The following is a 112620-nucleotide window of genomic DNA, read 5'->3' on the forward strand; positions in this document are numbered from 1 at the left end:
GTTTGCAACATCTGGAGGGCTACAGTTTCAGAGAACACTGCAAAGTGATCTCCAAACTGTGGTCCTCCAGCTGTTGCAAAACTACAAATCCCAGCATGCCCAGACAGCAAACAGCTGTTTGGGCATGCTAGGAGTTGTAGTTTTGCAACATCTGGAGGACTACATTTAGAGTCCACTGTATAGTGGTCTCAAACTGTACCCTCCAGATGTTGCTAGGCAACTCCCCAGCTTCCGTAGGATCCAGCCGCACGACATCACCGCCTGCCGATCTCCGCTGCCCGCAGCCTCCGTCGCCCGCCCGGATGGGAAGGGGATCTTCTGCGCCGGTCCTCGTCGTTTCCCCGTCCTGCCCGCCTATTGTGGGTGGGCAGGACGGGGAAAATTAAAGTTAACCCCCCACCCCCGATCTGCTATTGGTCTTCACTTCTGGCGACCAATAGCAGGGATAGGAGGGGTGGCACCCCTGCCACCTCACTCCTATCCCTTCAGTGGGATCGTGGGTGTCTTAGACAACCGCTATCCCCCTTATATTCCGGGTCACCGGGTCACTATAGACCCATAATGACCCGGAATCGCGCAAATCGCAAGTGTGAATTCAGGACCCCCCTGGGCATTTGCACGGGATACCTGCTGAATGATTTCAGCAGGCATCCCGGTCTGATCTCTGCCCGGCGTGCGGCAGGGGCCGGAATTCTCCATGACGCACGCCTACGTCATGGGTTCTTATGTACCAGGGTGTCATGACGTAGGCGTACGTCAAGGGTCCTTAAGGGGTTAATTGCCATATTCTGACCACTATAACTTTTTTTATTTTTTTGTTTACCAGGCTCTATAAGGGCTCATTTTTGCACCATGATCTGTAGCTTTGATCAGTACCATGGTATTGATTTGACATTGTGATTGCTTTTTACATAATTTTTTCTGGGGTAAGATATGATAAAAAAAAAAAGTAATTCTGGGGTTTAGTATCTTTTTACGTTTACGCCGTTCACCGTACGGGTTTAAATAATATAAGCCAAAAAAGGAAAATGGAGTCACTTAGAATGTATAAGATTTTATTGGTTTGCATTAAAAATAGATATATGTGATGGTAAAAAAGGAGAAACAGCATCATAGAAAAAGTACAGCAACATCACCGGTACATCTGCCAAAAAAGCAAGATGGTGGTATGAGGATAAATGTATCACTTATGCATACTAAAGTACATGAAAGGCAGCAGATGGCACAATACATAACATAAGTAAACATAGATACGTTGTAAAGTAATATAGGGTGCCATATGCATAAAGTGCCAATTTACACAACAAGCATCAGACTACATAAGTGCGTAGTATGAGGTGAATGATACCTACTTAAAGGGGTACTCCGGCCCTAAGACATCTTATCCTCTATCCAAAGGATAGGGGATAAGATGCCTGATCGTGGGGGTCCCGCCGCTGGGGACCCCCACAATCTTTCATGCAGCACCCTGTTCTCATCAGCCTCTGGAGCGAACATCGCTCCGAGTCTGATGAATCACCATCACGGTACCGGAGTATCGTGACGTCACGGATCCACCCCCGTGTGACGTCATGCTCCGCCCCCTCAATTCAAGCCTATGGGAGGGGGCGTGGTGGCTGTCACAGCACCTCCCATAGGCTTGCATTGGGGGGGCGGAGTGTGATCTTACAGGGGGCGGGGCTATGATGTCACGATACTCGAGCCCCGTGATTGTGATTCATCAAACCCAGAGTGATGTTCGCTCCAGAGGCTGATGAGAGTGGGGTGCTGCATGAAGAGCTGGGTGCCCTATCCTTTGGATAGGGGATAAGATGTCTTAGGGCCGGAGTACCCCTTTAAAATTAGTAAGAGAATGCACGTCAGGGACCCGGATGGCGCCACTCCAATGCGCATTTTGGCACGCTAACCTTCGTCCTGGAGTGTAAATAATGGTACATTTTTAGTTCAGACAACTACGTATGCAACAATTTTTTTTTTTAGATGGAATTATTTTATTTCAGGAGGATGATTTAAACTTTTGATATGGAATAGGTTAATGTATGTGGGTTAAACCTTTATTTTTTGTACACTTTGTTGGTCGCCTTAGGGGACTTTTGGGAGGAATCATTACATTCCTTATACAGCTCAATTTATTTCCACAGAAGTGCATTGATCTGTGTTCCCTATGGCTTAATTGATAGAGCCTTCCAAAGAGAGGCTCTATTTATCCCAAAGCTATGGATGGGCAGGAAGGAGAGGTAAGCCCTCCGTCTACAGTGGATTGGAACCCCACCCGCCCGCGATAGTGCTGGGGCAAGGGGCAATCCACCCCACTACACCACCAGGGATGCATTAAAAGTCCCTCTAAAAGGTTAATAGTTGGCCCTGGTGATCGCCGCGTGCTGGCTATTAGCAGAGGCCCTCAGCTACAGGAATCAGGCATGGGGAAGGCTCGAGTCAGGAGCCCGTGCCATACACCTTCAACAGCACAATGACGCTGGTCGTTAAGAGCTTATTTCCCTTAAATAGGCACTGTCAGATATAAAAACTTTTGATATGTTGTAAAGCATGCAAAACCAATAGGTTTTGCAATTGCATTCATTAGAAAATTTTCAGTATTTCATACTGAAAAAGTCAGTCAAACTGCCCCCCTCCCCCCTTTGCCTCCTGGAATGCATTCAGTGGTTTTGTCTCCACTGCTTCGTCCTGGACTCCAGGACATTTTGGAGGGGGGGGGGGAGGGGCTGTATACACTGCAGAGACTCATGTGAAGAGAAGGCGAGGGGGAGGGGCAAGAAGACTGCTGCCAGCTCTCACACAGCAGACATCAATGAGAGAGGCAGAAACATGCATTGCAGACGAAAAAGTAAGTGTCCCTGCATGTAAGTGTGTGTGTGTGTGTGTGTGTGTGTGGATATATGTGTATGTGTGTATATCAGTGTGTCTATCTAATGTACAGGGCCCTGGAGGGTAATGCAAGGGCCACATGGGATGAGCCCCCCCCCCCCCGGGGACATTTACTAGTATTGGTCATGATTTAATTTGTTATGGTAAGTAAATGGTTAATAGAGCAATGCTTATTGTGGTGTATGAGATTCTCTTACAGGGCCGGCTGTTGCTGAGCAGGTTAGAGTCTGCTGCTGATTGGTTGTCATGGTAGCGGCGGGAAATTGGAAAGTTTATAAGAAGAGGTCAGCTGAAGTTCTGGTCAGTCAGAAGAGAACCTACAATCAAGAAACAGCTGCATTTCGTTGGCTATGGATTCCCTCAGAGAAGAAGAGGCTGCTGCTGGACCTGGACCTGCGGTGAAGGAGCTTTACCTACAGCTGCTGGAGAGAGCATCGGGATTCGGAGGCGAGGACTGGCTGAGGAGATGCCTGGAGGACCTTCCTGTGTCAGCACCATCGCTGTCTGAGCCGGGGATGGAGTCCGTCATCGCTGAAGACCGGGAGCGCGTGAGCCGAAGACCGCCCGTACCGGAAGCCGGGGAGCCAGCTGATGACGTCACGGAAGTTCCGGTTGCTGATGACGTCGCCGCCGGAAGTTCGGGGTCCACCAGATACACATCATGCCAGCTGCGCAGTTCCAGTAGGAGCGCCAGCTGGCCTAAAAGGGCCTTCTCTCCCTCTTTAGATGTCGAGTACAGCAGAGCACCAACCAAGAAGACGCCCACCCAGCCCGCCCGTACTGCCCGGAACGCATCGCCCAGGAAGACGGTGGCGGCGGCGGCAGCGGAGAGCCAGGCAGAGCAGAGGGCTTCAATTGGTGAGTTGAATGCTGCTCAGCTGTCAAAGGGGATAATGAATTTAGCCGGGGTCTATGGATACGCCAGGGCAGAATATCATTGCGGGCTTGGCAGCATTTTTCAATATGGTTGCTGCCTTGCCTGCAAGTGAGCATTCATTACATTTAAACCAGGGTGTTGGTGCTGCTTGGGCGAATCCTCCTGCTAAATCTGGTAGTGAAGAACCTGTTAGGAGTACATCTGAACACAGAATGAATGATGTGCCAGTAGCTTCGGTTAACAGTCAGGATGCATCTGTTTAGAGTGAATGTGTGAGCAGTAAAGAGGCACCCCGTTTAACATTTAGTGGGGTTCCAGGTGTGTGTATGAAGGAAGCCTTAACTTGTGAGGTGTCTCCTTTGGGCTTTCATTTAACTTTAGCTGTAAAAGAGAAGATATGGAAGGGAGAATAAAGAACAGTTGAATAAGTCTATGGATAGGAAAGATGAGAAAGAGGATAGGAAAACATTAGTGAGTAAAGACATTTCATAATTGGGTGCAAGCATTTTGCATTCTGGCTGCGGTGATGGGTGAAAAGAAACCACAATTATGTTCCTCTCTATTTCAACATCTTGATATGGTGCTAGAGGCTTATAAGAACTTTGGTGGTACCGGTTGGATTCTGTATGATGAAATGTTCAGGTAAAAGATTGCTGTGCACCCACTGATGAAATGGGGTCAAAAGTATGTTGGGTTGTGGCTTAAATTAATGGCGCCTCAGAGGCTTCACAGTTTTTCTGCCACTGGCACAAGTTCTTTTCGCAAAGGTGTCTGTTTCACATTTAATGAAGGGCTGTGTAAGTGGCAGGCAAATTGCTGATATAGACATGAATGTGCCCACTGTACCCATAGTCCCCAGTCTCTAAATGTTTCAAAAAAGTTGCCATGTCACCCCATAGTCAGCCGTCCAGTAGAGAGGCGCTTTCAAATAGCTTGGACACCAGTGAGACTCACAAGCATGCTTCACTATCTAAGCAAATACCCAGACACTCAGACAACTAATATGTTAATTGATGGAATTTCAGTTGGTTACTTTGTTCCAGAGTTTAAAGGTTTGGGTTGTAAACAGTAACAATAATTTAATATCAGTCTCTCAGCATAAGAGTTTAGTACATGAGAAAATTGCCTTTTGATTCCCCTCCTTTTGCAAATTTTTGTGTATCTCCATTAGGTATAGTTCCTAAGAAAGAACCTGGTGAGTTTAGGATGATAAACCATTTATCATATCCGAAACATGAATCATTGAATGATGAGGTTGATGGCAATGCTTGCTCTGTTCAGTATGCATCCTTTGATACTGCGTTGTCATTGTTACAGAAAGTAGGTCATGGCGCAGTTTTGGCTAAAGCAGATATTAAAACTCCATTTAGATTGCTCCCTGTTAGGGAGTCTGGTTATAATTCGCTTGGCTTTCAATTTGAGGGTAAATTTTACTTTTATAAGGCACTACCGATGGGATTTTCTTTATCCTGTGCATACTTTGAGGCGTTTTCTACATTTTTAGAATGGGTGGTTAGGCAGGAATGTGTTGTTGGCAAAATTTTACATTATTTAGATGATTTTTTATTCATTGGTTTGGAGAATGAGGTGGTGAAGTTATTGGATACATTTTTCAGGGTCTGTATTTTGTTGGTATTCCTTTAGCAAAGGAAAAGACAGTCTTTCCTTGCAGGAAATTAATATTCTTGGGTATAGAAATTGACTCTTTAAGCATGCAATTTTTCTTGCCAGTTGACAAAGTGTTAGGTATGTGCAAAGTATTCAGGTTTTATTGTTTAAAAAGGAGGTAATCTTAAAAGAGTTGCAAAGTTTGTTAGGTTTATTTGTTTTCGCTTCCAGAATAATTCCGATGGGGCGTGTATTTTCTAGAAGACTTTATATGGCTACTCGGGGATTGAAGTCCCCTAAGTGTCATGTTAAGTTAGACAGAGCATTGAAGGATGATCTATCTCTTTGGGCAGAGTTTTTATCTAATTTTAACGGTGCGTCAGTTTGGCAGACTGAGGTATTGAATTGGGAGGATTTAGGAGTGTTTACAGATGCTTCTGGTGCATGTGGTTATGGAGCTTATTTTAACAACAGTTGGTCTGCAGAACCTTGGCCCATTTCGTGGTTTGAAGCTGGATTCACTACTAATATTGTTCTGCTAGAACTATTTCTGGTGATTGTTGCTTTGGTAATTTGGGGTGCGCATTTTTCCAAAAAGACGTACTACCATTCACACAGATAACAAAGGTGTTGCTTTTGCAATTAATTGTCTTACATCTAAATCTGACCCTGTCGTTAAGTTAATGAGGCATATGGTATTAATATGTTTAAAACTTAATATTTGGCTTAAAGCTAAATATATTAAAGGACTGTCTAACAGTGTGGCTGATTCTTTATCTCGGGGTCAGTTTCACAGATTCTTCCAACTATGTCCGGAGGCAGACAGAGTTGGTTATCCTTTCCCGGAGCACTTATGGAACCTTGTCATGGATTAATTGGGCATTTTCTAGATCAATATCTAAAAAGACATACAGGGATTACTTTAAATCTTGGCAATTGTGGTGTTTATTTTGTCAGGAGCTTAACGTAGTGTTAGTGCAGGCTGACGTACACATTTCTTTGTCATTTTTATCTGTTCTTTTGGAGAGGAAATTGTCTCATAGCTGTATTTCATCTTATTTAGCAGGTGTTGCATTTTTTCAGAAATGGAGGGGTTCTCGTCCTATCAATTCGTATTTTCAGGTAAAACAAGTATTAAAAGGCTATAGGTTGTCTTCTTTGTGGAAGGATCAAAGAAGGCCAGTTGATTCAAAGTTGCTTGGGAAGTTAATTGATGCTTGCCCATCAGTTTGTATGGATATTTATGAATGTTTATTGTTTCAGGCAGCATTTTCTTTGACCTTTTTTTGGTGCGTTAAGGGTAAGTGAAGTTGCTGCTGCTAATAGAAAAGCTGAATCTCCCATTGCTATATCTGATATCAGTTTGTCTGATGTAAGCATTAACTTATGTATCAGTAAATCTAAGACAGACCAAATGGGTAAAGGTATTCATATAGTTATTAATAGCTTACCAGGTAACAGGTTATGTCCTGTCTTGTTACTAGAGAGTTTCCTCAAAGTTCGTCCTACGAATGCTGTTCCTTTCTTTGTACATAGTGATTATACGCCATTAACGGTTTTTCAATTTAATTTCATACTCAAGAAATGGAAATGTTGTGAAGTAATTGGTTTGGGTGATGAGAAGATCAGCCCACATTCATTCAGAATAGGTGCTGCTACTGAAGCAGCTGGTTTAGGTCTACATCCTGAAAATATTAAAACTTTGGGTAGATGGAAGTCTAATCGCTATAAGTTGTATGTACGTCCTGATTTAATGATTAATTAATTTTGTTCTCTTGCAGATATAAATCAACCTACAAGTGTGGAAAACCACACAGAACTGTGAATTTGTCCCAATGTAAATAATTTATAACAAGCGTAATCACATATAAAAATAATTTTATTGAGATGTTTATTAAAAAATGCAATATGTATTAAATACAGAATCAATTCATAAAAAAATATGTATATATACGTAAAGTTAAAAAATATATCAATGTAAAATATAATTTATAAGGTGGATACTGGGGTGAGGAAGCCTGTGTACCAATAAGAATAAATATAAACAGTATGACAGAACTGCTGGTAAGCTGCAATTGTAATAATAATAGGATTGCATACACCAAAGAAAAAAGAATATAATGAAGCTATACCCAGGAGATATGTGCAAAAAAGTTATAAATGTGCACAAATGCATAGGACAACACACTCCACACAAAGGCCAAAGGACCAAGAGTGAATAAAAAAATGATACAGTTAAACAAATCAATAAAAAAACGGTGATGGATCACAACACACTGGTGAAATACAAAAGAGGGTATATAAAGTGCAAATGTGTGTGAATATAACAAATAAAGGCATAATTAAAGAACCCAGTAGTGAATTGATAAATAAATAATATCTGGGTGACCATATAGGGCCTTGGCAGCAGTGATGGTGATTAGCAGCAAACAGGTAGTAACAAATAGGGTAACTTGCAGCAACCAAAGGAACAGCAAAGATAGTAACTAGCAGCGGGCAAAAATGCTAAGAAGTAAAGGTAAAGGAAACAAGAGACTTTAGTATCAGCTGGCACAGGACTCACCCCAATCCACCTCCACAACTCTGACGCGTTTCGCCGGAAGCGGCTTTTACATAGTTACATAGTTAGTACGGTTGAAAAAAGACATATGTCCATCAAGTTCAACCAGGGAATTGAAGGGTGGGGGTGTGGCGCGATATTGGGGAAGGGATGGGATTTTATATTTCTTCATCAGCATTAATGTTATTTTGTTCCAGGAATGTATCTAATCCTGTTTTAAAGCTGTTAATTTTTACTGCTGTTTCCAGTTCCTAAGGTAGACTGTTCCATAAGTTCACAGGTCTCATGGTAAAGAAGGCGTGTCGCCCCTTGAGACTAAACTTTTTTTTCTCCAGACGGAGGGAGTGCCCCCTCGTCCTTTGGGGGGTTTAACCTGGAACAGTTTTTCTCCATATTTTTTGTATGGGCCATTAATATACTTATATACATTTATCATATCCCCCCTTAAACGTCTCTTCTCGAGACTAAACAATTGTAACTCCTTTAATCGCTCCTCATAGCTAAGATGTTACATGCCCCATATTAGTTTAGTCGCGCGTCTCTGCACCCTTTCCAGCTCCACAGTGTCCCTTTTATGGACTGGTGCCCAAAACTGAACAGCATATTCCAGGTGAGGCCGTAAAAATGCTTTATAAAGGGGAGTATTATGTCCCTGTCCCTCGAGTCCATGCCTCTTTTTATACATGACAATATCCTGCTGGCTTTGGAAGCAGCAGCCTGACATTGCATGCTATTCTGTAGTCTGTGATGAACAAGTACACCCAGATCCTTCTCTACCAGTGACTCTGCCAGTTTAATCCCCCCTAAGACATACGACGCATGCAGGTTATTAGTACCCAGATGCATAACTTTACATTTATCCACATTGAACCTCATTTGCTAAGTGGATGCAAAGACACTTAGTCTATCCAAGTCATCTTGTAACCTACACACATCCTCTACAGACTGTACCGTGCTACAAAGCTTGGTGTCATCTGCAAAGATAGAAACAGAGCTGTTAATGTCATCCTCTATATCATTGATAAATAAATTAAACAACAGTGGTCCCAGTACAGAACCTTGGGGTACACCACTAATAACCGGGGAGTGAAGTGGACTGGGATGGCGTCGGTATATATAGTATACGTATACCAATAAAGAGTGACGAACACACCTGATGCGTGGCACCATTGGATTGCGGGCCGGAAGAGCCATACTTCCGCATCTGATCACGTGGGGGCATGAACTCACGTTACCAGTATATGGCAACGCGAGAGAAGGGCTGTGTGAGCAGGCCTCACTATGATGGCCGTTTAGTGTATTAATGCGCATGTGCGCCGGCTACAAGAGAGGCTACAATGACAAATGTTTAAATAAGGCATATGATAGAGCAAAAAATTGTAATCACAATACCCTTCTACAGGTCAAGAAACCAACCAATAAACATGATTCTAACACCGTCAGGTTCATTACAACATACCATTCACGGACCCAAGATATGAATAAAGCGATTGCAAAATACTGGCCACTACTCATGACAGACCAGGTACTTCTCGGATGCCTTCCCAAAAATCCCTCCGTTACCTTTAGAAGGTCCAAAAACATTAAGGATTCCCTAGTTCGAAGTTATCATCATGGACTAAATAAATCTTATCTTTTTGGATCAAAGGGACCTAAATGGGGTAGCTTTAATTGCGGCCAATGTGTTGCATGTGCAAACATAGTAAAGAATACAACCTTTGAAAATGCCAGTGGTACAAAATCTTATAAAATAACCCACCACATCAACTGTGCAACCAAAGGCGTAGTATACTATGCTAAGTGCCCATGCAACAAAATTTATGTAGGTATGACAACACGTGAACTTCGCCGTCGCATGAGGGAACACGTCTTGGACATACAGGCAGGGAAGGATGGACCAGATCCATTCCATCAGAAGTCTTTGGCAAGGCATTTTAAGAAGTACCACGGTAGTGACCCATCTCTTTTACAGGTTCGGGGCATTGACCGAGTATATGCTGGCCCACGCGGCGGTAACTGGAAAACTCTTCTTGCTCAAAAGGAATGTAAATGGATCGAGATTCTGGGTACGAAAACTCCTGCTGGATTAAATGAGATTAACAGTTTTGCCTCCTTTTTGTAAGTATTTGTTATCATTATCTTTTACCTCCTTATCTTCTCCTCCTTCCTCTTTTCTTCCCATCCTTCCCTTTCCCCCCCTCCCCTTTTACTCACTCTCATTCTTCCTCACCACTCTTCTCACCTCACCCTTGCCCCTTTCTCCCCCCCCTCACTTCCCCCTTTCTTTCCCCCTCCCCCTTCCCCCTTTTTTTTCCCCTTCCCCTACCCGTCCCCTCCCCCACTTTTGTCTTTCCGTCCCTTTTCTATTTCTTCCTTGTCCCCCTCTTTCTCAGTTTCTTCTCCCTTCACCCCCATTACTTATTTTATCATCCTACATTATTTAAATAATGTATTCAATATTTTTTATTGTATGTGTATATATATGTATGTATATATATATATATATATATATATATATATGTATGTATATTTATATATATATATATATATATATATATATATATATATATATATATATACATGCAATATATTCTTTCATCATACACACATTTTTCTCAAAAGCACTCATCTCCTATCAAGCCTGTTATTCACAGTAGATTTACTCATGGTTTCTATTTCCACATATATTTTATATAATTTTTTATCTCTCATATTACATATTACAATATCACCTATATATTTAATCTTAATCTCTCATCAATTTTAATTATTTCATAATTTTGCATCATCTATGGTCCTGTTTTTGTGTTTTCTGTTTATGTCATATGTGATCCGGTTTATTTTTTTATTTTTATATTTTTTTAATTTACTGGATGTTGTCCTCGTTGTTTGGTTTACGTCACTTTCCTGTTTCTCCCTTGTTGTCAGCGTTTAATTATGCTTATCTGTTCATATTTTTCTTTGACTTATTGCAGGGTCTTCAGGTTGCCTTCATCTGTGATCTTATCCAACATGGTTGAAGATCCATTTTCCTCCCTCCCCCCCCCTCCTTTTTTCATTATCCTTGCTCTAATATATAGTGTTTGATACTTACTATACTGCTGTTTGCCAATATGTTGGCCTCTATGTACATCCAAAGTGGTTTATCCATGTATGACCAATCATCTGTTTTCATTATTTTCATATCTAAAGTTACATGGGGGGCCCCCCATTCTTGTCTGCATGCTAACCTCTATGTTATTTTTAATTTTTATGCACACTGCATATCTATCATCCACGTATGTGATGCATGCTCTTCATTTCTGTATTTGTGTACACTGCATATCTATCATTCACGTATGTGATGCATGCCCTTTATATTTGTATATGTGTACATTGCATATCTAGCATCCATGTATGTGATGCATGCCCCTCACATCTGAACGACACCAAGGTTTGGTGTGCTTCAGCGGCGGGCCCCCTTGCAGGCTGGAGTGTCCCAACATGCGCCCGCTGCAGGGGGATACAGCGGGGGCCGGGCCCCTTATTGGGGTACTGGATATGCCCCCCTGATGGCGGCCCTGTGTACCAGGACCCACGGTTAATGCTGGGCATCACCGTTCGGGCCAATGCCCAACCCTTTAGACACCACTGTCAAAGTTGATTGCGGTGTCTAAAATGAAAGTGAAAGAATCCTGGCAGCTCAGCGGAGCTGATTGGGACTATCGCAACGAAATTGCGTTGTGCCAATCAGTTGAGAGGACGGGGAGAGGGCAGTTACCTTGATCTCCGCCATCCGATCGGTGTTCTATTGCTTCAAGCCTGCCATGCAGGCTGGAGCAGCAGAGCACTGATACCACTGATCAATGCTATGCTATGTAGTAGTAGTAAAATAAAATAAAACCTACATAAATTGGCTATCTTTGTAACCGTATGGACCTACAGAATAAAGATAAAGTGCAATTTTTACCGAAAAGTGCACTGCGTGGAAACGGAAGCTCTAAAAATTTGCAAAATGAAGGTTTTTTGGAAATTTATTTCACCTCACAAAGTTTTTTTTATTTTGCCACAGATTATGTTATAAAATAAGTGATGCCATTACAAATTACAATTGATGACGCAAAAAACAAGCCCTTATATGGGTCTGTAGGTGCAAAATTGAACGTGTTATAATTTTTAGAAAGGGAGGAGGAAAAAAACGAAAATGCAAAAACAAAAATTGTTTTGAGTCCTTAAGGTGAAAATGGTCTGAGTCCTTAAGGGGTTAATTACCCGGGCAGAAAATTGTACATCCCCCTGGCCTGTAAATGTAAGAGAATGGCGGTGCTTACAGTATACAGTATGTATCTCAGATTCTGCAATTGCAGAATCTGCCAAAGAAACATGTAGGCTCCACACATTTCCAAACTTTTTCTTACTATTAGTGCCCCAAATAATGCATCTCTAGTCCCCTGCATAATATGAAGGAGTAGGTGAGCATGTTAGGGGGAAGGTAGTGGGGGGGGGGGGATTGATGGTGGATAGGTAATTTGCCCCAATAAGGTAGATACCCCCAGTAGGTAGGTAGGGAATTCCTTCAGTAGGTAGATAGATAGGTAATTCTCCCTATCAGGTAGATGCCCCCAGTAGGTAGATTTCCTCCTGGTGGGTAGGTGACTTTTGGCTGATATGCACTGCGCACACCCAGTAGGCAGAGTTTGCTGCTAAGGGGCGTGGTTTCACAGCAAGGGTGTGTGTCCTCCATCGTATGCCAAAATTACTATAATTTAAAATTGTAGTTGAAATCTATGCCAGCTCCAACATGTGCCTGGACACCATGAATCCTACACTGGCAGGGGTTACTTAAGACCTTGGTAAATTTCCTTCCATAGTGTATGGAAGAGGATTAAGACAGTAGATTTTTCTACACAGCTCAGAAGACTCTCAAGCCTCTTCCAGAGACAGCCTGTCTCATGGAGAGTTAAAATAGTTCTAAATCTCTACTGTGCATTCGGAAAGTTTTCCCTTTCACTTTTTTCACATTTTGGTATGTGGCTTTGTGCTAAAATAAAATAATAACGTTTTATCCCATCATTCTGCACTCTGAAGTCCTCTGGATTAGATTTGCATTAAGATTATCTCTGTACTTTGCTTCATTCAGTTTTTCCTCAACCCTGACAAGTCTCTCTGCCCCAGCAGTTTAAAAACACCCCTCCCCCATCATGATGCTGTCACCACTATGCTTTACTGTGGAAATGGTATTAGGTAGATATGTTTTCTCCAGACATGACGCTTAGGCTATGTTTATATGGCAGAAAATCTGGGATTCCACTCAAATGCTGTTTTGCAAAGCTTGCTGCAGAATTTTAGCAGTTTTGTGGAATTTGAGCTGAATTTTGGGAGGATTTCTGTACACTCAAAACGCAGAAATTGTCCGAAATGCAAATGCCCATTGACTTGTAATGGGATTCTGCTGATGAATTGTGCAAATTTTAAAAGACATGTTCAATGTTTTGTTAGAATCCAGAAAGTAGAATTTCCTCTGTGGAATTTACACAGTGGAAATCCTGCCATGAGAATGGGACAACCAATCCCCATTCAATACATTGTGTAAGTAAATTGTGTGGATTTTCCAAAGGGATTATTCCTGCGGAATCCAGTTTCTGGCCACTCTGGAAGTTGACCTTCTAAAAGTTTCTCCCATGTGCACACAGGATCTTTGGAGCTCAACCATTGGGACAACTGGGTACTTGGTCACCTCTCGAAGCAAGGCCTTTCTCCCCCCGATTTAAGTTTGGTGGGGGGATCAGCTCAAGGAAGAGTCCTGGTTTTTCCTAACTTTTTCCAGTTAAGAAATATGGAGGCCACTGTGTTGTTAATTTTCAGTGCAGCAGAAATATTTTAACCCTTCTCCAGATCTGTGGCTCGATACAATAGTTCTTTGCCCATCATGGCTTTCTTTTTACTTTGATATGCGTTGTCAGCTGTAAGACCTTCTCACTTTGTCATTATGGGGTACTGCAGACTTTTTTTTTTAATACAAGGTGATACCATAAGAAAATATGGAAAAAAGAGAAAGAGTCTGAAAATTTCCTCAGACTTTGTTATGTCTGGCCCTCTGTCCCACAGACCATTTCCACAAACCCTATTCATTGTTTCCTGGTACTTATCATACTATTCCAGATGCAGATTCTTAGCTAACCTGACTATAAATCTCCTGTTCGTCAGATTCTACACCTTGAACTTGTAGTTCTTGTCTTCATTTTGACTCCTGGCTACAGGGCTGCCATCAGAAATTCTGGGGCCCCTTACCCGGCTCAAAAGTCTGGGGCCAGCCAGCTGGGCCCCCCTGAGGCTCCGGGCCCCTTACCAGAGTATGGGTTGTACCCCACTGATGGCGGCCCTGCCTGGCTATGCCTAACTACACACCTGTCTTGCCATTTGGATAATACACCCTTAAAGGGGTAGTCCATTGGAAAACATTTTGTTTTAAATCAACTCGTGCCAGAAAGTTAAACAAATTTGTAAATTACTTATATTAAAAAATCTTAATCCTTCCAGTATTTATCAGCTGCTGTATGCTCCAGAGGAAGTTCTTTTCTTTTTGAATTTCCTTTCTGTCTGACCACAGTGCTATCTGCTGACACCTCTGTCCATGTCAGAAACTGTCCAGAGCAAGAGAGGGTTGCTATGGGGATTTGCTTGTACTCTAGCCAGTTCCTGACATGGACAGAGGTGTCAGCAGAGAGCACTGTGGTCAGGCAGAAAGGCAATTCAAAAAGAAAAGAATTTCCTCTGTAGTATACAGCAACTGACAAGTACTGGAAGGATTAAGATTTTTTTTAATAGAAGTAATTTACAGATCTGTTTAACTTTCTGGCACCAGTTGATTTTAAAAAAAAAATTCCAGCAGAGTACCGTATATACTCGAGTATAAGCAGAGTTTTTCAGCACAATTTTTCGTGCTGAAAACACCCCCCTCGGCTTATACTCAAGTGAACTCTCCGCCCTCAGTGGTCTTCAACCTGCGGACCTCCAGAGGTTTCAAAACTACAACTCCCAGCAAGCCCGGGCAGCCATCAGCTGTCCGGGCTTGCTGGGAGTTGTAGTTTTGAAACCTCTGGAGGTCCGCAGGTTGAAGACCACTGCGGCCTTCGACATCATCCAGCCCCCTCTCACCCCCTTTAGTTCTGTACTCACCTCCGCTCGGCCCTGGTCCGGTGCTGCAGGACTGTCCGGTGGGGAGGTCGTCCGGTGGGATAGTGGTTCCGGGCTGCTATCTTCACCGGGGGCGCCTCTTCTCCGCGCTTCGGGCCCGGCCCCCACGTTGCCTTGACGATGACGCAGAGGTGCGTTCATTACCAATGTCCCTCTGCGTCATCTTCAAGGCAACGCCTCTATTCCGGGCTCGAAGCGCGGAGAAGAGGCGCCCCCTGTGAAGATAGCAGCCTGGAACCACTATCCCACCGGACGACCTCCCCACCGGACCAGCGCCGAGCGGAGGTGAGTACAGAACTAAAGGGGGTGAGAGGGGGCTGGATGATGTCGACGGCCGCAGTGGTCTTCAACCTGCGGACCTCCAGAGGTTTCAAATCTACAACTCCCAGCAAGCCCGGACAGCCGATGGCTGCCCGTGCTTCCTGGGAGTTGTAGTTTTGAAACCTCTGGAGGTCCGCAGGTTGAAGACCACTGAGGGCGGAGAGTTCACAAGAGGATGATGACAAGGGGATGATGAAGGGGGGTGGGGATGATGACAAGGGGATGATGACAAGGGGATGATGACAAGGGGATGATGAATGGGGTGTGGGATGATGACAGGCGGTGATGATGAAGGGGGGATGATGACAGGCGGTGATGATGAAGGGGGGATGATGATGAGGGTCTGGATGATGACAGGGGGGGGATGATGTATTTCCCACCCTAGGCTTATACTCGAGTCAACAACTTTTCTGGGGATTTTGGGGTGAAATTAGGGGCCTCGGCTTATATTCGGGTCGGCTTATACTCGAGTATATACGGTACGCCTTTAACTTGTAGTTTTTTTTTCCTTGGTCCAGACTACATACCTGCTTTGTTCTTTAGACACCATGTCTGGAACCTGTAGTTCTTCTCATGATTTCTAGATATACTTGACTGTGCTCCTGCCTTGTCCTCTAGTTTATTTGCTCGATAACTGTACACGTTCACCTTCTCCAGCCTGTGACCATGGTTCAATCAGCGTACAACACTTGGTAGCAAATAAATAGTGCCAATGCCTTAAATGTACTGCAGATGGCGCAAGGGGGATGTTAATATGTAATGATGTAACAGCAGCCTGAGACCTGAGGTCATTATTTTACTAAGAGGATCTGCTGCCGGTACTATATATTATACGAGACAAAAGACCACACAATAAAGCTTTGTTTTGCAATATTTTTATGAGGTTATAACAATACTAAATAAAAAGGGTATACAGTAGTTAGACTGAACAACAAATTGGTCACAGGTACTGTATAAAAAGCCTTGTACTACCTCAGCATGTCATGCCAGTATCACAAAGGTGTAATATAGTAAAATAATATTCAGGGGAATTTATCATTCCCTGGACCAGTGCAGTGTCAGAATAGCGTTATCTAGTTTTAGGCCAGCTCTGTTTTTTCACAAGTGTTTGTGCCAAGTAGGGGTTTGTACTTATTTTGTGAAGAGACAGGGCTTTCACAAAACATTTGTGCACTTTAGTGCACCACACTGCGTTGGTGCAGGGAATGATAATTTGCCCCCATTGTTTTATCTATAGAAACTACTAGATGAGGAAGGAGAAGAGAATGACATTGACATGGGAAAAAACATACTTGTGAAAAAGGTATTGAGTCATTTGGAAAGGAGATGTTGGCATTAAAATTGCTACTAGCAGCTTATGGAACTCATAGTCAGATACGGAAATAAGATCCAATAAAATATTCAATATTCACTTCTCCGTGGCATTAAAAAAGGCGATAGCTGAAGAAAAACACGATGAGATGGAAATATGATCAAACAGCTAATTGCCTCTACTGCTTTTCGTTTAGGGGAACATTGGCAGCATTCATCTCCTCGTCTTTTGCTGCAGACATGGGATTTCCAGTAGATTTTATCCTCCTAAAATATCATGGAAACAAAATGAAGGACAAGAAAGAGAAATAATAAATTGTGATTACATTTTAACTGATAGTAACCCTATTGTATAGCATTAGGATTATAGTTCCTACCTTTCACTTTAAATGGGTTGCTTAGGAATAGAAAAACTGAGCTAAATTCTTCCAAAAGCAGCACACACCTGGCCTCAGGTTGTGTGCAGTATTACAACTTGGCTTCATGTACTTCTGAGCTTCAAAACCACATACAACCTAAGGGCAAATGTAATGTGGTGCTGTTTTATGTTTTTATTAGCTCTGTTTTTCTAATCCTTTAAAATTGTGCATATTTGTTGCTTTAGTGCTGTTCTTGTACTTACAGTTCTACTTTACTTGCTTGTAACACATGGCCTGTAAGTGTCTATTAACTCCAGTACTCTCTCCGTACCTGGACTTGCAAATGTCCCTTGAGGAGACAGACTATCTTTAGGGCCGACACGTGGATTTTGAAAGGCCCTAACACTTTGGAAAAGCAATTCATGCGCAGTTTAGCAAGCTTTTAACCTTTTACACTCAATGTATGCATGTTTTAGCACAGAAACACAGAATATACATTTGCAATGTAAGGAAACACAGAGATATAGGCCTCAGCACTCTAGACATATATTTGACTGTCCAGCAAACCTTGTTTGTTTACAGCCACCCACACTAAATTCAGCATTGCAGCTGGTACAGCCATGCTGGGCCACCACAACCCACACGGTTATTCTCCCTTAGGCTAGTTTCAGACTACGGAATTTCCGACTGTCTGCCTGCAAAATTTGCTGCGACTATTTTCCGCCTCCAAAGGCATTTTTCAGTTTCATGCGTAATTTTGTCATTTCCGCGAGTAATCCACCACTATTCCGAACGGAAATGACGCCACCAAATCCGCTTAAAATTCCGCTTAAATTCGACGCAGAAAACAGTGGGAGTGCACTGAGAGCAACGTTCACCCCCTTTTGGACCATGTGATCACATGACCCGACCCAGGTCCGTCAATTTTTTCAAGTTTGGCTGGGGAAGTAAGATCCGACATTATATTAAATTAGTGTGGAGAAAAAGCTGAAAGGAAGCCAAACACCAAGGCACAAGAAAAAGCACAACTCCTTGACCAAAAAGGAAAATGGAGATTGCAAACTGGATAAGGGGCGTATTTAAAAGGAAGAATGTGGGCTAGTCCAAGAACCAGTGGGCTGATCATATTTACATTTCTGACTCAAATCCGTACGGATTTTCCACATGTAATCCGCTTTCAATCTGCCTACGTTCTGTGTTCGAACAAAAATCGGTCAGGAAATGGGATTCTACGGCGGAAATCCGTCTGAAGAAAGAGCACCTCCTTTCTTCATGCAGAAATTTTCAAGCGGAAATTAGGCACGCAAATTCCGAGTGAAAAAATCCGAAGTATGAACAGGTGCACGGAAATCCCATTGACTCACATGTACTTTTTAGCAAGCGGAATTTCAGACGGAAATTTTAAAACAGAATTTCTGTCGGACATTCCGTAGTCTGAACCTAGCCTTAGACTCACTCCTCCATAATGGGGTCATTGATTTAAAAAATACCCTGTTTTCTCAGCCTCAGTTATCTTAAAAAATGAAGAGAACTGTGTTTTTTTTTTTAAAGTCTAAAAAAGTTCTTAATATACAATATTTGCCAATAGAATTCTATGTCTCATGGCTGTCATCTCCACCTTTCCCATGTTCTAATTAAGTCCATTTGATGACATGTCACATGGTCCTATCTTCTAGTGGCTTTAGCAAAAAAAAAAAAAAATCACAATTTGTGCCCTGTAAAGTTGGATAAACCCTCGGAATTTGGCAAAACTAGTTAACCACTTTACGCTTTTCTGGCAAACTGCCCTCAGATGCTTACTCTCTTCTTTCTATTCAGGACACATGTGTGCTTGACTTTTAGGGGATACAGGGGCAGTACAGTCATGTCCAAAAGTTTTAAGACTGAAAGAAATTCGAATTTTTACAAAGTTTGTCGCTTGAGTGTCTTCAGATCTTTTAGTCAGTTAGTACTGAAGTACAATTATAAGAATTTCATAAGATTATTTTTTCGGTAGCGGAGTTTCCGTCGCTGAAATTCTGCAGTGTGGACTGTGCAGCGGAATCCCATCGACAGCTATCTGTCACTGCTGCAATAAAATTTCCAAGCATAATTTGGGGTCCATGACCAGGAAACCCTCTAGACCTCAATCCTCAAAAAGTGAATGGACAAATAAAAATGCAGATATTGGGATAAACTCCAAGCAAAGATTAGACAAGAATGGGTTCTCATCAGTCAGGATTTGGCTCAGAAGCAGATATCCGGCATGCCAGGGAACATTGCAAAAGTCTTGATGTATTTGTCAATAAAAGTTTTAAAACTTATGAAACCTTTATAATTGTACTTGAGTATACCATAGAAAGTTCGGACTAAAAGATCTGAAAACACTGAAGCAACAAACTGTGAAAAACATTTGTATCAGTCTCAAAACTTTTGGCCATGACTGTTTACACAGCTAAGGCTTGGTTCACATCACAATTTTACCGTCCGATTAACAGACAGTAAATCCGGACAGTGTAGTGAGTTTTGGAGGCGGAGCCGCGCGTCACAGACACGCCGGCATATGGCTCCGCCTCCAAAACTCACTACACACATAGGGCTGCCGCCGGAAAGCCCTGTGTGTATAGTGACCAAGGGATACGCAGCGTATTTCTCGCTGCTGCCATAAATTTTGCGCAGCGTCAAATACGCTGCGCATACGCCCTGTGGGAATGCACCCTAAATAATTTTATGGCATCTGATTTAAAATCTTATTCAAAAATCATATGGTAGGATATTTAAAGCTTTTTCATCTGATTTTTACACTCCATTTATCAAACCCGGTCCAGAGGAAAAGTTACTGTGTTGCCCATAGGAACCAATCAGATCGCTTCTTTCATTATTAAAAGGGCCTGTGCAAAATGAAAGAAGCGATCTGATTGGTTGCTATGGGCAACACAGTAACTTTTCCTCTGGACAGGTTTTGATAAATCTCTCCCCATGTATGTAGCAGGTGTACCAAAAGGGCAAATAGGCTCTACAGACTGGTTCTGTGTGTGGGGGCAAGAATGCATTTTATATAGGGCAGTGTCTTCTGGGAGGAAGAATTTTGAAGTTTCTAGCACTTTCCAGAGTATTCCGAGGCTATTGCGTATGTGTAAAAAAAAATTGTGTGTGAAAAATCAGATGGCAGTTGAATGTGGAAATCAGCATAGTCTGCTTCAGGCTAAGTTTCTACTTGTTTTTTTGTCCTGGGTTTTTTGGTTTGAAAAAAACATCTGAAAAAACGGCAGTGCAATTTTCTGCGTCTGGCATTTTTCCTGGCGTTTTTTCATTTGTGTGGAAATAGAACATCACTCATTCATATTTCCCGAGTGGTGATTGGCCGGATGGTTGCAGCCAATTACAGCTCTCAGCGGGAAATATGAATGAGTCATATCACTGGTCGGAGTACAGAGCAGAGATGTGAGCGCTGTATACAGCCGCTCCACATCTCTCCAGTAGAAAGGACGATCACAGCAGATGTCAGGAGTGATACCTGCTGTGATCTGTCCTTAACTGCACGTACTACTACTCCCATCATGGAGCACACTCTGTTCCATGTTGGGAGCTGTAGTACCTGCAGTTAAGGAAAGATCACAGCAGGTATCACTCCAGACACCCGCTGTGATCCTCCTGTATAATGTATATATGCGGCCGGCCGCTCTTCTATGGTCCCCTACACTGACGTATATATAGACCTATTCATATTTCCCACAGAGAGTTGTGATTGGCTGGAACCATCTGGCCAATCAAAGCTCTCATCAGGAAATATGAATAGGTGTATATATACGTCAGTGCAGGGGACCATAGAAGAGTGGCTGCCGCATCTATACATTATACAGGAGGATCACAACAGACACGGCGCAATCATTCAATTAGTACAGGTACCACTACTCCCATCATGAGACAGTGTGTGTTCCATGCTGGGAGTAGTAGTACTACCTAAAAAATAAAGAATAAAAAGTGAAAAACACACACACTACATTTTTATTATTGTCGGCTATATTTTTAGTTCCCTGCCCGCTCACATAAATTGATCCCTGTTTAAAAATTAATAAAAATTTCGTTATAAAAAAAATACATTTCGTTAGATACAATTTTTTCCTTCACTACTGTATCTTTTTTATTATTTTTTTTATGGTACCCTACGAAGTTTTATTAAAAAAGGTATCTCCATCACTTTTTTGGATCGCTAAAGTTCAAAAGAGAATAAAAAACGGCTGAAAAAATGCCAAAGTTAAAACCCACATGCCGTATTTCTTGGCGTTTTTTTACTCCCATAGACTTCTATGTGAGAAAAACGCCATGATTTCAGGGGAAAAAAACGCCAGTGGCTCAACATGCTGCAATTTTGCAAACAAGCCAAGGAGCTGAAAAACACCAAAAAAGAGTGAAAAAACGCCAAGAGGATAAAAAAAGCCAATCTGAAAAAGGCCAAGTGGAAAAAGAATTTTGTGATTTCTCATTGATTTACAGCTAACATCTGGCCGCAGCATTTTTTGCAGCAGATTCTGCAATTCTGCAGCAGAATTGGCATTTTTCTTGATGTTTTTCCAATAAAAAAAAAAGTTGAAACTTAGCCTCACTGTTTGTACTGCCTACAACAATAAGGATAATACTAATATATCGTATATTTGTACAATAAGGTAAGACATATGTTTTTTATTGTTATACTGACCATTGTGCTATTTTGAAGATCGCAAATATCACCATGATAGCTGTAATCACACCAACACAGATATAATGCGCATAGACACCTGTTGCACAAAACGAGCAGAGGTTAGTAAAATGTAAAACAGGTGTTTAAATTCAATAACAGTTATTCTGCATTCTAAACAGTAAGGGACCTTTCACACTGCGGAATATCTGCTCGGAAGAATTTCTGGTGGACGTACCATGGACGCCAGATCCTGGCAAAATAAGCCAGCGATAGGAACGCTCGGAAATGCACTTGTCAGTATAGGCGACAATGTATTTCTGAGAAGAATCCGCTAAAAGAATGAACATGTTCATTCTTTAAGGGGAGTTCAGAATTTGAATTTCTGCGGCAGATGTTTCTGCCAACGAAATTTTGCTGTGTGCATGGTGCAGCAGAATCCCATTGGAATTTGCTAGTTGAATTTTTTTCAAATCTTAATTTTTATTAGGTTTTTAACATTTTATATAACAGACATGTTTACAGAAAATAAGTTGAGTAGTGCAAAACACGTAAAACGACAGTAGTGAGAGCTGAATTTTTCAGCTGGATTCCGCTTTGAAATTGCGCTGTGTAAATATTCCCCAAGGCCCCTTTCACTTACCGTATATGCCGGCGTATAAGACGACTGGGCGTATAAGACGACCCCCAACTTTTACAGTTAAAATATAGAGTTTGGGATATACTTGCCGTATAAGACTACCCCTCCTACCGCTATGTACAGTACCTTATAGTTCCCCCACATTAGGTCGGCAGCATGTTCCCCCACATTAGGTCGGCAGCTCCCCCACATTAGGTCGGCAGCTCCCCCACATTAGGTCGGCAGCTCCCCCCCCACAATAGTAGGCAGCTCCCCCCACAATAGTAGGCAGCTCCCTCCCCCACAATAGTAGGCAGCTCCCCCCACATTAGTAGGCAGTTCCCCCACAATAGTAGGCAGCTCCCTCCCCCACAATAGTAGGCAGCTCCCCCCACATTAGTAGGCAGTTCCCCCACAATAGTAGGCAGCTCCCTCCCCCACAATAGTAGGCAGCTCCCTCCCCCACAATAGTAGGCAGCTCCCTCCCCCACAATAGTAGGCAGCTCCCTCCCCCACAATAGTAGGCAGCTCCCCCCACAGACAAACAACTTCCAGCCATAAAGAGTGTATGGCTGGAGGCTGTATGTCTGTGTACTGCCCCCCACAGTGTATCGGTCAGCGCTTCTCCGGCCCGGGGTCACAATCTACTGCTATGGCCTATGGACAGCAGTCCCGGGACTGGAGGAGCGGTGATCGGAACACTGTAGATGACGCGCCGCCGGTCACTCACCAGGCCCCGGCCGCGCTCGTCCTCCTCCGGTCCTCCTGCGCCTCTATGGTTATACGCACGGGACGTCACTGACGTCACGTGCGTACAACCATAGAGAGGTGGAGAAGCGCCGAAGGATCGGAGGAAGACCGGAGGAGGACGCGCGGCGGGCGGGGAATGGTAAGTGACCTGCGGACATCCTTATGTCTTGAAAAGATTTTTCGGGACACAGGGATGTCCGGCATAGGAATGCTTATGATTATCGTGCCGGCTCCTGTGTGCGGCTGCAGGCGGGGGCCGGCCAGAGCATGTAAAAACTAATTCATGTATACTAAAACCAGGGTGCCTCCAGCTGTTGTGAAACTACAACTACCAGCATGCCCGGACAGCCTTTGCCGGTCCGGGCATGCTGGGAGTTGTAGTTTCACAACAGCTGGAGGCACCCTGGTTTTTAAGTATACAGTTATTAGTTTGTACATGCTCTGGCCGGCCCCCGCCTGCAGCCGCACACAGGAGCAGGCACGATAATCATAAGCCTTCCTATGCCGGACCCCTATACTCGGCGTATAAGACGACCCCCGACTTTTCAGAAGAAAATTCGGGTTTAAAAAGTCGTCTAATACGCCGGGATATACGGTAATATTTGGGCTAAAGATTTATCCATAGTAGCCTTCTCACTTTAACCCCTTCCCGCTATAGGACGTATGCATACATCCCAGCACCCAACATGTTCGTGCACTGGGACGTATGCATGTGTCCTGACGATCTCCTGCTCTGCTGCACGCTGCTCAGGTGGTATCAGTCACAGCCGGTGTCCTGCTGCAGCTGCCGAGGCCGCGATCCTGCCGGTCCCAGCAGCATTTACCCCATAAATGCCGTGATCAATCCCGATCACGGCATCTATGGTAATGAAAGGGGGAAGGCGCTCCCCCTGTTCACCAACAGCGGCGCCGCAATATGATAGCGGGTCGCCGTTGGTTGCTATCATGGCCTCCTGTCTGCCTGCAACGGAAGCCTGTGAGATCCAGCTAGAGGCTGGATCGCACTGGCTGTAGTGTGTGCAGCTCATCAGGTCATACTGTGTTGCAGTACAAATGTATTGCAGCATAGTATAATCTGTAAAAAGTGAAAAAAAATAATAATAAAAGGTTCTTCAATAAAATTATAAAGTGTAAAAGAAAAAATTAATAAACGATCCTTTCCCAATAAAAGCCGTGTTATCATAAAAAACACAAATCATATACATACTAGATAGATATTGCCATGTCCGTAATGACATGTACTATAAAGCTATAATGTAAATAATCCCGCACTGTGAATGCTGTAAAAAAATCTGCAAAAAAGCACAAAATTCGCCAATTTTGGTGCAAATAGCAGAAAAAAAAGATCAAAAGGTAGCCTATATCGCAAAAATGATACCAATAATAATTACAGCTTGTCCCGCAAAAAAATAAGTCCTTAGTCAATGGCGACGGACGAAAAATAAAAAAGTTACACCTGTCGGAAAATGATAACACAAAAAAGGGAAAAGAATAATTTTGCTCAGAAAAGGAAAAAGAACATAGAAAGCTATATAAAATGGGTATCACCATAATCGTACTGACCCACAGAATAAATATAACATCACTTTTACTGCCCAGTGAAAACCCTAAAAAAAAATTAAACGCCAGAAATTTTCAGGTTTTTCACAATATTTAGAAGTTTTTCACAAAAAATGCTGCATGTGTCAACAAAAATGCACCACTTATATTAAGTACAATATGTCACCAAAAAACTGTATCAGAATCTCTACGCTCAGAAAAAGCGTTCTAAAGGTAGACACATGTCAAATAAAAAAAAAAAAGAGCCTGGCCATTATGGTAAAAAATGGGTCCATCCTCACGGGGTTAATGGACCACATTAAAGTCTACTAGTGATTATACTATATCTCAGATGTATACTTTATTGGGACTCAAAAGTGTGGTAGACTATGTTTTTAATTCATGCAAACTGGGAAGGAAATTTATCAATAGTTTTTTTTTTTGGGGGGGGGTGGGGTAAAAAAATCACATAAATGTCTTGGTTGTGCAAAATTAGTGTGACTTTTTGCTAAAATGATTCTCATTAAATGACTTTGGTAGAAACGTTTGGTTTTTCTCTTTGCAGAATTTGCTGTTTTATGAAGTGCAATTGTTCTTAAAAAATTCTCAAGTTTGTCGCAAATCTCTTAATTTGTCACACATCTACACCTCCCAGACCAGGCTTACAAAACTGGCTGTGGAGAGCATTTAAAAAAAAAAAAAAAAAAGGAGTTAAAAGAAAAAGTCACAGAGGAAGAATCATAAAAAAAAGTTGCAGAGGAGGAATAATACAAAGTGGTGTTCTGAAGTGATTTATTGTTTTTTTGCTTACGTATGCTTTATCAACCCATGTGCGATATTATGATAAATATGTTGCATGTAACCAAAACGGCGTAAGCTTTTTAGTCCCAAAAAAGTATACCTTTAAGATATAATATAATCACTAGTAGCATAAATGTGGTCCATTAAAGTGAAAGTGTTGCTAGGTTTGCACAGTGGTATACGCTGACATACTAAAGTATCCTAAAGTATACTGGCAACATACCTAAACTAGATTTGATGGGGGCCTAAATCAGTTCTGAATGTGAGCTGTGCCAGTTTTGCTCACATTAACATGTCTATGAATTTAATATTCAGCAAGATACAGTACGGTGGACACATTTTAGGCAGGTGTGGAAAAAATGCTGTAAATTAAGATGCCGCCCACCAGGTGTTTGATTGGCTCCGAATTTATTTTGCAATAGGACAATGGCGGAGATTTATCAAAAACTGAGCAGAGGAACAACGTGGCAGTTGCCTATAGCAACCAATCAGATCGCTTGTTTCATTTTTCAGAGGCCCTTTTTAAAATGAAAGAGGCAATTTCATTGGTTGCTATAGGCAACTGTGCCACTTTTCCTCAGCACAAGTTTTGATAAATCTCCAATGGCCTCAAACATACATCTAATGGCATAAAGACCTATCTTCAGTGTAAACAAAGAACAAGTCATCCTAAAAGTAATGATATGGCTTCCACAGAGCCCTGATCGCAATATTACTCTTTTTTGAACAACATGAAAAGACAGTGAATTGAGCAAGTCTACATTCATAGAAGATCATTGGTTAGGCTGGGTTCACACTACTTCTGTAGGGTACGTGTGACGGATCCGGTTGGGAGGAGCAAAAACCGTCCACTCCCGTATCCCAGCCAGATCTGAACGGAACCCCATTGATTTCAATGAGCCGACCGGAGTCAAACACTGACTCCGGTCGGCTCATTTTTGCCCCGTGTGCGGTTTTCCCACTGGACCTAAAACCACGGTTTTAGGCCTGGTTAGAGAACCATACACGGGGCAAAAATGAGCTGACCAGTGTCAGTGTTTGACTCCGGTCGGCTCATTGAAATCAATGGGCTTCCGTCCAGATCCGGCTGGGATACGGGAGCAGACGGTTTTTGCTCCTCCCAATCGGATCCGGCACACGTACCCTACAAACATAGTGTGAACCGGCCCTGAGTTCTCCAAGATGTTTGGAACAAGATAAACACGTTCATTTCTCTGTATATTGTTCATTGCATTATTAATCACTCAAGTTTTAATAATTGTTTCTAGTAGCCATAACTCTTTTATTTCTACATCTACAGAGGTATATGTGGACTTGTTTTCTGTAGACAAATTGTACTTTGTAGTGACATCATTTCATTTTACCATAAAACTACGGCAAAACAAAATAAATAGAAAAACATTGTGGGGCAAGATTGAAAAAAAACACCATTTGCCAACTTTTGGGGGCTTTTATTTTTTTTACGCAATGCATTTTTTGCTAAAATAAAATATCTAAATTCTGTAGGTCCATACGATTAAAATGATATCCAATTTATATAGGTATTGTATTATTTGACTACTTTAAAAAAATTTAACTTTTGTTATGAAAATTTATATGCTTAAAGGGGTTATCCAGGACTGGCTCCAGAAAGTTAAACAGATTTGTAAATTACTTCTATTAAACAATCTTAATCCTTTCAGTACTTTTGAGCTTCTGAAGGTAAGGTTGTTCTTTTCTGTCTAAGTGTTCTCTGATGACACGTGTCTCGGGAACCACCCAGTTTAGAAGCAAATCCCCATAGCAAACCTCTTCTAAACTGGGCGTTTCCCAAGACATGTGTCATCAGAGAGTACTTTGAGAGAAAAGAACAACCTTAACTTCAGAAGCTCATAAGTACTGAAAGGATTAAGATTTTTTAATAGAAGTAATTTACAAATCTGTTTAATTTTCTGGAGCCAGTTGATCTATAAAAAAAAGTTTTTTTTTCCTGGAATACCCCTTTAACCCCTTAAGGACGCAGGACGTAAATGTACGTCCTGGTGAGGTGGTACTTAACGCACCAGGACGTACATTTACGTCCTAAGCATAACCGCGGGCATCGGAGCGATGCCCGTGTCATGCGCGGCTGATCCCGGCTGCTGATCTCAGCCAGGGACCCGCCGGCAATGGCCGACGCCCGCGATCTCGCGGGCGTCCGCCATTAACCCCTCAGGTGCCGGGATCAATACAGATCCCGGCATCTGCGGCAGTTCGCGATTTAAATGAACGATCGGATCGCCCGCAGCGCTGCTGCGGGGATCCGATCATTCATAACGCCGCACGGAGGTCCCCTCTCCTTCCTCCGTGCGGCTCCCGGCGTCTCCTGCTCTGGTCTGTGATCGAGCAGACCATAGCAGGAGATGACCGATAATACTGATCTGTTCTATGTCCTATACATAGAACAGATCAGTATTAGCAATCATGGTATTGCTATGAATAGTCCCCTATGGGGACTATTCAAGTGTAAAAAAAAATGTAAAAAAATGTAAAAGTAAAAGTAAAAAAAAAGTGAAAAATCCCCTCCCCCAATAAAAAAGTAAAACGTCCGTTTTTTCCTATTTTACCCCCAAAAAGCGTAAAAAACATTTTTTATAGACATATTTGGTATCGCCGCGTGCGTAAATGTCCGAACTATTAAAATAAAATGTTAATGATCCCGTACGGTGAACGGCGTGAACGAAAAAAAATTTAAAAAGTCCAAAATTCCTACTTTTTTAATACATTTTATTAAAAAAAAAATTATAAAAAATGTATTAAAAGTTTTTTATATACAAATGTGGTATCAAAAAAAGTACAGATCATGGCGCAAAAAATGAGCCCCCGTACCGCCGCTTATACGGAAAAATAAAAAAGTTATAGGTCATCAAAATAAAGGGATTATAAACGTACTAATTTGGTTAAAAAGTTTGTGATTTTTTTTAAGCGCAACAATAATATAAAAGTATATAATAATGGGTATCATTTTAATCGTATTGACCCTCAGAATAAAGAACACACGTCATTTTTACCAGAAATTGTACGGCGTGAAAACGAAACCTTCCAAAATTAGCAAAATTGCGTTTTTCGTTTTAATTTCCCCACAAAAATAGTGTTTTTTGGTTGCGCCATACATTTTATGATATAATGAGTGATGTCATTACAAAGGACAACTGGTCGCGCAAAAAACAAGCCCTCATACTAGTCTGTGGATGAAAATATAAAAGAGTTATGATTTTTAGAAGGCGAGGAGGAAAAAATGAAAACGTAAAAATTAAATTGTCTGAGTCCTTAAGGCCAAAATGGGCTGAGTCCTTAAGGGGTTAACCCCTTCATGACCCAGCCCATTTTCACCTTCATGACCTGGGCATTTTTTGAAAATCTGACCACTGTCACTTTAAACATTAATAACTTTGGAATGCTTTTACTTATCATTCTGATTCCGAGATTATTTTTTCGTGACATATTCTACTTTATGTTATTGGTAAAATTTCACTGATATTTGTATCCTTTCTTGGTAAAAAAATCTAAAAATTTCATGAAAATTTTGAAAATTTAGCATTTTTCTAACTTTGAAAGTCTCTGCTTGAAAGGAAAATGGATATTCCAAATAAATTACATATTGATTCACATATACAATATGTCTACTTTGTGTTTGCATAAAAAAATTTACAAGTTTTTACTTTTGGAAGACACCAGAGGGCTTCAAAGTTCCGCAGCAATTTTCCAATTTTTCTCAAGATTTTCAAAATCGTAATTTTTCAGGGCCCAGTTCAGGTTGGAAGTGGATTTTAAGGGTCTTCATATTAGATATACCCCATAAATGACCCCATTATAAAAACTGCACCCCCCAAAGTATTCAAAATGACATTCAGTAAGTGTTTTAACCCTTTACGTGTTTCACAGGAATAGCAGCAAAGTGAAGGAGAAAATTCTAAATCTTCATTTTTTACACTCGCATTTTCTTGTAGACCCAATTTTTGAATTTTTACAAGGGGTAAAAGGAGAGAAATCACCCTAAAATTTGTAACCCAATTTCTCTCGAGTAAGGAAATACCTCATATGCGTATGTAAAGTGTTCGGCGGGCGCAGTAGAGGGCTCAGAAGGGAAGGAGCGACAATGGGATTTTGGAGAGTGAGTTTTTCTGAAAGGGTTTTTGGGGGGCATGTCCCATTTAGGAAGCCCCTATGGTGCCAGAACAGTGGACCCCCCCACATGTGACCCCATTTTGGAAACTATAACCCTCATGGAATTTAATAAGGGGTGCAGTGAGCATTTACACCCCACTGGCGTTTGACAGATATTTGAAACAGTGGACTGTGCAAATCAAAAAATTTTTCATTTTCATTTTCCCAGACCACTGTTCCAAAAATCTGTCATACACCAGTGGGGTGTAAATGCTCACTGCACCCCTTATTAAATTCTGTGAGGGGTTTAGTTTCCAAAATGGGGTCACATATGGATATTTATTGTTTTGCGTTTGTCAGAACTGCTGTAACAATCAGCCACCCCTGTGCAAATCGCCTCAAATGTACATGGTGCATTCTCCCTTCTGGGCCTTGTTGTGCGCCCCCAGAGCACTTTGCGCCCACATATGGGGTATCTCCGTAGTCGGGAGAAATTGCGTTACAAATTTTGGGGGTCTTTTTTCCCTTTTACCTCTTGTGAAAATGAAAAGTATAGGGCAACACCAGCATGTCAGTGTAAAAAATTAATTTTTTTACACTAACATGCTGGTGTAGACCCCAACTTCACCTTTTCATAAGGGGTTAAAGAAGAAAAAGCCCCCCAAAATTTGTAAGGCAATTTCTCCCGAGTACGGCGATACCCCATATGTGTCCCAAAACTGTTGCCCTGAAATACGACAGGGCTCCAAAGTGAGAGAGCACATGCGCATTTGAGGCCTGAATTAGGGATTTGCATAGGGGTATTCTATGCCAATGATTCCCAAGCAGGGTGCCTCCAGCTGTTGCAAAACTCCCAGCATGCCGGGACAGTCAATGGCTGTCCGGCAATACTGGGAGTTATTATTTTGCAACAGCTGGAGGCTCCGTTTTGGAAACAGTAGCGTACCAGACGTTTTTCATTTTTTGGGGGGAGGGGGGCTGTGTAGGGGTATGTGTATATGTAGTGTTTTTTACTTTTTATTTTAGGTTAGTGTTAGTGTAGTGTAGTGTTTTTAGGGTACAGTCACATGGGCCGAGGTTCACAGCAAGTTTGCCGCTGGAAGTTTGAGCTGTAGCGCAAAATTTGCGCCATCTCAAACTTGCAGCACTCACTGTAAACCTCCGCCCATGTGAGTGTACCCTGTACATTCACATTGGGGGGGGGGCAAACATCCAGCTGTTGCAAACTCCGAGCATGCCCTTTGGCTGTCCGTGCATGCTGGGAGTTGTAGTTTTGCAACAGCTGGAGGAACTCTGGTTTGGAAACACTAAGTTAAGTAATAAACTTTCAAGTGTTTTGCAACCAAACTTAGTGTTTCCAAACCAGTGTGCCTCCAGCTGTTGCAAAACTACAACTCCCAGCATGAATGGTCTGCCAGTGCATGCTGGGAGTTATAGTTTTGCAACAATTGCAACAGCTGGAGGCACTGAGGTAGGAAACGGACAATGTTTCCCAACTAGTGTGCCTCCAGTTGTTGCAAAACTACAACTCCCAGCATGCCCAGACTGCCCAGGCATGCTGGAAGTTGTAGTTCGGCAATATCTGAAGGATCAGATGTTGCCGAACTACAACTTCCAGCATGCTTGGGCAGTCTGGGCATGCTGGGAGTTGTAGTTTTGCAACATCTGGAGGTCCACAGTTTGGAGACCACTGTATAATGGTCTCCAATCTGTGCTCTTCCAGATGTTAGAGAACTACAACTCCCAGCATGCCTGGACAGACTGAGCATGCTGAGATTTGTAGTTTTGCAACATCTGGAAGAGCACAGATTGGAGACCATTATACAGTGGTCTCCAAACTGTGGACCTCCAGATGTTGCAAAACTACAACTCCCAGCATGCCCAGAAAGCCAAAGGCTGTCTGGGCATGCTGGGAGTTGCAGTTTTGAAACTCTCAGAGGCAGCAGTGAGATCGCTTTACGGCGATCTCACTGCTGCCAATGAAGATGCCGCACTGCTGCCGGAAACTCACCTCCGGGACGCAGCGCAGCCAGGACCGCATGGAGGACGCCGGGACCGCCGGGACCGCCGGGACCGCTCGGGACACCGCATGGCCGGGTAAGTGACGCCGGGGGACGGGTCAGGGACACTTAGCAGAGCGGTGTGTGTCCCGATCCCCGTGATCGGGACTCACACACCACGCTGCTAAGTATTTTCATAGCGAAACGCTGCTATCAGCTAGTCAGATTTGACTAGCTGATAGCAGCGATCGCTGGGGGGCGTGGGGGATGAAACCCCCTGTGGTCGCACGGTAAGATGGCTGGCTATCAGTGATAGCCACCATCTTTCCGGGCGCTGCGGGATGCCGCGAGTAGCGGCAGTAATGTTCATGACGTACCTGTATGTCATGGGTCGGGAACACCTTGCCACCCATGACGTACAGGTATGTCATAGGTCGGGAAGGGGTTAAAGTTGTCCTCTTTTGACCCCTATAACAATTAAATTTTTTTCTGAATACATATTTTTTTGCGCCTAGATCTGTAATTTTTGTTTTGATGGCACTTTTTGATTATTTTTATAATTTTTTTCTGGTATATGAAGGAATCAAAAATAAGCAATTCTGGACTTGTATTCTTTTACATGTATGCCATTGACCGCGTGATTCAATTAACATGATATAAAAATAGTAATAATAATAATAATAGTAGTAGTTAAGACAATTTTTAAAAATAATTTTTCCACTATTATTTATTTGCATACACTGTTTACTGCTGTGCTATAGCAGAGCATTGATCACTGTTATTGGCGCTTAAAGGGGTATTCCAGGATTTTTTTTTTATTTGACTATGCTACAGGGGCTATAAAGTTAGTGTAGTTCATAATATAGTCTGTACCTGTGTGTGACGGTGGTCTCGCAATTCTTATGTGATTTTTGCCCCAATATTTATTTTTAACAGCATACAAAATTACTCATGTCTAGGGATTTCCCAGGTTGCAGTGGGTCAAGACTGACATCACTGGTCAGTTGTGCAAAGGAATCTAGTCCTGCTTCAATGGGTGGAGAAACAGAGAGATAATTAAGCAACAGCTTTAGACACCCTGGTTAGAAAACTTATTTGTGCTGCAATGGGTGGGGTGGCTGATATGTAAGAGAGAGGAATGTAACATCTACAAGCATGGAACTATGGGATGTGTAGTTTAACAGACCAAACTCCAACAGGAAATACCCAGATAGCCTGGCAGGTATGAACTAAAATCACCTTATGGTGGATAACCCCTTTAATTACTGCAGGCTGCCATGGCTTCCTGTACTGAAGGAGCACCAATTGGAAAGCAAGGGACCTTCCACTGTCCTCTCAGCTGATCGGGATTGCTCAATTTCATGGCTGTGGTCCCGATCACCCCACTGAGCTAGCCAGGATAATTTTTTCCCTTTTTAGACAACGCCATCAACTTTTATCATGGCGTCCAAAGGCTTAATCAGCCTGCTCTGCCTTTTCTGGCATTAGCCGTGGGTTCAAGCTGCTAATAGCAATCGGAACCCACTAGGTATGAAGCACGCTTAACGGGAGTGGGACTAGGGCATACAGGTATGCTAACGGGGTTATCTAGAAATGGAAAAACACAGCTAATTTCTTTCAAAAACAATTCCATATCTGTCTTCAGGTTGGGTGTGGTTTTACAACCTGACTCTATTCACTTGAATGGAACTGAGCTGCAGAACCACACCCAACCAGGAGACAGACAGGGAGTTGTTTTTGATAGAAAGTAGCTGTTTTTTTCTATTCCTTGATAACCCCTTTAAGGTATTATGTTGGTAGCTAAATATAAAAACAAAAAAACAAAAAAAAAACATGCTTCATGCAAGGAGGGGGAAGGTGGGAAGGGTAGCGTAATATTAAAGGTAATCTGTCACCAGTGTTACCTGCACTATCTTGTCGGTACCGACAGATAGTGCAGGTGACACTGATAACAACGGTACTTACCTTGTCCCGTTCCATGGTGGAGATCTCCGGTAATCCTCTCCATTAGCTCCAGCTCCGGGCACCCGGCTTGGGGCATGGGCGGAGCTTAGTGACATCACCACTGCTACTCCTTGCTGGGTCCCGCTGCTAGAGAACAGCAGCGGTGAAGTCACTAAGCTCCGCCCATGCCCTAAGCCGGGGAGGAGCTGAACCTTAACGGAGAAGATAACTGGAGATCCCCGCCACGAAACGGGACAAGGTAAGTACCATTGTCATCAGTGTCACCTGCACTATCTGTAGGTACCGACAGGTTAATGCAGGTGACACTGGTGACAGATTTCTTTTAATGCTGACAAATCCTTTTTGCAAGATGTGGTCCGTCAAAATTATAAACCACATTGTATTAATGTTTCTAGGCTTACTAATCCTGCATGTATTTATAAATAATGAATTAAATTAATTAAATAATATGTAATTAAATATTTTGAGTACCTGCTTTCTGATGTGAAGCATTGCTTTCTCCGTGTGAACAATTGTTACCTTGATGTGACCCATTGGTTTTACCATGTAATCTATTGGTTTCTATGGAAATTAAATACATGATTTGTTACTGAAAAGTAAAGTTACACCACTTAGTGACTATATTGTAGAGACAGTAAGAAGACTTGCAAGTTTCTATGTATATATATATATATATATATATATATATCTATACAGATTAACCATAACCTCAAAGGGGTTTGCACGTGAATGAAAGAGATGGCATCCCAGCCATCTTAAGCCTCTTTTGCAGCTGGTGGTGATGATCAGCCAAGTCAACTATGTTATGCAATTTGCATTACTCCCATTGACATTAATAGGAGTGGTGCAAATGGCTTATCCCTGGGGCTACACCATTTGTACTCCTCCCATTAACGTCAACGTGGGTTCAAAATTGCATAACTCAACCAGCGTGGCTGTTTTTGTCACCCAATCATCTCTGCTGTTGGCATGGAGATGGCTATGCAGCCCTTTTTTAATTCATGGACAAAATTCTTTAAAGCAGGTGAAGTGAATAACCTGTCGCGGGATGAGATAAATTAGGCAGCAAGTAAACAATCAGTTCATGAAGTTGATGTGTTCGAAGCAGAAAAAATGGGCAAACATAAGGATCTGAGTGACTCTGACAAGGACTAAATTGTGTTGGCTACATGACTAGGTTAGAGCATCTCCAATATAGCAGGTCTTGTGTGGTGTTCTTGGTATGAAGTGGTTTGTACCTACAAAAACTGGACCAAGCAAGGACAACTGGGGAACTATTAAAGGAGTTCTCCGGGATAGAAAAACGTATGCCCTATCTTATGGATAGGGGATAAGTGTCAGATCCCCCCCCCCCCCCACGATCTGACACTCATAACCCACCCAGCATCCTGGTTCTCCTTCTAAGTAGAGTGTGTTGACCATCGCATGAAGCTGTGGCCGACCAGCCCCCTACATGCAGCTCTACGGGAGACTGGAGATTACCGAGTGCAGCACTCTCGTCTCTCTCCTAGAGATGCATGAAGGGGGCATGTCGACTACCGCTTTGTGCGTTGGTCAACATTCCCCAATCAGGAGGAAAGCCAGGGAGCCAGGCGAAAGATCACGGGAAGTCCCAGAGGTCGGACCCCCTGCGATCTGACACTTATGCTTAGGATGGGGAATAAGATTTTCTATCCCGGAGTACTCATTTAACAAAGTGACGGGTGGTCAAAACTAATTGATGTGCTTGTGGAATGGACTAATCCCACAAAAGAGATACTGTATGACATATTGATGAATAAGTTAATGCCAAATGCCTTTGAGAGGCCATCACATGTTGAAATTATCATATGTCGAGGCCATTGTAGGTCGGGGGTCACTGTATATGTATTACTGGGATAAAGAGCATACCCTCAGAAAATCTGCAGCATTTTTGTACGCTTAAGGGTACGTTCACATATACAGGATCCTGCGCAGATGTAATGCACAGGATTTGTAACTGCCGATCAGAAGCTGTGCTCAGTCATTTAGTTTACATTGAAATCTGTAGCAGAAAATCCTGCGCTTCAAATCTTCACAGAATACTGTATTTGTGAATAGACCATTAATCACTTTTATAGTGCTTTGGAATACTTAGTATTCTAATTAATTCCATAGTATTCCAATGCATTACTGCCTGTAAGAGTACAGCAAACAAACTATTGTAATGATCATGTCATGCAATGGTGGGCTGACAGAGGGAGTCTGTCAAATATCTTAAATGCTGTGCTTGCTTTTGACCACAGCATCTAAGGGGTTTAAACAGCCTGGATCCGACAATTCTCTGATGCCACCTGTTACAACGGGAGCCTGACTGTCAATCACTGACTTCTGTGGCCATTCTATTACATTGATGGCATGCCACCTCAACTCAAAGGCAGTAAATGATGTATATGTATGTACTGGTGTGTCAAGTGATGTTTAAATGTTTTCTTGTGGAAAAAAATATTAGGTTTTGTGTGATAAAAGAGAGAAAAGCATTATTCAATTGTGGCACAAGACATTTAATAATGAGGTTTTGTTGGCAGTATACTTACTGTTAGCACATCCAGCAGATAACTTAACCCAGCGAATGCCTGCACTGGAATCTTCACACTTAAGTACTCCATGGCGTCTATTTTGGCCCTGATCCTCACATAGAAAGCTGTAATGAAGTTCTTGTCCAACTAGAAATTCTGATTCTGACAAATCTAGTTTTGCATTTATTACGATTGGCGGAGAAGCACAGCCATCTGCAGAGAAAATAAATGTTAGACTTTATCTGTATTTATAATGAATGCAGTGTCATGAGACTCAGGACCGATTAACAGCATGACTACTGAGTAAGAGCCCCTAGTTGTGGATGTGGAGAGGTTAGGACCTGATGTAGATGAGGCAGCTACACTCATTGACAAAAAAAACGCACCAAGTTGAAATCAAATGAAAACTTTATATTTGTGAGGGTAATGGTAATACATATAAGTGATTACAATATTAGAGCAAAAGGATAAGTTTATTGGGGAAACCTTACAAAGGAGTCTAGAACCCTATTGGGCCACCTCCAGCCTGGGTACAAGAAGAGATTCAGTTGGGAATGGAGGTGTACAGGCATGGGCACTTCTGCCATGAAGCCACTTGTGTTAGTAGGAGGGATGGCACAATTTAACCCCTTACTGACCCATACTGAACAGCATGGCTCTGGTGGGGTATTATGGTGCACGCTTAGAAGCCAGGCCAACACCATACCAGCAGCTGACCCATTCTGGTCATTTAACTCTTTAAATTTCACAATCAATAGAACAGTTTTTAGTGCACATCCTTGGCGTCTAGTGGTCTGAACAGCACCCCCATAATGTAATTGCAGGTTGACGATCGGTGGTCAGGGCAACTCAGGGTCTGTTCTATGCCTTGGCGCCTGCTGTGACTATTAATACAGCCTGCCCATGACAAGCTTTACTAATAGAGCACTGATCTAATAGCTCAATGTAATGCATATGTATTACATTAATCTATATAAGCAATGTAATGATTGCTTCTCAAAGGCCCCTAGGGAGGGCTAAAACAGTGTAAAAGTGATAAAATTCACCCTTAATAAAAAAAAAAAAAATTTTCCCCCTTTACAGATGAAAAAAATACATCAATGGAGAAAAACAGACATGGTCACACATCTACATTTTGCACAAAGATCCAGTGGTTCTCAGCATATATACAAAACTAACAGGTAGCTTGCCTTGTCATGGTCACCTGTGTGTAGCGAGTCCCTAACATAAAATAGCGTGGTGCTAAGAACCAACAGCCACTGCCATTACACCATTGCCCATAGGGGGAACAGTTCATTGGCAGAGCAGCAACAACACTGCCTGTCCTAGCCCCATGCTCTGGGCCACGCCACCCCAAAGACACAGCACATGCCAACAATGGCCACCACACCAGTGCAAACAGATGACAAAGCTCACTGACCATGTACTTCCACTCAAAGGACTGAGAGACTGCCAGGAACAGAGCCCTTTTGCCGTATCCTGCCATTAAAATAGGCCTAGGCTGAGTGGGTGAGGCAGAGCTGACCAAGCGAAACAAAAATGAAAGAAAAACAAACATGATTGCAAATCTACTCATCTACACATTTACACATCTACTCATCTGCACATCTATTCCGCATATATACAGGCATCAAGTCCTGGGGAAAAAGGTGAGGGAACGCACCCAAGATTTCCACTCAAGGGCTGGCCCTGCAGGACTCCTGCTAATGGGAACAGTGTTCCTGCTGTGGAAAAAGCGCAGGAAATCAGTGCCCATGCGTTCCTGCAGGACTTGAGCCCTACATATATATCTAAATACAACTAACAGAACATTAGTGTACATTATGATCATAATGTTCAAGCCCACTAGCCACATAACGGCCACCTGTGTGTAGCAGGTACCTAACATAAAATGGTGTGGTGCTGAGTAGCAAATACCACCACCGTGATGCCAATGCCCATGAGAAGAACAGCTGAATGGTAGAGCAGCCCTAATGCTGCCTAACACAGCCCCAGGCTACAGACAGGGTGCCAATAGCAGCAACGGATGCCCCAGATGCCCCATAAAAAATAAAAAACTCCAAAACATTTTGATATTGCTCCATGCGGAATAGTCTACTATTACTATTACATTGCTGATCCTGCACGGTTAAAAGCAGAATTGAGGAGCTTTCCAAGAGGCCTCACTACTTGAACCCGACTGTCATTGGATCCCACACAGAACTTGAATTTGTTTCCAAAAACAATATGATTCCTGTTCGTAGCACTCCAGGTTTGACTTTTTTATGCCAAAAACAAAGGCTACAGTGGCTGACTAAGAATGACAGGACACATAATGGGTTTTGTGACGCCAAATTTCCTTCTGCTAAGTGCCTGGAAATGGCCTGCGCAAAAACAGAAGTTTGTAGTTAAGGTACTACATGTATCCGGATGGTGAACAAGAAGACTGAGGCATCTGCTTCTGATTGTAGGTAGATCAAACGATCCTCTTTACTGGTGGTCTGTCTGGGCCATTGTTAAGCCTAGCGCTCCGGGTCCCCGCTCCTCCCCGGAGCGCTCACGGCGTCTCTCTCCCCGCAGCGCCCGGTCAGTCCCGCTGACCGGGAGCGCTGCACTGTCATGGCCGTCGGGGATGCGATTCGCACAGCGGGACGCGCCCGCTCGCGAATCGCATCCCAGGTCACTTACCCGTCCCGGTCCCCTGCTGTCATGTGCTGGCGCGCGCGGCTCCGCTCTCTAGGGCGCGCGCGCGCCAGCTCTCTGAGACTTAAAGGGCCAGTGCACCAATGATTGGTGCCTGGCCCAATTAGCTTAATTGGCTCCCACCTGCTCCCAGACTATATCTGCTCACTGCCCCTGCACTCCCTTGCCGGATCTTGTTGCCTTGTGCCAGTGAAAGCGTTTAGTGTGTCCAAAGCCTGTGTTACCTGAACTTCTGCTATCCATCTTGACTACGAACCTTGCCGCCTGCCCCGACCTTCTGCTACGTCTGACCTTGCCTCTGCCTAGTCCTTCTGTCCCACGCCTTCTCAGCAGTCAGCGAGGTTGAGCCGTTGCTAGTGGATACGACCTGGTTGCTACTGCCGCAGCAAGACCATCCCGCTTTGCGGCGGGCTCTGGTGAACACCAGTAGCCTCTTAGAACCGGTCCACTAGCACGGTCCACGCCAATCCCTCGCTGACACAGAGGATCCACTACCTGGAAGCCGAATCGTGACAGTAGATCCGGCCATGGATCCCGCTGAGGTGCCGCTGCCAAGTCTCGCTGACCTTACCACGGTGGTCGCTCAGCAATCGCAGCAAATTGCCCAACAAGGACAGCAGCTGTCGCAGTTGACCGCCACGTTACAGCAACTTCTGCCTCTGCTACAGCAGCAACCATCTCCTCCGCCAGCTCCTGCACCTCCTCCGCAGCGAGTGGCCGCTCCTAGCCTCCGCTTGTCCCTGCCGGACAAATTTGATGGGGACTCCAGACTCTGCCGTGGATTTTTGTCTCAGTGTTCCCTGCATATGGAGATGTTGTCGGACTTGTTTCCTACAGAACGGTCTAAGGTGGCGTTCGTAGTGAGCCTTCTTTCAGGAAAGGCCTTGTCTTGGGCCACACCGCTCTGGGACCGCAATGATCCTGCCACAGCCACAGTCCAGTCCTTCTTCGCTGAAGTCCGGAGTGTCTTCGAGGAACCAGCCCGAGCTTCTTCTGCCGAGACTGCCCTGCTGAACCTGGTCCAGGGTAATTCTTCAGTGGGCGAGTACGCCATCCAATTTCGTACTCTTGCTTCTGAATTATCATGGAATAATGAGGCTCTCTGCGCGACCTTTAAAAAAGGCCTATCCAGTCGCATCAAGGATGTGCTGGCCGCACGAGAGATTCCTGCCAACCTGCAAGAACTTATCCATTTGGCCACCCGCATTGACATGCGTTTTTCTGAGAGACATCAGGAGCTCCGCCAGGAAAAAGACTTAGATCTCTGGGCACCTCTCCCACAGCATCCTTTGCAGTCTACGCCTGGGCCTCCCGCTGAGGAGGCCATGCAAGTGGATCGGTCTCGCCTGACCCAGGAAGAGAGGAATCGCCGTAGGGAAGAAAATCTCTGTCTGTACTGTGCCAGTACCGAGCATTTTTTGGTGGATTGCCCTATCCGTCCTCCACGTCTGGGAAACGCACGCACGCACCCAGCTCACGTGGGTGTGGCGTCTCTTGGTTCTAAGTCTGCTTCTCCACGTCTCACGGTGCCCGTGCGGATTTCTCCTTCAGCCAACTCCTCCCTCTCAGCCGTGGCCTGCTTGGACTCTGGTGCCTCTGGGAATTTTATTTTGGAGTCGTTTGTGAATAAATTCCGCATCCCGGTGACCCGTCTCGTCAAGCCGCTCTACATTTCCGCGGTCAATGGAGTCAGACTGGATTGCACCGTGCGTTACCGCACAGAACCCCTCCTGATGTGTATTGGACCCCACCACGAAAGGATTGAGCTATTCGTCCTTCCCAACTGTACCTCTGAGGTCCTCCTCGGTCTGCCATGGCTCCGGCTTCATTCTCCCACCCTTGATTGGACCACCGGGGAGATCAAGAACTGGGACTCTGCCTGCCATAGGAAGTGCCTCTCCCCCCCTCCAGTCCCGTCAGGCAAGCCTCAGTGCCTCCTCATGGCCCCCGTCCTGGTGTCACACTGCCCCGTGCCAGGCTTCGCCCTCTGCCCTCCCTCCCCATTCCCACTCCTGCTGTACTGCCTGCCGTTGAGGAAACCCTCCATTCTTTCCCGGTGTCCTCATCCCAGGGGAGGCAGTTACCGGACAAAGAAAAGGGGAGACCTAAGGGGGGGGGTACTGTTACGCCTAGCGCTCCGGGTCCCCGCTCCTCCCCGGAGCGCTCACTGCGTCTCTCTCCCCGCAGCGCCCCGGTCAGTCCCGCTGACCGGGAGCGCTGCACTGTCATGGCCGTCGGGGATGCGATTCGCACAGCGTGACGCGCCCGCTCGCGAATCGCATCCCAGGTCACTTACCCGTCCCGGTCCCCTGCTGTCATGTGCTGGCGCGCGCGGCTCCGCTCTCTAGGGCGCGCGCGCGCCAGCTCTCTGAGACTTAAAGGGCCAGTGCACCAATGATTGGTGCCTGGCCCAATTAGCTTAATTGGCTCCCACCTGCTCCCAGACTATATCTGCTCACTGCCCCTGCACTCCCTTGCCGGATCTTGTTGCCTTGTGCCAGTGAAAGCGTTTAGTGTGTCCAAAGCCTATGTTACCTGAACTTCTGCTATCCATCTTGACTACGAACCTTGCCGCCTGCCCCGACCTTCTGCTACGGCTGACCTTGCCTCTGCCTAGTCCTTCTGTCCCACGCCTTCTCAGCAGTCAGCGAGGTTGAGCCGTTGCTAGTGGATACGACCTGGTTGCTACTGCCGCAGCAAGACCATCCCGCTTTGCGGCGGGCTCTGGTGAACACCAGTAGCCTCTTAGAACCGGTCCACTAGCACGGTCCACGCCAATCCCTCGCTGACACAGAGGATCCACTACCTGGAAGCCGAATCGTGACAGCCATCCAGGGTCTATTTGCCACGTAGTGCTCTCACTTTTCCCAACATGTCCTAACAACTTGCTCAAAACGGCTGAGAGGATGGGCAAGTTGTTGAAAGACCATCCTATTTCTCTTAGTCCAATAACACACCCCCTTATAAAGTCTATCAACTTGGCAAAATGTCTTAAAGTGTATAGTAGAGGCATGTCTAGCAGTCAACAATCTCTCACCTAGAGGTACATTGCCTATACATGTAAGTAGCCCCCTTTTTAGAGGGCAGTGGGCACTTTTACACCCTCTGGTGACAGGACCCTGTGTCTTTTTAGACCTCAATTGTAGTAAATCTTTGTGTCCTGGCATCCTGCTGCCCATGGTTTTGGTAGCATGAAACAGGTGACAGGTTTCTTTTAAAACCATAGGAGACGATGCTGTGATTACTGATGGGGGGAATGCTACATCGCTCTTAGGAAACTGCTGTGACCTTTGAAATAGAATTTATGGGAGAAGGTGAGAATTTACAAGAGAGAACTACACCTATTGCCTGACTGTGTGGTTTGGGGGTGTCAAAGGGTGATGAAGACCAGGTTTACAAACCCAGGTGCAGGATGTTCATCTTGTTTACAACTGAAGGACACATATGGAACACCCCAGAAGTAAGGGAAACACAAACACAAATTCACAGAAAGGCAAAGGCCCAACAAATATTGAAGGGCATCAGAATGAGAAGGAACCACTAGTCAGATAGCAGAAAATGTAGGTGCACAAACAAGTCTCAAGTACTGTCAGGACTGTTGGTCAGGATCATAGAAAGCAGAAAATAGTGAAAAGTGAAAAGAAGAGAATTCCTGACCTAAAATGACATGAGGATAAACAGTGGAGACTTACTTTAAGACAACACATTTTACCAAGTTAACATTATTCTAGGTACTTGACAATATAACCAGAGTGCATAGAGACTATACGGGGCTAGGTGGTTTTATGTATGTGTGGATATATGCAGGAGCAGTGGAGCTAGTAAGGGGTTAAATCAGGCTTCTCCTGGTGAAGCGTGTGTAGGGACAGGTTAGCCTGAGACAGCCAATAGGGTGTCAATGCCCCCTCCCACACTGGGTGTCATACCCCCCCCCCCAGACCCTCTTCACCCTTCCTCTTATTGCCCTGAAGCAAGTCTGTCCCATGGTTGGCGGTAGTTTCTTTGTGTCTTTTTTGTGTAAAGCCACAGCTGTCGTTTTTATAGAAGTAATCCGTGGTAAACAACATCTTGCCCACTGGGTGTCTGGTGGTCAGAATAACATTTCATTAGCTGCCAATTATGATGTTCCAAGTTCAGAAAAGCAGATAAAAGGGTTTTAAAAACTGGACGGTATATCTAGGTTTGTCTCCCTGCAGTCTTATTTACCCAGTGACTAAGGCTTACTAAATTCTTCATGTTCTTGGGAGGTCATTGTGGCTGACACCTTCAATACTGTTGTAATAAACAAGTATGATATACATGGAAGCAACATATACACAGTTAAGGGAAAACGGTCATCTGTTCACCCACACCAAAACTAATACAATGGGTTATAGTGGGGGTGTACAGGAGACCGATGAGGGGTTAATGTGTAATATATGTACCTGCAGCCCGGAGATCTGTCCCTGCAAATATCTTCTTCCATCTTCAGTAAATTGCGCTTGAGGTGGGCCCGTTGGCTCAATTTGAATATTCATTGTCAGGGGTCACGTGAGCGCTCAGTCGGCGCAGTGCTCACATGACCCCCGGCAATGAATATTCATATTGAGCCGGCGGGTCCGTCTCTAACGCGCAATTCAATGAAGATGGAAGAAGATCTTCGCAGGGACAGATCTCCGGGCTGCAGGAACCTATTTAGCCAATAATCCCTCATCAGTCTCCTGTTCCCCCCCACCATAACACCAATGTATTGGGTTTAGTGTGGGTGAACAGATGATCATTTTCATTTTTTAATGAAGGTAAACATTCGGTTTTAATAAAACACATGGAATAAATTCTAATACAAATTGCTATTATAATTTCTACCTTTTGGTATAGTGTCATTTGTTGATACTTCACATTCCACACTCTTTCTAATCTCTTCATTTGTAGGTGTGCCGTCATATTCTGAGATACAATGAAAAAATACAGTAAATGATAATTCCATTTGTGATGTTATTTACATTTAGTTTGGCTTTGTTATGGCTACATTATATAATAAGTATGGTAAACGCTAACTGCTAAGAATAAAATATCAGAGGATTACGGTGATATAAACTTCACAATTATATAGTGACCCAAAGCCAACATTATGCAGGAGGCAAAAGTGCAGCCAGCAAAGATGATAGTGCCCAGAAAATGGTGTAGATTCAGAATGGTAACATTGGCAGGACCTATCTTTAGGCATTTCCCTCAACAGATCTGGGTACATCTTAGCAGGGTTCATGTATACATACATTTTACTTAGACAGTCTGAATTATCCTCTAGTAAATATTTTTGTGGGAAAGTTTCCCTTCAAGCATTTTCTATAGTCAACTGCAGAAGACATTAGGTCATGCCCCCATATTGCATTATACAGTACTGACTAAAAACAAAACAAAAATAAAATAAAAAATAAAGAAAAAACACAGGCCACTTCCTAGAATGATATTGTATGATAGGTCAACAGCCTTCACCAAATAGCCCAATGCCCACTAACCTTACCATGTTGTGTTCTACATGTTCCACTTAGGCACAACTCTATTTCAAGTAAAAAAGTTGTTGTATGCTGCTATGAATCATTATGCATTATCTGTAACAGGATATCCGTGTGGAAGACAAAAGGTTTTTTTTGCCTGGCGCTGCTGCCAAGGTTAGGAATCAAGCTACCAAATTCCAAAGCTGTACTAAATGTTTCCTTCGTATTGTCACAAAGTTGCCAGCTGGGCAAAGACACTTGCACCTTGCTCAGGTCCGTCCAAAATGTACTTTTGCTTATTTGTAGTGGATCGCCTCAGGAAAGGTCATATCTCAGCCAAGGAGTAAAAGAATAAGTGTTTAGTGCCAAAACACCGTGTCAAGTTTGCATAAAAGGGGAAAAATATTGTACAGGTTTTGGAGTTGGTGGAATGATTTCTACCCTTGGCAGCTGCGTCCGGCAAATAAACCACCAGTTTTACCATTGGTCTTGTACACTGCAGTACGCAAACTGCTTGTCCTAAACTGATAACTTACTGAGACAATAACAGTTATCTGATTTCCACGTCTTAACTCCAGCGACGTTTACACACGAGTAAGAAAAGTAATCCTGAAGGCCAGCAAAGAGGCCATCGTCACATTTGTACTTCAGTTCTGTGTCAACCAGATACTTTTCAGCAGTAAAGTCAGTCATACTTGAGTCCTCGAGAAAGGGACATGTTTCTGTATAAAAAGAAACACAGAAAGACATTTAGTCATGTATAGTTAGTTATTATCCTGTTATCATTTATTTATAGAGCCATTTACAGAAATATACTTGTTATATAATGTAACAAGAATACCTGGTAAATGAGCAGAATAAGACATTGGGTGGACTTGAGTAAAAGGGTATGTTTACTCATTGGAAATTCAGCAAGGATTTTTCTTGTTGAATTTACACAGTGGCTCTGTGATATTCACCATGCTCCAGAATCGATGGTTATGCCCGTGGCAGTTTGCTATGGAGATAAATGTCATTTTGTGATTGCCCTGATGCCCACATTTCCCTTTTCCTGGTCCACTGCCTCTATCAGTTATTTGAGGGCTAAGCTCACATCTCATGGGACAATCTCTTTGCTGCTAAAGATTTTTTTGAGTATTTCCATTCCTGCACTCCCCCTGCCAGTTTGGTTATGGACACTCCCTCCTCTAGACCCCCATATTCAATCCAATCATGAAACATTCTCTATTTGTGGGAAAATGTAAAGTACTCCACCAGCCTGATATAACCTCATTTTCCTCCCCTCCCTCTATTTCATTCTCCCTTATTCCAACTGGCACAGAACTCTTCCACTGCATTTGCCACCTGGCATCTTAAAACCTTTCTTTGTCATATCACTTTCTTTCCATAGAAGGTGTGGCTCTCTTTCCTACCCTTCAGGTCTATTTTGACTTACCATATGGGGACCTCATTACACAATACAGTGATCCCTCAACTTACAATAGCCTCAACATACAAGGGTCTTTTCTGGACCATTGTAACTTGAAATCAGACTCAACATACAATGCTACAGACAGGCCAGATCCGTGAAACGTGTCAATGGCTGGAAGAACTGACCAATCAGAATGGGCATTCACTGGTAAAACATCTGTATTACTGAAGTGCATGCACTGACAGGCTGTCTGAAAACACCTCTCTACAGTATAGGGTGGTACTAAATGTTTTGTACTACTACACTATGCCACAGTTAGCTGCTCTTTTGCCTTTGGACACCAGGTAAGGACGGATCCATTTTACTTTTTTAGGACATTGTGTGTACTGTACAGGACCCTGAAGAAGCTCCTGTCCTCTACATAGACAGTGATTTACAGCTTCCAGCAGCTCTTTATTACTTTTATATGTAAGGACTTCCTTTATCTATATTAGTTATCTGCTTATATTTCTTTGATTCTCACTTTTTCCTATTTTCTGATGACATTTTGGTGGTTTAAGAACCAATTACCAGGCTTCTATAGCCTTATGGTCTCAACATACAATGGTTTCAACATACAATGGTCGTCCTGAAACCAATTAATATTGTAACTTGAGGGACCACTGTATACAAATCAAGAACTTTATTTCTTCCCTCCTGCATAACACCACATGTCCCCTAAATCTCTCTCCTTTTGAGCATAGATGCCACTCCGACCCCAATGCCTCTGGTCCTATTATTGGATTAGTTCTCTGTTCATTACGGTTTTAATGCACAAGGGCAACTGCATGGCTTCTGGTTTCTTATTGACCCACAACCTTTGGGAAGTCTTACTTATCTATTGATTACTTACCTCAAAAACAACTGATTACTTGCTTTCAAGAAAACTATTCTGAAAGCTTGGGGAAAAAAAAAGTACTTTAGACTTCATGGAAGTAAGTAGACGGCTAGACTATTATATGGTCAATAAGAAACTTGCAGCCCTCTCATGACCTCTCACTTCTCTGCAAAGTTGAACAGCCCTTCCTGATCAACCCAGACGACTACCGTCTACCTAACTATCGTCCCCCTCTATGTTCAGTCTCATCTTATCTTGTAGTCATGTCTCATCTTTGTCATTACCTTCAAAAAGTTACCTTTGAATTTGTATCTGTATACACTATGAAATTTGCACATTAATGAAGTACAAGGAGGATCTATTGCAGGTTTAAAACATTTTGGCATAGAAAAAATTGCAACCACAGAAGGCATGGACAGGCGAAAAGCTCTATTACAAAAAGAAGCCAGATGGATTCTTAGGACGAACACACAGGAGGGAGCCGGTCTGAATGATCGCCTGGACCTGAGCGGTTTTTCCTGAGAAGGCGCATATTATCCAAAAAGCTCTTTTTATTTGTGAAGGTTTCATCTGTATATGTTATTATGATACACCTACCGAATTTGCTACAATGAAAAGTGCTTTAGGTCCCTATGACATCTTTTTGGTTTTTAACATTGTAATTTTTTATGGAAGATGTTAACGCCCATATCCTAAGGTGTCACTGGTCAGAAGGTATTTACCTGGCCATTCACATCAAGATAGGCATGGTCTGATGAAGCGCCGAATGCGAGGTGCGATATGGCTATAACCATGGCACCTGTTTGATCCCGATCCGGCATCCCGCTACTGGAAGTTATATGCACCTGCAATAAAGAATGCTGCACGACATCTGAACTGTGAGCGCCTTCTATTTCCTTTCTGCTTACTATGATATTTGTCATTGCTATTTTTACTTGTAAATCATGGTATTCATTAATCCCACCCCATACTAGTTTCTTGTTTGGCACCCTTTCTTATGCATAAATACTGTTACCATCCATGTACTGTATATGTATACCAGCAATGTGAGGTAGGGAGATCATACCTCCTATAACACATCATTGCAATATTTTATTTCTTTTATTTAGATTTTATTGTGTCACATTTTTTCTTGCTTTTTATTGTCTTTGTCATGGACTTTTTTGTTGGTTGCTTCTGTGACCCTGTTCACATTTGCCTTAGTTTCTGCATGAGCATTCTCTAAATACATATTTTTTATTGACTGTAATATTTTATGTTGATATGAATAAGAAGCTTTTAAAAAAGAAAAAACAAACCACAGTGGCCCAGATTTACTAAACAAGTCAAATGTTTTAACATAGACTATACCCCTAAGAATGTGGCAGATTAATCACAGTGGCTCGAACTGTTTGAAAAATCTGTTCACTATTAGACTGGCTAGCCCAAGTTTAGAACAACTAAAATTTTGCCAGAATCTTGCACCAGAATAACACTGTGCTTCAAACTAGCATTTACTTGTACTGATCAGTTTCCTCTTTAATGGTACTTTCACATGACTTAAAAATGCTGCAGATTTTAACACTGCAGATTTATCTGTATGATCGCAGTGCAGAAAATCTAAATTAGATGTAAAAAATCTGCAGTTGTGAATTATAGTGCTGTAAAAACATCAGCAATTACTGCTAAGAGCAGCAGCCACCATTGGATAGCTATTAGTGGTATTAACGCAAACTCTACCTTTCCTGGACTTTCCTGGAGTTCATAGTAGTTGCAAAACTTATAAAATTGCTTTTTAATTTATCAGCCAAGTGTCAAGGAGGCGGAGTCAAGCTGCTCAAGAACTACAGCCTGGCATGCCTCTTTGCTTTCCTTCACCTCTTGATCCCTCCAATCATGGTGCGGCTTGGAGGTAAAGGCAAGTGAGGAAATATGCCAGGTTGTGACACTTGAGCAGCTTGGTCCTGCCTCCTTGGCTCCTTGCCTTTGATTAAGAAAGCACCCACCCCGACACACGTTTTACATCACTTGCTTCTTCCAGGAAAAAGTGAATGATGCGAAACACCTGCTAGGGGAGATGCTTTCTTTATCGGTATGGCATTTTGACATTGCGCAATATTTTTTTTTATCCAGTTTGATACTTATCCTTCTAATTTTTCTCTGTTATATGCAATGCTTGCATGATGTACTTGCTAGATACTGAGATACATGTGATGCAATTGTGCTATAGTTTGCAATGAACACAGCTGCATTGTACCTGATACAGTGTTTTTTATATACAGTGTTGTTTGGCAGAGCTTTTATTTATAGGTTTTCCTTCTGAGTTTGGACCCCTGGCTTTATGTTGTGGGCCCTGTCTGTAGGTGTATATCACTCTCACGGATCACTAGATATAGCCAGTAGAAATGAATTGCCTGATGCTTGATATAACATGTGGTCTCAATAGAGCCTATCTCCTGCATTGAGACTGTGTAGGAAAAGATGATAAAAATGATAAAAATAAAAAAAAATCACGGTAATCGTTCTGACTGGCAGAATTAAATGAACATGTTAACTTTACCGCACATCAAACAATGTAAAACTGAAACCCCCGTAAGTTGCAGAATTGTAGCTTTGTTTTTTTTTTTTTAGTTCACTCTACTAACAACTAGTTATAGGTTTTGCATTACCTTTTGTGGTAAAATAAAGGGTGCCAGTAAAAAATACCAACAAAAAACAAGCCCTTATATGACCTCATCGAGTTATGGCTTTTGAAAGCCGAGAAGGAAAAAAAAAGACTAAAAAAATTAAATTGGAGTGGTAGAGCAGTCTATATTTCAAAAAAACTTTTTTTTTTTTGGTCCGTTTATTACCCAAAAAATGGCTTGTTTTGCTGTGGTGTCGGGTGAGGGTAATGTGTGAATTAACCTTTTCGTGATGCCAGGGTGTGGTTAACCTATACACCACGTGAGGTAGACCAGCTTCTCCTGTGCCAGACACAGGGCAAATAATTACTCCAAAGCAAGGGTACGGATAACTGGCTTTACTGAGGTTGAAAAGATGGTACAATCCGTTACAGCTCAGATTAGAATGAAGGAGAGGCAGGGTAAACATTGAGAAGCTTATCGGCTTGCTGGGACTTGTAGTGGTATAATACTGTGACTGACTTGCTGTATGCAACTACGCTGGACTGTAGTTAATTGACAGACTACTTGACTGACTGACTTGCTGGACTTGATTTGAATCCCCAAGACTTTATTGCTTACAGCCAGGCTTTGACTTTCACCCATGCACAGGGGTTAACTTGTAGAAGATGCATTGTTGCTGGACTCCTTCAGAATCACCTCACAGACTCCTCCGACTTCTCTCAACTGTACCTCAGCTACAACACTGAACTCTGGTTACACTATATATGGGAGCAATTTAGAGAGGTCCCATTGGCCGGATAAGTCCGGATAAGTCACATAGTTCACCTTTGCATACTCGCCTAACAACAAGGTTCATGACAACAGGTTTAAGGTTTAAAGTGACAAGTACATAGGAAATACCAATAACTTAACCATTGCATAACAGTTTATAATATAGAGTCCTGATGAGTGTGGGCCCAAGACGGACATCGAAGCAGCATCTGCCACACAGGATGGGCAGGAATACAGAAGAACACTTTACTGGCACCACATTGCTATAGCCCCTCAAGGGGATGTTAAATTGGGCAGCAGCCTAATTAACAAAATCATTACTCTGAATGGTCCAAAGGCATGAAAATACTTGAAAATCTGAGACTTCTTTTACTTGTAAAATTAGCTGTTATTTGTCCCTCAAAAATAAACTCAAAAAAGATCATAAACATAGCCTGTGCAGCACAATTAATGTGCATCTCAGAAGCTACCCCTGAAGTGCTTTTCCTGATCACAAAGAGAACTTTGCAGCTTTTGAAGCTTAAACAGAAACTTGTGGCTTGAGAAGTAACTCAGAAACAGTAAACCACAATCTAACCACTGGAAGACAAAGACGATTTATTAATGGTTTGTGAGACAAAACAACCATGAGAAACATCACTTTCTCTACAACATAATGTAAACTTTTTTTTTACTCCATATCTGTGTTCTTATTTCAGTAGTAAATTGGCACAATTGAGAACTACTTAGCCATGCCTTATTGATGTTTGTTTATTTTTCATCCATTATGCAAACCAAAGTTAAAAATGGTACAAGTAGTATATCAGTGTAATACTCACGTTTCAGTAGCCTGGAACACTGATTATAGTGGATCCGCTGGACCTGTGTGGTAGATGACTTGGACCATACCAGGGAGTGGAGTCTAAGGTGCTGCTGGTGTTCACCAGACCCCGCCGCAAAACGGGATGGACTTGCTGCGGCAGGGGGCACCCAGGTCGCTACCCCTGGCACGGCTTGACCACACAGGCGGCTGAGGACATTCGAGGCACAGGTGGAAAAAGACAACTAGTGGTCTGGATAGCAGGAGGTCAGGACAGGCAGCACAGAAGCTTAGTCAGGAACATAGCAAATGGTTGGTAGACAGGCGGCAAAGGAGCAAGGTCAGGTCACGGAGCAAGGGTATGATACACGGCAAGGCAATACACAGGAATGCTTTCTCTAAGGCTCTAGGGCAACAAAGATCCGGCAGGGAAGTGTGGGAGGTGGAGGAATTTATCAATGAGCCACAGGTGTTACTTCACTAATGGGCGCACTGGCCCTAAAAATCTTAAAGCTCTGGCACGCGCCCTAGGGGACAGAGACATGCGCGCTGGAGCAGAGAAGCAGAGGCAGGGGCAGGAGAAGAACCAGGTGAGTGACGGGCTGGGATTCACATGCGGGCGCTTCCCACGATGCGAATCCCAGCCCCGTTGGCAGCAGCAGGTGACGGGACCATGCGCTCACGGCCAGCGTGTGCAGCCGGAGCGCATAATGTAACAATCAGAACCTTGTTTTATATACAAAAATAATGTATTTCTGTAATGAAATTCTTTGAAATGCATCCTCAAAAATTGACTGATATATTACTTATGCATGTCTCTATACCATCACTTTATGATGGGTAGTTGTCTGACCTTTAATACACCAAGACTGTGCATTACCACCTCTTGCCAATGTAAACTGTCTGAGGGTTAAACCCTATTAATAATGATAATTAGAAATGAGCGAACTTCAAGTAATTAGATTCGTCACAAACTTCTCGGCTCAGTAGTTGCTGACTTTACAGCAAGGTTATATGAGAAAGTCGCACTCACCCCGTATAACAATTCTTGAATTTTATTCACACCGGCAAGTGGAACAATAAAAGCGGTCACACACGTGGGGAGTGAGAGCAGCCGCTCTTCCAGCCAATAAGGTATACGCCTACTATAAGAGGTGGAGGTGTATTTGTATCCATGAACAGAGGAAAGGGGCGTGTAGCCCGCAACAATAAAAAAGTGCAGTATAAACACCAAAACCAATTAAAAACACTGTAATACAAAAGATAATACAAAATAACCACCTATTCTGGTAGCAGATTCACAAAAAAGCTGACAGATCTTGTCTGTCATTCATACCTGTCGGCCCCATAGCATTTAGCCGTATGATCCAGAACGCCTCCCTGCGTAGCAGGAAGGTGTGTTTATCTGTGCAGACAGGTATGCTCTCAATTCTCTCCAATCCGGCAAACATGAGCCCCCTGCTCCCACCGCCATAACATTCAGTCATATGGGCGATGAAGCGAGGGGACCCCTTGCCCGTTCTGAGAGAATAGAGATGTTCCCTTACAAGTGTGCATAGTTGTCGTTTCGTTTTTCCTATATATTATCTGCTACAAAGACAAATTAGACAGTACACAATGTAAGTTGACTTACAGGTGATCAATTGGTTGACGAAAATGTTAACACCCCCAACTATAAAATTTCTTTTAGACAAGTTAAATTGGCAAAAATTGCAATTCTTGCATGGAAAATTTCCCTTAGGTGTAACTTTCTTCAACTAATGATCATCTCCATCCTGGCACTTCTTGTTATGTTTTTTAATTACATCTCCAATTGTGGTGGAGTTTCTAAATGTAACAATCGGCTTTGCTTTTGCTTCCTCACTCAATTCTTCATCATTTTCAAAGTAGTACCAATTGTCAATAATGCTCTTTTTTATTATGTGGTTGATGGGTGAGTTAGCAAAAGAAAATACAATGCGTTTGTTTTTTATCTGGTGCTTTTTCTTTTTCTTTGGAATTAGTAGTTCTTCTCTATCTCTCATTTCTGTTTTATAGGCCCGCTCTATTATATCAGGTGAATATCCCCGTACTTTTAATCTTCCTTTTAATTCTTTTGCCTGCGTTATAAATGTATCGTTGTTCCTGTTAACCCTTTTTAACCTTAAAAACTGGCTATAAGGGATATTATCTCTGACATAGCTGGGGTGGGAGCTATTATAGTGAAGTAATGTATTTTTAGAGATAGCTTTCTTAAAACCTGTAGTTTGAAGTTCACCTTCACTGATGCTAAGCTTCACATCCAAAAACTTGATAGAGCGACCTCCATATACATAAGTAAAAAGCATGTTAACAGTGATCTTTTCATTCAGGTAGCAGACGGAGCTCTGAAATTCTTCTTCGGTACCGTTCCATACTATTAGAACATTGTCTACATACCTGAGAAAAAAGACAATTTTATCCAAATATGGATTGCTGCCAGAGAATTTGAATCTTTTTTGTAACATAGTGAGGAACACGTTTGCATAGGTACATGATACAGGCGAGCCCATGGCAGTGCCATGGGCTTGCCTGTACCACTGGTCCCCATGTTTGAAGTCATTATTCTCAAGAAGAAATCTAAGGGATTCACAAATAAACTTCCTGAAGCCCGGTGATCTCTCAGCCTCAGTCAAAAAGGAATCCATAGCCTCTATACCCGCATTGTGAGGGATGCAGGTACAGAGGCTTTCGTCAGTGACGAACTAGCTTACTTCCAGGGAGGGAATAAATCTAGATTCTCTCCACCGATTGTTCCTGGTGGAAATGTGGACCTGCTCTGTAGAGCAGTAAAAAAAAAGATGTAGAAGCCCTTATTTATCCCACACCTGAAAAGAATATTACCTTGAAAGAAAAAAGGGCTTTGGAGTGGTCAGGAAAAAGACAGGATCTTCTAATAACTAGGGCCGACAAGAGAGGAGCGGTGGCGGTCTGGAGTGCACAAGCTCGTAAAAAAGAAGTAGATCGCCAATTAGGTGACAGAACTGTATATATACCCCTAAAAGATAATCCCACTAGGAGGACCACTGACCATCTCCGCTCCCTCCTAAGGTGCCATACTGAAAATAAAATGATCTCTGAAAAAACTGCCGAGAAGCTCCTACCTGCTACATCAAGGCCAGCTTGATGGTACATACTGCCTAAAGTACATAAGACCTTATACAATCCCACAGGACGGCCCATAGTTGCCAGCATAGGCTCCGTTACTCAGCCACTATCTGCATACTTAGAATGGTTGATAGCCCCTTTACTAAAACATATCCCCACTTTGCTAAAAGATACTGGAGAACTACTAGGAGCCTTTAAAAATTTTTACTTTTCAGGAATCCGACAGCTTAGTCTCCCTTGATATTGAAAGCCTCTATACCCGCATCCCTCACGATGCGGGTATAGAGGCTATGGATTCCTTTTTGACCGAGGCTGAGAGATCAACGGGCTTCAGGAAGTTTATTTGTGAATCCCTTAGATTTCTTCTTGAGAATAATGACTTCAAACATGAGGACCAGTGGTACAGGCAAGCTCATGGCAATGCCATGGGCTCGCCTGTATCATGTAGCTATGCAAACGTGTTCCTCACTATGTTAGAAAAAAGATTCATATTCTCTGGCAGCAATCCATATTTGGATAAAATTGTGTTTTTTCTCAGGTATGTAGACGATGTTCTAATAGTATGGAACGGTACCGAAGAAGAATTTCAGAGCTTCGTCTGCTACCTGAATGAGAAGAACACCGTTAACATGCTTTTTACTTATGTATATGGAGGTTGCTCTATCGAGTTTTAGGATGTGAAGCTTAACATCAGTGAAGGTGAACTTCAAACTACAGGTTTTAGGAAAGCTATCTCTAAAAATACATTAGTTCACTATAATAGCTCCCACCCCAGCTATGTCAGAGATAATATCCCTTATAGCCAGTTTTTAAGGTTAAAAAGGGTTAACAGTAATAACAATACATTTATAACGCAGGCAAAAGAATTAAAAGGAAGATTAAAAGAACGGGGTTATCCACCTGATATAATAGAGCGGGCCTATAAAAAAACAGAAATGAGAGATAGGGAAGAACTACTAATTCCAAAGAAAAAGAAAAAGCACCAGATAAAAAACAAACGCATTGTATTTTCTTTTGCTAACTCACCCATCAACCACATAATAAAAAAGAGCATTATTGACAATTGGTACTACTTTGAAAATGATGAAGAATTGAGTGAGGAAGCAAAAGCAAAGCCGATTGTTACATTTAGAAACTCCACCACAATTGGAGATGTAATTAAAAAACATAACAAGAAGTGCCAGGATGGAGATGATCATTGGTTGAAGAAAGTTACACCTAAGGGAAATTTTCCATGCAAGAATTGCAATTTTTGCCAATTTAAAGAAATTTTATAGTTGGGGGTGTTAACATTTTCGTCAACCAGTTGATCACCTGTAAGTCAACTTACATTGTGTACTGTCTAATTTGTCCTTGTAGAAGATACTATTTAGGAAAAACGAAACGACAACTATGCACACGTGTAAGGGAGCATCTCTATTCTCTCCGAACGGGGAAGGGGTCCCCTTGCTTCATCGCCCATATGACTGAATGTCATGGTGGTGGGAGCAGGGGGCTCATGTTTGCCGGATTGGAGAGAATTGAGAGCATACCTGTCGGCACAGATAAACACACCTTCCTGTTATGCAGGGAGGCGTTCTGGATCATACGGCTAAATGCTATGGGGCCGACAGGTATGAATGACAGACAAGATCTGTCAGCTTTTTTGTGAATCTGCTACCAGAATAGGTGGTTATTTTGTATTATCTTTTGTATTACAGTGTTTTTAATTGGTTTTGGTGTTTATACGGCACTTTTTTATTGTTGAGGTCACCACGCCCCTTTCCTCTGTTCATGGATACAAATACACCTTCACCTCTTATGGTAGGCGTATACCTTATTGGCCGGAAGAAGCGTCGAGCTGTGATGCGAAACTAGTAGCCTTGGTGGTGTGCCCCGCATCTTGAGAGTGGCTACTCTCACTCCCCACGTGTGTTACCGCTTTTACTGTTCCACTTGCCGGTGTGAATAAAATTCAAGAATTGTTATGCCGCAACTATGGGCTGAGTGCGACTTTCTTTCTATCTCATATAACCTTGGTGTTAAGAGTTGTCTCCATATACGAGTCTGCACCTCTACCTAGCGGTTTTGCTGAAACATACTGGTCACGGCAGCTGAAACTATCCCCGTAGCTCTATTGGGATGATTTGGACTCAGTAGTGCCTGGTGTGTACTATCCTTCTGTGTTTAAAACTGGACTTAGTTGCTGACTTTAGCCTGCATAAATTAGTTCAGCTTTCAGGTGCTCCGGTGGGCTGGAAAAGGTGGATACAGTCCTAGGAGAGAGTCTCCTAGGACTGTATCCACCTTTTCCAGCCCACCAGAGCACCTGAAAGCTGATCTAATTTATCCAGGCTAAAGTCAGCAACTGCCGAGCCGAGAAGTTCGTGACAAATCGAATCACTGTAAGTTCGCTCATCTCTAATGATAATGCTAACATCCAGATGTTAATTTATTCTTACACCTCCAGTAGGAAGAGAGGAATGACAGAACACAGTATAAACAAATGCTCCAACATTGTTACTTTATGAGAAACTTATTCAAGTAGAGTACCTGTCATGATCTTGATACATTTTTTAACCCTCCCAGTCCAGTTCCCTCCCCTTATCATGATAAACCACCCCTGCCTTTATTTTTATTATTTTTTCGTTTTCTAACTTGACGTTGTTCTGTATTTTCTGCTTAATCTCAGTCAGCTCCACAAGAAGAGGAATTCCCCAGCAGGCGTGACATTATCTGTGTTACGCCTAGCGCTCCGGGTCCCCGCTCCTCCCCGGAGCGCTTACGGCGTCTCTCTCTCCGCAGCGCCCCGGACGATCCCGCTGACCGGGAGCGCTGCACTGTCATGGCCGTCGGGGATGCGATTCGCACAGCGGGACGCGCCCGCTCGCGAATCGCATCCCAGGTCACTTACCCGTTCCCGTCCCCTGCTGTCATGTGCTGGCGCGCGCGGCTCCGCTCTCTAGGGCGCGCGCGCGCCAGCTCCCTGAGACTTAAAGGGCCAGTGCACCAATGATTGGTGCCTGGCCCAATTAGCTTAATTGGCTTCCACCTGCTCCCAGACTATTTCTGATCTCTGCCCCTGCACTCCCCTGCCGGATCTTGTTGCCTTAGAGCCTAGTGAAAGCGTTACTGTGTTTGTCCATACTGTGTACTTGACCTCCTGCTATTACCTTATTGACTACGATCCTTGCTGCCTGCCCCGACCTTCTGCTACGTCCGACCTTGCTTCTGTCTACTCCATTGTACCGTGCCTATCTTCAGCAGTCAGAGAGGTTGAGCCGTTGCTAGTGGATACGACCTGGTCACTACCGCCGCAGCAAGACCATCCCGCTTTGCGGCGGGCTCTGGTGAACACCAGCACGGTCCACTAGCACGGTCCACGCCAATCCCTCTCTGGCACAGAGGATCCACCTCCTGCCAGCCGGCATCGTGACAGTAGATCCGGCCATGGATCCCGCTGAGGTTCCCCTGCCTTATATCTCTGATCTCACCACGGTGGTCGCCCAGCAATCCCGACAGATCGCCCATCTAACCCACCAGCTGTCGGAAGTGTCCACCATGGTGCAGCAACTTCAGTCGCAACTTCTGCCTCTGTTACAGCAGCAACCATCTCCTCCGCCAGCTCCTGCACCCCTTCCGCAGCGAGTGGCCACTCCTAGCCTCCGCTTGTCCTTGCCGGACAAATTTGATGGGGACTCTAAGTTTTGCCGTGGCTTTCTTTCGCAATGTTCCCTGCACTTGGAGATGATGTCGGACCAGTTTCCTACTGAAAGGTCTAAGGTGGCTTTCGTAGTCAGCCTTCTGTCTGGAAAAGCCCTGTCATGAGCCACACCGCTCTGGGACCGCGATGACCCCGTCACTGCCTCTGTACACTCCTTCTTCTCGGAAATTCGAAGTGTCTTTGAGGAACCTGCCCGAGCCTCTTCTGCTGAGACTGCCCTGCTGAACCTGGTCCAGGGTAATTCTTCCGTTGGCGAGTACGCCATACAATTCCGTACTCTTGCTTCTGAACTATCCTGGAATAATGAGTCCCTCTGCGCGACCTTTAAAAAAGGCCTATCCAGCAACATTAAAGATGTTCTGGCCGCACGAGAAATTCCTGCTAACCTGCATGAACTCATTCATCTAGCCACTCGCATTGACATGCGTTTTTCTGAGAGACATCAAGAGCTCCACCAGGAAAAAGACTTAGATCTCTGGGCACCTCTCCCACAGTCTCCGTTGCAATCTACGCCTAGACCTCCCGCCGAGGAGGCCATGCAAGTGGATCGGTCTCGCCTGACCCAGGAGGAGAGGAATCGCCGTAGGGAAGAAAATCTTTGTCTGTACTGTGCCAGTACCGAACATTTCTTGGTGGATTGCCCTATCCGTCCTCCACGTCTGGGAAACGCACGCTCGCACCCAGCTCTCGTGGGTGTGGCGTCTCTTGATTCAAAGTCGGCTTCTCCACGTCTCACGGTGCCCGTGCGGATTTCTCCTTCAGCCAACTCCTCCCTCTCAGCCGTGGCCTGCCTGGACTCTGGTGCCTCTGGGAATTTTATTCGGGAGTCCTTGGTGAATAAATTCCGCATCCCGGTGACCCGTCTCGTCAAGCCACTCTACATTTCCGCGGTCAACGGAGTCAGGTTGGATTGCACCGTGCGTTACCGCACGGAGCCCCTCCTAATGTGCATCGGACCTCATCACGAAAAAATTGAGTTTTTGGTCCTCTCCAATTGCACTTCCGAAATTCTCCTTGGACTACCCTGGCTTCAACACCATTCCCCAACCCTGGATTGGTCCACAGGGGAGATCAAGAGCTGGGGTACCTCTTGTTTCAAGGACTGCCTTAAACCGGTTCCCAGTACTCCCTGCCGTGACCCTGTGGTTTCCCCTTTATCCGGTCTCCCTAAAGTCTTTATGGACTCTGCCTGCCATAAGAAGTGCCTCTCCCCCCCTCCCAGTCCAGTCAGGCAAGCCTCGGTGCCTCCTCATGGCCCCCGTCCTGGTGTCACACTGCCCCGTGCCAGGCCTCGCCCTCTGCCCTCCCTCCTCATTCCCACTCCTGCTGTACTGCCTGCCGTTGAGGAATCCCTCCATTCTTTCCCGGTGTCCTCATCCCAGGGGAGGCAGTTACCGGACAAAGAGAAGGGGAGACCTAAGGGGGGGGGGGGGTACTGTTACGCCTAGCGCTCCGGGTCCCCGCTCCTCCCCGGAGCGCTTACGGCGTCTCTCTCTCCGCAGCGCCCCGGATGGTCCCGCTGACCGGGAGCGCTGCACTGTCATGGCCGTCGGGGATGCGATTCGCACAGCGGGACGCGCCCGCTCGGGAATCGCATCCCAGGTCACTTACCCGTTCCCGTCCCCTGCTGTCATGTGCTGGCGCGCGCGGCTCCGCTCTCTAGGGCGCGCGCGCGCCAGCTCCCTGAGACTTAAAGGGCCAGTGCACCAATGATTGGTGCCTGGCCCAATTAGCTTAATTGGCTTCCACCTGCTCCCAGACTATATCTGATCTCTGCCCCTGCACTCCCCTGCCGGATCTTGTTGCCTTAGAGCCTAGTGAAAGCGTTACTGTGTTTGTCCATACTGTGTACTTGACCTCCTGCTATTACCTTATTGACTACGATCCTTGCTGCCTGCCCCGACCTTCTGCTACGTCCGACCTTGCTTCTGTCTACTCCCTTGTACCGTGCCTATCTTCAGCAGTCAGAGAGGTTGAGCCGTTGCTAGTGGATACGACCTGGTCACTACCGCCGCAGCAAGACCATCCCGCTTTGCGGCGGGCTCTGGTGAACACCAGTAGTGACTTAGAACCGGTCCACTAGCACGGTCCACGCCAATCCCTCTCTGGCACAGAGGATCCACCTCCTGCCAGCCGGCATCGTGACAATCTGAAGCCCTGCTGGGAGAACTTCCTCCTTTCTGCAATGAACACACAGGCTAGAGCAGTTCAATGTGAGATGGGAAGTGATTGGCTGAGGCCGCTCCCCCCCCCCTCAGCTTTATGCACTGAACTCTACAGTGTGCAGTGTGTCCAGGCATGTATGGAGTTGATGTTCACTGTGTACATACATTACATTACTTATCCTGTACTGATCCTGAGTTATATCCTGCATTATACTCCAGAGCTGTACTCACTATTCTGCTGGTGTGGTCATTGTGTACTTACATTACATTACTTATCCTGTACTGATCCTGAGTTATATCCTGTATTATACTCCTGAGCTGTACTCACTATTCTGCTGGTGGGGTCACAGTGTACATACATTACATTACTTATCCTGTACTGATCCTGAGTTATATTCTGTATTATACTCCTGAGCTGTACTCACTATTCTGCTGGTGGGGTCACAGTGTACATACATTACATTACTTATTCAGTACTGATCCTGAGTTATATTCTGTATTATACCTCAGAGCTGTACTCACTATTCTGCTGGTGGGGTTACTGTGTACATACATTACTTTACTTGTTGGTGGTTGACGTCAGTGAGCACTTAGTGGTGATATCAGGGGTGATGTTACCGGTGAAGTCAGGGGGTGATATCTGAGCACTCAGAGGTGATGTCAGTCAGCACTCAGTGGTGAGATTAGGAGACGACAGTGAATGGCCTTAAAGTAAAAAAAAAAATACCAAAGTCTAGAATTTCTGCTTTTTAGTCACATTATATACCATAAAAACGGAACGGAAGGAGTCAGGGCTTCTACCCAGCAGGTTCTCTGCTTGTTTCAAGCTTTATATCTTATAGATAGCTGTAACATTGCTGCCTTGAGGCTGAGGATTTTTAAAATGGATTTCCCCTTTATGATATTATTTTCTCATTCTTTATAGCTAGTTCATCTTTTTAAAAAAATATTTTTTTTTCAATAGATTATGAATTCTGAAACTGAGAAATATATATAACCATGTTCCAGCTGACCATAAGCCTGTCTCTGTTCACGTAAAGGATTAATCATACTGCTCATCTTTACCAAACACATTGACATTTCATTTCTAAGAGCACTGAGGTTTCCGAAATCTTTGATCTCATACCTCAGCCAAGTCATTTGACAGAGCACAGACAGAAGCACTTTATGTTCTAAAACATGCTTTTCACACTTTTTCTAAGGAAATATTTTTGTGAAAAAAAAGCTATGGTTTTATTGAATCGTATTATGACTAACCTGGGGAAAACAATAAGATAGTCTATAGACTTCTATACTTCATGCCTGTTTTTTTTTTTTTACCTTTGTGGTTAGATGATTAAGCAGACTTTGTTGAAACCAGCAGCAAGCATTTAAATAAAGGAGAACTTCTTGCACACTCACCTACCAGATAAAATTAGTGACTTTTACAGAAACCACCCACAATATTTTTCCATGGCAAAAAAAATGAAACAGAATTTCAGTATAATCGTAAACAAGCTAAAGTATTTCTATTGTAGAACTGTATAATTTCTTTCTTTTTTTTTTTTTTGCTTTATTAGTTTTTGAGCGATTATTTTTCTAATGGTACATTTACACATGTGGGATCTACAGCAAGTTTCCAACTGTGGGTTTGAAGTTTTGAAGTCAATGTCATCTACTGTGGACTTTCTGCTGCGGAGATTCCACTGAGGAAAACATGCGGCAGCTCAAAACAGCAGCAGGAGACTCATTTTAGAGCCTGCACGTGCAATCGTAACTTATAGGTGCTTTTTACAAGCATTTTGATGGCATCTTATATCTTGTATTATTTTGTACATGTTTTTTTTGTGTTGTGGTCTTTTTTAAAGATATTTAAAAATGCTAAAAATATCTGTGTAAAGGAGCTATTGAAATGGAAATTCCCAATGCTCAACCCACCTTACCTTTTATAGTGAATACAGAATCAGCAAAAACAATCCAGATACTTCTATTTTGAAGGAGTACTCCAGTGCAATAAAACTGTTCTCCTTTTCAAAGAGGGTCCGACCGCTGAGACTCCCCTGCAATCTTCTGCAGGGCACCCCAGCAGTCCACCGGAAGGGGGAGTGTCGACCCTAGCACGAAGAGGCTGCCAACACGCCCCCTCCATGTATCCCATAGAGAAACATGGAGGGGGCATATCGGCCACAGCTTTCTGCATGAGATTGTAGGGGGTCCCAGCAGTCGGTTGGATAGGGGATAAGTGAAGAGAGAGATTATCCCTTTCTAGGATCTTTGATACAGTTCTTACAGTGGCCAAATGTCGGACAAACATAATGACTTCAGCAGGACTATTCAAGGATCTAATATGAATGGGAGTGTTCCCACCTCTCCCCTGGTAACTGTTGTCTATGGAAAAAAAGATTTTGTAGACGGATTTCAATATGCCCATCTCTTTTTTTTCTAAAGGCGGATAAGCTGCACCAGATGTGTTTGGCATTGGCTTTTTTCCTCTCACTAATTAAAACATGAAGAGCTGAGCCAAACATGCATGTGTATTGGAACCGCTATAAGGAACTGCTGTTAGCCAAATAAGCATTCTGTCAAAAGCTTTCTAATGTGTAGGCTAGTAAAAGTGAGCAAGAATATCTGCCAAAATACTGTCAAATATAATAGAACCCAGTGGTATGACTTTCCTGCTACTTCAAAATTAACATTCCCAATGTTACTAAAAAAATTAAGTATTAAAATTTTTAAGTAAAGCAGAAATTAAACCAATTTAAGAAATTGTATATATTGACCAAATGGAGCTGTTTAGCATTGCAAAAAGAATCACTCCTTAGTGTTTACTTTATTGCATTACAGCCTGGAATTGAATTTCAATTTTAACCCCCCATTTTGGCTTTAAGGACCTGGCTAATTTTCATTTTGCACTTTCATTTTTCCTCCTCCCCTTCTAAAAATCATAATACTTTTGCACCTACAGACCCATATAAGGGCTTGTTTTTTGCGTCACCAATTGTACTTTGTAATGACATCACTTATTTTATAACATATTCTGCGGCAAAACAAAATAAAACTTACTTGTTGGATGAAATAGAAAAAAGCCATTTTGTAAATTTTGGGGGCTTCCATTTCTATGTAGTGCACTTTTTGGTAAAAATGTAAGTTTTATTTTATTTTACTAAATAAAAAATTATAACTACATGCACCAAAATTAGTGCATGAAGTGCATGAGGGCTAATTTTTTGTGCCGTGGTCTGTAGTTTTTATTGGTATCATTGGCACCCCTGAGGACGTGGTTGTTACTACAAAACGTAGGGAAGACAATATGTTTGTGATATTTTAAGCAGCAGCCTAGTTCCCTTATTGTACAGCGTACTTCAGATGCCATTGATAAAATTAACATACTCCATGTAGGAGAGCCTATATTTTTCTGGGACTGTGCTGCAATTTTTAAATGCACTTTTTGTTGTACCTTTTATACTAAGTCTTTAACAAAAGTGAAGTTTTAACATGACACTGTGAGAGAGGAGGGATCTTTTGTTTAGGGGTCTTTTACCCCATCATCCAGCCTGCTGGTGACTGGGGTTTGAAGTAATAAATTATCTCCTGCAATGAGAGCAGGAAAGTGAAGCACAATGCCATACGCTTTGCCTGGCTACATCTAGAGATCAGAGGGGGTCAAAAGTTTGTATAAATGACAGCAGCACTTTAAACATACTTCCAAAGCTACACTGAAGTCGTTTAAAGGAAGACATTTACATTTCTTGCAATGACTTAAAGGGGTACGTACTACAGTGGAAAAAAAAATTCCATATCAACTGGCTTCAAAAAGTTAAACAGATTTGTAAATGACTTCTAAAAAAATCTTAATCCTTCCAGTACTTATCAGCTGCTGTGTACTACAGAGGAAGTTGAGTTGTTCTTTCCAGTCTGACCACAGTGCTCTCTGCTGTTACCTCTGTCCATGTCAGGAACTGTCCAGAGTAGGAGCAAATCCCCAAAGCAAACCTCTCCAGCTCTGGACTATTTCTGACATGGACAGCGGTGTCAGCAGAGAGCACTGTCAGACAGAAAATACATTCAAAAAGAAAATAACTTTCTGTGGAGCATACAGCAGTTGATAAGTACTGTTAGGATTAAGGTATTTTAATGGAAGTGTTTACAAATCTGTTTAACTTTCTGGCACCAGTTGATATGAAAAAATTGTTTACCACTGGAGTACCCCCATTTACACAGGAAGATTATCTGCTAAAGGAACGTTCATAGGTATGCTGTTCCCAATAAATGGCACATGTAAAAATGTCAGTGATTAGCTGCTGAATGAGAAAATATAAGTATTTGTTAGCTGATTGCGTCTTTTTGTATGGCCATTCAAATCATTGTTATCTGCCCCACATCGTCCTGTGTAAATGTGGGATGTTCATCTGACAGTGCTTAAATTAAAGGCCAACAAGTGTTGACCAATGAGATTGATGCTTGTTATTGTGCAGCTGTCAGCCTGTGTAAAAGAACCTTTAGTTAAAGCCCATACTTCAATCCAATTGAGAATCTGGGGCATAACCTATAGACACCAATTCAAGCCATCTAACTTAAAGGGGTTCTCCGGTGCTTAGACATCTTATCCCCAAAGGATAGGGGATACGATGCCTGATCGCGGGGGTCCCGCCGCCGGGGACCCCCGGGATCTTGCATGCTGCACCCCGTTTAAAATCAGTCCCCGGAGCGTGTTCGCTCCGGGTCTGATTACTGTGTCACGCTATCACACCCCCTCCCATAGGCTTGCATTGAGGGGGCGGAGCCGTGACGTTACTATGCTCCGTCCCCGAGCACGCTCTGGGGGCTGATTCTAATGGGGTGCGGCGTGGAAGATCACGGGGGTCCCCAGCGGTGGGACCCCCGCGATCAGGCATCTTATCCCCTATCCTTTGGATAGTGGATAAGATGTCTGAGCGCCGGAGTACCCCTTTAAACAAAATCAGCTTTTAGCCAAAAGGCACCATCATTGCACTTGACTTCTTTTAGTTCATGACACAAAATCCTGAGCAATGAAGCTAAGTGGTAGGGTAAATAGTATTGGGGTGCTCTTTTACATGGTGCCTCAAAGTATCTAATTGAAGCACAATACCATGAGTATCATACTAAGCTTCAAAATAAAACATTGATTTACTTTAAAATCTGAAAAAGAAGGGTTCAGTAGTAATGAAAGGATCCGTTAGTTTACATACTTACTAGAAAATTCTAAACTACAGAGCTGCTTGCCAATACATTCTAAATGAAAATAGTCGAAGACATTTATAATACCCTTTTCCATTAAACTGCAGAATTGTATTGTATAATAAGCCTTTATATAGATGAAGATATGCAGTCCTATTAATATAAGTTTATAACAGCCTCCCATTGTGACTTTCATTTTATATTTGCGACCAATAATGCAATTGACATATAATGGGTTGCATTTATAATCATGGATTATCCTTATTACATAATTGCTTTTTATATATACTTTGTATTCATAGAGCAAAAATAATGGTAAGACATTGTTCATATATATCTCTGCATTAATTCATCATTTCTCTATTACAAGGACTCTTTTTCTGACTGCTTCAATTTCTTGTCAACTATACCTTACAAAAGCAATTTTGTCCTTACCTCTCCCAAATGCAAATCTCATCAGTAAGGGCAATGTCAGTCCAACAATGGTTAACAATAAATCCATAATAGAATGCAGAATAAAAGAAATGAATGAAGCAAGATAATTGTTTAGGATGATCTAATTCTTTATCTGTGTAACACCAGATATGAAGGTACAGAGTAAGTCCTTCTTACCAGGAAACTGTAGAGGAAGTGGTTAATCAGTATGTGCATATTCCAGCAAGACATACTTTCATTAAAATGACTAAGGGGATTACTCATTATGTGCTTTTATTCTTTGAAATATATAGATGTGGCTAAATATAATAATATATATATATATATATATATATATATATATATATATATATATATATATATATATCAAAATATAATGAGGTAACAGCCATTACTACATCCATAACTGTCGACTCTGATATAAGTGACTAGTAAGGTAATACATCATAACTTGATTTCCATCTATCTATATTATCTCACTTGACTTTCTCTGTATCTCTCATTTACTAAACAGGAGAATGATTGGAATATACTAGATGGCGGAGGACAACTGTACAATTTATATATAGGTTTTGTGAGTGTTTGGTTGTCCTGGTTCCATTACAAATACAATAATTTAACAAAGTACTTAGATATAATTTAATTTTACTGTTTCTTCTGGGATTTTTCTAAGATTTTATTACCATAGCTTATGTATAAAATCACATTTGTACTTTCACAGGAATATTGCTGTATACTGTATAATACTGTATACTGCAGTGTAGTGTATACTGCCGTTATACAAAGTCGTTTGATGTCTAGAAACATTTTAAGTAAATGAAGTTAAGATTAGGAAGATATTAATCTTATAGTGATATGTATTTTGGCGTTACAATATAAGAACATGTTTTAATCATTTGGTCTTTGACACATCCACATTTTTATCACCATTGATCAATTCTAATAAATTATCACTAGTTGTTTTAACTTAGAAATTTGAGCTGGATCAGTTATGACACAAAGAAAAATCAAGAAACAATATATTGTTAACTAGATATTATTAATAGGGAAATTACTAAGAAAACATAGTAGGAAAGCATTCTACTCAAACTAAAAAATGAAAATATTTAAATGGGCACTATCAGATACTAAAACTTTTTATATGTTGTACATCTTGGCAAAACATTAACCTTTCTCATATACTTCCTGAGAAAACAAATGGCTTATAAAATAATATGTTTGTCCACGCTGAAGCACAGGCATGGACAAATTCCAGTAAGTAAGGGTGGACTAGCACTCCTCTGTGTCTGATAGGACAGGGGAAAGCACAGAGGAGTCCTCTCAGACAGGAGAGAGCACAGAGGAGTGCTATCAGACAGGAGAGAGCACAGAGGAGTGCTATCAGACAGGGGAGAGCACAGAGGAGTACTATCAGACAGGAGAGAGAACATAGGAGTCCTATCAGACAGGAGAGAGCACAGAGGAGTGCTATCAGACAGGAGAGAGCACAGAGGAGTGCTATCAGACAGGGGAGAGCACAGAGGAGTACTATCAGACAGGAGAGAGAACATAGGAGTCCTATCAGACAGGAGAGAGCACAGAGGAGTACTATCAGACAGGAGAGAGCACAGAGGAGTACTATCTGAGACTGGAGAGAGCACAGGGGAGTACTATCAGACAGGAGAGAGCACAGAGGAGTGCTATCAGACAGGAGAGAGCACAGAGGAGTACTATCAGACAGCAGAGAGCACAGAGGAGTGCTATCAGACAGGAGAGAGCACAGAGGAGTACTATTAGACAGGAGAGAGCACAGAGGAGTGCTCTCAGACAGGAGAGAGCACAGAGGAGTGCTATCAGACAGGAGAGAGCACAGAGGAGTAGTATCAGACAGGAGAGAGCACAGAGGAGTCCTATCAGAGAGGAGAGAGCACAGAGGAGAGCTATCAGCCAGGAGAGAGCACAGAGAAGTACTATTAGACAGGAGAGAGCCCAGAGGAGTATTATCAGACAGGAGAGAGTACAGAGGAGTCCTATCAGACAGGGGAGAGCACAGAGGAGTCCTATCAGACAGGAGAAAGCACAGAGGAGTGCTATCAGACAGGAGAGAGCACAGAGGACTGCTAGCCCACCCTCACTTACTGGACTTTGTCCATGCCTGTGTTTAAGCTTGGACAAAGCCATGATTTTATAAACCATGATTTCTATAAAAAGGAAAAAAGATAATAGGAAAAGAACCCACTTAAAAATTTCATTAAATAAAATGTAAATAATTAAGTAAAGTTATTAACTAAATTTCAATGAATTATGTTTGTGATAAAAAAAAACTATATATGTTATACATCTTTTATAACCCTTATTTATACAATGAAATAGAGACTGTTGTTCTTTATTTTAGTCATTAAGTTAATAATACACTCTTAGAAAATAAATGTAAAACCTTACTTTAATTCATAATACAATAATAATAATAAAAACAACTTGTATTTATATAGTGCCTTTCTCCCAGTGGGACTCAAAGCACTTGTTAGTGAATGCTCTCAGAACTAACCAAATCAGCTGGTGAATAATAATTGTTATTATTACCCAATTTTTTATGCCATTTACTGTGCAGTACAATATCTTTATTCGACAGGTCAGTACAATTACAACGCCCCAGAATTTGTATAGTTTTCGTTATGTTTTACTACTTCGGTGGGGGAAGAGTAAAGTGGCTAAAAAAGTGGGGACTGTTTTCTTTTTTTAATAGATCAGCACAAAATTTGGTACACCACATGTGGTACTATAAATATATTTTATTTTGTCTATATGTTTTTAATTTGAAAAATTTGAAACTGGGGTGTTTCATTGAGCAACTACTAGGTTACCATACAGTTACCATACATATGTTCATACTGCATGCCTGGACCGCTGTTGGCTGTCCAGGAATGCTGAAGGTTATAGTTTTGCAACATCTCAAGAACCACAATTTGGAGACCACTGCTTTTACTCTGTGCCATATGCAGGTTGTATCAATAGCAGAGTCCTAGCAGCCACAGACAGCCTACAATCACATCACGGGAAGCCGACCCTAACCCCTGCCACACCAAGGACGCTTAGGACAACTGTTCAAATGACACTACCAGCTTTGACAGCATCATCTGAATGGTTTCTAAGTCTGCATCAGAGATTGCTCCATGCAGTTAGTAGCAGTGACTTTCAGGAGCCGGGTGCTGTTGACTATGAAGCGCGCTCAAGTCCGAAGCCGTTTCGTTACATCCTTAACGATCACATGACATAAGTGAATGCCATTGGTCCTAAGAGTTAAGTTTACAACTTCAGTCCTTTGACTAAGTTAATATGTTGTAAATATCATATTTTACTATACCAGAAAACAGATTTGATTATGCGGTAAGGCTCACAATCAGAAGCTGTGGAATTATTATTGTGGTGAGGTTTTCTATTTTTCTCTTTCTTATCTCTACTAAAGTATACGAGGCTTAAAGGGGTTTTACCATCTGACAAAGTTATCCCAAATCCACAGAATTAGAGAAAAACTAGCTGATAGTGGAGGGGTCAGACCAATGAGAATGGGGATCCCAGTCTGCTGTTAGAATGGAGCATTAGGTCGCTCGTGCACACCATCACTTCACCCATTTTATTTGGGAGGCATGGAAACAGCCGAGTACAGTGTTTAGCTGTTTTTAGAACCTCACTTGGAAAAGGTATTCGAGCCGCAGTATGCATGAGTAACCTGCTGCTCCATTCGAATGGGAGACTGTTCCCTGTTCTTGAAATTGCAAAGTACCCCCTGCGGTTTGTTAGTTATGTCCTATCTTGTGGATAGTTGCTAACTTTTTCACATGGGAAACCACTTTAGGTGGACTTAAGTGGGTACAGGTGGCACTTGCACTAATGTCCAACATTATTACTAATATTGGCAGTTTCAAAGCTTAAAGTGACATTTTTTTTATTTAAATGGACATTGTCACAATTGAATTAATGCTGGTTGTTATCAAGTACTGGTTATAGTGGACAGATACATGGGGGTGTTATGCTGAGCGCTCCGGGTCCCTGCTCCTCCCCGGAGTGCTCGCGGCGTTCTTCTTCTGTTAGCAGTGCCTCGGTCAGACTCGCTGACTGGGAGTGCTGCTCTGAGTTCCCCGGGGGGGATGCGATCCGCGACGCGCCTGCAACGCGCCTGCCCGCGGGTCGCATCCCGTTCTGCTCACCTGCCCCGTCCTCCCTCCGTCCCATCCCGGCGCGCGCGCCGGCTCTCTGAAATTTAAAGGGCCAGTGCACCCCTAATTGGTGCCTGGCCCAATCAAGTGCAATCCCCTCCATTTCCTATATAAACCCACTTCCCCTTCCTGTCCTCACCGGATCTTGTTGCCCTAGTGCCCTGAGAAAGCGTTTTGTGTATCCCAAGCCTGTGTATCCAGACCCTTGCCGTTGCCCCTGACTATGACCCTTTGCTGCCTGCCCTGACCTTCTGCTACATCCTACCTTGCTCTTGCCTTGTCCCTGTGTACCGTGCCTCTCTGAGCTGTCAGTGGGGTTGAGTCGCTATCGGGTGGAACGACCTGGGGGTTGCAAGTCCATCCCGCTTTGCGTCGGGCTCTGGTGAAAACCAGTAACCCCTTAGATTCCGTTCCCCTGGTACGGCCCACGTCATCACCTCCCTGACACAGAGGATCTACCTCCAGTGTCCTCTCTGCATTCCAGTCCGGATCCTGACAGTGGATCATGTCTCTAAATCCAGGAAATCTGTAAGCATAACCAAGGACGCAAAAACTGCAGAGAAAGTGGCTAAATACTTTGCCTCTCCAAGCAATGCAAGTAGAAATCTTGGGGGTATTAACTTGTTCAGGATGCAGGGCATACAGGTACACCCTACTCCCGAGTCCTTAAGGACGGAGTTATGCCCTGATTCCCGTTACCAGGCTTTAAAGCGTTCTCACAAGCAAATAATGCTTTAAATCCGGTGAGTCCCGACTGCTATCAGCATTCAGGATCCAGGGTTAATGCCGGGCACCGCCGATCAGGCCAATGCCCGACATTCAGACAGAAGAAAAGGACCACAAAGGCGCCTAGTGTGTTACCCCAATAATATATAAAAGGAAAATGTATTATCCTCACCTGTAGCGCAATACAAATGCACATATCACCCAGACTCATTGGGCACGAAGTTGCAGTGAAGTCCAGAGGAATTACTCAGCCGTAGGGATGTGCAGACAGATGGCAATCTGTCCAAATAGAATATCAGAAAATTGTGGAAAGAAAGTCCCTCTTTAGGTGCTAGACCTCGGTAAGGATATCACAGATACACAATGGTAAAGGTAATGGTATAGTTTAATCACCAATGAAGCGTTTCGGGCTTAAAAACCTATCTTCAGATTGGTATCTACCGATGGGAGGGTCCTCACTTGCCTCCTCGTCGTCCGATCGGCAATCTACTGCTCCATGCCTGCTCAGGCTGGAGCAGCAGAGCGCAGATAACACTAATCAATGCTATGCTTTGGCATAGCATTAATCAGTGTATGCAATGAAAAGATTGCATGTTGTAGCCCCCCGTGGGGGCTAGAAAAAAAAGTAAAAAGTGTAAAAAAGTTAATAAATGTGCATAAGCCCCCCCCCCATTTTCCTATTTTTTAAAAATAAAATAATGTAAGTAAAAAAAAACATATGTGATACTGCCGCGTGTGTAAATGTCCAAACTATTAAAATATGAGGTTAGCTAAACCGCACGGTCGATTGCGTACACATAAAAAATTGTGCATTTTTGGTCACTTCATATACAATAAAAATATTAATAAAAAGCGATCAAAAAGTCCCATCAAAACAAAAATCAAACCGATAAAAACTACAGACCATAAGGCAAAATATGAGCCCACATATCACATATAGCCCTGTAAGTGGAAAAATAAAAAAGGTATAGGGGTCAGAAGATGACAATTTTAAACATACTAATTTAGGTGCATGTAGTTATAAGTAGTAAAATAAATTAAAACCTACATAAATTGAGTATCCTTGTAACCGTATGGACCTACAGAATAAAGATAAGGTGTCATTTTTACCGAAAAGTGCACTGCGTAGAAACGGAAGCCCTAAAAAGTAGCAAATGGCGTTTTGGAGATTTTCCTAGCTATTGTGATGGAAAATATAGATTTTATTAAAACAAGAGACAAGTATTATGCATTCTTTCTTTGCTGAATATTATTCAGCAGTAAAACGGTTAAACAATTTTGCACAGTAACTCATTAGGTATGCAGAGAACAGTCAGTCAGCCAATCAGAGAGAGTGACCAATGTTATAAAAGTCCACACTGGCAATCAATCTTCCTCTTTCTTTGCTGTCATCTGGAATAAACACGTATAGGTATTCTTGCAACATGGGAACTATGCAGAAAAACTAACTGTAGAATAGAACATCAAGGCGAGCTGGTTAAGCTATGAAAGGAAAGAATAATAATTAGTAGATAGTCAGGGTAGGGTGAAAGGGTGGGATAATACTTGTCTCTTGTATTAATAAAATCTATATTTTCCGTCACAATAGCTAGGAAAATCTCCAATTTTATTGCAGACAAGAGACTCTTATTATGCATGTTTAAAGCTTATACAATATTTTTATACAATATCTAATTAAAAAGAACCATAGAAACATGGGGTTCAGGTCTAAAATAAAAAGTTCTGAATGTAGATTCTGAAGACCAATTTGCTGTGTGTAAAATGTCTGATAAAGAACCTCCTGCCTGGAAAAACTTTAGTTGTCATGGTTCCTCTGGTTGAATGAGCACTAAAAATAGAGATGTCTATAGCCGCTTAATTTAACCCACCTAGCTAGAGTAGGGGAAGACACAGGAGCATATGGTCTACAAAAAGAAATTAAGAGTTGAGAGGAGGACGCCTTTCTTAATGATAAGGTATTCATTTCAAAGACCTTTAGACATCGGACTACAAAAAGTTTAGGATTATGAGGAAAGGCCGGATAAAAGACAGAGTGTAAGTTGGTTTTTGTCCGTCTGTATATGAAAAATTGTACACCATGTGGAGAGTATTGTTTACGATTTATGTCTAAAGCTTTGAAATCAGATACTCTTTTAAAAGATATAAGACAAATGTACTGTAAGCTTATAGGAAAGAAGTTTCAGAGATAGTTGTTCATTATCTCCCCATGAATCAATATGATCAGGAGAATGGAAACATCCCAGGTGAAATTATATCTAGGTAAAGGAGGACTTTTACATTTTATACCTTTCATTAATTTACAAACTAAAGGGTGTTTTCCAATAGGTAAGGATTGAACGGGAGATTGACAGAAAGAGATGGCTGAACGATCAACGTTGATAGTCTTATAGGCTTTCTCTGATTGAAACGATTCTGATAGGAAATTCTGGACTTGGGTAATAGGTGCATGTATGGGATCGAAATCCCGTTGTATGCACCAATTAGACCAAAGCTTCCAGGCTGATGCATAAGTTGATCTGGTATCTGGAGCCCAGGCCTCTGAGAGGATCTCTCTAGATGAGGGTGTGAAAGTTCTGGGTCAAAGTCTGTTGACCTGATATTAACCATACTACTAGAGATAGGAGGTCTGCAGATATCATCGGATGTGGCTGTCCTAATGGAACTTGAAGAATGGATGGAGATATTGGGAGAATCCATGGGTAATCTATGGATATTCCCAAAACTTGTGGAAACCAAGTTTGAGATGGCCACCAAGGTGTGATTAGGGCCAGTGTCACTTTCTGAAGCCGAGTATGAAGGAGAACTCTCAAAATCAGGGAAAATGGAGGGAATGCATAGAGTGTCCCTGCATGCCAAGACTGAAGGAAAGCGTCTATGCCTAAGGTTTCTGGATCTGGGCGCCAACTGAAGAAATCTGGTAATTGTTTGTTCAATTGGGAGGCAAAAAGATCTATATGGAGAGGGCCCCATAAAGATTCTATATATTGAAAAATCATTGGATCCAACATCCAATTGCTGGAATCCATTAGAAAACAATAATTCCAGTCTGCTATAGAATTGGAGAGTCTGGGAATATATTCTGCTTCGATCTGGTACTTCCCAGGCGGTTAATATATTGAACCGTGGAAATACTGTCCATACGTGAAGGACACAGCAATTGGAGATGTCTTTTGAGAAACTTTTCAGGGCAAAAGACCCGGCCAAGAGCTCCAGACAATTGATGTGGAGGAGAGATTCATCTTGAGACCATTTCCCTCCTATTGATAAAGGACCACATCAAGCTCCCCATCCTAAGCGACTTGCATAGGATTCTATGATGATTTCCGCTTTGGGATGAAAGATTGTTTTCCCATTCCAAACCTGAATATGTTTTAGGGTTGTTTAATTGTTTAGGGTTTTTAGATTTATCACCGTACGGAATCCTCCATCCTTCTTTTATACCAGAAATAAATCGCTTAAGAAACCCTGGGAATGTATTGGTACAGGACGGATTGCACCCTTGAGGTATAGTTCTTTTGTCTCTAAAGTTACTAGTTTTTGCTCCGACTTGGAGAAAGTTATGGGATGAGGGTGATTTTCTTGTATTGGAAGGGATACAAATTCTATTTGATAGCCCAAAATAGCATTCAGAATCCAGACACCTGATTTGATTATAGTCCAATTTTGGGAAAAATGCATCAATCTTCCGCCCCATTGAGTTTGGGAAGAAAGTGGTGGAAAGAGACTTACTTGTGGATGGTCTTGTACTAGGGAATCCACAGTGCCCCCTAGATCTCCCCGTCCCCTTCGTTTCCCAGCCCTGCACAAATTTTTTGGGGCAAACACGTTTTTCAATGAAGTTTGGGCTTTATCAAGGGAAGCAAAAAGGCTAACATATTTATTAATCTCCTTAATAAAAGAAGTCCCCAAACAATAGGCCTTCTGTAGAAGTGGGTTCTGTACTGGCCAACTGAACAAATTGTGGGTCCAGTTTGAATAAAATTGCCCTTCTTCTTTCATTATATATGGCGGCATTTGTATTCCCAAAAATACATATTGCCCTTTGGGCCTCTCCTCTTAAGATGTTAAGATCAATAGGGGGTATCATTGGTTAATGCTTCCTCGGAAAGATCTAACAGTCTATCCTGACAAAATCTGAAGGATCTATCAACCACTTTTTTAGTGTGCTTGCCTGACTTTGCCAAATATTTTACAGGAAGGGGATCTAATTCTGGTGTCAGAGTCACCTTTTTTGGGAGAGATGGTCTGGGGCATTCTGCTCTCAACTTATTAGAAGTTGCTTTATCAAGGGATTTTTTTTACCCAAAAAAGGGGAATGGGTGTGGCAACCATCCCCAGAACGGGGATATTTAATCTGTGAGGGGTGAAAAAAATGGCACCCCTGTACTGTCTAGGATCACATTTTGAGGTTCCCTAGAATTAAGTGTGTTATTATCATTATCAGATATATCAGTCATATTCATAATCTGAATCCATAGGTTCTTCAGACTCTGATTCTGTGGATGATACTTCGAAGGAATTAGGTTTTTGTCTGAGCGAGGCTTTCTTAAAGGGGTACTTCGCTGCTCAGCGTTTGGAACAAACTGTTCCGAACGCTGGAGACGGCGCTGGGAGCTTGTGATGTCATAGCCACCCCTGTTGTTTGTTCCAAATGCTGAGCAGCGGAGTACCCCTTTAACCCATTTCAAAATCATCTCCTCATGGGTAGAGGGAATTAATGGTGTGTGAGCACCGGTATTATCCATCTTTTTAGATGGTAAAGTAATATCATGAACCTGGTCCTCTTTATTCATTAGTGTTTTCTTAGATTTTTTCGGAGGACCGGTAGTACAATGATGCCTCTAGTAAGTGGCCTTCCCATGTTTCTTGACACCTTGTGCCATATGGGAGGTTGAGTCCTCTGCCAACCAACAAAGATCCGATGGGGTAGATTGATTAATCTGAGGTGATTTATTGGGATTGACTTGTGACAATGCCAAAACCACAGATTTAGTTATGGATTCTAGCATAGTGTTCATGGCTGATTTCATAGCCGATTGAACAGATTTTGACACAGATTGCATTTGGTAGTCATGTCTAAAATCAGGGTTGTCAGAAATGTCTGCAATATTATTGTCTTTGATAGATATATTGGATGGAATAGTAATAATGTATAAGTCAGTATAATGTAAGTGTCACGATGCCGGCTGGCAGGTAGTGGATCCTCTGTGCCAGAGAGGGATTGGCGTGGACCGTGCTAGTGGATCGGTTCTAAGTCACTACTGGTTTTCACCAGAGCCCGCCGCAAAGCGGGATGGTCTTGCTGCGGCGGTAGTGACCAGGTCGTATCCACTAGCAACGGCTCAACCTCTCTGGCTGCTGAAGATAGGCGCGGTACAAGGGAGTAGACAGAAGCAAGGTCGGACGTAGCAGAAGGTCGGGGCAGGCAGCAAGGATCGTAGTCAGGGGCAACGGCAGGAGGTCTGGAACACAGGCTAGGAACACACAAGGAAACGCTTTCACTGGCACGATGGCAACAAGATCCGGCAAGGAAGTGCAGGGGAAGTGAGGTGATATAGGGAAGTGCACAGGTGATCACACTAATTGGAACCACTGCGCCAATCAGCGGCGCAGTGGCCCTTTAAATCGCAAAGACCCGGCGCGCGCGCGCCCTAGGGAGCGGGGCCGCGCGCGCCGGGACAGGACCGACGGAGAGCGAGTCAGGTACGGGAGCCGGGGTGCGCATCGCGAGCGGGCGCTACCCGCATCGCGAATCGCATCCCGGCTGGAGGCGGTATCGCAGCGCCCCGGGTCAGTGGATCTGACCGGAGCGCTGCAGTGAGGAGAGTGTAGCGAGCGCTCCGGGGAGGAGCGGGGACCCGGAGCGCTCGGCGTAACAGTACCCCCCCCCCTTGGGTCTCCCCCTCTTCTTAGAGCCTGAGAACCTGAGGAGCAGACTTTTGTCTAGGATATTGTCCTCAGGTTCCCAGGATCTCTCTTCTGGACCACAACCCTCCCAATCCACTAAAAAAAAGGTTTTCCCTCTGACCTTTTTGGATGCCAGAATCTCTTTGACGGAGAAGATGTCCGAGGAGCCGGAAACAGGAGTGGGAGGAACAGATTTGGGAGAGAAACGGTTGATGATAAGTGGTTTAAGAAGAGAAACGTGAAAGGCATTAGGAATACGAAGAGAAGGAGGAAGAAGAAGTTTGTAAGAGACAGGATTAATCTGGCACAAAATTTTGAAAGGACCAAGATAGCGTGGTCCCAACTTGTAGCTAGGGACACGGAAGCGGACATATTTAGCGGAGAGCCATACCTTGTCTCCAGGGGAAAAAATGGGAGGAGCTCTTCTTTTCTTATCCGCGAACTTCTTCATGCGTGATGAAGCCTGTAAGAGAGAATTTTGGGTCTCTCTCCATATGATGGAAAGATCACGAGAAATTTCATCCACAGCGGGCAGACCAGAGGGCAAGGGGGTAGGGAGGGGGGGAAGAGGGTGACGGCCGTACACCACGAAAAATGGGGATTTGGAGGAAGATTCAGAGACTCTGAAGTTATACGAGAATTCGGCCCATGGTAGAAGATCTGCCCAGTCATCCTGGTGGGAGGAAACAAAATGTCGTAAATAATCACCCAAGACCTGGTTAATTCTTTCTACTTGTCCATTGGATTGAGGATGATATGCAGAAGAAAAATTTAATTTAATCTTGAGTTGTTTACAGAGAGCCCTCCAGAATTTAGACACGAATTGGACGCCTCTATCCGAGACGATCTGCGTAGGCAACCCGTGAAGACGAAAAATGTGTACAAAAAATTGTTTAGCCAACTGAGGCGCTGAAGGAAGACCAGGAAGAGGGATGAAATGTGCCATTTTGGAGAATCGATCAACGACCACCCAAATAACAGTGTTGCCACGGGAAGGGGGTAAGTCAGTAATAAAATCCATACCAATCAGAGACCAAGGCTGTTCGGGGACAGGCAGAGGATGAAGAAAACCAGCGGGCTTCTGGCGAGGAGTCTTATCCCGGGCACAGATAGTGCAGGCTCGCACAAAGTCCACAACATCCGTCTCCAGAGTCGGCCACCAATAGAAGCGAGAGATGAGTTGCACAGATTTCTTGATGCCCGCATGACCTGCGAGATGAGAGGAGTGACCCCATTTGAGGATTCCGAGGCGTTGGCGTGGAGAAACAAAGGTCTTTCCTGGAGGAGTTTGCCTGATGGAGGCTGGAGAAGTGGAAATCAGGCAGTCAGGAGGAATGATGTGTTGCGGAGAGAGTTCAACTTCAGAAGCATCCGAGGAACGAGAGAGAGCATCGGCCCTAATGTTCTTATCGGCAGGCTGAAAGTGAATTTCAAAATTAAATCGGGCAAAGAACAGAGACCACCTGGCCTGGCGAGGATTCAGCCGTTGGGCAGACTGGAGGTAGGAGAGGTTCTTGTGATCGGTGTAAATAATAACTGGAAATCTTGATCCCTCCAGCAGATGCCTCCATTCCTCAAGTGCTAATTTAATGGCTAGAAGCTCTCGATCCCCGATGGAGTAGTTCCTCTCCGCCGGAGAGAAGGTCCTAGAAAAAAAACCACAAGTAACAGCATGCCCGGAAGAATTTTTTTGTAGAAGGACAGCTCCAGCTCCCACTGAGGAGGCATCAACCTCCAATAGGAAGGGTTTAGATGGGTCAGGTCTGGAGAGCACGGGAGCCGAAGAAAAGGCAGACTTGAGCCGTTTAAAGGCGTCTTCCGCTTGAGGAGGCCAAGACTTGGGATCGGCATTTTTTTTGGTTAAAGCCACGATAGGAGCCACAACGGTAGAAAAATGTGGAATAAATTGCCTGTAATAATTGGCGAACCCCAAAAAACGTTGGATAGCACGGAGTCCGGAGGGGCGTGGCCAATCTAAGACGGCAGAGAGTTTGTCTGGATCCATTTGTAGTCCCTGGCCAGAGACCAAGTATCCTAGGAAAGGAAGAGATTGGCATTCAAACAGACATTTCTCTATTTTGGCATAGAGTTGATTGTCACGAAGTCTCTGAAGAACCATACGGACATGCTGGCGGTGTTCTTCTAGATTGGCAGAAAAAATCAGGATATCGTCCAGATATACAACAACACAGGAGTATAAAAGATCACGAAAAATTTCATTAACAAAGTCTTGGAAGACGGCAGGGGCGTTGCACAGGCCAAAGGGCATGACCAGATACTCAAAGTGTCCATCTCTGGTGTTAAATGCCGTTTTCCATTCATCCCCCTCTCTGATGCGGATGAGATTATAAGCACCTCTTAAGTCCAGTTTGGTAAAGATGTGGGCACCTTGGAGGCGATCAAAGAGTTCAGAGATGAGGGGTAGGGGGTAGCGGTTCTTAACCGTGATTTTATTAAGACTGCGGTAGTCAATGCAAGAACGTAGAGAGCCATCTTTTTTGGACACAAAGAAAAATCCGGCTCCGGCAGGAGAGGAGGATTTACGGATAAAGCCCTTTTTTAAATTTTCCTGGACGTATTCAGACATGGCAAGAGTCTCTGGGGCGGACAGAGGATAAATTCTGCCCCGGGGTGGAGTAGTGCCCGGGAGGAGGTCGATAGGACAATCATAAGGCCTGTGAGGAGGTAGAGTCTCAGCTTGTTTTTTGCAAAAAACATCCGCAAAGTCCATATAGGCCTTAGGGAGACCGGTTACAGGAGGAACCACAGAGTCACGGCAAGGGTTACTGGGAACCGGTTTTAGGCAGTCCTTGGAACAAGAGGGCCCCCAACTCTTGATCTCCCCAGTGGACCAATCCAGGGTTGGGGAATGAAGTTGAAGCCAGGGAAGTCCAAGGAGAATTTCAGAAGTGCAATTGGGGAGGACCAAAAGTTCAATCTTCTCGTGATGAGATCCGATGCACATTAGAAGGGGCTCCGTGCGGAAACGTATGGTACAGTCCAATCTTTCATTGTTTACACAATTGATGTAGAGGGGTCTGGCGAGACTGGTCACCGGGATATTGAACCTGTTGACGAGAGAGGCCAAAATAAAATTTCCTGCAGATCCGGAGTCCAAGAAGGCCATAGTAGAGAAGGAGAAGGCAGAGGCAGATATCCGCACAGGCACAGTAAGACGTGGAGAAGCAGAGTAGACATCAAGGACTGTCTCCCTTTTGTGCGGAGTCAGCGTACGTCTTTCCAGGCGGGGAGGACGGATAGGACAATCCTTCAGGAAGTGTTCGGTACTAGCACAGTACAGGCAGAGATTCTCCATGCGGCGTCGTGTCCTCTCTTGAGGTGTCAGGCGAGACCGGTCGACCTGCATAGCCTCCACGGCGGGAGGCACAGGAACAGATTGCAGGGGACCAGAGGAGAGAGGAGCCGGGGAGAAGAAACGCCTCGTGCGAACAGAGTCCAAATCCTGGCGGAGCTCCTGACGCCTTGCGGAAAAACGCATGTCAATGCGAGTGGCTAGGTGAATGAGTTCATGTAGATTAGCAGGGATTTCTCGTGCGGCCAGAACATCTTTAATGTTGCTGGATAGGCCTTTTTTAAAGGTCGCGCAGAGGGCCTCATTATTCCAGGATAATTCTGAAGCAAGAGTACGGAATTGTACGGCATACTCGCCAACGGAAGAATTACCCTGGACCAGGTTCAACAGGGCAGTCTCAGCAGAAGAGGCTCGGGCAGGTTCCTCAAAGACACTTCGAATTTCCGAGAAGAAGGAGTGTACAGAGGCAGTGACAGGGTCATTGCGGTCCCAGAGCGGTGTGGCCCAAGACAGGGCTTTTCCAGACAGAAGGCTGACTACGAAAGCCACCTTAGACCTTTCAGTGGGAAACTGGTCCGACATCATCTCCAAGTGCAGGGAACATTGGGAAAGAAAGCCACGGCAAGACTTAGAGACCCCATCAAATTTATCCGGCAAGGATAGTCGTAGACCAGAAGCGGCCACTCGCTGCGGAGGAGGTGCAGGAGCTGGCGGAGGAGATGATTGCTGAAGCTGTGGTAGTAACTGCTGTAGCATAATGGTCAGTTGAGACAGCTGTTGGCCTTGTTGCGCTATCTGTTGTGACTGCTGGGCGACCACCGTGGTGAGGTCAGCGACAACTGGCAGAGGAACTTCAGCGGGATCCATGGCCGGATCTACTGTCACGATGCCGGCTGGCAGGTAGTGGATCCTCTGTGCCAGAGAGGGATTGGCGTGGACCGTGCTAGTGGATCGGTTCTAAGTCACTACTGGTTTTCACCAGAGCCCGCCGCAAAGCGGGATGGTCTTGCTGCGGCGGTAGTGACCAGGTCGTATCCACTAGCAACGGCTCAACCTCTCTGGCTGCTGAAGATAGGCGCGGTACAAGGGAGTAGACAGAAGCAAGGTCGGACGTAGCAGAAGGTCGGGGCAGGCAGCAAGGATCGTAGTCAGGGGCAACGGCAGGAGGTCTGGAACACAGGCTAGGAACACACAAGGAAACGCTTTCACTGGCATGATGGCAACAAGATCCGGCAAGGAAGTGCAGGGGAAGTGAGGTGATATAGGGAAGTGCACAGGTGATCACACTAATTGGAACCACTGCGCCAATCAGCGGCGCAGTGGCCCTTTAAATCGCAAAGACCCGGCGCGCGCGTGCCCTAGGGAGCGGGGCCGCGCGCGCCGGGACAGGACCGACGGAGAGCGAGTCAGGTACGGGAGCCGGGGTGCGCATCGCGAGCGGGCGCTACCCGCATCGCGAATCGCATCCCGGCTGGAGGCGGTATCGCAGCGCCCCGGGTCAGTGGATCTGACCAGAGCGCTGCAGTGAGGAGAGTGTAGCGAGCGCTCCGGGGAGGAGCGGGGACCCGGAGCGCTCGGCGTAACAGTAAGATAGTAATAGGCTATCTGTAGAAGGAAAATAATTATTTTATTATATATAAGCAAAGAAAGGAGTCCGCACTCGAGAGTCCTCGTGCGTCTGCAAGTGTCCAACCAGCACGCCACCACCGGATCAAGCAAATTCCATCCAAAGCGAAGACACAGCAAACTGCATCGGCATATGGGTGAATAAAGTGGCTAGACGATGATTTGCACCAACAAGTACATGCAACTTTTTGGCCTTTCTCAAGCATAACAAAACATACAAAGTGCCCTTCTTAAATATACAATGGTAAATAATGATTGGTTACAACACACATGTGAATCATCTGTAATAAAGACACTGTTCCGCCCATGCATCGAGATAAGTTAAAATATACAGACATGCGACTAAGTCCTGTCAAAATTGTAAACAGTATATATAAAGTGCTCAAATACATTTAATATTACATTATTACAAATCTAAACTCTGGGATTTTGTAGAACGGGGGTCCGCCGTACTCACTGTCTTCCACGATCACTGTGATGGAATTGTCAATACTTTGAACATAAGTCCCAAAAGTGTAGCAGATCTACGCTATGGACATCAATTGTGAAAAACACCAAGAATAAGCTCATAACGATCCAAAAAATATTGATAAGATACTTTATTGAACAGATATACTCCAAATGACATACATTTAAAAACATATAAAAATATTACAGAGTAATGAGGTAATAGCAAAGGTGCTAGAGGAACCGTTAGTTGGTTCCTCCAGCACCTTTGCTTTTACCTTATTACTCTGTAATATTTTTCTATGTTTGAAAATGTATGTCATTTGGACTATATCTGCTCAATAAAGCATCTTTTTTTGATTGTTATGCACTGATGGAGTTGTGCATACACATATATCTAATATAGAAATATATATATATATATATATATATATAGATAAATAGTAAGCAGCACATCAAGTAAAAAGTCCCAGGGGTGCACGCCAATTGGATCTCGGTGCTCCGATCCCGCTTTAGATAAAAATGATAATAGGCAGCACACAAAAATTTGTGCAAAAGAAAGTGTTCTTTATTCCATATACGAGACAACGTTTCAGCGATCTCACATCGCCATTTTCAAGTCACTTGAAAATGGCGATGTGAGATCGCTGAAACGTTGTCTCGTATATGGAATAAAGAACACTTTCTTTTGCACAAATTTTTGTGTGCTGCCTATTATCATTTTTATGTATATATATATATATATATATATATATATATATCTTGAAATAGAATATGAATATGTATATATATATATATATATATATATATATATGAAATAATACAAGGAACTAATCTATATATATATATATATATATATATATATATATATATAAAATGAAATAATGTAATAATGGAGTATTAAATTAATTAATTAAGCAAAATAATTATGAAGTAATTGACAATGTGACATGGAATACTTGACTTGACTGTTAGCAGTAAAGAAAGAGGAAGATTGATTGCCAGTGTGGACTTTTATAACATTGGTCGCTCTCTCTGATTGGCTGACTGACTGTTCTCTGCATACCTAATGTGTTGCTGGGCAAAATTTTTCTTTGTAACTTGTTTAACCATTTTACTGCTGGAAAATATTCAGTAAACAAAGAATGCATAATAGGAGTCCCTTGTCTGCAATAAAAAATGTTTTGCTTTGCCATAAATTATGTTATAAAATGATTGAGATCATTACAAAGTACAATTGGTGATGCAAAAAACAAGCCCTTATATTGGTCTTTAGGAGCAAAATTGAACACCTTATGATTTTTAGAAGGTGAGGAGGAAAAAACTAAAGTGCAAAAACGAAAAAATTTTCAGTCCTTAAGGTGAAAATGGGCTGCACCCTTAAGGGGTTAAAAAATACTCTGATAATATGCAAGAATGTACTGCCGAACCCCAAAGGAAAGTAAGTTTGGTTTCTCCTTCTCCTAGTTGGTTGGAACAAATATTTTCAGCTATAGATAAGTATAATAAAGGTGAATTGTCGACTCAGATTGTAAGTATGGGCTCAGAGTTCTTTTTTAATTAGAAGTAGCCTCAAAATGATCCAAGATAGGTGTGAGGAGGTGGAACAAAGAATGAGGTTAAAAAATGCATGGCTTAAAAATAAGGTTACAGATCTGGAAGATAGATTAAAGAGGATAAATCTTAGATTAATTGGTTTTCCAGAGGAGGAAAATAAAGACCTTTTTTTTTTTTTATTCTTGCAGAACCTAGTGGAAGACAACTGAAATTTACCAATATGCATATTGACAAGCCACTATGCTTCTGTGAGAATGTCCCTTGGACAGATGGAAAAAAAATTGAGCTTTCTGGCAAGTCACATCAGCTCTATGTTCGCAGATGCAAAAATGATGCATACAAAGTTAATTTTCAGTAAATTGATCACTCAGAGGGGCATTATATATTTTTGCTGTATTTTCACTGTAAAATTGAAGGTTTGAGGTGCCTTTGGCTTCCATATTCATCTGATGTCCTCAAAATTATGTATAAAGAACCGAATTATGTTTTAGATAAATTGAAGGACAGTAATGTTTCTAGGTTGTCTATATCTACAATTCTACTAAAAATAAGTGGAAAATTGGGTTTGGAAGATTTTTGGAGACTTAGAATTTCTAATGTGAAGTTATTTTCTTACATGAACAAATGTAATACTTTATCTCGCAATTACTTAAAGGGTTAGTCCAGCCAAAGGATAGGGAATAAGTGTTTGTTGCAGGACATTCAACCGATGCGACCCCCCCCCCCTCCCCTTACACCCTACACAGCATCCCGGCTCTCCTTGTTGACAGAGCAGGAGTTGATACACCCCTCCATGCATCTAGAGAAACAAGTGCGCTGTACTGATGTTTCTCCGGTTCTTCCATAGAAATGCATAGGGGGGGGGGGGGTATAATTGTCAGAGCCCTGTGATCAGACACTTATCCCCTATCCTTTGGATACAACTTTGGAGTCCACTGGGCATTCCCCTCGGCTGTTGGAGCCCAGCACAATTTAGCCCCTTCTCCAGTTCTACCTCCTCTACCCCCTGATTTACCACCACTAGAATGTACTGTAATCCCCTCTTCTCCCATGTAATCCAGCAGCTGGGGAGAATGCCCAGTGGGCACCAAAGCCTAATTTGCATATGTTCTTAATCTAATGAGAGGTATGTATGGATTCAGGGTTAAGAGCCCTATAAAGCCATGCCCTTACTTTATATCCTCTGCTGACAGGTCTGCTTTAAGTACCATCCCAGGAGCCAAGCTCAGGAGGGCTCAGAAATAACCCCTATTGGTTTAAGGCTGAACAATGATAAATGTAGAGGTGAGATAAAGTTAGAAAGACACATCCTATGGATCTTTTATTTACCCCTTTAAGAACCAGGCCAATTTTTGCTTTTGCACTTTCGTTTTGTAATAGCAATAACTCTTTTATTTTTTCATCTACACACCCATGTGCAGGTTTGTTTTTTGCAGGACCAATTGTACTTTGTAATTTCATTCATCATTTTTAAATAACATATGCTTCAAAATAAAAAAATAAAAATAAAAAAGGGAATTTAACAATTTGTTTTATTTTTTACTTTTAGTCAAACTAACATGTAAGGCTGGGTCCACACTACGTTTTGTCCCATACGGGAGCGCATACGGCAGGAGGGAGCTAAAAGCTCGCGCTCCCGTATGTAACCGTATGCGCTCCCGTATGTCATTCATTTCAATGAGCCGACCGGAGTGAAACGTTCGGTCCGGTCGGCTCATTTTTGCGCCGTATGCGCTTTTACAACCGGACCTAAAACCGTGGTCAACCGTATGCGCTCCCGTATGGGACAAAACGTAGTGTGGACCCAGCCTTATCTTGATACTTTACGCTGGCATGATTACAACAATACTAAATTTGTATAGTTTTTGTCATATTTTACTAATTTTGAAAAATATTTTAAACTTTTTGGATTTTTTTTCTGACCCCCTATAACTTTTTTATATTTTTGTATACCAGGATGTATGTGGAAAAAAATTTTGTGCAGTGATCTGTAGGCTTTATTGGTACCATTGTGGTATTGATCAGCCTTTTTTTTTATTGCTTTTTCCTTATCTTTCTGGGATATGTGATTAAAAAAAAACTTTAATTCTGGGGTTTATTATTTTTTTATGTTTACGTCTTTCACCGTACAGGATCAATAATGTAATATTTTAATAGTATAGACAATTATGCATGCGGTGATACCAAATTTTTATTTACATAATATTTACATATTCACATTCAACAGTTGCAGAGAGGCTCTATCAATCACAGAGCTACAGGTGGGCAGGAAGGAGAGGGCTCAAGTCAGGATCCCGCACCATTCACCCTTAATGGCACCACGACGTGTATAAACGTCATGGGTTTTTAACCTCTTAAGGACCCATAACGTACGCGTCATAGCGGGTCGGGCCCGGCCGGGACCTGTGGCTAATAGCACGCGGCATTGATCGCGGTGCCGTGCGCTATTAACCCTTTAGACGCAGCGTTCAAAGTTGAACGCTGCGTCTAAAGTGAAAGTGAAAGCATGCCGGTTAGCTCAGGGAGCTGTTCGGGATAGCCGCGACGAAGTCCCTACCTGCCTCCTCGCTGCCCGATCGCCGAATGACTGCTCAGTGCCTGAGATCCAGGCATGAGCAGTCAAGCGGCAGAATCATCGATCAGTGGTTTCTTATGAGAAACCACTGATCAATGTAAAAGATCAGTGTGTGCAGTGTTATAGGTCCCTATGGGAGCTATAACACTGCAAAAAACAAAGTGGAAAAAAAAGTATAAATAATGAATAAAGATCATTTAACACCTCCCCTATTAAAAGTTTGAATCACCCCCCCTTTTCCCATAAAAAAAACAGTGTAAATAAAAATAAAAATAAACATATATGGTATCGCCACGTGCAGCAATGTCCAAATTATAAAAATATATCATTAATTAAACCGCATGGTCAATGGCGTACGCACAAAAAAATTCCAAAGTCCAAAATAATGCATTTTTGGTCACTTTTTATATCATGAAAAAATGAATAAAAAGCGATCAATAAGTCCTATCAATGCAAAAATTGTACCAATAAAAACTTCAGATCACGGCACAAAAAATGAGCCCTCATACCGACCCATTCGCAGAAAAATAAAAAAGTTATAGGGGTCAGAAGATGGCAATTGTAAACGTTTAAATTTTTACTGCATGTAGTTATGATTTTTTCCAGAAGTATGACAAAATCAAACCTATATCAGTTGGGTACAATTTTAATCGTATGGACCTACAGAATAAAGATAGTGTCATTTTTACTACGTACTACATAGAAATGGAAGCCCCCAAAAGTTTGTCTCACAATTATTTTTTTTCCATTTTTGGGTAAAATGACTGATGTCATTACAAAGAAGAATTGGTGGTGAAAAAAATAAGCCATCATATGGATTTTTAGGTGCAAAATTGAAAGAGTTAGGATTTTTTAAAGGCAAGGAGGAAAAAACGAAAATGCAAAAACGGAAAAACTCCGGGTCCTTAAGGGGTTAAAGGGGTATTCCAGGAAAAAAAGTTTTTTTATATCAACTGGCTCCAGAAAGTTAAACACATTTGTAAATTACTTCTATTAAAAAATCTTAATACTTTCAATAATTATCAGCTGCTGAAGTTGAGCTGTTGTTTTCTGTCTGGCAACAGTGCTCTCTGCTGACATCTCTGCTTGTCTCGGGAACTGCACAGTAGAAGAGGTTTGCTATGGGGATTTGCTTCTAAACTGGGCGGCTCCCGAGACACGTGCAATCAGAGAGCATTTAGACAGAAAAGAACAACTCAACTTCAGCAGCTCGTAAGTACTGAAAGGATTAACCCCTTAAGGACCAGGCCATTTTACACCTCAGGACCAGAGTGTTTTTTGCACATCTGACCACTGTCACTTTAAACATTAATAACTCTGGAATGCTTTTAGTTATCATTCGATTCCGAGATAGTTTTTTCGTGACATATTCTACTTTAACATAGCGGTAAAATTTTATGGTAACTTGTATCATTTCTTGGTGAAAAATCCCAAAATTTGATGAAAAATTTGAAAAATTTGCAATTTTCTAACTTTGAAGCTCTCTGCTTGTAAGGAAAAATGGATATTCAAAATAAAAAAAAATTTGATTCACATATACAATATGTCTACTTTATGTTTGCATCATAAAATTGACGTGTTTTTACTTTTGGAAGACACCAGAGGGCTTCAAAGTTCAGCAGCAATTTTCCAATTTTTCACAAAATTTTCAAACTCACTATTTTTCAGGGACCAGTTCAGGTTTGAAGTGGATTTGAAGGGTCTTCATATTAGAAATACCCCACAAATGACCCCATTATAAAAACTGCACCCCCCAAAGTATTCAAAATGACATTCAGTCAACGTTTTAACCCTTTAGGTGTTTCACAGGAATAGCAGCAAAGTGAAGGAGAAAATTCACAATCTTCATTTTTTACACTCGCATGTTCTTGTAGACCCAATTTTTTAATTTTTACAAGGGGTAAAAGGAGAAAATGTATACTTGTATTTGTTGCCCAATTTCTCTCGAGTAAGGACATACCTCATATGTCTATGTAAATTGTTCGGCGGGAGCAGTAGAGGGCTCAGAAGCGAAGGAGCAACAAGGGGATTTTGGAAAGTACGTTTTTCTGAAATGGTTTTTGGGGGGCATGTTGCATTTAGGAAGCCCCTATGGTGCCAGAACAGCAAAAAAAAAAAAAAAACACATGCCATACCATTTTGGAAACTAGACCCCTTGAGGAACGTAACAAGGAATTAAGTGAGCCTTAATACCCCACAGGTGTTTCACGACTTTTGCATTTGTAAAAAAAAAATTTTTTTTTTTCACTAAAATGTGTACTTCCCCCCAAATTTCACATTTTTGCAAGGGTTAATAGCAGAAAAGACCCCCAAAATTTGTAACCCCATCTCTTCTGAGTATGGAGGTACTCCATAAGTTGACCTGAAGTGCACTACGGGTGAACTACAATGCTCAGAAGAGAAGGAGTCATATTTGGCTTTTTGAGAGCAAATTTTGCTCGGGGGGCATGTCGCATTTAGGAAGCCCCTATGGTGCCAGAACAGCAAAAAAAAAACACATGGCATACCATTTTGGAAACTAGACCCCTTGAGGAACGTAACAAGGAATAAAGCGAGCCTTAATACCCCACAGGGGTTTCACGACTTTTGCATATGTAAAAAAAAAAAATTGTTTTCACTAAAATGTGTGTTTCCCCCCAAATTTCACATTTTTGCAAGGATTAATAGCAGAAAAGACCCACCAAAATTTGTAACCCCATCTCTTCTGAGTATGGAAATACCCCATGTGTGGACGTCAAGTGCTCTGCTGGCGCACTACAATGCTCAGAAGAGAAGGAGCGCCATTGAGCTTTTGGGAAAAAAATTGTTTGGAATGGAAGTCAGGGGCCATGTGCGTTTACAAAACCCCCCGTGGTGCCAGAACAGTGGAACCCCCCCCACATGTGACCCTATTTTGGAAACTACACCCCTCACAGAATTTAATAAGGGGTGCAGTGAGTATTTACACCCCACTGGCGTTTGACAGATCTTTGGAACAGTGGGCTGTGCAAATGAAAAATAAAATTTTTCATTTTCACGGACCACTGTTCCAAAAATCTGTCAGACACCTGTGGGGCGTAAATGCTCACTGTACCCCTTATTACATTCCGTGAGGGGTGTAGTTTCCAAAATGGGGTCACATGTGGGTATTTTTTTGGGGGGGTTTATGTCAGAACCGCTGTAAAATCAGCCACCCCTGTGCAAATCACCAATTTAGACCTCAAATGTACATGGTGCGCTCTCACTCCTGAGCCTTGTTGTGCGTCCGCAGAGCATTTTACGCCCACATATGGGGTATTTCTATACTCAGGAGAAATTGTGTTACAAATTTTGGGGGTCTTTTTTTCCTTTTAACGCTTGTGAAAATAAAAAGTAAAGGGCAACACCAGCATGTTAGTGTAATTTTTTTACACTAGCAAGCTGGTGTAGCCCCAACTTTTCCTTTTCATAAGGGGTAAAAGGAGAAAAAGCCCCCCAAAATTAGTAGTGCAATTTCTCCCGAGTACGGAGATACCCCATATGTGGCCCTAAACTGTTGCCTTGAAATACGACAGGGCTCCAAAGTGAGAGAGCGCCATGCGCATTTGAGGACTAAATTAGGGATTGCACAGGGGTGGACATAGGGGTATTCTATGCCAGTGATTCCCAAACAGGGTGCCTCCAGCTGTTGCTAAATTCCCAGCATGCCTGGACAGTCAGTGGCTGTCCGGAAATGCTGGGAGTTGTTGTTTTGCAACAGCTGGAGGCTCCGTTTTGGAAACACTGCCATACAATACGTTTTTCATTTTTATTGGGTGGACAGTGTAAGGGGGTGTATATGTAGTGTTTTACTCTTTATTATGTGTTAGTGTAGTGTAGTGTTTTTAGGGTACATTCGCACTGGCGGGTTACGGTGAGTTTCTCGCTAGAAGTTTGAGCTGTGGTGAAAAATTTGCCGCAGCCCAAACTTGAAGCAGGAAACTTACTGTAAGCCTGCCCGTGTGAATGTACCCTGTACGTTCACATGGGGGGGGGGGGGGGGCAAACCTCCAGCTGTTTCAAAACTACAACTCCCAGCATGTACTGACAGACCGTGCATGCTGGATGTTGTACTTTTGCAACAGCTGGAGGCACACTGGTTGGAAAACCTTCAGTTAGGTTCTGTTACCTAACTCAGTATTTTCTAACAAGTGTGCCTCCAGCTGTTGCAAAACTACAACTCCCAGCATGTACTGATTGCCGAAGGGCATGCTGGGAGATGTAGTTATGCAATAGCTGGAGGTACGCAACTACAACTCCCAGCATGCCGAGACAGCTGATTGCTGTTTGGACATGCTGGGATTTGCAGTTTTGCATCTGGAGGGCTACAGTTTTAGAGAACACTGCAAAGTGATCTCCAAACTGTGGTCCTCCAGCTGTTGCAAAACTGCAATTCCCAGCATGCCCTGACAGCAAACAGTTGTTTGAGCATGCTAGGAGTTGTAGTTTTGCAAGATCTGGAGGGCTACAGTTTAGGGACCATTATATAGTGGTCTCAAACTGTAGCCCTCCAGCTGTTGCAAAACTACATATTCCAGCATGACCAAACAGCTGTCTGGGCATGCTGGGAGTTGTAGTTTTGCAACATCTGGAGGGCTACAGTTAGAGACCACTGTATAATGGTCTCAAACTGTACCCTCCAGATGTTGCTATGCAACTCACCGGCTTCCGTCGGATCCAGCCGCACGTCATTGCCGCCCGCCGATCTCCGTTGCCTGCAGACTCCGACGCCCGGATCGGTAAGTGGATCTTCGGCGCCGGTCCCCGTCGTTTCCCCGTCCTGCACCGCCTATTGTGGGAGGGCAGGACGGGGAAAACGAAAGTAAACCCCCCGCCCTCCGATCTGCTATTGGTGGTCGCGTCTAGACCACCAATAGCAGGGATAGGAGGGGTGGCACCCGTGCCACCTCACTCCTATCGCTTCAGGGGGGTGTCTTAGACACCCGTGATCCCCATTACGTTCCGGGTCACCGGGTCACCGGGTCACTATAGACCCGTAATGACCCGGAATCGCGCAAATCGCAAGTGTGAATTCACTTGCGATTTGCCGCGATCGCCGACATGGGGGGTCTGATGACCCCCCTGGGCATTTGCACGGGATGCCTGCTGAATGATTTCAGCAGGCATCCCGCTCCGATCCCCGCCCGGCGCACGGCGGGGACTAAAACTGCCCATGACGTAAATGTACGTCCCTGGTCCTTAAGACCCAGGGTGTCGGGACGTACCGTTACGTCATGGGTCCTGTAGGGGTTAAGATGTTTTAATAGAAGTAATTTACAAATCTGTTTAACTTTCTGGAGCCAATTCATATGGAAAAAAAAGTTTTTTTTCCTGGATAACCCCTTTAAGGGGTTAAAGCAATTCAAAGCAAAAAGTTTTATTTGGGAAAGAGAATTCATGGGGAATGTAGCTGCTGCTGAAAAAGAAAAATCTAAAAAATCTGAATTTGCTACAGAAAAGATAGAGCCTACTGCAGAGAGGCTCTATCAATCCCAGAGCTACAGATGGGCAGGAAGGAGAGGGCTCAAGTCAGGATCCGCACCACTCACCCTTAAAGGGTACCTCTCATCAAATAAACTTTTGATATATTTTAGATTAATGAATGTTGAATAACTTTCCAATAGCATGTTAATGAAAAATATGCTTCTTTCTATAGTATTTTTCCCGATCAGTCCTGTCAGCAAGCATTTCTGACTCATGCTGGAGTCCTAAACACTCAGAGCTGCCAACCTGCTTTGTTCACAGCCAAACAGGCTGTGAACAATGTAGGCTGGCAGCTCTGAGTGTTCTCCTTTGTGAACAAAGCAGACTGGCAGCTCGTAGTGTTTAGGACTCCAGCATGAGTCTGAAATGCTTGCTGCCAGGACTGGTAGGGAGACCTCTAGTGGTCATTTCTTCAAAGTGGAAAATTAAATAGAAAGAAGCATAGTTTTAATAACATACAATTGTAAAGTTGTTCTGCATACATTAATCTATAATATATCAAAAGTTTTTTTGATGAGAGGTACCCTTTAATGGCACCATGAAGTGTATAAACGTCATGGGTTGTTAAGGGGTTAAAGCAATTCAAAGCAAAAAATTGAATTTAGCAAAGAGGGAAAGAGAATTCATGGGGAATGTAGCTGCTGCTGAAAAAGAAAAATCTGAAAAATCTGAATCCGCTACAGAAAATGAAAAATAAAATTGTTTACAACACAGGAAGAATATAATATTTTTTAAATGATGAAAGCAAGGATTAAAGGTCATCACAGATCTTTGGAGTTGCAATGGTTTTAATAAAAATTTAAAAAGAAAAAAGATTGATGTATGCAATTAGGTCCAAGGGGATTGCTATTGTTAATGATTCTAGAGGGTTGTTATTCTAACTTGTATAAATCTAATGTAAATAAATCAACCCTAAAGATATTTGAGTTTTTAACTAAAAAATATGTTTGTGATATATTAAAAAATGTATTTAATTCAATTGTACTATTGATCTATGCAAAGTTTGTTCAAATGACAGTGCCTATTTAAATTATTAATGATAAAATAATGAAAACTAAAGTTTGGTCTGGACTCCTGATCTCTAGTGCTTATAAAATAGTCCCAATTCAGTAATTAAGGACTTAATGTGCTTTCTGTAGCCAGATCTGGATGAATATGTGGCTGTTTAAAACATTATAGTGCTGTAGAATAAACTGGTATGGGGGAGGAAAAGTGTAGTAGAAGATTAAGTATAAATAGCTTTGCATTCCTAAACAGTTGGGTGGATTATTTCTACCATATTTGGTAATATACTTTTTGTCTTTCCACCTACAAATTGTATTACACTGGAAAGGAGTTTAATTCAAAATTTATGAGAAATAAGACAAAAGATTTTTTTTCTGGATGTTTCTAAGATATGAGAGACAGTAATGGGAAAAAGTGAACAACATGGTGTAGAAGGAAACCATGTGTGAAATTGCCCCCTTATGATTTAACAAATTTAAAGGGATTATCTGGCAGGAAGGGCAGGGGGATTTCAAAACTATGCCCATTGTGTGGGATATAAAAAATACCTATACTTACCTCCAGGGCTCATGCGATGCCTCAGGTGTCCTGCTATGGTCCCCCAATGCAGTCACCTTTCTGAGCTGTAGCTTGACTTGTGGGGCCAGGGAATTACCCGCTCCCAAGGTGACATACTGACGTTCAGCAAATCGCTGGCCGTAGCATTGTCTCACCTTTGCCAGAGATACACTGAGCGTCAGTATAACATATTGGGCCCATGTGCTGTACAGGCTCGATGGTCTTGCCGCAGCTCAGAAAGACGCATCAGCATAACAAAGCAGGGTACCAGAGACACCACGGCAGCACTGAAGGAGAGTAAAGGTTTATTTTCTCTTATCCACACAATGGGCATTGTTTTGAAACCCCCTCCCACTGAATAACCATTTTAAAGGTGTTTTTTAAGCGTAACTGCTTAAAGGGGTTGTCCAGCGAAAGAAACAACCTGTGTATTGTGTCAAAGAGTTTAATAAAGCAACTTACTAACATAGTGTTGTTAGCCATACTGCACAGAACTCTCCATGTCAGCTCTGGTCTCTCTCTTGTATCTGTAAAATCATCACAGGCTCTGAATGCAGAGATCTCTTGTCCCCTCCTATCTGCTCAGGGAGAGACCATTCATGTGAAAAGGGAGAGCTCAAGCCCTGCTCAAAAGCGCTTCTCCAGAGAGATTTGCTTTAAGTTGTTAAGTATCAGCTATAGGGCTCAAGCACAAGGCCATTTTAATGATACATGTTACACAGATCTGTTACATAGAGCCCATATTGTACCTCTGAGTGCCTTTGATTTCACAGATCCATATAGAAATTATTTATTCCAGGGACAATCAACCTCCGCTTTTGAGTTCTGTGGGGTCCCCATTAATCAGCTGGTTATTCCAAATCCTGTCAATAGGGGATAACTGATGTTGACAATATCCCTTTTAAAAGGAATCTGTCAGATGGAAAACGTACCAAAGTGCTGACACAGTTAAAAAGCTGTTATCACAATGAGACTAACAGTACCTGCAGTTTACATGTCTGTGGCTGCATTCAGCTAAAAAGTGCTCTTTATTCCTGTTGTGAAGTGTCAAGGTGGTGTCACCTCTGTTTGCTCTCTTACACCACCCTCTCCCCCTCGTTGATTGACAGGAACTTAGAAGTACAGCTTCATACAAAGTCCAAATAGCAAAAGAAAAAGAATACAAGTGCACTCACCACGTTAGTTGCTCTTTAAACAAAATTTATTTCAATCCACAAAGGATCAGGTGCGGGGAGATAGCGGCAGGGAGTGTTCGTGGGCTACGGACCCGTCTCGTGCTACAAGCGTTTCAAAAGGCCACTTATGAGGGCCTTATGAAGCGCTTGTAGCACGAGACAGGTCCGTAGCCCACGAACACTCCCTGCCGCTGTCTCCCCACACCTGATCCTTTGTGGATTGAAATAAATTTTGTTTGAAGAGCAACTAACGTTGTGAGTGCACTTGTATTCTTTGTCTTTTTCTATTTGGGCAGCAATAGACATGTAAGCTTCTATGTGACAGCTTCCCTTTAAGCCTCTATAGTGGGGAGAAGGTATATCAGACAGAATACTGGTTGTGAGGGGTGATTTCCACAGCATACTGGTGATCGACGTTAAAGCCAAGATGACAACATATATACAACTCTTCTTTGCCACATAATATTTTACTGACTCTGTATATGTTCATCCAAACCTGATAATACATTTCCTGTTTTTGGACTGAAATACTAAAGTGGTTGTACAGACTTATCAAGTGTGAAATCTAGCACTACTTTATATAAAGACTACATGCTAACACACATGGTTGTGGAAACCTTTTTGCCCACTTTCAGATGTCCCCTTTTAATTCTCATTCGTGACAATAAATGGGTTTGTCTTTAATACAAAATATAATAGTAGATACATCAATGCCAATGTTAGTGCAACATGACACCGATATCACCCATGTTAAAAGCAAGATCCTTATTTTCAATAACTGTTGGCAACAGTAATTGCAACTAAAACCTCAGAATGTATTCATCTGTCACATCTTTCTTTATTTTATTTTTTTTTATTATTGGGACACATTGCAAAATTTTCACAAAAGCAGATTGCTTCAGAATGTACTACAGCCTACGGCTAGGTTTTCACAAAGTTTTTTTTATTTTTTTATTGTAAAACTGTAGTTTTTTAACCAAAGCCAGAAGTGTATTAAAAAAGAATGGGAAATATAAAGAAAGGACTTTTTTTTTTTTAACCTCTCTTTCCTCATGGATCCACTTCTGAGTTTGGCTCAAAAATTGCAGTGGCAGCTTTCCAATAAAACACCAGAAAAAAAAACTGTGTGGAAACCTAGCCTAAGGCTGGTTCAACAAGTACGTAATGTAGGCCCATTTCTGCATACTACAGTGGCAGTCCGGGCCTGACTGTGGGTCTAACAATCCAAACTCATTAGCTCCCTATGATCCTGTCAGTTAATGTCAGGGGCAGTAACCAACATTCTCAATAAACTATGATCTATACTGAAAGATTCCTTTTCAAATATTGCTGAATTCTATAATAAACCTCTCATGTCCTATAGAAGGCCATCCAACTTGGGTGACAGGTTAGTTAAGACTAATGGGAAGGGGACAGAAATATCTGACAGTAGCTAATAGGCTCATACCCTTGCAGAAATTGTGCTCATTGTACATACAGTGAAATGGGGAGGGTATACAGGATCAGATTTTATTTGACCTGTGTCTCGTCTTTCATTTTATATGTGCTGACATGTCCTTGTCAGCTCATTTATGTGGGGGAAATGACCCTTAAATTTAAAACCCCCCTCAACCAACACCAGTATAGTATCCAGAAGAACTGTCTGGACTTAACAGTGTCTAACATTTTGTGGAGGCAGGACACAACGAAAAAGATCTAAAATGTATGCTAATTGATTATGTCCCTATGCCAAAAAGAGGAGGAGATAGAGTATTTAAAAAAATAAAAAAGTAAAAATGAGAACGTTACTGGATCCATGAATTAAAATCCGGGGTCTCAATGTTGACTTTATTACTCCTGGTGTTAGTAAATTAAGATAATCTTGCAGACCTCCTTCATATATTGTCTTCTAGTGACTATTCAGCAGTTTATACATATGGTAATTTATAGGCGTCTGATTAGTAATTCTTTATATCTTTATTCTGTTTCAGATCAAGCTTATGGAAGAGGACGCCACCACTCACCGTTATAGAGCCACACTTTGCAATTTTCAGTATATAATGATTACGGTACACATAGAAAGATAATGCAACTATATATCTACAAGTATGTTGTAAATTGAGGTCCTGTTTATTATAATATTTCACAATAAGGTTTTTTACTTCATACTAATTGTTATACAGTGACCTCTTTTGTCCTATATTTGCTACACGCTTTATTCCTGGAGTGGTAATAGCTCCAATAGACAACAGGAGGTTTCCTTTCCCATTAATAACATGGCCACCGCGAACGCTATAACATCTACTGCGTATGCGTGGGCGGCGCAACCATGTGTCCGGGCACGGAACCCTCCATTGGCTATCTATTACACTAAACAAGCAAGTAACAATACACATGGGGACGCCGTAATGGCGGCCATTATATGGTGAGTGGAGCAGTCCTCCTCCTTTTTAATCATTATCACATAATCTACACAATAGGGTCTTTGTAGATTAATGTATGGAAATAAAATACAATGTTATATATATATATATATATATATGTATATATATATGTTTAGCGATTTGCACTTTGTAATATATATGTATATTTGCACTAGCATGCACTGTGATTTTTTATTATCTTTGTAAACTGTACTTACTTTTTATAAGATTTATTGATAATGAAATAATTGTTTCAGATTTGCACCATATAAAGGTGTGGCACCTTTTACCTCTTGTATGCTTCAAAAAGCCGGTGTGAGATCTTACATGGGATAATAAATCACTTTGAATTCACCCTTTGAGTGCTATGGAACCACTTTGCTATTATATATATCCATAGGAAAGGATCGCAGCACACATAGGGAGTTCTGAACTCCTATGTGTGCTGAGATCCTTTCCTATGGATTGATGCTGGATTCCCTGACCAGGAACCCGATGATGGCGTGCACTGGATACTTTTAACATTCCCGCAGTTGTGCTGCTTGTTTGGACTTTTTTTTTGCTATTATATATAGATCGATATTGGTATTGTTTTAATCATATTCACCTACAGAATAGAGAAACTGTCAGTTTTACTGTCCGCAGTGGCACAGGTTTCTCACAGCCTTACATGCAGACTGACTCTTACCTAGTTTTAAAGGGGTATTCCGGTGAAAACCTTTTTTCTTTTAAATCAACTGGTGGCAGAAAGTTAAACATATTTGTAAATTACTTCTATTAAAAAATCTTAATCCTTCCTGTACTTATTAGATGCTGAATACTACAGAGGAAATTCTTTTCTTTTTGGAATGCTCTCTGATGACATCACGAGCACAGTTCTCTCTGCTGACGTTATTATAATAATAATAACGCTTTATTTATTGTTGTCCTTAGTGGGATTTGAACCCAAGTCCCCAGCACTGCAAGGCAGCAGTGCTAACCACTGAGCCACCATGCTGCCCTTAGCATACATCTGCTATGCATCTGCTATGCATGGTTGCTAAAATGGACAGAGATGTCAGCAGAGAGCACTGTGCTCGTGATGTCATCAGTGTTCATAAAAGAAAGGAATTTCCTCTGTAGCATTCAGCAGCTAATAAGTACTGGAAGGATTAAGATTTTTTAATAGAAGTAATTTACAAATATGTTTAACTTTCTGCCACCAGTTGATTTAAAAGAAAAAAGGTTTTCACCGGAGTACCCCTTTAACCCCTTAAGGACCAATGACGTACCGGTACGTCATTGGTCCTGCTCTTCTGATATAACGCGGGGTTACACAGTAACCCCGCGTCATATCATGGCGGGCCCGGCGTCATAGTGAAGCCGGGACCCGCCTCTAATAGCGCGCAGCGCCGATCGCGGCGCCGCGCGCTATTAACCCTTTAGCCGCGCGCTCAAAGCTGAGCCGCGCGGCTAAAAGTGAAAGTGAAAGTTCCCGGCTAGCTCAGTCGGGCTGTTCGGGATAGCCGCGGCTAATCGCGGCATCCCGAACAGCTGACAGGACAGCGGGAGGGCCCCTTCCTGCCTCCTCGCTGTCCGATCGCCGAATGACTGCTCAGTGCCTGAGATCCAGGCATGAGCAGTCATGCGGCAGAATCGTTGATCACTGGTTTCTTATGAGAAACCAGTGATCAACATAGAAGATCAGTGTGTGCAGTGTTATAGGTCCCTATGGGACCTATAACACTGCAAAAAAAAAGTGAAAAAAAAAAGTGAATAAAGATCATTTAACTCCTCCCCTATTAAAAGTTTGAATCACCCCCCTTTTCCAATAAAAAAAAAACACAGTGTAAATAAAAATAAAAATAAACATATGTGGTATCACCGCGTGCGGAAATGTCCGAATTATAAAAATATATCATTAATTAAACCGCTCGGTCAATGGCGTGCGCGCAAAAAAATTCCAAAGTCCAAAATAGTGCATTTTTGGTCACTTTTTATATCATTTAAAAATGAATAAAAAGTGATCAATAAGTCCTATCAATGCAAAAATGGTACCGTTAAAAACTTCAGATCACGGCGCAAAAAATGAGCCCTCATACTGCCCCATACACGGAAAAATTAAAAAGTTATAGGGGTCAGAAGATGACAATTTTAAACGTATTAATTTTCCTGCATGTAGTTATGATTTTTTCCAAAAGTCCGACAAAATCAAACCTATATAAGTAGGGTATCATTTTAATCGTATGGACCTACAGAATACATATCAGGTGTCATTTTTACCGAAAAATGTACTACGTAGAAACGGAAGCCCCCAAAAGTTACAAAACAGCGTTTCTTTTTTTTCAATTTTGTCGCACAATGATTTTTTTTCCCGCTTCACCATAGATTTTTGGGCAAAATGACTGACGTCATTACAAAGTAGAATTGGTGGCGCAAAAAATAAGCCATCATATGGATTTTTAGGTGTAAATTTGAAAGAGTTATGATTTTTTAAAGGCAAGGAGCAAAAAACGAAAATGCAAAAACGGAAAAACCTCCGGTCCTTAAGGGGTTAACCCCTTTTTCCTCCTTACATTTTAAAAATCATAACCCTTTAAATTTTCCACCTAAAAATCCATATTATGGCTTATTTTTTGCGTCGTCAATTCTACTTTGCAGTGACATTAGTCATTTTACCCAAAAATGCACGGCGAAACGGGAAAAAAAAATCATTGTGCAATAAAATCGAAGAAAAAACGCCATTTTGTAACTTTTGGGGGCTTCCGTTTCTACGCAGTGCATATTTCGGTAAAAATTACACCTTATCATTATTCTGTAGGTCCATACGGTTAAAATGATCCCCTACTTATATAGGTTTGATTTTGTTGCACTTCTGGAAAAAATCATAACTACATGCAGGAAAATGTATACGTTTAAAAATGTCATCTTCTGATCCCTATAACTTTTTTATTTTTCCACGTACAGGGCGGTATGAGGACTCTCTTTTTGCGCCATGATCTGAAGTTTTTATCGGTATGATTTTTGTTTTGATCGGACTTTTTGACCACTTTTTATTCATTTTTTAATGGTATAAAAAGTGCCCAAAAATGCGCTTTTTTTGACTTTGGAATTTTTTTGCGCGCACGCCATTGACCGTGCGGTTTAATTAATGATATATTCTTATAGTTCGGACATTTACGCACGCGGCGATATCACATATGTTTATTTTTTTTTTACACTGTTTTATTTTTTTTATGGGAAAAGGGGGGTGATTCAAACTTTTATTAGGGAAGGGGTTAAATGACCTTTATTAACACTTTTTTGTTACTTTTTTTTTGCAGTGTTATAGGTCCCATAGGGACCTATAACACTGCACACACTGATCTTTTACACAGATCACAGGCATGTATTAACACGCCTGTGATCAGTGTTATCGGCGCTTGACTGCTCCTGCCTGGATCTCAGGCACAGAGCAGTCATTCGCCGATCGGACACCGAGGAGGCAGGTAAGGGCCCTCCCGGTGTCATGTAAGCTGTTCGGGACGCCGCGATTTCACCGCGGCAGTCCCGAACAGCCCGACTGAGCAGCCAGGTCACTTTCACTTTCGAAGCGGCGGTCAGCTTTGACCGCCACTTCTAAAGGGTTAATACCGCACATCGCCGCGATCGGCGATGTGTGGTATTAGCCGCGGGTCCCGGCCGTTGATGAGTGCCGGGACCGACGCGATATGATGCGGGATCGCGGCGCGATCCCGCTTCATATCGCGGGAGCCGGCGCAGGACGTAAATATACGTCCTGCGTCGTTAAGGGGTTAAAGACTAATGATGAGCTGTCTTCAGCACCTGTGCTGATCTGAGCTAGTCTGAGAACCTGAAGTGGCCCAGGAAGGGGATGAAACCTGCCCTTCATCCCATACAAATTCAGACCCAATAACAGTACTTACCAAGGTCCCTAGCAAGTCTTGACAGGGATTTAACTATTTCTCGATTTCCCATATGTTACCCAGATTTCCGTGGATGACATATGCACTTCTTAAAACCTGGTGTCCAAATATGACATGTAACTTGGGGAAATATAGTGATCCCCGATGACCAAAAAAAGGCATACCCAGGATTTCAGCTGACTTTTCAGAATAAGCTGCCCTGTGTGTACATGAGGAACAGCACTATTTCTGGCAATTATATAACTTTTATAGCGGCATTTTTTTTTTTTTTTTAGATTTCTGGCTTCATCTATAATGTTCAGTTCTCCCAGAGCTGGTGGGTGAAACCTAACCTCTATGGTGTCTCCATACTCTGCACAGACAAAGGAGGAGATCCTGTATGACTAAGTCTCCGTGCACAGCCAAAGCAGAACGGTGGGACAGGGGGCTGGCCTGTCAGGAATGGTAAGAAGAAGCCAAGCCCCCTTTGATCAGCTGTTGTATGGAGGCGAACAGGATGCCGAGAAAGGCTTGAGGTGGCAGTCTATATTAGAAAAGAAATGCTGAACTTGGGGAGACCATAGAAAAAGTGAACAATCTATCCCTGCTAGGTAAAACATGTAAATGTAACAACTACATAACTTTTCAGCAGGGACACAATAGTTTAAATAAATTTAAAAAAAAACTGGAATTTGAAGCCTAAAAGCCAATAATGCAGTTAGAATTAGCCAGTTTTTGGTAAATGTGGGCCAATGTGTACGAGGATAACATGTCAGTTTTGAAAAACTGAGTTTTAATTTAATGTCTTCTTGGCCCATGACTTACATATACGTCATGGAGTGGGTAAGGGAGCATACCTAGAATTTTAAAAGATTTCTAAAAACCTGCCTGGTTAAAGGGGTTCTCCGGTGCTTTCACATCTTATCCCCTATCCAAAGCATCTTAGAGATGCCTGATCGCGGGAGTCCCGCTGCTGGGGACCCCCGGCATCTTGCACGCGGCACCCCGTTTGTAATCAGTCCACGGAGCGTGTTCGCTCCGGGTCTGATTACGGACGACCACCGGGCCGGCGGCGTGTGACGTCATGCCTCCGCCCCGTGTGACGTCACGCTCCGCCCCTCAATGTAAGCCTACGGGAGGGGGCGTGATAGCTGTCACGCGATCAGGCATCTCTAAGATGTGTAAGCACCGGAGAACCCCTTTAACCCCTAACAGTGGTGACATTGATTTTTGGGCTTTCACTTCTGTAATTAAAGGGGTACTCCACTGGAAGACATTTTTGTTATATCAACTGGTGCCGAAAAGTTAAACAGATTTGTAAATTACTTCTATTAAAAAAATCTTAATCCTTCCAGTACTTATCAGCTGCTATGATCCACAGGAAGTTATTTTCTTTTTTAATTTCCTTTCTTCCTGACCACAGTGCTCTCTGCTGACATCTCTGTCCATTTTAGGAACTGTCCAGAGCAGGATAGGTTTTCTATGGGGATTTGCTCTTACTCTGGACAGTTCCTAAAATGGACAGAGGTGTCAGCAGAGAGCACTGTGGTCAGGCAGAAAGGAAATTAAAAAAGAAAAGAACTTCCTGTGGATCATAACAGCAGCTGATAAGTACTGGAAGGATTAAGATTTTTTTTTAATAGAAGTAATTTACAAATATTTTTAACCCCTTTAACCCCTAGCGCATGTGGACGTTTGTGAACGTCCATATGCGGGTCCCCATATACAATGCGCGCTCACGAGGTGAGCGCGCATCATACCCAGTGAATCCCGGTTGCTATAAGCAACCATGACCCACTTTAATGCCGGACATTGCCGATCGGGCTGACGCCGTGTCTTTAGACGCGGCGATCAAAGTTGATTGCCGCATCTAAAAGTGAAAGTAAAAGCATCCCGGCTGCTCAGTCGGGCTGATCGGGACCATCGCAATAAAATCACGATGTCCCGGTCAACTAGGATGCAGCAGTAGGTCCCCTCACCTGTCTCCTGCATGTCCGAACGGCGATTGATTGCGCCAAGCCTGAAATCCAGGCTTGAGCAATCAACCGCCGATAACACTGATCCCTGCCATTGAATGCAATGCAATCACCCCCCTTTACCAATAAAAAAACTGTGTAAATAAAAATAAACATATGTGGTATCGCCGCGTGCGTAAATGTCCGAACTATAAAAATATATTGTTAACTAAACTGCATGGTCAATGGCGTACGCGCAAAAAAATACCAAAGTACAAAATAGCGTATCTTTGGTCACTTTTTATACCATAAAAAAATGAATAAAAAGTGATCAAAAAGCTAAAAACTTCAGATCATGGCGCAAAAAATGAGTCCTCATACCACCTCGTACGGGGAAAAATAAAAGTTGTAGGGGTCAGAAGAGGACAATTTTAAACGTATAAATTTCCTGCATGTAGTTATGATTTTTTTCAGAAGTATGACAAAATCAAACCTATATAAGTAGGGTATCATTTTAACCGTATGGACCTACAGAATAAAGATAAGGTATCATTGTTACGGAAAAATTTACTGTGTAGAAACAAAAGCCCCCAAAATTGCAAAATGGCGTTTTTTCTTTAATTTTGTTGCACAATGATTTTTTTTTTTCTATTTCGCTGTAGATTTTTGGGTAAAATGACTGATGTCATTACAAAGTAGAATTGCTTGCGCTAAAAATAAGCCATCATATGGATTTTTAGGTGCAAAATTTAAAGGGTTATGATTTTTAAAAGGTAAGGAAGAAAAAATGAAAGTGCAAAAACAGAAAAACGCTCCGTTCTTAAGGGGTTAAGCTCCTATGAGTCACCTCCATGGTGCTCAATTACCTCTCATTTTCTCTATTTCAGGGGGTGAGATAAGAGCTGGGCTGTTTGTCAGTAGTACACACAGAACTTCTTCCCTTAGTTATCTGTCCTAGCACAACACAGAACCTGCATATTGCAGGGAGGTGAGACACCTAGTGGCCAAGACGTTAGAGCAGTTTTATTTATTTTTATAAATTAAATGATTTACAGAAATAGAAATCACAAAGGCTATCCAATGGAGGAAAGTTCTTCAATGTAAATGTAAAGATATGACTTTAACTGTACATGCAAAAAGTTTACAGTGTTATCCAGTCTATAATTGAGCTATTACAGCTTAAGAACTTTTAAATTCTCTTTTTGGCTATGATAAAAAGTAATATGGATACAAACAGTACATTGTTACTTCTCATACCAGTAGTGAGTCATAGTAAGCATAAGGGTACATTCACATGCGCGGATTTACAGTGTATTTTATGCTGCAAATCCGCTGGTGAAGGCCCGCTCTATGCTGGCTTTATAGGTGCCTGGTCGTAGCGGCAATACGCTGCTATCAGCAGACACCTTGCGATGTGCGAGTCGCAGTATACTCGCACATCGCGGGAGCTCCCTGCCTAGCCCAGAGCAGGGACAGCGGCTGCACTGTCTGCTTGTAGCGGCGTATTGCCACTACCAGCAGGCACATGTAAAGCCAGCATAGAGCGGGGCCTTCATCAGCGGATCCGCAGCTAAATACGCTGCGAAAATCCGCGTGTGTGACCATACCCTAATAGTGTTTTAGTCACAGGGAATTATCGTATATACTCAAGTATAAGCCGAGTTTTTCAGCACGATTTTTCGTGCTGAAAATGCCCCCCTCGGCTTATACTCGAGTGAACTCTCCGCCTGTCAATCCCTTCATCAGTGGTCTTCAACCTGCGGACCTCCAGATGTTGCAAAACTACAACTCCCAGCAAGCCCGGACAGCCATCGGCTGCAGCCTTCGTCATCATCCAGCCCCCCCCCCCCTTTTGTTTTTTACTTACCTCCCCTCGGCGGGAAGTTAGGGTGAGCTGGTTCGGGCCATCTATGTTGCAGGGACCATCCGGTGGGGATGAATAGTCGTTGCGGGCTATCCATTTTCACCGGGGGGGGGGGGGCCTCTTCTCCGCGCTTCGGGCCCGGCCCCGGAGTAGTGACTTTGCCTTGACGACGACGCACAGGGACGTTCATGCGCAACATCCCTGTGCGTTGTCGTCAAGGCAACGTCACTAGTCCGGGCCCTAAGCGCGGAGAAGAGGCCCCCCCGGCGAAAATGGACAGCCCACAAAGACTAACCATCCCCACTGGACGGTCCCTGCAACACAGATGGCCCGGACCAGCTCACCCTTCCTTCCCACCGAGGGGAGGTGAGTACAGAACAAAAGGGGGGGGGCTGGATGATGACAAAGGCCGCAGTGGTCTTCAACCGGGCGGACATCCAGAGGTTTCAAAACTACAACTCCCAGCTTGCCTGGACCGGCGATGGCCGTCCGGGCATGCTGGGAGCTGTAGTTTTGCAACATCTGGAGGTCCGCAGTTAAATTGACAGGTGGTGATGATGAAGGGGGGGGGGATGATGACGGGGGTCTGGATGATTACATGGGGGGATGATATATTTCTCACCATAGGCTTATAGTCAAGTCAAAAACTTTTCCTGGGTTTTTGGGGTAAAATTAGGGGCCTTGGCTTATATACGGGTCGGCTTATACTCGAGTATTTACGGTATCACCATAAGGGTGTGGTTACAACACATTTGAAAATTATGCATTTTTCTAACTTTGAAGCTCTCTGCTTGTAAGGAAAACAGACATTCCAAATAAATTATATTTTGATTCACAAATACGATACGTCTACTTTATGTTGGCATCATAAAGTTGACATGTTTTTACTTTTGGAAGAGATCAGAGAGCTTCAAAGTTCAGCAGCAATTTTCCAATTTTTCACAAAATTTTCTAAATTGGAATTTTTCATGGACCAGTTCAGGTTTGAAGTGGATTTGAAAGGCTTTCTTATTAGAAATACCCCACAAATTACCCCATTATAAAAACTGCACCCCTCAACATATTCAAAATGACATTCAGTAAGTGTGTTAACCCTTTAGGTGTTTCACAGGAATAGCAGCAAAGTGAAGGAGAAAATTCAAAATCTTCATTTTTTACACTCACATGTTCTTGTAGACCCAGTTTTTGAATTTTTACAAGGGGTAAAAGGAGAAAATTCCTCTCAAAATTTGTAACCCAATTTCTCTCGAGTAAGGAAATACCTCATATGTGTATGTCAAGTGTTCGGCGGGCGCAGTAGAGGGCTCAGAAGGGAAGGAGCAACAATGGGATTTTGGAGAGTGAGTTTTTCTTAAATGGTTTTTGGGGGGAATGTCACATTTAGGAAGCCCCTATGGTGCCAGAATAGCAGAAAAAAACCCACATGGCATACCATTTTGGAAACTACACCCCTCAAGGCACGTAACAAGGGGTCCAGTGAGCCTTAATACCCCACAGGTGCTTGACGACTTTTTGTTAAATTTGGATGTGTAAATGAAAAAAAAAAATGTCACTAAAGGTCAATTTCCCCCCCCCCCCAAATTTACCATTTTAATAAAGGGTAATGGGAGAAAATGCCCCCAAAATTTGTAACCCCATCTCTTCTGAGTATGGAAATACCCCATGTGTGGACGTCAAGTGCTCTGCTGGCGCACTACAATGCTCAGAAGAGAAGGAGTCACATTTGGCTTTTGGAATGCAAATTTTGCTGAAATGGTTTTTGGGGGGCATGTCGCATTTAGAAAGCCCCTATGGTGCCAGAACAGCAAAAATATCCACCTGGCATACTATTTTGGAAACTACACCCCTCGAGGAACGTAACAAGGGGTACAGTGAGCCTTAACATCTCACAGGTATTTCACGACTTTTTGTTAAAGTTGGATGTGTAAATGAAATTAAAAAAATGTTTTCACTAAAATGCTGGTTTCCCCCCAAATTTTACATTTTTACAAGGGGTAATAGGAGAAAATTACCCCATAAATGTGTAACCCATTTCTTCTGAGTATGGAAATACCCCATGTGTGGACGTCAAGTGCTCTGCGGGCGAACCACAATGCTCAGAAGAGGAGGAGCGTCATTGAGCTTTTGAAGAGTGAATTTGTTTGGAATGGAAGTCATGGGCCATGTGCTTCACAAAGGCCCTCGTGGTGCCAGAACAGTGGACCCCCCACATGTGACCCCATTTTGGAAACTACACCCCTCTCAGAATTTAATAAGGGGTGCAGTGAGCATTTACACACCACTGGCATTTGACAGATCTTTGGAACAGTGGGCTGAGCAAATGAAAAATTCTATTTTTCATTTTCACGGACCATTGTTCCAAAAATCTGGCAGACACCTGTGGGGCGTAAATGCTCACTGTACCCCTTATTACATTACATGAGGGGTGTAGTTTCCAAAATGGGGTCACATGTGTGGGGGGTTCATTGTTCTGGCACTATGGGGGCTTTGTAAACACACGTGACCTTCAATTCCAGGCACATTTTCTCTTTAAAATCCCAATGGCGCTCCTTCTCTTCTGAGCATTGTAGTTCACCCGCAGAGCACTTTACATCCACATATGGGGTATGTTCTTACTCAGAAGAAATGGGGTTACAAATTTTGGGGGCTTTTTCCTTTTTTCCCTTGTGAAAATTAAAAATTTAGGGTAACACCAGCATTTTAGTGAAAAAATATATTTTTTTCATTTTCCCATCCAACTTTAACGAAAAATGTTCAAACATCTGTGGGGTGTTAAGGCTCACTATACCTCTTGTTATATTCCGTGAGGGGTGTAGTTTCCAAAATGGGGTCACATGTCAGTATTTATTTTTTTGCGTTTAAGTCAGAACCGCTGTAAAATCAGCCACCCCTGTGCAAATCACCAATTTAGGCCTCAAATGTACATAGTGCGCTCTCACTCCTGAGCATTTTACGTCCACATATGGGGTATTTCCGTACTCAGGAGAAATTGCATTACAAATTTTGGGGGTCTTTTTTTCCTTTTACCTCTTGTGAAAATAAAAAGTAAAGGGCAACACCAGCATGTTAGTGTAAACATTTTTTTTTTACACTAACAGGCTGGTGTAGAACCCAATTTTTCCTTTTCATAAGGGGTAAAAGGAGAAAAAGCCCCCCAAAATTTGTAGTGCAATTTCTCCAGAGTACGGAAATACCCCATAAGTGGCCCTAAACTGTTTCCTTGAACTACGACAGGGCTCTGAAGTGAGAGAGCACCATGCGCATTTGAGGACTAAATTAGGGATTGCATAGGGGTGGACATAGGGGTATTGTACGCCAGTAATTCCCAAACAGGGTGCCTCCAGCTGTTGCTAAACTTCCAGCATGCCTGGACAGTCAGTGGCTGTCTGGAAATGCTGGGAGTTGCTTTTTTGCAACAGCTGGCGGCTCTGTTTTGGAAACACTGCCGTACAATACGTTTTTCATTTTTATTGGGGGGGGGGGGGGACAGTGTAAGGGGGTGTATATGTAGTGTTTTACCCCTTATTATGTGTTAGTGTAGTGTAGTGTTTTTAGGGTATATTCGCACTGGCGGAGGTTTACAGTGAGTTCCCCGCTAGGAGTTTGCGCTGCGGCTGTAAACCCGCCCCTGTGAATGTACCCTGACATATTCACATGGGGGGGGGGGGCAAACCTCCAGCTGTTTCAAAACTACAACTCCCAGCATGTACTGACAGACCGTGCATGCTGGGAGTTGTACTTGTGCAACAGCTGGAGGCACACTGGTTGGAAAACCTTCAATTAGGTTCTGTTACCTAACTCAGTATTTTCTCAACCAGTCTGCCTCCAGCTGTTGCAAAACTACAACTTCCAGCATGTACTGATCGCTGAAGGCCATGCTGGGAGATGTAGTTATGCAACAGCTGGAGGTACGCAACGAAAACTCCCAGCATGTCGAGACAGCTGTTTGGGCATGCTGGGATTTGCAGTTTTGCAACATCTGGAGAGCTTGAATATAGAGACCACTGCAAACTGTGGCACTACAGATGTTGCATAACTACAACTCCCAGCATGCCAGACAGTTGTGTGGGCATGCTAGGAGTTGTAGTTTTGCAAGATCTGGAGGGCTATAATTTAGAGACTACTGTATAGTGGTCTCAAACAGTAGCCCTCCAGCTGTTGCAAAACTACAAATCCCAGCATGACCAAACAGCTGTCTGGGCATGCTGGGAGTTGTAGTTTTGCAACATCTGGAGTGCTACAGTATAGAGACCACTGTATAGTGGTCTCAAACTGTAGCACTCCAGATGTTGCTAGGCAAATTACCGGCTTCCGTTGGATCCAGGAAGCCAGCCGCACGACATGCCGCCGCGCCGATCACCGCAGCCGATCGTCGCCCGCAGGGTAAGTGGACTTCGGCGTCAGTCCTCTGTCGTTTCCCCGTTCTGCCCCGCCTATTGTGGGTGGGCAGGACAGGGAAAGTGAAAGTTAACCCCCCCCCCCCCAATCTGCTATTGGTCGTCGCTTCTGACGACCAATAGCAGGGATAGGAGGGGTGGCACCCCTGCCACCTCACTCCTATCCCTTCAGGGGGATTGTGGGTGTCTTGGACAACCGCAATCCCCCTTATATTCCGGGTCACCATAGACCCGTAATTGCGCAAATCGCAAGTGTGAATTCACTTGCAATTTGCGGCAATTGCGCAAACTGGCCATTTGCGCGGGGTGCCTGCTGATCGATATCAGCAGTCACCCTGGTTCGGTCCCCGCCTGGCACGCGGCAGGGACCGAAATCCCCACGGACGTACGCGTACGTCCTTGGTCCTTAACTACCAGGGTGCTTAGACGTACGCGTACATCCATGGTCTTTAAGGGGTTAAGGACTCAGCCCATTTTCCTCCTCGCCTTCAAAAAATCATAACTCTTTTATATTTTCATCCACAGACTAGTATGAGGGCTTGTTTTTTACGCAACCAGTTGTCCATTGTAATGCCATCACTCAATTTACCATAAAATGTATGGCGCAACAAAATAAATACTATTTGTGTGGAGAAATTAAAAAGAAAACCAAAATTTTGCAAATTTTGGAAGGTTTCGTTTTCACGCTGTACAATTTGCGGTAAAAATGACATGTGTTCTTTATTCTTTTGGGTCAATACGATTAAAATGATACCCATGATAACATACTTTTCTATTACTGTTGCGCTTAAAAAAATCGCAAACTGTTTAACCAAATTAGTACGTTTAAAATCCCCCTATTTTGAAGACCTATAACTTTTTCATTTTTCTGTATAATCGGCTGTATGAGGGCTCATTTTTTGCGCTGTGATCTGTTCTTTTCATTCATACCATATTTGCTTATATAAAACTTTTAATACTTTTTTTATTAATTTTTTTTGAATAAAATGTTATTAAAAAAAGCAGCTATTTTGGACTTTTTTTTTACGTTCACGCCGTTCACTGTACGGTATCATTAGCATTTTATTTTAATAGTTGGGATATTTACGCATGCGGCAATACCAAATATGTATATAAAATATTTTTTTTTATACTTTTGGGGGGTGAAATAGGGAAAATGGGACAATTAAAGTTTTATTGGGGGAGGGGTTTTTTCAAATTGTTTTACTTTTATTTTTACACTTTAATAGTCCCCATAGGGGACTATTTATAGCAATCATTCGATTGCTAATATGCTAATACTGTTCAGTGCTATGCATAGGACATAGCACTGATCAGTGTTATCGGTCATCTTTTGCTCAGGTCTGCTTGATCGAAGACAAGAGCAGAAGAGCAACGGAGGCAGGTGAGGGGACCTCTGGCTGCCATGCTGGATGATTGGATCGCCGCAGCAGCGCTGCGGGCGATCCGATCATCCATTTTACTGATCGCGATGCTGCAGATGCCGTGATCTGTCTTGATCACGGCATCTGAGGGGTTAATGGTGGACATCCATGCGATCGCGGATGTCCGCCATCACGGGCGAGTCCCTGGCTGCTATGAGCAGCCGGGACCTGCCGCGCATGACGCGAGCATCGCTCCGATACTCGTGGTTATGCATAGGGCGTAAATGTACGTCCTGGTGCGTTAAGTACCAGCTCACCAGGACGTACATTTATGTCCTGCGTCCTTAAGGGGTTAAACACACAAATAAGACACTATACCATGTCATTCGCTGAACATTCTGGCTGCATGAAACATAAAACAAATAAGAGAAACCTATTTTCTTGAAACAGGTTTAAATTATCCTTCTGTATATTTATGCCATATTGGTATTCGCTTACTTAAAATTTTTTTAAAAATTTGTGATAATATTCTGAATTAAACTGCTTTTATCTTTCTAAAACAGCAGTTGCTGTAAAGTTTTGTGGTAACTTGCATCCTTTCTTGGTGAAAAATCTAAAAATTTGATGGAAAAATTGAAAATTTTGCACTTTTCTAACTTTGAAGCTCTCTGCTTGTAAGGAAAATGGATATTCCAAATACATTTTTTTTAATTCACATATACAATGGCCCTCATTTACTATTCTAAACCCGACTTGTTCTGTCAGGTTTTTTTGTCGCATCTTTGTCTGCGACATGTGGCAGACATCGTGCGCCAGTCTGCAACACGATGCAACATTTTTTCCTGACGGATCCGATGTGGATTCTCCCAAACCCGAAAAAGGGGCATAACCCGACATTTCTGAGCTTTCCCACGTATTTATAAAGGTTTCCAACCCGAATTTGTTGAATTGTTGTGGATTTTTTCTCGACAACTCAGAGGAGTTGGAAACCAAAACAAACAAAACCCACGTGCGACAAACAGGATGCGACATAATAATAAATACCAGGGGAAAAAAGCAGTCGGGTAAGAAAGCAAGATAGGCTTACAACCCGATTTTCTAAGTAAATGAGGGCCAGTATGTCTACTTTATGTTTGCATCATAAAATTGACAAGTTTTTACTTTTGGAAGACACTTAAGGGCTTCAAAGTTCAGTAGCAATTTTCCAATTTTTCACAAAATTTTCAAACTCACTATTTTTCAGGGACCAGTTCAGATTTGAAGTGGATTTGAAGGGTCTTCATATTAGAAATACCCCATAAAAGACCCCATTATAAAAACTGCACCCCCTAAAGTATTCAAAATGACATTCAGTCAGCGTTTTAACCCTTTAGATGTTTCACAATCTTCATTTTTTACACTTGCATGTTCTTTTGAATTTTTACAAGGGGTAAAAGGAGAAAATTTATACTGTAATGTAGCCCAATTTCTCTCGAGTAAGCACATACCTCATATGTCTATGTAAAGTGTTGGGCGGGCGCAGTAGAGGGTTCAGAAGCGAAGGAGCGACAAGGGGATTTTGGAGAGTAAGTTTTTCTGAAATGGTTTTTGGGGGGCATGTCGCATTTAGGAAACCCCTATGGTGCCAGGACAGCAAAAAAAAAAAAACACATGGCATACCATTTTGGAAACTAGACCCCTTGAGGAACGTAACAAGGGGTAAAGTAAGCCTTAATACCCCACAGGGGTTTCACGACTTTTGCATATGTAAAAAAAAAAAAAAAAAAAATTCACTCAAATGTGGGTTTTCCCCAAAATTTTACATTTTTACAAGGGTTAATAGCAGAAAAGACACCCCACAATTTGTAAATACATTTCTTTGGAGTAAAGACATACCTGATTTTTGGATGATTTTGGCTCCGCTGGTGCACACCAGGTCTTGGTATAGGCATGAGGTCAGTCAGGGGCCTTGAGCTTTTCATAGCAGAGAATGTGGGACCCCCCCTCAAGGAGCGTTAATGGGGGGAGCACTGAGCCCTAAAATAGGGGAACACTATGGCGGACAACGGGCCGTAACTGGGGTATACAGGTGGGGTACAGAGGCCCGTAATATGGGGTACAGTGGGCCAGAAAATTATTTAAAAAAAGGATATATTCCCAGAATGATGACCCAGAGCATAGCCAAAACAAAAAAAAAATATGCCCACCCCAAACCCTATGCTCTCTCATCATTCTGGGAATGTGATGTGTGTGGCTGTCCCTAACCTGTTGCCTCAAATGAACAACCGCTCAGGTGGAGAGAGAGCACTGCGCATTTGAGGCAACATAAAAAGATCCGCAATGATAGTGACTCAGTGACCTATGACCCATTTTTTCAGGTTTTTTTGGGGGCAATTTAGTGGTTTTAGGAGGCTAACAATTTGGAATGTACTCTGGACTTGGTATATTGGTCAAATTATGGAAAATTTAACTGAAAAGGGAAAATTTAGTGCTCCATGGAAGTGTGATACTCCCTGAAGCAGCCTATGCAGAGGCCCGGATTATCTGAGCAAGTGTCGCATTGATACGTGGTGTCCTTCCGTATCTTCCTCCTGCTACACACTCTGCATCTTTTCTGGGCTCGTCCCTTCTTTCCACTGTGGGGGATCACACCTGGAAAGTGTTGGCCTGGGACGATCCTGGCGCCTATAACTCCAGACCCTTGGGAAACCAGCATGATCTTTCCCGGTCGCCAAAGATCAGGAACCTTAGGACTTCTTCTTGGTACTGGAGGAATGTCCCTGTGTTGCCAGCGTACTGGGATAGTACAAAAGCGTTGTACATGGCAACCTGTACGCAGAGTGGGGGGACATTCTGGGGGTTCAATACGGGTATCTCATCCCTCATAT

The 112620-nt window shown here is 42.9% G+C and overlaps 1 protein-coding gene across 2 annotated transcripts; it reads right to left on the reverse strand.

The window, feature by feature from the left end:
* Positions 1 to 16300: 16300 nt before the first annotated feature.
* On the reverse strand, positions 16301 to 65439 carry LOC130366963 (uncharacterized). 2 transcript variants are annotated; one of them, XM_056569348.1, is made up of 7 exons: positions 65322 to 65439; positions 44787 to 44972; positions 43619 to 43699; positions 36110 to 36304; positions 34026 to 34115; positions 21777 to 21855; positions 16301 to 17006 (listed from the first exon to the last, which is right to left on the reverse strand). In XM_056569348.1, exons 1-7 carry the CDS (start codon positions 65386 to 65388, stop codon positions 16919 to 16921), a joined length of 786 nt encoding a protein of 261 aa, XP_056425323.1. In that variant the 5' UTR covers positions 65389 to 65439; the 3' UTR covers positions 16301 to 16918. The 2 variants fall into 2 exon arrangements, with proteins under 2 accessions (XP_056425323.1, XP_056425324.1); XM_056569349.1 differs by lacking the exon at positions 65322 to 65439 and adding an exon at positions 60262 to 60396.
* Between the last annotated feature and the right edge of the window lie 47181 nt (positions 65440 to 112620).

Source organism: Hyla sarda, chromosome 4 (assembly GCF_029499605.1).
Source record: "Hyla sarda isolate aHylSar1 chromosome 4, aHylSar1.hap1, whole genome shotgun sequence".
NCBI classification, from domain to species: Eukaryota; Metazoa; Chordata; class Amphibia; order Anura; family Hylidae; genus Hyla; species Hyla sarda.

Bases quoted from the DNA above. Each gene is read 5' to 3' on its own strand.
- LOC130366963 (XM_056569348.1), bottom strand. From the start codon at position 65,388: ATGGATTTATTGTTAACCATTGTTGGACTGACATTGCCCTTACTGATG. The intron at 36,305-43,618 runs GTAGAAATTATA...TTTTCTCTGCAG, and splicing joins AAATGACACTATACCAAAAG to ATGGCTGTGCTTCTCCGCCA. The intron at 17,007-21,776 runs GTCAGTATAACA...ATGATATTTTAG, and splicing joins ATCTTCAAAATAGCACAATG to GAGGATAAAATCTACTGGAA.